At 34.9% G+C, this 141709-nt stretch overlaps 16 protein-coding genes and 2 non-coding genes across 23 annotated transcripts; 7 read left to right on the top strand and 11 right to left on the bottom strand.

Annotated features, from left to right (window-relative positions):
- Positions 1-751: 751 nt before the first annotated feature.
- Positions 752-5675, top strand: LOC125810772 (uncharacterized). The gene is made up of 12 exons (XM_049490261.1): positions 752-1330; positions 1440-1518; positions 2001-2073; positions 2353-2436; positions 2525-2641; positions 3040-3462; positions 3626-4020; positions 4106-4205; positions 4309-4368; positions 4444-4530; positions 4816-4944; positions 5124-5675. The coding sequence occupies exons 2-12, from the start codon at positions 1442-1444 to the stop codon at positions 5424-5426; spliced, it is 1848 nt and encodes a 615-aa protein (XP_049346218.1). The 5' UTR covers positions 752-1330; positions 1440-1441; the 3' UTR covers positions 5427-5675.
- A 4951-nt stretch (positions 5676-10626) lies between these two features.
- On the bottom strand, positions 10627-11424 carry LOC125810812 (uncharacterized). The gene has a single exon (XM_049490301.1). It carries the CDS (start codon positions 11355-11357, stop codon positions 10869-10871), a length of 489 nt encoding a protein of 162 aa, XP_049346258.1. The 5' UTR covers positions 11358-11424; the 3' UTR covers positions 10627-10868.
- Positions 11425-18690: 7266 nt separating this feature from the next.
- Positions 18691-22380, bottom strand: LOC125810813 (CASP-like protein 5C1). Its single transcript, XM_049490302.1, has 3 exons — positions 21950-22380; positions 19222-19354; positions 18691-19134 (listed from the first exon to the last, which is right to left on the bottom strand). The coding sequence occupies exons 1-3, from the start codon at positions 22078-22080 to the stop codon at positions 18934-18936; spliced, it is 465 nt and encodes a 154-aa protein (XP_049346259.1). The 5' UTR covers positions 22081-22380; the 3' UTR covers positions 18691-18933.
- Positions 22381-22976: 596 nt separating this feature from the next.
- On the bottom strand, positions 22977-25961 carry LOC125810816 (molybdopterin synthase sulfur carrier subunit). Its single transcript, XM_049490305.1, has 2 exons — positions 25843-25961; positions 22977-23424 (listed from the first exon to the last, which is right to left on the bottom strand). The coding sequence occupies exon 2, from the start codon at positions 23406-23408 to the stop codon at positions 23097-23099; it is 312 nt and encodes a 103-aa protein (XP_049346262.1). The 5' UTR covers positions 23409-23424; positions 25843-25961; the 3' UTR covers positions 22977-23096.
- An 851-nt stretch (positions 25962-26812) lies between these two features.
- Positions 26813-30464, top strand: LOC125810803 (uncharacterized). Of its 2 annotated transcripts, none has more exons than XM_049490292.1 (7): positions 26813-27164; positions 27734-27952; positions 28756-28842; positions 29228-29374; positions 29537-29563; positions 29649-29744; positions 30196-30464. In XM_049490292.1, the coding sequence occupies exons 1-7, from the start codon at positions 26961-26963 to the stop codon at positions 30394-30396; spliced, it is 981 nt and encodes a 326-aa protein (XP_049346249.1). In that variant the 5' UTR covers positions 26813-26960; the 3' UTR covers positions 30397-30464. The 2 variants fall into 2 exon arrangements, with proteins under 2 accessions (XP_049346249.1, XP_049346250.1); XM_049490293.1 differs by having other exon boundaries at positions 26864-27164; positions 27724-27952.
- A 573-nt stretch (positions 30465-31037) lies between these two features.
- On the bottom strand, positions 31038-32652 carry LOC125810802 (oxygen-evolving enhancer protein 1, chloroplastic). Its single transcript, XM_049490291.1, has 2 exons — positions 32323-32652; positions 31038-31992 (listed from the first exon to the last, which is right to left on the bottom strand). Exons 1-2 carry the CDS (start codon positions 32563-32565, stop codon positions 31234-31236), a joined length of 1002 nt encoding a protein of 333 aa, XP_049346248.1. The 5' UTR covers positions 32566-32652; the 3' UTR covers positions 31038-31233.
- Positions 32653-32849: 197 nt separating this feature from the next.
- On the bottom strand, positions 32850-32923 carry TRNAI-AAU (transfer RNA isoleucine (anticodon AAU)). Its single transcript has one exon. It is a non-coding gene; the product is annotated as a tRNA-Ile (tRNA).
- Positions 32924-36525: 3602 nt separating this feature from the next.
- LOC125811206 (small nucleolar RNA SNOR75) lies at positions 36526-36610 on the bottom strand. The gene has a single exon (XR_007441904.1). It is a non-coding gene; the product is annotated as a small nucleolar RNA SNOR75 (small nucleolar RNA).
- Positions 36611-40135: 3525 nt separating this feature from the next.
- Positions 40136-42864, bottom strand: LOC125810767 (BTB/POZ domain-containing protein At5g66560). The gene is made up of 4 exons (XM_049490257.1): positions 42398-42864; positions 42249-42318; positions 40891-42162; positions 40136-40800 (listed from the first exon to the last, which is right to left on the bottom strand). Exons 1-4 carry the CDS (start codon positions 42436-42438, stop codon positions 40207-40209), a joined length of 1977 nt encoding a protein of 658 aa, XP_049346214.1. The 5' UTR covers positions 42439-42864; the 3' UTR covers positions 40136-40206.
- A 4559-nt stretch (positions 42865-47423) lies between these two features.
- Positions 47424-53021, bottom strand: LOC125810785 (NASP-related protein sim3). Of its 2 annotated transcripts, none has more exons than XM_049490274.1 (6): positions 52664-53021; positions 51555-51802; positions 49689-49889; positions 48397-48487; positions 47975-48245; positions 47424-47898 (listed from the first exon to the last, which is right to left on the bottom strand). In XM_049490274.1, the coding sequence occupies exons 1-6, from the start codon at positions 52933-52935 to the stop codon at positions 47566-47568; spliced, it is 1416 nt and encodes a 471-aa protein (XP_049346231.1). In that variant the 5' UTR covers positions 52936-53021; the 3' UTR covers positions 47424-47565. The 2 variants fall into 2 exon arrangements, with proteins under 2 accessions (XP_049346231.1, XP_049346232.1); XM_049490275.1 differs by having other exon boundaries at positions 49689-49883.
- Positions 53022-55854: 2833 nt separating this feature from the next.
- LOC125810811 (uncharacterized) lies at positions 55855-56561 on the top strand. Its single transcript, XM_049490300.1, has one exon. The coding sequence runs from the start codon at positions 55951-55953 to the stop codon at positions 56437-56439; it is 489 nt and encodes a 162-aa protein (XP_049346257.1). The 5' UTR covers positions 55855-55950; the 3' UTR covers positions 56440-56561.
- A 100-nt stretch (positions 56562-56661) lies between these two features.
- Positions 56662-62927, bottom strand: LOC125810765 (wall-associated receptor kinase-like 14). Of its 2 annotated transcripts, none has more exons than XM_049490254.1 (4): positions 62564-62927; positions 61578-62365; positions 58493-58567; positions 56662-58139 (listed from the first exon to the last, which is right to left on the bottom strand). In XM_049490254.1, exons 2-4 carry the CDS (start codon positions 62326-62328, stop codon positions 56854-56856), a joined length of 2112 nt encoding a protein of 703 aa, XP_049346211.1. In that variant the 5' UTR covers positions 62329-62365; positions 62564-62927; the 3' UTR covers positions 56662-56853. The 2 variants fall into 2 exon arrangements, with proteins under 2 accessions (XP_049346211.1, XP_049346212.1); XM_049490255.1 differs by having other exon boundaries at positions 62594-62924.
- An 8113-nt stretch (positions 62928-71040) lies between these two features.
- On the bottom strand, positions 71041-111915 carry LOC125810757 (uncharacterized). 2 transcript variants are annotated; one of them, XM_049490241.1, is made up of 36 exons: positions 111575-111915; positions 111266-111359; positions 108270-110479; positions 107550-107664; positions 105096-105908; positions 104687-104945; positions 103298-103806; positions 100059-100188; positions 99855-99979; positions 96034-96701; positions 95795-95912; positions 95594-95710; positions 93140-93234; positions 92118-92266; positions 91848-91903; positions 91550-91763; positions 88314-88730; positions 87966-88243; positions 87814-87899; positions 87646-87732; positions 87274-87532; positions 86751-87185; positions 86545-86641; positions 85356-85678; positions 76271-76396; positions 75973-76140; positions 75625-75753; positions 75415-75504; positions 74875-74981; positions 74646-74794; positions 73705-73787; positions 73525-73620; positions 73253-73375; positions 72228-72311; positions 71772-71915; positions 71041-71463 (listed from the first exon to the last, which is right to left on the bottom strand). In XM_049490241.1, exons 1-36 carry the CDS (start codon positions 111853-111855, stop codon positions 71140-71142), a joined length of 9558 nt encoding a protein of 3185 aa, XP_049346198.1. In that variant the 5' UTR covers positions 111856-111915; the 3' UTR covers positions 71041-71139. The 2 variants fall into 2 exon arrangements, with proteins under 2 accessions (XP_049346198.1, XP_049346199.1); XM_049490242.1 differs by lacking the exons at positions 71041-71463; positions 71772-71915; positions 72228-72311; ... (6 more) ...; positions 75625-75753; positions 75973-76140 and having other exon boundaries at positions 76312-76446.
- A 2394-nt stretch (positions 111916-114309) lies between these two features.
- Positions 114310-115718, top strand: LOC125810787 (protein JINGUBANG-like). The gene has a single exon (XM_049490276.1). The coding sequence runs from the start codon at positions 114310-114312 to the stop codon at positions 115702-115704; it is 1395 nt and encodes a 464-aa protein (XP_049346233.1). The 3' UTR covers positions 115705-115718.
- Positions 115719-120090: 4372 nt separating this feature from the next.
- Positions 120091-126859, top strand: LOC125810759 (extra-large guanine nucleotide-binding protein 1). Its single transcript, XM_049490246.1, has 8 exons — positions 120091-122039; positions 122147-122284; positions 122371-122475; positions 122770-122955; positions 124156-124336; positions 124541-124782; positions 125367-125530; positions 126153-126859. The coding sequence occupies exons 1-8, from the start codon at positions 120723-120725 to the stop codon at positions 126742-126744; spliced, it is 2925 nt and encodes a 974-aa protein (XP_049346203.1). The 5' UTR covers positions 120091-120722; the 3' UTR covers positions 126745-126859.
- A 609-nt stretch (positions 126860-127468) lies between these two features.
- LOC125810794 (B3 domain-containing protein REM16-like) lies at positions 127469-129581 on the top strand. 2 transcript variants are annotated; one of them, XM_049490284.1, is made up of 4 exons: positions 127469-127903; positions 127970-128534; positions 128630-128775; positions 129217-129581. In XM_049490284.1, exons 1-4 carry the CDS (start codon positions 127790-127792, stop codon positions 129484-129486), a joined length of 1095 nt encoding a protein of 364 aa, XP_049346241.1. In that variant the 5' UTR covers positions 127469-127789; the 3' UTR covers positions 129487-129581. The 2 variants fall into 2 exon arrangements, with proteins under 2 accessions (XP_049346241.1, XP_049346240.1); XM_049490283.1 differs by having other exon boundaries at positions 127472-127903; positions 129205-129581.
- A 716-nt stretch (positions 129582-130297) lies between these two features.
- Positions 130298-135239, top strand: LOC125810762 (uncharacterized). The gene is made up of 11 exons (XM_049490249.1): positions 130298-130678; positions 130888-131066; positions 131249-131471; positions 131552-131693; positions 131770-131970; positions 132139-132270; positions 132822-132950; positions 133058-133467; positions 133647-133863; positions 134067-134257; positions 134873-135239. Exons 1-11 carry the CDS (start codon positions 130299-130301, stop codon positions 135048-135050), a joined length of 2382 nt encoding a protein of 793 aa, XP_049346206.1. The 5' UTR covers position 130298; the 3' UTR covers positions 135051-135239.
- A 1730-nt stretch (positions 135240-136969) lies between these two features.
- On the bottom strand, positions 136970-141274 carry LOC125810760 (uncharacterized). Its single transcript, XM_049490247.1, has one exon. It carries the CDS (start codon positions 140165-140167, stop codon positions 137378-137380), a length of 2790 nt encoding a protein of 929 aa, XP_049346204.1. The 5' UTR covers positions 140168-141274; the 3' UTR covers positions 136970-137377.
- Between the last annotated feature and the right edge of the window lie 435 nt (positions 141275-141709).

The following is a 141709-nucleotide window of genomic DNA, read 5'->3' as shown; positions in this document are numbered from 1 at the left end:
GATATGTAAACTAGCTAGTCATCCCACCACAACAATACTTTCGTACAAATAAAAAATTATCCTAACTATATTTATATCAAATTTATATATAAATACTAGTAATTGACATGCATAATTATCATTTAATCCTGATTAAATAAGATATGTTCTTCACTTTACCAATTCAATCAATTATAGTAAATTTGAATTGATTTGTTTAACCCTTCCCCCAAAGTACTCGTACAAATAAAAATTTATTCGCATTTACTTTATTAGTTCACTTAATTGTAGTAACTTTGAACTAATTTGTGTAGTACTCTATGTATATCTATGTATTTATAAATTAGCTCCCACCCTCCCCCTCTAATATAAGAGTAAATCTGAGAAAGTCTTACATAAATATTTTATTGCAAGGAATATTCAATAATTGGTACATGAAATTTAAAAGAATTTTATTAAAAAGTAATCTATATGAAATTTATAATCCTCAGGTCTATTGATATGTGCAAAATATGACTTATTTAAACCAAATATTTAAAATGAACAAATAAGTATTTGTTTTGATAACAACTTCAATTATAATCTCAACTCTATTTATTGATTTGAGCAAAATACGACAATCCCCACCCCTAACCAAAACAGACACACAAATATTGATCTTAAGCAAAATACGACAACCCCACCCCCTAACCAAAACAGACATACAAATAGAAAAATAGAGTGATTGAAGTTGAGGCTTAGAGGTATACATATATACAAGGTGTGGGACAAAGGGGCCGGTCAACAACTCCCACTAGCTCAACAACAAGTGAAACGAATGTGGAAAAATGGGTTGTCAATACTGCTAAAATTAATAATCCATCGACTTTGTTTCTAATCTTCTTTTTGTTTTAGCTTAAACCTTTTATTCTGTTTGAGCCACCATTTTTATTATTCCTCCGAAATCTCTGACCTTTATCAACTCTTTATTGTCAAGTATAATATACCTACTTTTGGATACCTTTGACATTTTTGAGCTTTAGTAGGGAATACTCTTCTTTTTTTTTTCAGTGGAAAAAGCTCTCTTCACCTTCCCCTCTATTGCACAAAGCTATATTGGGAATGTGGTAATAACAGATTTTTGGAGCAAAAGTGAGCATCTGCTACTTATACTTTCAGTTCCTGGTCAAAAGGAGGGCTGCCTTTTCTTGTCCATTTGAGAGTGTGGCCTGACTTTCTGCAAGGATAAGTTGGGGTTTTTATTTCAAGCTGAGGTTTTTGAGGCCTGTTTGAGGTCTTTAGGGGTCAGTGGGTCTGTTTCCATCTTCCAAATATTTGATCTTTGATAGTTACCTGTTTGAAGTATGCACTGGTAAGTATACTATGATCCATTTTTGCTGTTCCCATTTACTCATTTGTCAGGAAAAATTGGTTCTTGATGGCTAATGTCAAGCTTTTCATTCACATTGAGTGAGCTGCAGATATGGATTTTGAAGGGTTTAGCACCAGTAAATTTCCTGAAAATAGAGTGACATCTTCTAAACACACTCGTTCCAAGAGGTAGACTTTGGATTTATTCATGTCTTGAATTCTCTCTCTTTCTTCCTTGGGGTCTCGTTAACTGAAAAAATTGATTATTGGGTATGTTCCCCTTGGTAGATTATAGTGGTTTTGTACAAATAAAACCCCTCTAAATCACATCTGTGCAACTATGTGCTTGCTTAACAAACTGGTGTTTCTTGTAACAATGTGCTTTGCGTTACTGCAAAATTGGAAAGCTCTGTAGCAAGAGTGGGAAAGGGGAAAGGGCTTTTTTTTTGTATGACATGGAGTACTGAATCTAACATTCATGCCGTTTACTTCTGTTCTTATATCCTACTACTCCTTTAGTTCCTTTGCACAAAGCAATTTGTTTATTTTAGAAGTCTTTGGTGTAATCCAGATTTTATCCCGTGGTTAAATCTTTCCTACATGTGATTTGTTGAGTGCTGTCTACTGTTTCATTCAATCTTTGTCTTTTTGTGTGATTTCTGTAATGGCAGCTTCCCAGTTAAACCAGAACAAGAGGAGAATATCGTGGATCATTCTGTAGAGACTTCTAATCGATTGAAGTTGGTAAGGAAACTTCCGTCTTGCGTTTTGATGTTAAAAGTAGCCCCCAAGCTATACTGTGAGTGAAATTTCACAATGTCAAATGTTGGAAAAGGAAATAAAAGTAGAACAGAATGTGTGATCTTGTATCTAGCTTCCTATATTCCTTCTCTGTAGTCTTGTTTTCTGATATCTCTATGATCCAATTTGCTAGTTCTATCTTCTGAAAAAATAAAGAAGAACATAGGCCTCAAAGTACCGAGCTTTTGCAACTATCTGACGATAATTTTTTATTTACATTAGGATACGAGTCACGGGAATGACTGTAATGTGAGCGAGAAGAAACAATCATCATCGGCTGAAATACAAAGTTCTCTGAGGCAGGAGGTAGTCTAACATAGATGATATCTGCTCATGTTGGTGAATTGGAAAGATTCTTAATGTCTATAATGTGTAAAGCCATATCTCTTTGCAGATAATGCAGCTGGAGAGAAGATTACATGATCAAGTTGCAGTTCGATGTGCTCTTGAGAAAGCATTAGGTTATAAATCTTCTTCTCAAGATGTCAATGAAGTGACCGCAATGCCTAAGGTACCTCCTTCTCCTCTGTGTAGTTTTAATATGAACTATTCTACATTATAATCTTTAGCATCCTCTACCGAAGTTTCTCACTTTAGTTGATCTCAAAAAAAAAAACAAGAACTATAATATGTTATATATATGAGGTACTTTTGAAGAGGTTGATTTTAGATATGTGATGATGTACATATGTTAGCTTTATATACGCTCTCTGAGTGTGTAAACTTTGGAACTTCACACGTTAAACTCTTTGTGAAGTTGATTTAGTAGTGTAAGGCTCAAATAGTCTATTGTCGTTCGTAGTTTCTGCTAGGCTCATGGTTGTTGTCAGGTTATTTTCTTATATCTTAATTGATTCATTAACCTTATCTCTGTCATATGTTGATTATACTCTTCCCAACTGATTCCAGCCAGCTACAGAACTGATAAGAGATATTGCAGTACTAGAATTGGAAGTTGGGCATTTGGAACAGTATCTTCTCTCACTATACAGAAAAGCATTTGATCAACAGATCTCATCCTTGTCTCCTCCCACAAAAGACGATAAATTAAAATCTCCTATAAGTACCCCAAGAAGGCGTCTTGATTTCTCCAATTCTGATGTGATGTTGAAAAGGGAAAAATCTGCTTCTCGAGTTGATAGTCGATCAGAATTATATCCACGGAAAGAAACCAATAGTATGGTGGAAGACAAAATTAATGAATCTGGAGTTCAACGAAGCCATTCGTCATTATCTCAGCGTTCAGCTTTGTCGAGCAGAGCTTCCCCACCAGAAGAGACACTGGGCAAAACATTGCGTGCCTGTCATTCTCAACCGTTATCTATGATGGAGGTAATTTGCATCAGGGAGATGAATTTTCGTTGCACTTTCTGCTATTTGAAGGACGGATTATTTTTATTATTGTTGCATCTAGATATAAAATGACTCAGAAGTGTTTTTCTAAAAAACAATTAACAGCTTAAAAATTTGAGTCTCTTTTACGACTTCTTTGCAGTATGCGCAAAATGCTTCTTCAAATGTAATCAGTTTGGCGGAGCATCTAGGCACCCGTATCTCTGATCATGTTCCTGATACACCAAACAAGCTGTCTGAGGATATGATAAAGTGCATGTGCACCATATATAGCAAGCTTGCTGATCCTCCACTGACAAATCCCGGTCTTTCATCGCCAACGTCATCCTTGTCTTCCATAAGTGCATTTTCCCCAAAAGACATATGGAGTCCAGGATTTAGGAATGATTCATCTTTTGATGTTCGGCTGGACAATCCTTTTCATGTAGAAGGGTTGAAGGAGTTCAGTGGACCTTACAGCACAATGATTGAAGTACAGTGTGTATATAGAGATACTCAGAAATTGGGCGATATTGAACCGATGTTACAGCACTTCAGGTAAGAACATATGAGATTCAGGCACCTCACGGCATGAGCTTAACCTTTATTAACGTATGATGCTCATTGAGGTGTCATATTGCAGGTCACTTATTTCTCGCCTAGAACAAATAGATCCACGAAAGTTGACTCATGAAGAGAAGATAGCATTCTGGCTTAACGTACATAATGCATTGGTGATGCATGTAAGGTTCCTCATTAATTTAGAGCATCAGTGTTACAGTTTTATGATCTATGCAGTCAATATCTACTTTTAGCTGATGGTGGAGCATTACTATTTCCGTGTAGGCATTTCTAGCTTACGGTATCCCCCAAAACAATGTCAAGAGAATATTTCTACTCTTGAAGGTTAGTAAATAAACCTTTTTATTTGGCTAAGAGTTGCGTGGTGGAGATGTTGTCTTACCTTATTGCTTAATTCAGGCTGCCTATAATGTTGGAGGCCATGTAGTAAGTGCAGATACGGTACAAAACTCTATCCTGGGATGTCGAATGTCCAGACCAGGACAGGTATACTTCCTGAGTTATTTTCTTCTTGGATGTCCATTTTAGGTTAATGTACATGTGCAACGGTCATGGCCTAAGCTACACAATCAATGAATCAATCAACTGACTACACCTCAAACATACTTTCTCCTCGAAGTATATCCCAAGAGCTTTAGCATCTTTATTTACTTCTGTAGTCAAAATGTCTGTACTTCAGCCTAGTGCTTTTTGTTCTTGGCATATTTCTAGTTCTACTGGTTTTGGAGGATTTAATATTTGAGATGCTGATAAAGTTCATTCTGGATGCAGTGGCTTCGCTTGTTACTTTCTTCTAAAGGAAAATTCAAGACGGGGGATGAAAGACAATCATATGCTATTGAACATCCAGAACCCCTTCTGCATTTTGCACTCAGCTCAGGCAACCACTCAGATCCCGCGGTAATGGCCATAATATTCTCCTCACTATCTTCTCCATGAACATGTCATTATCACAAAGCTAGAAATATACATCAAGTTGCTCTTGCCATGCAAATGCGTCAGGCATTTTAAAAAGAAGATAAATTAGTAGTGATGTGGAGGCCAATTTCTTTCTAACGGGAGTGAAATGTTTTTGTCAGGTTCGAGTCTATACACCGAAAAGAGTACATGAGGAGCTGGAAGTCGCAAAAGAAGATTATATCAGGGCTACCTTTGGTGTGAAAAAGGATCAGAAAATAGTGTTGCCAAAAGTTGTGGAGTCCTTTGCTAAGGATTCTGGCCTATGTCCTGCTGGTGTGTTGGAGATGGTCGAACAATCTTTACCGGAATCTCTTAGAAAGAGCATTAAGAAAATTCCACAGGGAAAGGGCCGCAAGAATATTGAATGGGTTACTCATAATTTTGCTTTCCGGTATCTAATAATGAAGGACCTGGTGAAATGATGATGCATGGTATGTTAAGATTAATCGAAGAATGTGGTTGTTTCTTTCTTTTCTCTTTGAAAGGTGTCTCAATTCTTTTTCCCATCCTATCCCTTGTGTATAAATGAATGGTAGTTTTCGGTTAGAATGGAGGATGATCAAAGTTCCTGTAATTTTGTGCCCTCATTCTATTTGAGCAAAGCCTAGTTGTGTGCTCTAAGAAGCAAATTCTGTGTTTCAGGCACGTACATAAATCTAAATCTCATCTCCATTGGTTAGGAGTTATTTTAATTCAATTCTTTATATCATTGGTACATTAATAAATTTGTTATTTTTTTTATATGTTCAACAAATGTTATATCTGGTAAGTTTTTTACTGTTAAAACTTGAAAAACATAAATAATAATGTCATAACTAGGAGTAATAAATAGTCTTATAAATATGTTAAACATGAAATTTTCTCTAAATCTAATTCATATTCATTGCTCAACTTCTATAAGTATTTTTGCACTTTCCCCTTCGTTACGTTGGACAATCCAATCTTAAAGCTCAATATCAATTTAAATCAGAGCTGGGCCTTCTCTTACGTTTCAAGCCCAATTGACGGTGAATCCTTCGGGAAAATTTCATATTCACGCTTTAATAAACTGTATTTGTGCATATACAATATATAATCTTAATCAAAATTGTGTGAATATCTTATCCCAACTGAAAACACGTAAATACAATATCTTGTGTATGTCTATGTTTTTAAAAAGTCGAAGTGGAATGTATGTGAAGAAATCAATTGTATATGTAGTCAATTAGATCCAATGAAGTATATGTTTTTTTAAACTGTATGTGAAGTGTACGGGGAACCAACATCTAAAAATATATGCTGCTTGTATATTATACATGTATGTCTCTCTATTGAGAGAATGCTCATTGCTAGAGTTTATAAATACACAAATACATATATCTTGTATATCTGTTATAAAAATATATAATATCGCTACATTTTTTTATAATAAAAATTTAGAAAAATAGCACTACAAAGAGTAACAGGGAGCCGAAACCGCTACAGAAATTTTCTCAATCCTTTTAGCTCATCGAGGCATATATAGTTTTACTTATCAAAAAAGGTGATCATGATTTTTGATAGTTTATTACTCTGTCCCATAATTTGACTTGTCAAGAGTTGAAATAAAAATTGGACTAACCTAACAAGTCAAATATAAAAAATTCAGTGGACGTAATTTTCAGCTGCTGAAGTTTCTTCTCTGTGTGAGCTGCAAAACTGCTATTATTCAGGTTATTAAATAAGTTCAACATGTATATTTCTTTGATTTTCTGATCTAGATCGGTGATAGACTGATTATTACTTTTATTTTTAAAATAAAATAAAAATTGTTAACAAATGAGGTTATTTTGGACAGTTTAGTTATCATAATCTATATATTATACTACATGCATTCTTAGTCAGCGTCCAGGTGTGTTTCACTAATCATTGAATGATAGTTCAAATAAGAAACTCACGATTTCAATAGTTCAGAAATGAAGCTTTAGTATTTTTGACTCTTGACTTTTTATTTTATTTTATGTATAATAATATATGTTATGGACAATCAAACACTGTATTATTATGCTTTATATATGAAAAACCAATTAAAGGCTCCTAATTGTATTACTTACTAGCTAATTTCTACATTATTAATTCATAACATCACTATTCCTTATCTATTTTGTGTAAACCAAACGGCCAGGATAAGTATTGAACTACTGAAGATTAACCAAGTAGTTGGACAAGGACTTGTTAAATATTTAATAAGTGAACAGAGCTAAAAATGTAATCACCTACTTTATGTAACAAATTATGAAGTAGGTGATTTGGATAAGCGGAAAATGACAAGGGAGGTGATGCTGACGATGAAATATGAATAAATTATTTAGGTAGAACCTAGCAACTTATTAAATAAGTTATAATTTCATATTCATAAACTTCAAGTTTCAACTGCGATGGTAAATATAGTGGATAGTCTTTAATATATGCAAAATTAAAGTGGATCCCAACTAATTAATATGACAAATTAAAATTGGTTGAGGCACTTGAAAAAATTGAACTCTAAAAGTGGAGGATAAGGAAGGACCACCTTGTAAATATTATACCCCATACTTATGTTGCAGCTAGTAACAGGCACATCATGGCAATTAAAGTCTCTCAACAATTTGGCAAAACATACTCTGATTCAAATTTTCACATTCATTAATAGTAAACATTGAACTGTTTTACGTTAAAAGAAAAAACAAAAAATACGACAAGACATGAAGAATACTATTATTACAACTTTGGAAGAAGCAAGGTGAAATAAAATCTGGCAAGTGAAAAGGATGTTTGATCCTTCAGACGCATTAATCTTGGGACCCAACCAATGAAATTGCCTTCACCTTTATCTCCATTTCTATCAAGTAAAAAAATATGATAAAATACTAAGTGGTAGGTAGATAGCAAAAGGCACTTATTATTGATTGACCCTGACTTTTTTTTAGTCCGATATTTCCGTTTCAATTTATATGATGTAATTTGACTTTATATAAAATTTAAGAAAGAAATAGACTTTTGAAACTGAATAATCTAAAACAAGTCATAGATATTTTAAAATTAAATTGTTAACAAATATAAAAATATATTTTTTTACACGAACTAAAAATAAAAGTCAATCATATAAGTTGAGAGTTGAGACACAAAAAAAAAGTATTTGAAAAGATTATAAGATTTTAATGAGATTATGTTCGAGTTAATTCTATGGTTACCAGCTTCGAATGGATGTTATATATATCTCCATTTAATAAAAGTAGATATATTATTCGCGATAAGCACTAGAAACATTAATCATCGATCCCATCAAAGGCTCAAACATAGTACCTACTTTACTATTATATATTCTCATGAAAAAAAGAATTGTGACGGTCCACACATTTTTTTGCCTTCCGATTAAATTTAATAAAATAACTACAAGTTGCACTATCAGACACTATAACATTTACTAATTCATTCTTCTTGGATTTTACTCTATTAATCTATGTATGGCATCAAACTTTTAATCCGTTAAGCAGTTTTTAACTGAAAATACTAGTTAGGTGACTTAGGGATTTCTTATTGCGAAAGCAGATTTGCAACAATTATTACTTGAGTCATGAGTCATCGATCATTATGGTGAAAAAAAATCTGTATATCCCCAATAACCGTCATAATGTAATTACACATTATAGAACAAACTAATAAACTAACGGGTTAATACAAATGGAGCTGACCGGCCAACAACTTCTTTCACTCAAATTATATCTATACATGGGTTCTAGAACCATCTATATATCTACTATTTATAATTATAAAAATTTAGTTATTAGACAGTAAGATTTATAGCAACAAAAGATCTAGATCTACTAAAATGTTACTATGTCTGTACGTATTTGTGTGATTCACATGTTGTGTTTGTCCCAAAGACAAAGTACACTGTTGCACCACTTGTGATGGCATTGAACTATGCCCAGTCCTGTATTGGTATGGACCAATTGTGTATATATATATATATATATATATAATATGGAGTGAAAAACGTGCCATGAAATTTTACAAGTGCTTTAATTTGAGTAAAATTGCATGGTAAAAAAAACTCATTTCTACTTGAAATACGTGAAGCATTGGATTCTCCTAGCTGGCCTTGAACTTTTTTCTTCCAAACAATTGATCAATGGTGATGTAATGATAAATAGAGTTAAGGCATATCAACAGAAATGGGTCCAGCCTAATTAACCAACTACATTTGCTTAATTAAATTTTCTACCTATATATAGTAGTATAGTATATATTAATTAGTCTCACTACCATTTTGCAACTTGTTTTACTAATTATGTGAAAATAAATCCCATTTCAACATATGTTCGTGAATAATATATTAGTTGGGTACGTACTCAAAAGTCAAAATTTTCCAAACTACAACTTGTATGGGTGAAAAGTCATGTATTGTCGCATTGTTTGTTGCTTACTCACTCGAAACTTCAAATTATATTATTAATTTATGGTAATTTTCAAATCAAAGGAATACACAACTATTAAATGTAGATAATGACATTGACGTGGTTCCAGCTGTAAGAAAGTTAAGATTAGCTAGCCTGCTAAGGCAACTCTTTTTTTTTTTTTGTTTTTCGCCGAGCGTTCGGAACTCACATTAAAGTTTGATTAAATTAAAATTTATATCGAAAAGTCCCATATTGAGGAGTAAAACACTCCATAAAAAAATGACTTTATACCAAGAGAGCTCAAACTCGAAACATCTAATTAAGGATGAAGGAATACCAATTTCCAGATACACATGCAACTCCTTCTAAACACAGAGTACTTATGCTAATTTGTTTTCTCCTATTATTTTAGTACGATAATTGTAGTGGTGGGAGAAAGTAAAATATAATTATTATTTTTCCATGATAGTTTTTGCAAATACACTTTTCATACAATATTTTTCTTTCTTTGACCCTACAAATTGTTGCAATAATCCATCCCATTCATTTAGATTTGTTTTTTTATTCCTTCATCAATTGTTAAGACTTAAGAATAGGGAACATAAAGAACAAGAGCACTGGAGTGAGCTAGCTTCATGACTTGCAATTTCAAATCGTTAATTAATCGTAGTTTCTTTTTTAATCATTGAACTGTCCCTTCACAACATACACATAGATTAGTTTAACATGGTTCAAAACATTCAAATTATTACTTTGTTAGCTAATTATGGCCAAATTTATAATCCTTGATTCCTTGTAATACCTGTGATGTCTAGAATTCATGTGCTTCGAAGTCAAACAATGAAATCGCTTGTATCGTCGACAACAACATCCTCTTCTTCTTTTTCTTTGACTCTAAGTTAAAATTCTTTTTCTTCGTAATTCATTTATAAGTTAGTTTTTGAGGTTAATTACACATTTGAAATACACTATGAATAACAATATTCCTCATTTTAATCCATGCTAGTCGTTATGATACGTCAGAAGATAGCATACGTTGCGTAGGTGGTGCGGGTGAGAAAGTTTAGAAGACGCCAACCTTTGTATTTATCATCTCTTGATCTAAATAAAATCATACAATTTTTTAAATAGGTTAAAACATCTTATACTATTAATTAAGAAAAAGTGCATTTTAGCTGTAGTGCTTGATGATAATAAATCATGCAAATTAATGGAGATCTCATTTAGATTTTAATCCAATATTTGCTAATCAATCGAGCTAGAGGTAAAATTGTGATACAACCCCATATTAACTGATGACAACTACACATTATTCTAAAAAATGAAAAAATAGATGCCGAATTTCGAACTACTCACTAATCCGAGAGCAGATCTTGAATATTAACCTCAACTAATTTTCTACTATATTCACAAAAATGAAAAAAATATTAAAATGAACAGTGTGATTTCCCCCAAAAATCAAATCTACTCAGGTATTGCAGTTAACCTCGCCGTAAACTTCCCTCTCCTCCCACTACCACCAGTACTCCTCGCTCTTCTCAATTCCGCAGCGGCGGCGGCGGAATCGTTATTATCTCTCCTTTTCCCCTTTTTTTCTACTAAGAAATCTGAACCTTTACGGCGACAACCGTATTTCTCACCGCCACAATTGTTCAATGCAGAACTAGCTTTTACAGCTAATGCTGCCATTTCCTCCGCCTTAAGCCCACGTTTCAGTTTGCTTAACGGCAACGCAAAGTAAAGTTGGCCGGGTTGAAGCTCCTCATCGGCGCTTATGGCGGAAACCACATCTCCGAAATCCATTTCGTCGGAATTACATATGAATATTGACGGATCTTTCTGTAACAGGTAGGAAGCCTTTACTGGATAAGGAAACTCTTGTAATCTTCCGTCTTGTAGTATCAATTTTGCCGTAGCAATAGATGTTGATTCACAGGAACTGCAAATACCCATTTTTGGTAGATCCGATTTGGATTCAGTGGAGAGGGAAGAAAACTTGTTAGAGAAGACTGGAGGAGAGAAAAATGTGGGAATGGAAGGTATAAATAGGAGGTGATAATAAAATTGTACTCTCGAGTAATGAACCAGGAAGCCACGTCAATATTTTTATTTATTGAAAAAAATTTTAAAAAGAAAGAAGGGGAAATGGTAAAAAGGAAAATAAAGAGGTGACTTTTGAATTAAAGAGTTTGTTATTTGGCATCATAGCAGCATAGGGCAATGCATTGCCAACCTGTAAATATGGGTGACAGGTTGTATAGGGAGAGTACTTCTTCCTTTAAATTTTACCCTTCTATTCATCTTGAAATTACGGAAGTAGGGACTTTGGATTTTTGAGCAAGTCTCATTTTCCTTGCTCATTTCGGGAGTATTTATCTAGTATTGATTCAATTTATTTTAAATCAATTACTTTGATGCAAAAAAACAAAAATAAGTTAAAAAGTCAAAAGTTAATTTTTTTCAACTTTTGACTTATAAGTTTATTCAAAACAAATATCTCAAATTAAGCCTTAAGAATGAAAAGATTTCCGATAAAAAAACACTTCTCTATTAATGAGTTTACATGACACTTAGGTTAATGTGCTTCGGATATTTAAGCTAGCGTTTTATCATAAATTTCTAAATACTTTTGGCAACTATTACTTGTGTTAAAATTTGGGTAAAATTTCACCATGTGTTTGGTCATAGTATTTGGGAAATATATCTCACTTTTTTTAGAAAATATGATTTATACCCATAAGTTTTAAAAACTATCAAAACTAACCATAGGTTTGAATAACAAGTCAATTTGATATTCGTTGCAACAAATAACAAGTATTGTTCATGACACTGGAGAAATATGATAGTTCGGAGTGAGTGCAACAAACATCATTCCATACATCGTGAAGTAGACAAAACACATGACTTTGTTATCCTGAGTCGATTGTTCATCATTTTCATCAATAACCATATCATCACTTTCATATTCACTGAATATTACATCACTACTTTGGTAAGTTTACGTGAAAATTTATGTAATACAACGCAAACAACTACTATAGAGGGTGCTTTTGTAAAATATAAAAATTTGGTGTAGAATTTAATTTTTTAAAAGGTTCCAAATAATGAGATTTGACCCAAATACTAATTTTTTCTAGTTTTTGAAATTTTGGGTTATTTGCCAAATAATAACAAATTTCCCCCAAATTTTACTCTTTAGAAACTAATATTTTCTATGCAAATTTAAATTAATTTAGCCACTAGATTTCAGATATTGAAAGTTATTCTAAAAAGAAAAGTCGTTTAGATATTATTATCCAAATATTAATGATAGACGTATTTCATTGTACATTTTATTTTACGTGAGATTTTTTTAAAATTTAAATTCTTTCACTACCTTATTCAGGCAGTCGAACAAACCTATATTCACATGTATTCTATCCAAATTGATTCAAGTGGTAGAGGTACTAATCAAACTAGTAGTAGAAGTCCAGATCAAGTTGTATTTATTCAAAAATCAACCTAACAAGAATTGTCATGAGATAATAAGTAATTCTTTCTTAATTAAAGATCTCAAATTTAAACTTTGAATAGAGAATCTTTTTTATTCGTCCTACTGTTAATATAACTTATATTATTTTTTTACAAATTCAAATTTAATCAAATTTCCATACAAATGAGAAATCTCAAATAATTAAAAACTAAAAAAAAAAAAAAAAGTTGGTAAACGGTGTACGGTCAATGTACCACTAGGCAGAGGAATCACAAGAAGTTAATAAAAGGAGGGAGAAAGAGCGTAGAATTAAAAACGGGAGGGTAACATGTAACCAACCACCCATCCATTTGTTGAATAAAATGTATGTGCAGTGGTTTTGATAAGGCAAAATTAAGACTTATCTGTAGAGTAGTGAAAGAAGGTTCTTAATTCTTACTGATGAGATGACTACAAACAGATCGACAAGTAACCTGTGCATCTTGATAATGATATTTGAAGGCTACTATACAATAATTCAAAGAAGATTATCATGACACTTTTTCCCTTTCCTTTTACCCTTTTTATCACTTTTTGGCAAATTGACCATACTTTATATAAGAACATACATGTTACTACCAACGATTTTCTCTACTAACACCTAAAGATTATCGGGACAGTGATAACTTATCTTGATTGCAATGAATTGATAAACACAACGATGAAAATTCTCTGAATCAATTAATATGCACCGTCTAGATGCATGCCTCACGATATGTAATAAATATATGATATGTGTTTTTATTATTTAATAACATGTAGTATCACTTTGTTTAATTACATAACTATCATAATAAATTAATACGATTTGATATTATATTAGGCTGGCCAACTAAAATTTTCTCATATAAATATTGTGTTCAACTACATTAATTAATTTTGTTGCAAAAAAATAAAAATACATTAAGTAAATGGAGTAATCATTAATGATTGTGTATACATTTTATTTTGATTGTGGTGTTCAGATTAACTTTCGCGTATTTTAACTAATTTTACAGGATATCTTTTACCTTCTTCATCAACCACATGTACCAAATAACTATGTCCCTGCACTAGGACAATAGGAAAAATCACGTGATGTTTTTTGTTTCACTAGAATTTGAAGCCCAAACCTCATAGTTCTCAACCATTTTATTAACTAGCTACTAGATCACACTTTTGAGTGCGATTATGATTATATCTTTATTTTTTGATTTGAACCATAATTTTTCACTCATAAATTACATTGAATATGTTATCATTTAATTTATTGACTATGTTATTATTTAGGGTAGCATATTTAGTTTATAGTTGATGGATTGTCTACTAATTGCTTTTTAGTCAAACCAAGTAAATTAAAAAAAAGGAAAAGGAAAACGTAAGGGGGCGGAGCTGAAATAATGGGAAGATTAGAAGGGTAATATAGGTAAGAAAAGAAAGGGACGTGGCAAGGTGAAGGAGAAACAGAGGAGTATGAATAAAACGACACGTGGAAATGAAGGAAGGCAGGAGAGTGGAGAGAAATATTACTAGTACTAATTACCAACAACCCGACAACAGCTTACATGTAATGATCTGTTTTTTTGTTGCGTGTTTGAATCCTTCCTTCCTTCTACTCTTCCACACCAACAATAAAACAAAAACACTATCGCTCTTCCATCACATTTCTCTATTTTGTTTTCTTCTCTTTTTCTTATTTTCACTTCTATTTCCTCCCACCTTGGAAAATACTAGTATACATTATATTCTTAATTCATTATTTTCTTGTCTCCTAGTTTATGTTTCCTTCTCTTTTTTATTTGTTCCAATAATTGTCTTCTTTGACTAGGCATATCAAATTATCAATACTTATAAATGTTATTATAATAACACTTTATTAGGATTGTTGTTATCATATTATTTCATAATTTATTGTATTTTATTATTTTAATGAACATATTAATATTTGAATAGATTGTATCGTTACATAATGTCACACATCTATAATTTGAATGATAAATCTAAAAAAAATGACAGGATACAAGATAAAACTACTATGAAAAGGTGAGATAAAACATGAAATATGATTATTAAATAATATATACAAACAAAATGAGAAGAAAATATTGAGGTGACAACGCGATCACACCAAACCGTTTTTATACATAAAATAGATCTTTTCATCGTTATCTAATAATGAATTTAAACGATGCGATATAATAAAATTTATGTAACAATCAAAATAAATATCATATTTAAACTAACAATACAAGATGATGCAACAATTAACCACCATCCAAACAAGTGTAATAGTTTTATATAAATATACAAATCAACATTTCAATTTAAGACGAAAATAAACTTAGACAAAGTAAAAGACATTATTTTCAGCTTGGTTGACTTGGGTCATTTTAAAAATTAAAATACCAAGTAGTAGTATTGTTTAAGTTGTTGAATATAAAAAAGAAAAAGAGTCGCTTTAATTTTCATCCTAATTTGTCCTTATTGCTTAAGAAACACATGCCTAGTGCACACTAAATAAGAGATTCGTGTTCTCTTTTCCCTCCTCCCTTCATGCTTAAGAAATACTACTTTTTTTCCTCTTAAGTTGGTTGGCCTTATTTGAAGGTTAACATCAAATTAAGAAATAAAGATCATGACAACTCTTGTAAGAATATTTTCTCAATGTGCAAACGAACATTTAATTGTTCTATGATATAAAAAAAAATGTTAACGTTCTGGTACAGACTATAAAAGATACTACAAAGAATTGCTTATCGCAAGTGAGTGTTAAATATTTTTTTTATTCTAAATTAAAAATCTTATGATTGAGAATTTTTTTGATGCAAATTCGAATTTAGTGAAGAAATTTATGATAACTTGACTGTGTGTGGTGTTTAAGAGAGAAACTTCTTTTATAAAATATAGACATTGTGAGATAATATATCTTGTCGTTAAGAATAAAATCAGAAGTTAAAGCAATTTTGTTACAAAATATAATAGAAAAGACATTTCATGAGTAGCTTTTACCTGCTTTTTTTTTTCTACTTAATTAATATTCAATCTTTCCTAACTTTATTCTTTTAATTAAGTTATAGATTTGGGGTTTCTCTTTTGGACCCATAAACTAAGAATAAAAAAATAGAATCAAAGATTGAAAATGTGATTTGATAATCATTTGGCGTTATAGAAATGATAATTGTAAGTTGGGTCTATGAAGCTTCCCTCCACATACCATAGCCACCGAAACAGTTTATGTATACATAAAAAAAAAATGTAACTTTTCTTTTTTTTATTATACATAATTAGTCCAACACCTATTCGCTTTTTTAGGTCCCCATTTCGTAGAATTGGCAAATATCACATGGTGTTGCCTCTTTGATTTTGGACTTTTAAGGCCACTCTCCCACCAACTCCGCCCCCACAAAACTCACCGTCACCAACCACAAAGTTAATGTACAAAACAAATACTACCAACAAAAATTGATAGTGGCTGGTTTAGAGTATTGGTTGAACCTTTTTTATTTTTTGGTAATGGTTGAGGCTAGACATTATTGAGGAAAAGACATATTCAATTGTGTGATTAACTGAGCTAATAAATGAGCAGGTCAATAGATAATTCGTATATTAATTTTACCACCTATAATTAATTAGAGTATCAGTTGTACATTTTGTAAATATTGATAAAATGGCACTACCGTACGTGTTTTATATATTAGTTTATGTTTTGTTTCTCAAGAGTCAAATATTATAAATTTTGACTAATATTTCAAAATATATTTTCTCATCAAATTAACGTAAGAAAAGTTATTATTGTCCTTTGTAGTACTACTCATCAAAATTTAAATTTTAAATATAAAATATTAAGTTGATCTAATTAATTTACTAATATAATTTTGAAAATAAGAAAAACATAACTTATTGATTACAAGTGGACTATATATTTCCCAACTGTGATGCCGAGTGAGAAAGAAACCATGCACAGTACACAGCTTGTCAAAATAGACTAAAGATTGAAATCTAAGAACATGACACCAAATCAACTTAGTATAATTGGTCCATAAACATTCAATCAATATATTATCATATATATATGCATGTCAATGTGATGCTTGTATTATTTTCCCCAAATAGATGCTCATAATTTTTTCTTTTGGTGACAGAAACTGAATGATGCAATGCACGTGCATCTCATTGATCAAGCTGTCTAATATTAATTTTTTTTTAAAGATTTGATGAAGCTGCATGTCTTCGAATCTTCTATTTCGACACAAAAACTTAGTAGTAAGAAATATGTAGAGCTATAATTCTTGAGCCGAGGATCTATCAGAAACAATATCTTTATCCCACAAAGATAGAGGGTAAGCTATGTGTATGTGTACTACTGATTCCATCCTTTCCCAGACCCCATTCGTGGGATATACAGTAAATGTTGTGTTATAATCCTAGAGGTACAATTCTCCACTGCAATATTTTTTAATAACAATAAATGGAAACATTAGACTTATATATGTTTTTTTTTTTTTATAGAGGTGTGGAATTTAATTTTGGCTTGATGAAAGCTGGCATTGACAAAATGAAAAGGGAGTACAGCAGCCGGCAAAATAATTCTATATTATTAATTAATTAACGTAATCCATTGAACACGGAATTAATTAGTAGTAATAGTAGTGCACTTGTTTGAGATTTTTAGTGGTCCAAAATGCGAGCCCATTCTATATTTATGATTTCTTCCCTACTTCATGAGAATATTGCAGAGAATTTAAGTTTGAAAAATATATAATGTGGAATCTTCTGCATATTCTCGTTGGCACAGTTATAGTATCATTTCGAATTATCTGTCGTAATTTCTAAAAATAGTTACGTTAAATTATTTATCATTTGAAACAGAGATAGTATTTTGCTTTAGAGGAAGGATTTGCTCATCTCCCTAGCAAAAAGACTTGTTTAAAAGCAAATATCCCATAAATCATTTTTTAATTATATGAATGCATTACTTTACTTATGATAATACAAGACGATCATGATGTGTAATTGTGGATATGCTATCTATTTATTTATTTATTTGTGCAAAAAAGCGTACAATAGTACTGAGTTTTTGGATGTATAGTTATTTATATATTTCGTAGTTATCCTTTTCTTTTACGTCAAATAAGAATTTCATTAGGTCATCTTTATTTATAATGGAGAAACTCGCTAAATAATAATCTACTAAACAAATAATTATAGAACTAGAGCTGATAATTGAACGTAATAGCGTCGAACTACTAAGCAAAAAATAAAATAAAATGTCACATCTGATGGAATCAAGGGATATTTTAATTCCAAAATGAGTGGATAAAATAAGTTTCAATATATATAAGCTTCTCATTGTTTCCGTCACATCATGAAGATCAAGGGATATTTTAAGTCCAAAATGAGTGGATCAAATAAGTTCCAATGTACATAAATTTCTCAATAATTTATGCTGTCACATCATGAAATAATAATTAATCATCAACTTTTAAATGATTTTTGAATTTAAATAGGAGACTATTTGGAAAAGGTTATAAAGTGCCTGTAAGGAAAAGGTTAAGCCTGTTTATTTTAACACACGATTAAATTAAAGATCCATATAATACCTATTTCCCTCCAAAAGAGATACAGATCAGAATTCATAAACTTTATTTTAATGAAATGACCTATTCCTACATGAATTTGGAAACTATGTTCAGATCAAATTAGGAATTTTTGTATTTTCGTGTTCAGAAACGTTCACGAAATGCTGAAGCAAATATACAATCCCTAAAAATAAAATAGAAGTAAGAACTAATCATGAAACTTTAATTTAAACTCCCTTCACCATATAATTGACGAGTTAACGCAACAAGGATGAAAGTAGATTTTGTACATTTAGTCCAGCAATGGATCACTGGTATTACATCTTTTATTCTGAACTTTATGCTTCATCTACAATTAACTATATATCATCAACTCCAAGAGACTATACGGAAGTTGTGCCATATACAAATTACCTCCGGGTTATTCCGGATATCACATTGCACCAGAGAGATATAAGTACTATACGTTTAAGCTGGGAAGAAGCCAAAGATTGAAGAGGGACGACGAAAATGTCAGAAACCAAGCCAAGAAAGCCATGGTAGCGGAGAGTTGGTAACGGGTGCATAAAGTTCCCTCGCAGAATGAGCTTCTAGAATGAATAAGAAAGTCAGCCACACTAGCTGTTGAACATGATGCAGCTAGTGCTAGAAATGACAGGACCTGTTAGATGCGACAACGAGATGGCATTTGATTAGAGAAGAAGATTATATAAGGTAGATTTTTCAGTATATTGAACAAGGTACATACCCAATCTCCTAATACAACAAGTGACATTATTCCAGGCAGACGAGTTGGGAGTTTAATAAGAACTGAGAATGCATCCACCATTGCTAGTGTCAAGCTCCACGCCATAAGCAAACCCATTACTGTCACCAAAAAGCTGCAAGCAACAAAAGTTGAAGTAGGTAAATCAGCTTCACAGCTAGAAGATTATGTTCTGATACTTCTTTACGTCTAAATATTTCTGTACCAGCGCAATTAGTTCATTTAATAACATATCTATTTCCTTCACATTCTGTTTTAAGAGAATAACCATAAACAGCAAATTGGCTCTTAACACATATCTGTTGGCAAATACTGGGATTCTTGTAAAAGGGCAGAGAATGAGATCATAAAGTGCAATCCCAACCCCATATCGACAAATGACTCATTACATCAGTTATAATTTGTTTGGTTATACCTATTACTACTGTGACTAAAGCGGTTCGAGAGACTATGTGCAAGAAACCCCAACTCCTGAAAGAACAAAAAAGATAGAAGAAATGCAGGAATAGCACCGTACAAACAAAAGAGACGAAGAAGTGTATGATCTGATATCATCATCAACCAATAGTAATATGGAACTGTAGCCTTAAAGATGATACGTCTATATTATTTTAATGAAGAAGCACATGAGTTCAATATGATATTTCAATTGGTAACAAATAAGGAAATGCTGACCCCAAAAACACTTCCGACTTGCAGCTCTTAAGATAAACGCCAAATACAGTATAAGTAAAAGCTGTTACTAGTTCTACATCTCCAAATGTTCTTTGGAAGATAAGAGACCTAGCAAAAGTTAACTATCTATGCCGTGCTAGGAAATGTTCTACCATCACTTCCACAGCACCAACATCCACACCCATTAATGACTAAACTGCACGAATGAAACAACACAATTGTATATACACTCCACAAGATCTCAAGTAGGTGTAACTACTTGTTCTCTGCTTCCCACACTGTAACATTGAAAATCAATCACAACATTTACATCTGACTAGCTTCATCCACAGATCCTTTTTGTATACCTAAGCTAACTTTAATGGGTCATGTAAAGCACCACTTAATAGCTGTCAGTTCTCTCACCTATTTATCAAGGAAACTCACAACCAAAATCATTTGGCAGCCATTCCATGAATGTAACTATTTCTTCTGGCAAAGTTTCGGTAAATACATTACAAATAACCGTCCACCCAGGATTTGTTAACGAATTAATGTATAAAACTGAAGAAAGATACGCCTAGACAAAACAATAAAACAGCAAATACACAGATCATATATGCGGCAAATGGCAAATAATACACCAAAAATCAATGTGTCTCGTGTCTCAGCCTAACACGACAAATGAAGTTAATATTAGTCGCGATAGAAACATAAATGATGATGACGAGGAGGAGAAAGAAGTGGATCTATCTCAATCAATGTGTCTCGTGTCTCACCCTAACACGACAAATGGAGTTGATATACGTTACGACAGAAACATAAAAGAAGATGACGAGGAAGAGAAAGAGGTGGATCTATCTAAATCAATGTGTCTCGTGTCTCACCCTAACGTGACAAATGGAGCTAATATACTTTACGACAAAAACATAAAAGATGATGACGAGGAGGAGAATCAATGTGTCTCGTGTCACACCCTAACACGACAAAGGGAGTTGATATACGTTACGACAGAAACATGACTGATTGATGACGAGGAGGAGAAATAGGTGGATCTATCTCGATCAACGAGTCTCGTGCCTCACCCTCACGTGATAAATGAAGTTAATATATGTTAAGACAGAAACATAAATGATGATGACGAGGAGGAGAAAGAGGCGGATATATCTCATTCTCAATAAAAGCTCATCTACAAATGCATACTAGTTGACACCGCCGAATTAAAAGCTGGACTTTCTTGGTCCGTAAATGGATCAACACGTATTACAAAGTCACACAAACAACATTTCCAGGAGAAAGAACAGTTGACATTCCTACAGCTAGTTGTTCTTCGTATCACAAACAACATCATTCAGATGACCTGTAGAAGCTTATTATCTTATTGACCTATTTTACTCATTCTCACCTTGTTCTTTCCTTTCTTTTTTTTTTTTTTTTGCTATTTTTTTATATCTTTGTTTCCCCTTGTGTTTTTCCTTCCAATCCTCATTCACCTACTCCATATCTATTTAATAGTTTCTTCTAGCTACTCAATTTAAAAGCAATCTGCCGCCACTCAATTTGCGGTCATCAACTTTTCATAACACAACAATCTTCCAAGTTTCAACCAAAAAGAGACTCAACATAAAATTCAATTTTCGTTCTTCTTGTTCTCCTTTCAGACGTATGCTCGGTTAGAGCTGCCAAATGACTATATGATCATCAGTCAATTGTACCTCAACTCACCTTCTAATTTCAACTAAGTTCCAGTCCGAAGTGGCAATTGAGCTGTTAAACTAGTTTTTTTCTGGCCATCAAGGAATTAAAAAATACCTACTTGTTAAAAAATGATCATCATAAATTGCACGGCTAGGTCAAAAAGTGAAGGCTATACAATATAAAGTACTAAAAATTCAATCTTTTATCAAACTGCATATGGAACATACAAACACATCAACACAGAAAGTTACCAATCAGAAATCTCCTAAAACTAAAAAAAGTAGCAAAAATTCAAGAATTAACTGATTCATCTCAGAAACAAGAAAAAAAAAAAGGAAACAGAGAAAGAGAAAATTACCAGAAAGCAGTGTAGCTATAGAAAGGGATATCGAAACACATGAAAAGAAGTGAAGCAACAGAGAAGATAGCCTGTCCTAATCTCAAAGCCAAGCTACCACTAGAACCCAAAGCCCCTGGAAGTTCATCCATGTCGTAACTGACATGCCAGAGACTTGCACAAATTTGCTAATATAATGAACTGAGATGTTTGTCATATCCAATTTCAGCTTTCTACGCATTCCATGCCACGTTTACATCAAAGAGGAAGAAGCAACCGAACAGAGGAAAAAAGGAAAAAAATTAATGATAAGAAGATGTAGTTGTGACGTATGAATGAGTAAATTGAGAAAAAAGATTATGTTCTTCTCTAATGTCTTTTGCTAAAGCTTTCAATTTGGGGCAATATGATCTTGTCTGGCTTCCAAAAGAAACAGGTCCAGTGGTTGCGGGAATACAAAATTGAAGCGGTGGCGGTGGACTTTTATGACTTCTTAGTCTATCTTTCTTCTCTTTTTGGCTTAGTATTTCTTTTTCTTTTTCTTTTTTTCACACAATAATTATTTGATCATTTTATAGATTTTACAGGAAATTTAAATTTCTCACTATTAACAACTTACATATTGGAAATGAAGAATGCCATTTACAAGCAAGTACAAGTAGAGCCAATTAGATCGGGTGTCAGGAATGAAATTGTTCTTTCCTAATTAGAAATTTCGAATTCGAGACCTTCCACCCGAGATCCAATGCGGTGCAAATTCAAACTCCGATACTAGACATCCAATAATAAAAAAAAAAGTAGAGCCAAATTGAATCGGGAACCTCTACTTTTTGGAAGGGAATATATTTTTCATTTGGACGATATAGTTTTTATAATGATGGTCATCCTCTAAGGGAAAATTTTGCAAATCCATCAAGGTTCCATTAGGCAGGACATTTTAGGATCTTTCATGAATGCCATTTACTGGGCAGTGAGCTAAGTTCATTGTTACTACACACTCAGTGTTCCATATATGGCAGATTCAATGATTTAAGCACAATATACAGTGAGAGAATTTTGTTCTTGTATTATTTGGGAATAAAATAACACAGCTTAGTAATATGATTACACACATAAATACAAGTACAACAGAGTTCAATTTCCCGATAATTGGAGTTCAGAAACTGAGCTAGCCTCCACTAATAGGAGGTATAATGGCCAATTCATCTCCATCTTTGACAGTGGTGGACTCAGCTGTGTATTCCTCATTCCGGGCAAGAAGCATGCACCCACGAATCTCTTCCAACCGTGGAAAGTGAGAAATGACCTTATTCAAGCAGTCACCGGCAGTACTACCATAAGAAACTTCCAATGGCATTTCAGTCATGCCAGTCAGATCTCTAGCACGGGCGAAAAAAAGAAACTTTATTTGAAGAGATCTACTCTCATCTCCATTCTGTAGAGCTTCCACATCTTTACTGTCGATTCGTTTATCAATCATGACGATTACAAATAACCTGTCCAGTATATTCAACAGTAGGGGTAACATCTATCAGTTATGCTCCGATTCCAAAGCCATGGTTTCTGAGAAATCAAAATTGATGACAGAAATAGCATGTAGTTTTTCTCAAGGACAGGAGCTAAGTAGTAAGCACCACGGCAATGACTAAATCATACTATTCGCCCTCTTGAATTAAAGAATAACTGAATATTTAAAAGGATCTGTTACTCTTTCCTAAGAAATTAAGACTAAATAGTTAAACAAACACAAAACTTAACTTCTACAAGAAGTTGAAATCTAAAAGGAAGTTAAACACTTACTATAAGTAGACTAACTAAAGACTCAAAAATAGTTCGACCTTAGAACTATGTTAACATGGCCAAAAGTGATCAACATCTTATGTAATTGAAAATAATGCTTTTGCAATTTGACCAAAAACATTAACCCAAGTCCACACACTTCACACTGAAAGAAAAGGATGTTCCTTCTTTTACAACATTAAGTTCAATGCAGAATTAACAGTCATTTTAAAATGAATGAAGAGAACTAAAAAGAAAGGGTAAATTCAAGCCAAGTTCACTACATCCATGTATGTACTTACATTATGGTTAAGATAAACTAGTAAATAATATAGAAGTGTTGGATTTCCCAGTAATGACAGAAAGTGACTCACTTATTTAAGAAAGAAACGAGAAAAAATGACACAAACTAAAAGAGTATAAAAGTATTGGATTTCCTAGCGACAAAATAAAACTTATTTAAGAAAGAAACGAGAAAAAATGGCACAGGCTAAAAGAGTATTGAAGAGTTGGATTTCCTAGTAACAACAAAAAGTGACAAACTTACTTGAGAAACAAACGAGAAAAGATGACACAGCATATTCTTTTGGAAGCTAAGATCAATTTATAGGATTCAGTCAAAACACAGCCCCACCCCCCCAAAAAGAAGGAAAAAGCAAAGCAACCAGCTACCACATAAGGAAGTAGATAGGATAAAGATACACCAATTTGTTAAAGGCATTACACCCGACTATGCTATGCTGTAGATACAATCAAACTACGCTTCCAGATTTCACACATATACTAATCCATTAACTTGTTGAGTTCCAAATAAAAGTTTCAAAATTAATTTGCACAAAATTTGGTAAAGACCCATTTCGAAAGAAGACATGTATATTTTTCTTCATTCTAAGATATCACTGTTAACATATCAATCAAATGTAACGAAAAAGGATTACACTAAACTGTGCCAATTCCTGTGTCACTTTTCTATTTAAGGATGGTAAAACATGTTAAGACACCATTCTACAAATGATATTATTAATACAACTTTCATGAGTTTTAACAAGTCAAATACACTTACCTAGTCAATTTAAACTTTGATGTAATGTTTTCTCCCATCGAACTAATGCTTGCCCTATTTTCTCTAATATTCTCTTTTACTACTACTTATATCACATGACTAAAAGAAGTTTAAAATAATTGATTAATCATCATTTTGGCCTCAGGTGCCAATTTTTTCCTCCTAGTGTACTAGAGAGGAAGTTGGTACTATAAGTTACAGAGCACTGATGCCAAAAGGGTACTCCATTCCATTGGTAGAGAAGCAGTTCTACTGATGGATTCTTACTAGTAGCAGTAGTTCTTTACGAATGTTGGCTAACTTATATTTTCTTCCAAACCAAATCATCCAAGGTTAGCCAACCCACAGGATGATTTGGATTGAAAGAAAATATAAGTTAGCCAGCCATCATAAAGAACTAATCATCCTGGTAAGACTCACTGGGTATGTTGTTGTTGTCATCCTGATAAGGCTCATGCCTGATGTCTGTGTTCAGAACCCTACAATGGGCTTCATGGCAAGCTGCACCTCCCCCCTCCCCCCTCCCCCACAAACCTCCTCAACAAAGAAGAAAACATTCCATTTAGACAGCACAGAAATGATTCTCTTCTTACTTCTTAATTTATTTTTTAGTTTCTTTTAATTTGTCGCCTAAAACTGTCTATACAAGTTTGTTTATCAGCTAATTAAGGCATTCACACGATTATCTTTTCTATTTCTTTCCTTATTTTTCTAGTTTTCCTTGATGTTTTGCCTCAAACTAGAAAATAAATTCAAGTTGAATCCATAAACGTTCTGTGTGACTCCTCAATGAACATTGTATTCTCCAAGTATCTGGAACATGTAATTCTGTTCTAGCTTCTAGCTAGAAGCAAAGTATATTATAATAACAAAGGAGTAGTTAATTAGCATCTTCCAAAATAAGGTCAAATTATGTGATTTTGGAAAATTATCGAATTATTGAAGTGCTCAATCCACTTACGGAGCAATTTTCATCGGCTATTCATATGATAATTTGAGAATTCACCCAAAACTAAAAAGCTGTATTCACATAGGAACAAATCAAAGAGGAATTACAGAAGGTCGAAGATACCTGAACCCAAAAGTAGAAGAGGGAGACGCACTGATGCTCTTCTCTTGAAGAATTAAGGCAAAGTAATAGCCCTAATTTCCGATAGAATTCTAAGAAATCTGCAGAAGTGAGGGAGTGGGCAGAATGGAAAAGAGGGCACAAAAATAGTTAAATATAGAATTTCCCACCCAGTTTTTTTTTTTTATTAGTTACTATTACTAGTCCAATCTTTTTTTATTCCATATTACTCATAAAAATATATTAGAATTTCCCATCCAGTTCAATTAAAAAAAGAGTTAAGAAATCTTAGTGAATTTAAAATCCTGTATATTAGAGAAATAATTTATTATCGTGTTATCTAACATAAAATTCAACTTTAAAGTATAAAAAAAGTTCATCAACCAAACCAGGACTAAAGTATAACGACTTATTAATGCTATATAATTAAGAGAGAAGATATGTTTTAAATGGTTAATTTATCTTGATGAGCTTTTAATAACATTAAAAAGATTTTAAAATTTGAGTTAAATATGTTTAATAGGAACACTTTATCAAGTTTTTAATAGAAACATATAGTAATTCAAATATCTAAAAAAAAAAAATTACTAACAAGGGTAAAAGACTTGTCATTGTATTTTGCCTAAATAATTTACTCTTTCAATCTCATTTTTACTATCGCTTTAGTTATTTTAGCTCTATTATGAAAATCATACTCATTTTAAATGTCATTTTAGTTAATTTAGCGTGTATTAAGAAAATAATAAATATAATTTATAGTTTACTAAATTATTTTTTCATTAAATATTGTGCATATTTTTAAAAATTTTAATGTGTATAATCGAAAATAATTATTAATTTGAATTTCTAAAGTAGTACGTAATTATTATTTTTGGAGAGCTAAAATGATTCTAATGTCTAAATTCTAAAATATAAGGGGGTAAAATATTTGATTTTAATTTACAGTAAAGTATGATGGGGATATTTTTACTTTTTTAGTACTTACAATTTATTTCTAAAAAGTTTTAGCCAGATACGACGGGAGCCTTATCTTCGTGTGGCTGAAACTGTAGAAACCTTGTCTATTTCACTGTTTGTTTTTAATTAATTATACATTAATTCTGTAGTTTGCAGTTAGTTGAATGGGGAGTATTGCTGCATATTGTGGTGGATTGCTATGTTGTTCCCAGTTGCGATCGAACAATTCAAGGATAGTTTCGGGCTTATCGGTGTTGGAACAGGTGGATAAGGAGTTGATGAAGGGGGATGAAAGGGCTGCTTTGTCTCTTGTCAAGGATTTGCAGGGAAAGCCTGGTGGCCTTCGCTGTTTTGGCGCTGCTAGACAGGTTCGTTTTTGCAATGTTCTCTTCATTAACATTTTTTCTTCGGATCAATTCAGCAGGCACAGTCCCCACAAATTCATAATTCGGAGGATATATAATAGGTTTTCACTGTTTTTATTCTACATAGCAAAGTTTTAAGCCGAGGATCTATCGGGAACAACTTTGGTACGGGTAAGGTCAGTGTACACACTACCCCACTTGTGGGTTAGACTGGCTACGTTGTTGTTGTTCTGAGTTTGAGGCATTGTTGTATAGATGAGTTAAACCTATTTTCCTTTTGTTGGTTAATCTTTTTGCATTTGTTATAAGTTTTTAGTTATATGTAGATATAAATGGTTTGTAAGCAAGGGCGAAAGTTTACTTTGTTGTTAGTGATTAGCTGGGCTTAGTGGTAAACTATATCTAGTTAGGTTGAATAGTTAATCGTTACGATTTTATTGGACAGACATTGGCCTTGTATTCTCACAAATCTTCTGCTTTAAGCTTACAAGTTTATTGAAGAAACATTTACCTTGTAATTCTCTGAGCTTATGTAGGAAAACTGCTTTAACTTTATGTGTAGGTTCATGCAGGTACCACAGAGGCTGTATTCCTTGGATGAATTGAAGTTGAATGGAATAGAAGCCATATCTCTTCTATCACCAGTTGATGCCACCCTTGGAGCAATTGAAAGGAATCTGCAAATTACTGCTATTTTAAGTGGTTCTGCTGCATGGTATGCGCTTGATTTGAGCCCACAACAGATCCTTTTTGTTTCTCTGGGGGTTCTGTTTCTGTGGACTCTAGACTTGGTAAACTCTTAAGATGCCTGTCAATTTGTCTTCTGGAATTTCTCTATGGCTGTTCAAAGATCATTTTTATATCTTTTCTTTAGAAATTTCTTGAAAATTTGTTCCGAAGGTCAGAGTCATGTTATTCACCAAGCAATTGATTTGCTGTGAGTTTTACAAGATTGATGGCTGCTTTTCTCCTGGAGAAACTCAAAGTTTAGTTTTACTTTAAACAAATTGCTAGGAACAAAAACCGCATTTCTAGTGGTTACCAGCTTTAATTTTCGTCTATAGAAGATATTCTGAAAGAGATAAATCTACATCAGAGGGTTAAAAAGAAAATCTACAACAGAAGAGGGGAAGAACTGAATACCAACTGACATAAGAAAAATCACCAATATGACCAAAATCTCCAATATAGTGCTCCTATAGCTTTACTCCAAAAGGGTTGTCAAAACTTATCTCATGCATGTCAATTTATGAAATCACTCTGTAAAAATTAAGCTTTCATGAAACAGTTACTATTGACATATCCAGATAAATAACACTTTTTCTTTCCCTGTGTTGCCATTTCTCTACGTTTGAAAATCACACTGGGGACATGCTTATGATAATTTGCTAGTTTCATGTTATGTCATATTTCAGGAATATAAAGGAGAACAATCTTAACCTTGTGATAACAGTTTACACTCTTGTTTATGTATATTTGACTGTTAGTCTACTTAGTGAGTCAACAGAGGTGAAAGTAAGAAGCCTAAAACATGGAGTTATGTGTTCTAAGACATTTCAAACATGATTACTGAGTTATTCATATTTGTGCATAGGTTTCTTTCAATGGAGGAGTTGGTACTTTGGTCCTTGACACAATTGGCCATACCTTCAGTCAGAAGTACCATAACAGGGTTATTCAAGTGAGATTCATCACTCTCATTCTCTCTCTGTCTCCCTCTCTTCACCTACATATATGAATGCACACTAAAGAGTATTTAGTTTTCAACTTTTCTGGAAAAAACAACTAAAAAGGCTCTAGTTTTCAACTCTCTTAGATTGTAACATCTTGCAAAAGACTTACAGATTGATTAATATTCAGAATTTGTTTCTTCATTTTCACTTTCTTGCTTCTTCTCAAAAATAATAATAATTCACGTTCCTGCTTGCAATGTCCTTGATACACAAGTATTTAATTTCCTTATCATTTACCTCTACTTTTCTCTCTCTGAAAGTCATTATTAGTTTGGCTTTTCTTTTCTGTGACTTGTCTTGTAACAAGCTGTTCATTCCCCAATTCTGATCTAGCATGAAGCTGGGCATTTCTTGATTGCCTACTTGCTGGGTATTCTTCCTAAGGGGTATACACTCACCAGTTTGGATGCTTTGAAGAAGGAAGGATCGTTAAACATCCAAGCAGGAACAGCCTTTGTGGACTTCGAATTTATTGAGGAAGTAGGTAGTCTCCTATCAATTTTTTAACCTCCAGTAAAGTTTTTCAGTGTTGGTTGTTCCTTGAATATTGCTCTTTCTTCTCCTATAAGCTTTCTGGGCTGGGCAATAATCATTTGTGTATAATTACTCTCTCTAGTTTGACCCTGATTTATTGCCGTGCAGGTAAATAGAGGAAAAGTAACAGCCACGGTATTGATCTCTGTCATAATTATCACGTATGTTTATTTCTGTGACCTGGTATATGATTCCTTCACTAATAATGCACTTCTAACAGATGCTGAACAGGTTTTCATGTATCGCGCTAGCAGGTGTAGCAACTGAGTATCTTCTGTTTGGGTATGCTGAGGGAGGTCTGTCTGACATTAATCAGGTTTATGTTATTCCTATGCCTCCTATAACCTGAATAAAATCCAACTTTCTAGGTTTATTTTGCTCAGTTCATATCTCAACTGAGTGGGACATTTAAATTAGGACATGACATCATATAGTACACTGAGAATTTTACTATTTGAAGTGCAATAAACAGCTAGTGCAGTCCTTATATACTCTTCCTCTAAGAAGAACAGGAGCTATTAATAAGAGAAACTGCCATATTTCCATTAAACAATAGTGCTCCTACCTAGATTTATCGTAGATTGCTATTCACTTTCATGCATAAAGAGTTCGGTCTTCCACCTGCTACTTTTTTCTTGATGCAATTGTACAAGGCTGAGATCCCTACATCCTTTCTCTAGATATTGTGCATTCGTTCAGTTTTCACCAAAATGATTGATTCTATACTAAATGTTAAACAAAGGCTAATAAAAATTCCTGCTTGACAGTTGGATGCATTACTGAAAAGCTTGGGATTTACTCAGAAGAAAGCAGATTCTCAGGTGAGATGGGCTGTATTGAACACAATCCTCATTTTGCGACGCCATGAGAAGGCACGATCGACGCTTGCAGAGGCAATGACTCAAGGGAAATCTGTGGGCGTCTGCATTGACATCATTGAGAAATCCATCAGCGATGATGATTTGTAGCTTCATATTTCTTAAGATCCACCATATAATTCTGATATCCCCTATGATACTCCTTCATTCTCTATATAAAGTGATATTTTGTGTGAAGGTAAAATCAAGTTATTGCTTCTCGCCATAATTCTTCATACGCAAAACTTTGCTTGAGAAAGATGCAACAATGAGCTAACCAGTAACTTCACCAGAGCGCTTATTCTTTGTACATGATACCATTATCTAGTAGGAATGTATAAATATTTATAAATGATCGTCTTCTTTGAGAACATGAGAATGACAATAATGCAACTTTAGATAAAAGGCATTTTCTGAAATCCTAAAAGATATAAAAACTATAAGCTGTATCTAAAGTTTTCGCGATAAATGGTGTTTCATATGAAATTAACGAGATAACTGATTGATGGAAATCCATCTTAAAACTGTGAATTGAACCGTGCTGTTTGTCAATTGTCAGATTGGTAATTGGTAAGGATCACCATTTCATAGCCTTATCTGGATGTAGTAGTGTTTGACATCTCTCAACTGAATGGGTAAATGTCTGAGACTCATTAGATGTATCACTCAACAATACTTACTTTTGCCAAACACAGACAGATTCAATGATTATATCAGAGTCTAGGCAATATAGATTGCATACAACTTTGAGATGAACACTTAGCAAATCTAAGTAAATATCAGCATTTTGCAACTCACTATCTTAATAGATTATTACTTATACTTGATAATATACAGCAAGATAGTTGTCTCATTCATTGTCCAATTGGGTCACAGAAAGTTTAAACCTTGTAGTAACTTATAACAAAATTAAAAACCAAGAAATCATTCACAAGGTCTAAGATCTCTCTATGATTCAAGCTGGGCATACCAGATACCCTGGATTTTTACATCCTTAGGAGTCTTTGCCCCCAGATCAGTATCAGATGGCTGAATGCTCTCAAACACTCCAATCACCTCACCAGTCTGTGGGTTGCTCTTGGTAACAGTAAATGTGATCTTTCCTGTTAGAGACGCGGTATTCTTTACGTTCTCTTTCTGGAGCTCCTCTTCATCTCCTCTGCCTCCAGCTGGCAATGCAACAGCATTGTCATAACCAGTGGATCCACCCCTGCCCTTTGGGTCGAGAAATGATGAACCTCTGTATGATGGCACAAGGAAGTCACCACTGAAGCTCTCAGGCTTTCCAGATGCCACAAGTTGTTTGATGGTAAAGAGGAACGGAACACGCTCACCACCAGGAAGCTGGACAGTAACAGCAGCGTAATCAATTCCATCCTTCTCCTCAAACTTAACAGTGCCGTCAGGAGATACTTCAAAGGGTCCCTCAATCTCATCCAAAGTGTAGGTTAAGCGAGTCATAAGCTTGGTCTTTTGGAAGTCTGGGGCTGAATTTTTGCTTACGCCCTCTGCCTTGACGGTGAATGATGTTGGCTCTAAGCAGAACTTCTTGGCGTTGTATTTGCCTGGCTTGAAGGCAAAGCTATCAACACCTCCATCTATGGTAGGGCACTGGTTGGCAGTTCCAGTTCCCTTTACTTCCATGTATGTCTTGCTCTGAATCTCGTCAAAGGTTAGACGTTTTGGAACTCCTTCAGCATTAGCTCCCTACATGATCAAGTTGCAAATCTTTAGAAATTTTCTCTCTTAGACACAGGACATCAAAGAAAAGGACACAAAGCATAAAGCAGTTGATCACTAAAGGAACATGAACTATAGATGACAATATAAACATTCCAAAAATGAGCAGTTTTAAGTTACTCTATGAACCATCAAAGTCCAGATATAGAATTTTTGCTGCTATTTTACCTTCCTAGAAGATAATATAATATCATAGTGATTATAAGGCATGGTTGCTATTCTTACTAGTGTGTTCTATTTAACACTTTAAACGAGATGATTGCACAATTTAACAAAACAAAGACATTATTAACTTACTGAGACAACAAGGGCAGAAGTGGCAAGGGCAAATCCAGCAATCTTGGCAGCATCAGTACATTTCTGAGCAAAATCTTTAAGATCAGTTTGCAAAGAGCAAGAAAGCCTGGATGCAGATGGTTCAAGACCAAATGCCTTGCCCACACTTTGAGATGACCTCAATTGCAAGTTGTTTCTGGCAGAGACACCACCAACCTTAGTTGGTTGCATAAGAGTAGCAGCTGCTTGTAGAGAGGCTGCCATTTTGTTTTGTTTTGTTTTTCTGATCAGTTTTCTGCTGCTCTTTGTTTCTGTTTATTAGAAACTAACAAGTGTGACAGTTGGATGGTCAGATTGCAGAAATAATTTTTGGTGGTTTTGCTGTGGGTAAGATAAGATATAGGATAAGGTTTTCTTTCATTGGTGTCTTAGCTTGCCATGTGGCAGGCAATGTTAGTACTTTGGATGAAGATATACAACTCCTTCAATCTTGTATTTAAATTGATTGACAATCATGTTTTTGTTTGATATTAGCAATTAAAAAGAAATGGCCCATGCAGGTCTCGAACCTGCGACCTTCGCGTTATTAGCACGACGCTCTAACCAACTGAGCTAATGGGCCAGATATCTAAAATGTTATCTTATTTTTATATAGACAAAATTAATACACTTCCATTTTTATCAAAATAAAATGTGAACCAAAATATAAAATTATCATAGCATGGAGGTCTAATAATTTTTTAATATTCAAACTAATCTGAATGGAGGGAGTAACAGAGAAGGAATCGGAAGACTTAGTTAGTTTTTGGCCCCAAATTTCTAAATATTCCTGACAAATTATTTATGGGTGAAGTTTCACTATGCATTTGACCATATATTTTAGAAGAAATATTAGATTATTTCAAAAAATATGATTTATATTTATAAGTTCTAAAAGTTACTATAAATATCTTTAAGTTTGTATTGTCATTTTATAATAAAACATGTTGCGTTGAAAAATAACCTTATAACAAAATTGATAATAATCAACTACACCAAAATAACAATATGGACAAGAATCAAGAGCAATACACCAATCACATATTCAAACTTGTCACTGATTCACGATGAATTATAACTCATTAAAAACAAATTATTTTTTATTTTGCCATGTTCTACATAGATAGCAAAAATGAAAGTTATTAGTTATTAATGGAGTAATTTGGTAGATAAATATTAGTTGAAATTAATAAATGATGGATACTTTTTTTTTATAAAAATATAAAATTTGGAATATTTTTTTAATTTTTTAAAATTCTCAAATATTAGAACTTGGCCATATACTTTTTTTTAAAAAAATATTTTGGAACTTATGTTTTAATTATTCACTATTGGACAATATGTTTGGTCTGTGAAGAAGAAATTGGAAAGAAAAGTACTATATGACTCTGTATATTATAGAACTACGAACAATTGCGATTTAAAAAATGTCTGATTATCTTAAATATATAATATGTAATATCTAAAATGATAGTAATACTCAAGTATACAAAAAATATTTAATTTGTTATTGCAAGAAGTACAGCCGATTAAATAAAACAATACAGATATTTAAAATTTTAAAATAAGAGTATAGTCATCAAAAATAGACGTACAGTTCAACTACAAATTTGATATACAATTTCTTTGAGTTAAATTTTATATTTAATATATAAAAAATTTATTTAATATGTATAAAATATTAATTTATAACCTTATAAGTTATAACTCATGATTAACATTTTGAATAATAAATTTCATCATATTTTAAATCTATTTATAAAATTTACACAAATTAAATAATATTTACTATATGATACTAATAACAAATTTCATATTAGCAATAGAATAAACTCTTCTTATAAAGGAAAAAATGAAAGTTGACAAAAATAATATATTTTGTATAAATTACTAGTTTCTTTTTTCGCGTATCGACTACGCGTGTATTAACTAGTTCGGTAACTATAAAAGAGCATTTTAAAGCTCAATAGTCAGCACCATCTTTATGCGGAACTTGTGCGTTACCGGCGAGTAGTCCACCGAATTGCTCCTCTTAACCGTCCCGGCGACTGATGTCCGATGAAAACCCTAAATCCTCAAAGTAATATTACTTTTCTTCCCATTATCTTGGTATTCTTCCATTCATTAAGAAAAAGAACGAAGGAAAATCTGAGAACTCGATATTGGAATTCTTGCATGTTGGAATTCCGGTGATGATGTCCGATCAAAACCCTAAACCCTAAATCCTGATCTATCTATTGGTATTTTACTGTTCTTCCCATTATCTAGATATTAAGGTAAAATTCAAGAACTCGGATTTGCATCTTGAAATTCAAGAACTCGATAATTACATATTGAATTTTTTAACAATTCTAAGAAAATCCGAGAACTCGATATTGGAATCCTTGGATGTTGTCGGCTGTTTTCTGGGTTATCGGACTGAGGGCGATTCAATTGGAAAATGCAGATGCCACAAGGGATTGAATATGTACTCGACGCTTCACAATGATCACCTTTGACAAGCAATTCGGGAGCTGCGTTTGAAATACCCTGATGTTCACATCATATACGCAGATTACTAAAAAGCGTTCACAGCTGTTCTTAAAAACCACACCTTTCTGGGATTCTATACAAAGAATTTGATGAAGGCATGTTGTGGTAGGGGCGATGGTCCGTTGAACTTTGGATTTCGACCGACCCCTAATGCTTTGGAGAACCTGATTGACACACTCCTGAGCCAAAAAGTATTCATATTTCCAGAATTCAAGTTTGGAGAAGAAACAACAGCACAGCAGTAGAAAGGCATCATTCCAGGTTTCGTGGAGTTAAAAAAATGTCTTGTATTGTTAGGCATTTACTCTTCGTCTAAGACGGCTTTATTCCCACAAGACATCTTAATCCAAAGGGTGGAATGGAGAAGAAATTGGTCATTTTTACGGTAATTAGATTGACCAAATAGTCATTTGATGTATTTGCCAAATAATGGCAAGTTGTATAGCCAAACGTCATTTCCCAAGTGTTTTCCAAATATATTTGGGGCCAAACGGAACAATTTTTTTGTGGTCTTGAAGACTATACGACTCGTTTGGTCATAGATTTCCCAAGTAAAATTGGTAAATAGTGTTTGTTCATACAATTAGTCATTATTTGGCAAATTATCCAAATTTCCAAATACTAGAAAAAACTAGTATTTGAGTCAAATCTCATTATTTGGGAGCTATTATAAATTCAAATTCTACACTAACATTTTATCTTTACCAGAACACCCTCTATAGTAGTTTGCATTAATATTGTATTACATAATTTTTTACATAAACAATAAAACAGTGATGAAATATGAAAGTGATGATATGATTGTTGATAAAAATAATGAACAGTCGAATTAGGGTAACAAAGCCATGTGCTTTGTTTACTTCACTATATATGAAATGTTTTTTGTTGCACTCACTCTAACTGTCATATTGATCCAATGTCATGAACACTACTTGTTATTGAACTATCATATTGATCCAATGTCATGGACACTACTTGGTGAAAAATTTCACCATAGAAAATATTTGCCAAAAATATGGCTGAATGCTAGCTAACATTTGCCTTTTTATTGGAACTTGTTTTATAATTACAAAATCCAGCTGCTATTATCAATTCACGATCACTATAAACCTCCATTCAATGTAGGGAACCAGCGCCAATTTTAATTAGATACAATGCAAGTCTTACAACAAAGTTACAATGTTCAAACACACACGAAACAAAAAGTAGCTAGTTTAAATTCAAATTATTGGAAAGAGTTTTAGTGATGTCCTTTTTATTTTTATGTGATGAGGTGCAGTTAAAAGTTTTTACATGAATGAATTATAATGGCTTTTAAAACATCCATCTTTTTGAGTGAAGCCCTAAAACGACACATTGAAAGCACAGATCTCACAAAAGTTTTAAAGAATAAGCGTTTTTGGAATTCGTGACATTTTACCACGCAATTGAAGCGCAAATCTTTATCTAGAAATTTTCTTCATGTGGTAAGATTCAAAAATCAAAAATTAAAAAGGAACTATAAAATCGAACGTTCAAATTTCTTTTCCTTTTTTTTAAAATGAAAACTCGGTTATATAAACAAGGAATAAACTAAATTAATCAGAATCAGATTTAAAATCTCATAAATAACGAAAAACCAAAATTAAAAGTAAAGAAGTAGCAGATAGGATTTCCTCTCAGACAAATGCCTCGATTGTCTTCATTATTTTAAAAGAATGGATTATCAGACTCGTCATCTGTTTGTTCATCATTGAGGAACTACTACTTCAACATTCACAAAAAAAAGAAAAGATAAAAAAAACTGAAATTCAAAAATATAATCACATCCCTAATGTGTTATGTGTGAGTAGGTAAAGGGAAGATTGAAGCTGCTCTACTTATAGGCATTATTGGTAGGTTTAGGGTTTAACATTAGGGGATTGGCTTCAGGCCCAATCTATACTTCTTCTTGGACTTTAGTAGACCGACTTACCACTACTGGGGTTTTTTGTTGTCTTGGCCCAATTTAACTTAGACAGTGTCCCAAACGGAATGCACAAATACTCGTTTTTAGGGCCTCTTTTCAATTTATAATCGATTTTAAAAAAATATACTGATCAAGTTTACTTATCTTGGGCACAACTTCAGACGTACACATTCGAAGTTGAAAATATGTGTGTAACTTTGGATATCTTTGTCTGAATTATGATCTTTGTTTGATATGGTTTGTCAAGCTCAAATTCAGACATTTTAAAATGAAGTTATCGCCTTGGTAACGTCTATTTTGGACATTTTTTTTAGTGAAGATATGACCTTGTTAAAAGGCAAACTTCAGATATTTTGGCATGATATCAAGGCATATTTGTCCCAACTTTAGACATAAATGACTGACAACCCAAAAAACAATTGATGAAAATTATGAGAATAATCTGAATAGTGCACACACCATTTTCCGTTTTAGGTATCTGAATTTAGATTATAGATTAACTTTATCTTTGACTTGTTTGTAAATAATAATTTTGTTATTTGACCTGATTAGAAATTTATGAAAACATATGATGACGGATGGATGGTATCGCCGAAGGACTAGACTTGTCTGAAGCTCGTTAAATATGGTGCCTCATGAAATTTTTACTACAGTCCTTAGGAGGTGAGCAAAAATAAAACTGTAGACACGTAATTTTTGATCGAATTTAAGGTATTACACCATTTTTAGTACATAAATGTTGCTTTTATATATAAATTAAATATTTTATTTTTCATCGTATTTTAGTAAGTTTATTTTTAAAAGATTGAAAAACTACAAAAAATATATATTTTCTTTTAATTTAATTTTTTATAAATAAGCTAGTATTTCTTAATTATATTTTTAGACTAGCTATTTGACTTTTCTCATATTTTATTAATTCAAAATAATTAATTAATATTTTTATTATTATGATTTTTATATATAGATTTAATTTAATAAATATAATAACCTAAACTACCCACACTACCTCACTACCCCACCACATTGCCCCCACTCACCTCACATTTTCCTCCACGACCCCACCACAATTTCACACCCTACACCTATATACTTCTACACCAACACAGAAAGAAAAAAAAAAGGAAAGCAATCAAAAAATCTGCACAACACACACACGCTGCACACAGAAAAGTTGCGAGAAAAAAGAATAGGAAGTAAGATTCCATTTTATTTTACTTTGCTTTTTTAAAATTCACCAACACATTCACATATTTTCTTCCTTACCATTCTTTTCATATCAACACAAACACATATACCATCACAAACAACCTACAAAAGTTGTGGGTGTTCTAATCGAGCTTCGGTTAAGATTTTACGGTATTCAACTTTACTTTATCTTCTTATTTAATTTATTCATGGAATTTGATGTAATTTTATGACAAGTTTTATTATATTTTGTTTCCTTCATGAATTTGATAGAAATGATTCATTTGTTAGTTGTTATATCTCTATTTCATGAATGAAGGTAGCTTTAATTGATGATTTTGTTTTTTATTTATTTATTTCTATTTATTAGTTGTGATCTTTTAAAAATGAACGGATCATAACATTGTTCTTGTCTTGATTTAGATAAGAATGATAAAGTAAGTATAGTTAGGCTAAAAAATAAATATATAAATAAATTTTTGTTGTTTTATTTTATCAAACAAAAAATGAGATTTATTTTTTTGCAATTCGGTAATGTTTTTTCTTTGATTAGAAAATGTACACTTAATTTTGACTCCAACTTTAAGAAATTGCAAAAAATAAAAACATATGAAAAATGATCAAAAAATTTATTCTACAAGTTTAGTATTTTACTTTATTTGTTTTTTTAGGAATACATATTTTCTTTTAAAGTTAGATCAAACACTTAAAAAATTTAAAAATATTTGTTTCAATTAAGAATGTGGTTACACATCTTTTTTTGAGACATTAAAATTAAACTCAAGGATGCGGTGATGCACTTTGTCTAATAATATACAATTAACTTTTATTAATTTAAAGTAGAGACTAGCAAAAAATAATGAGATTATTAAGTGCGATGCAAAGAAGACAGTTATGTCTCTAATCGTGAAGGCCAAGAATGCGGTTATGCATCTAGGTTAAGAGCAAATAAAAAGTTCAACAATAAAAAATGCAAACAAATAATGGTCTGAATTAATGTATCCTAAAAATATTCAAAAACATATTAAAATAAGTACAAGTCAATAAAAGCGACCGTGCTAGAACCACGGGACTCGAGGGATGCCTAATACCTTCCCCTCGGTCAATAGAATTCCTTGCCCGAATTTTTGGTTCGCAGACCAAAATAAAGAGTCATTTCCTATTGATTAGGGATTTGAAAAGGTGACTTGGAACACCACAACTCAATTCCAAGTGGCGACTCTGAAACAAAACTAAAATAATCCCTAAATCAATACCGTACTTAAATTGGAAAAACCCTCGCCGTTGTCGCGAAAAGGGGTGTGACAAATACTCCTTCTTTATGTGGCATGGTTCGAATGGTAATTAAATTTCATAATTTTGATAGTGAATTTCTCTGTACAAAGTCGCTAGTCCTTTAGTTTCACTGCACAAATTAGGATTCACTTTTATCTTTCTACGATCTCTATTATTCTGTTTTCCTTCTTTCATAAAGATCAAGTTAAGTGTTGGTTCTCACTTCTCAGTGGTGCATGATAAAATGATTGAGCTGCTTTTCGATAGGCAAAAGCAAATGAGAAAGATAGTAAATTGTTTCAAAAGGAGAAGAAGCACTTTATCCTTCTTTAATGAAAGGTATTCGTTCAGACACATCTTTTCAGGCCAGCAATGCTCATTTTGTTGCATTATGACATGATGGCTAATTACTGGACCACCCGATGATTGAATAGTCCAACAAGAATTTCCCTCTCCGTTCAAGCTTAGCACTATGTAACAAATACTAATACTATCGCACTCTTTTGGTGTCCAATTAAAACTCCAAATTCCCGAGGCAAGTGACAACTCTAGTATATAAAGCTACTTTAAATTTCATCAAAATAAAAAGTAGTTCATCATCATAGTCAGATTAGTAGATACACATAGTTTCCCACCTAATTAAGAGCAATTTTAAAAAAAGTGGTAAAATTCAAATTTTCAAACACGTTACATTACTGTTTTTTTGTTCTCCAACTACCGTGCTTTTCCTTAGTTATATCATTGAGATCTAAATATAGAAAACAGCAACGACTTACAAACAAAAAAGAATCTGTTCACTAAAGAATAGTAAGTTGGAAAAAAACAAATTTCTCAATTACAGAACAACAGATATATAACTTAAAACTAAAAGTAGAGACCATTAGGTAGAAGAAAGAAGTTGATTTGTTTCTTATTTGGCTTTATTATTGATGTTGATGACGATGGCCCCGTCCTTTCTTGGCCTCCACAACCGTTGGCTCATGCGAGTCACACACTTGCGTCTTGAGTTTACATCCCAACTTCTTTCTCCACCCTCCTCCTCCTTCTCTGCCGCCGTTGCTGCCGTGTTTGCCTACCTTATCTATCTTCTGGATTACTTTCTTCATTGAGGAGCATTCGCGTTCCAGTTCTTGTACTCGCGTCCTCATGCTATCCATATCCAAGCGTAGCACTTGATTCTCCCTCACTGTTTTCCTCCACGTGCTACTCCCTTCCTGTGCACGTGCCATTCCAACTACTCCTGTCGTTTCCTCTTGCTCTCCACCTTCACCCTCCCCTTCCCTGCCGTCCATAATTGACAGCCGCGGGATTTCTTCTGGATTCACATCAGCGACCATAAGAGTTCCGGCAATTGCTTGCCGGAGTTGGAGTTGTTCGAAGAATAGTACCTGAACTACGGCTCTAAGTGGAAGCCGTTCATTCTGAGCTGCGTGTGTACACGCCTCTAGTGTTAACTTTTGGCAATCCATTACTCCGCATATTTGCTCCCTCTCCGCTTCCGATATCCATGGATGCGCCTGCATAAGGAATTTAATTAACAATGTTAAAACACAAATTATTGAACTAAACAAGTGAATAGAATTTTTAATTACGAAAATGTCATTTACCTTGAGATACACATCGACAGCTCTGTAAAGGCCATCATCAAAGAGTCTTGCTTGGTCCGGCAATGCAACAGCTAATTCACAGAATTTTTCCGGTAAGAAATTATTATCAGAAGCTATTTCTGATAAGTAACCGTCGATTAACTTTCCGACTAACATTAATGCCGTGGATCTGACACTGATGTTCTCTTCTTCGCCTTGAATTCTAGCGGTAGACCTCTCTTCCAATCCGTTTAAAAAATATCCTAATATTCTCTCCACACAAGCAACATCATATAACGTTTCATTAAGATAAGAGTAGCTCGGAATGAGAAGATCGTCTAATGTGGCTTGTTCAAGTTGAGATCCGATTTTCCTCTCCAGTGCAGCTCGAGTAGCTTCCGAAGCATTTAGTATGTTCGCTGTTCTCAATAAGCCGAAGAGAATCCTTGTGGTTGTTGAAGTTCTTGAGCTAGTCTCTTCAGGAAGGTTAGTAATTATAGTCTCCAAAAGCTCTCTCTGTTCGTTCTCCGATGGTATCGAAGATGAAGATGCCTTCCTACTTGAGCGTGAAATTCCTGGAATGTACTTCTTCGCATAATACATTAGACAGCTCTCGATAACTTCTGAACTCAAATCTCTACTTTTCATTGCAGAAATCAAACGCTTGAACAAAGGCAAGCTCAAGTGCCCTAGCTCTTCGAACCACGAATCCATACCACCTCCTTTGTTGGCACCTTTACGGCGAGTATTTGCTTCAACTCCATTTCCAGGGCCGTGATCATTCACCGGCCAGCCAAAGAGAGACGGATCAGCAGCTGAAGCTCTAACAGCAACGGCATCAATGCATCTCTGAACAATGCCGAGTGTTTCTGCTAACGGCAAGATGTTCTTGCACGAGTTTAGGGTTCTAATGGAGTCCTTAATACTCTTTAGCACTGTCTGTGAAAGAAACCTCTCCGTCTTGGAAATGAGGTTATCCTCGGAGTACTCTTCAGTCATCTCCAAGTACTCACCCGCACAGCGCAGTGGAGCAACGTTCGATGCAGACAACTCGATTTTCACACCGTAACAGAACTTGGCAGCCGTCTCAAATGTCTCTGAACCGCCCGGGAAATCAGGGAACGAAATACAGTATTGCTGGTCCTCCTCATTATCCTCTTCTTCTTCAATCTCCTCATCACCATCACAATCGTTGTCTCGTTCAGCAGGTTTTTGGATTTTACTGCTACTTGCATTTGTCTCTTGCTCTGTTATCATTTCATGAAGCTTTCTACTTTTTGACATCAGGGGAAACTGAAACAACCGACACAAAAATAAGTAAATAAACAAACACATATTATTATTTCAGAATCTATTCATTCAACACACAACTGACCAACCTTGTGAAGATGGAAGGCCATATCTTCAACTTCGATGATGATATCACTGGGTAATCCTGTAGTACAAAACCTGAAAAACAGTGAATCTGAGTTAACAATACGTGAAGAAGAAGAAGAAGAAGAAGAAGGAAAATGAGATTGTTACTCACCATGCTTGGCCTTTGGTGGTGGGGTGGTCAGTGTGCGCCATTTTTCTTCAATGTAACAAGAAAGTTGAAACTTTAGTTTATCTTTTACCAAGGAAGTAGGACTAAGATAGATCCATGAAGATAAGATGTTTGAAAGAAAGCCTAGGTGAAATGATTATGTAGGTTGAAAAACAGAAAAAGATATATTGATGATGATGAAATTGATGTGTTTTCTTTTCCAAAATCTCTGTCTTCAAACTTGTACCCACTTTCCTTTTGATGATGAATCAGATCAGAATCTTCTTTTTTTCTCTCTCTAGGGTTTGAAGGAGGAAGAGGGAGAATTCAAAAAGCACTTTGAAAATCCACTTTGTAAGAATACACACAAGCAGGAAAAATTATACTGTCGTCATTAAATTGTTTCCCTTTTCTCTGTTTATAAGCACCAAAAACACACTTTGCTTGCCAACTATTGTTATTGCTTTTTTGCATCAAAACTACCCTATTATATTACTGTATTTCTGTGGGCCTAATTAGAGACTATAATCATACGCAACTTGATTACAGGAGTATTCACGTTGTTGCCATAATTAACATTTAATTTGCTTTGTTTCATTGGACGGGGTATGTTTGATTATACATGAAGCAAGCAATTATATATACAAGATTTTTGATTAAGAAAAGATCAATCTCATCCGCTTCACCACATATAGTATGATTGTTTAAGTTAATGGAGAGGAAACTAATGGAACAAATGATTTCAAGATTATGGAGTTATAATATGGATGGTCCCAAAAGGGGCCTCCAGCTAAAAGGTGGCCCATATACGCTGTGTCCAGTTATCGTACCTTTTAAGGATCCATGACAATTTGAATTTCTCAATATAAAGCCCACATTTCCTGCTACACCACCACTTCAAATCAAATAAATGAAGGGAAAAAGAGTAAATATATCGCGAACTGTCGTAAATGGTATGCAGATATCCTCGTCATTCTTTTGGGACAATGACGCCCTTGCCGTCCAAAAACTAGAGCATATATGCCCTTCACTCTAACGGAAGACTAAATAGAGATACGTGACACAATCTTATCCATCGATCCAATATTTAATAAATGTCGGGTCGGTGGATAAGATTATGACACGTGTATGTCCGTTAGTGTAAAGGGTATATATGCTCTAGTTTTTGGACGGCGGGGGCATCAATGTCCCAAAAGTATGACGGAGGGTATCAACATATCATTTACGATAGTTCGGGAGTATATTTGTCCTTTTTTCCCGTAAAAGAATAGCACAACAAATTTATAACAGCTTGAGAGCAATTTGACACTCGAGAGTTTGGTAGTTCACATGTATACCATGATATAATTCAATTTCATTTTTTCTTGATTTCTTAAGTTCTATTCGATATTTGCATTAAAACTTTGATTTAATTTTGATTTTCACACTGCATAGTCTTCTTCAATGTGGAAACCGAACTCTGGTTGGAAAACTGAGACATGAAAATTAAAAAAATAGGCAACTGCCTGCCATTAACTAAAACATACCTATCTTTATTAGTAGGGCAATAAATGGTGTCGACTTTACGAGGTCCACGCAAAGAGAGGTTGCTCGATATTAATTCTTCTATCTAACATTTCAAATTCAAAATAAATAACACAACAATAATATATTCTATTTAAATATTAGTATAATGAAGACAGGAGATCTGATTTTTAGATTATGGTATTAATTAGTTTGATTTTACTGCAGATGGTGATAATTTTGAATGTGCAAATTGCAAACGTTTGCTAAACAACTAAACATTCTCTGTTTCGGTAAATTATAGTTAGGAAATAACTCTTACAAAGACCCAAGATATTGGAGAAGGCTCTGTATTATAGTTAGAAATGGCAAAATTAATTCACGAAAATATAATTTTGTTTAAATTTGAAATAGTTAATAACTCATCGATATTTATTAACTCGATCTATTTTGCCCCGTCAAATTCAATTCATGTAAAAACCAATTAAGCTAGTATCTGATTCGTTGTTTAGCTCATCTCACCTTCATATATCTCCGCACTTGCCTATTTAACATTCCTATTCATATCATTAAAATGCTACTAGTATAAAAGACACATTATTTTATACAAGTTGCATCCATGGAATGTCCTCCCCTAAAGCTATCCATGTTCCAAAGTGAAGGAAAATAAAAATATAAAATACCATGATTATAGCCATATTAGGTGGGCATTCTTTAATATTAAGTGACTTAATAATAGGACTATTAGTTGACATTTGTCTTTAACATTTGACACTCGATTGATCGAACTGGTCCCACGATGTCCAAGTATTATGTCATAGCCCATGTGGTCTAGATGTAAGTAATATTAGGCCTCAGAAACTAATGGTTGCTTAGTATTTTTGATTCAAACTTTATATATAAATATAAAAGCAATTTTTTGTGAAACTCAAATCTTGCATAGATATTTCCTTATATACATTAGATAAGTATAAATAAATAGATTATCAATGTAATAAATCAAAACTAAAATGTCTAATTTGAACCTACAATTCAAAAGTGAATTTGAGAAAGAAAAATGGAGGCACAAAGACCAAACCATTACTAGCTTCTTGAGAATAATAAAGAAAAACCCAAAAGCGGCACAAAACCCGTGATTAATTACTTATATTTATTGAATGAAAATTTACAAAACACCCTGCACAAGGTTTAAAAAGCACTCAATTCTGGAAAACGGATTTATTTTACAACTTTGTAAGCAAATTAGAGTGGTTCGGTCAATGTGTATTGACCTCAAAATTCGCATTATTTTTATTGATTTATTACAAATGACTACTATTATAGTATTATATAATTGATTAATAATACACCATTTATTTATTGGTCTCCAGAAGCAGTTTAGCTGTTACCCAACGGCATCATCGCCTCATTGAGTACCTGAAAAACAACAATTATTTTGAAATCAATCCAACATAAGCTTGCTCATATTATCAATTCAAATCTAGATAGTACCCAACTGATGATGTAATCGCTCCGACTTATTTAGTTTTGAGGTCTAGTTAATATTTTGTTATTTCTAATCTAAGGATTAAAAAGTACATGATAAATTGTTTCATAAGATTAATCTATTAGCACCATCCTTGATTTATTTCATTCGTCTCCAATCCAACAAATAAATCACTTTCTTGAAAATGAAGTATCTAGAGAAACGAAGAAACAAATTATAGCTTAAGATTTTGAATCGTTTTCAATAGAAATTAAGTATGAGCAAAATTGTCAAAAGCTGTAAACACTACGCAAATGTTGATGCTGGAGAATTTCCGGTTTCTTCGGATGATTATTTAAAAGTATAAAAAATAAAAAATAAAAATCTTTAGGAGAGAATTTCCACTTTCCTTTTTGGGTTGGCACTTGACATATAATGAGACCATCACAAATTAAAGGTCTACCAAATTCTAGAAAAAACAAAAAAGAAAGTGGTAGTGTACTACTTTCTTATTGAAGCGTAAAAATTATTAAAAAGCAAACTTATTTATACTTGATATGTACATTAAATCATTCAAATTTATCATGGTTGAGTCGTAACGTATTAATTAACTGTGGTATGATTAGATTGTACGTGAAGACATTTAAGTCATATGACTCATATTCATTGGATTTGGGCATCCACAGTTAGTTTAAATTCTCTATATACCTGCGGTGGTGGTGGTCGGAGCACATTTGTTTTGGGTAACAGTTTCTTTGTTTTGGGTGGTGGTCTGAGAAGAGGACATGACAACTCCAGGCCAAGGACGACAATTACAATGCTTGCCTTGTTCGATGCTACCATAGAGGGTGCTCAAATGTTTACCACACCCACCCAGGAGTACTTCCCGCATTTTTTGCAGTCCACTCTATAACACATTTTCTCTCTTTCTTATCTCTAAACTCTTTGATCATAAGTTGTTTTTGTTTACTTTTATCCAATTCTGGACCAGTCGACTATAAAACAACTTCCATCAACTTTGGTGGTAACGACCAATCGTTAAAGTTCCTTTGATGGTATCGGATTGGTTCTTTCTGTCACGGAAAGATTCACCTCACCTACTATATTTTTCTTGCTGCATTACTTTAATTATCTTTCTAGACAAAGTTACTAGGGACTTTGGTTAGCCCTAGGATACATATTGGCATTTGGTGTTTGTCTGGTTCCATAGAGAATCCATACTATCATCAGACAAGACACGCTATATAGTACTTAGCACTAAATCATATTGCTTAAGAGCATCTTTAGGAGTATATAACGACACACAGCAAGTTTACTTCACATGAAAGTGCGCTTAGTTTCAGAAACATTCGTACGCCTTACCTGCCAGAGGAATGTTGGATTAAATATCCTACCACTAAATTGTCTTTTATTTCCGTTACCCAAAATATTCTCTAGGAGACAAGAATAATAGAATAAAGGATCCAGTAACATTACAACATATTATGGATAATGGTGGTGTCCAGACCAACCTATGCACTCGTCAACTAATCCATGAAATACCTACGACTCTCGACCCACCAAGCCATAGACAAACGAAAAGATCACCTAATGTCACCTCTACTGAATGTAAACTTCTGTTCAAGCAAAGATGAATAGCAAACTAAGCCTCAAAAAAAGGTCATCTTATTTTGAAGCATAATATGCCTGTTAAATGACGTGAAGAAAGAAGAAATTCTTAGTCACAGATAGCCAATGGTTTACTGGAAGAAGGTACAGATAGATGAATGATTGTTAATTTCAAAAGGTAGTGTTATAAATAAATACACAAATGTATAAAATACTTACTACTTGCCATATGATGGTTAATCAGCAGATTTTCAGCACCAATTAGCCTAGACAGTGGTTACTTGTTCAATTACTGGTCTGCCAGCACAGCTATCATTTCGTTCAAAGAAGTAATCAATTTCTGAGTCTTTACGTAGATTATATATAAAAAAAAAAAACTTACTGCAGAAAAAACAAAGCAACACATACAGAATAGTCAACATGCATACAGGTAATTAATTTAAGGAAATAAACTGATGCCATCTGTGGCAACTGGCAACACACTTCCCAGCTAACCAACAGAGAGTGCAACAAACTAAGGTAAACCACCAATGTTGTCAATAAGCTAAATTTATATGTTAACTATAACTTAATTGAAGCAGCAACAATACATTCTTTAAGAGGCAGCACCATCTCCATTATCTGACGGCTGCTCAGATGCAGGTTTTTTCGCTGGACTAGATTCTGTGGTTGTGTTTAGATGCACCCTCTTGACTCCTCTTCCAACTACTCCAAGATGGGTTATTCCAGCTGCACCATTTGTGTGGGCAGTGGAAACAGTTGGAGAGTCAAAACTTCCGCTACCACTGGTACCAGCACCCATCTGTGAGGAGTTCACAGCTACAGAAGCATCAGCATTCTCCATACTTCTTGCTTTTGCAGACACCATTCCCAAAATATCGGAGAGGATAGATGATGGATTTGACATACACTGCTGCAAATCTTCAAGCTGCAAGTGGAAGAGTCACAATTATAAAATAAGAAAGAACTAAGACATTACTCAAAATTCATCTGGCGATACTTGCCTTCTTCTCCAATTCTGCAGAAAGATCAGTGAGCGTTTCAACTTCAGCTTCTTTAGCAGATACAGTGTCAGACTGTGATGTACTGGAAGACTGTCTCGCAATCTGATCTACATTAGTAGTAGCTAATCTTTCTGTTGATTCTGACAAAAGCTTTATTTCCTCAGTGAATCTCTGCAGCCGCGACTTGCAAGTTGAAATAGCTTTTTGGCAGTATGGTATGGCTTCCTGATGCTTAGAACCAATTTCCAGGCATAAGCATATCCTGAAGTTGCTGTAATACAGTTAAGATCACATGGCAAGGAAGAGGAAGCAACAATTAAATGTTGGCACTTAAAGAATTCATTATAAAGGCTTAACTACTTAGATGTAGGTCAGAAAACAATCCCCTTAATTTAAGATAAGTTACATGTTACTAAGGATACAGCTCAGCAATATGGCGACTGTCAGGTTCAACCAAGCGTTCCAAAATGGATAGTGCCTTCAGGTAATCACTAAGGGAAGTTTCAACATCCTCTGCAAAAGGAAAAGGACAACATTTACAAATCTTATAGCATGTGAAGAAGAGAAATAAACATTTTGTTTCTACTAAAAAGGCAACTAAAGGTCCCAAATCATTTGCATTTGGTTTAATCAGTTTGTTTAGGTCATTTTTATTTCAATCATTAAATCCATTCCAGTCACCTAACATTTTCAAAAACAATTCATGAAACATGCAGCAAATAACAATCTAGAATGTGAATACAAGATTCCAACTAAAAATGCTAGCAAGTTGTTGAGCTAGATTTTAATAGGAGGAACAGGGGCTTCGTAACTCATAGTCATGTAATGTAGCTCAAATCCTCTAAAATTGTCACCACACCTATAGGCCCTCCCTTTAGAGGATCCGACATGGGTACAATGGCATTTTGGAGGATCCAAGCAACATAGGTCGTGTCCCTCTTATCTCTCAGTCGCGGCATGGAGTTCCAGCAGTGTGTCAAGCCACTAACATCACTTCTCCATCCTTGCTCACCCCAATATTTGCCTCCAACACCCCTCAATCTACCAGTCACTCCCTCATTCTCAGTCCACCTCTCAACACAGCATGTTCCACAATATCTATAACTCATTGGCGATAAAACTAGAGTTCACCTCCATTTCATATGTCTAGGTAGTCAGATTACACCCCCTCGTTTTGCACTTGTACATAAGAATTTATTTAGAACACAAACACTCTCTATCAATCTCACTCTCTTGATAATAGTGGTCCTGGGCCAACTTGTTTGCGCCTCAAGTAATTCACCCAATACTTCATACTTGCTACATCCCCCCACCACAAGTATATCAGATAACTCCGTCCACCAAAACTTAGACAGGTGGACAGAAATTACCTAGCATTTTTTAGCTAGACCACACCTTTTAATGCTTTTAACAGTCATCCTTTTATCTAGTTCCCGCAGTTATTTCCATTGATTCGAACAGTTTTGAGTTAGAGAAACTATTTGCAGCTTGGGATAGCAATTCAAAACAACCAAAATGCTGGAATATAATCAACCGAGTTAGATCATTGAGATGACAACTTTAGTATCACTCCTGTTAAAAGAATATATTTTAGTTAACAAGATAAAAGGTGGTTGATAGCCCCATGGACATTTCAACTTCCCATACAGAAAATAAGAGTCTGACATCACTATTCTATTTGAGGTAATGGAAGTATTGTTTAATGGAGACAAACCTCTTTCCAAGGCTACCTCGGCCAAAGCTGATAATACATCCACTTTTTCCATTGTGTCACCGACGTGCTTTTCAGCAATTGCCCTTGCAACATCTAACAGTTTCCAGGCCAAATCCAGGTCAGTTTCGTCCTCATCACCTTCAGCCAGGTCCTCATCATCACTTTCTTCTTCATCTCCTTCAACTTCGTTTTCCTCTGCAGCTGTCCCATAACAGTGTAAGCCACAACAAGAACTATCATATCTAAAGAGGATAACTGATTTGGATTAGTGACAAAATAGTTGCAGGTAGCTGATTTCTATTAGTAGGAAAACAGCACCAGCACATCTTTACATTTCTAACATATATCTTTCCAGAAACTACTTTATAAAGGACGCAGCAGTAATCAGTAATAAACTAAAACTGACATACATTGAAGGCGATTGCATCTGATTCTATAGCAATTCAGATATTTATGTGAATCAACTGGGTAGACTGAATTTCCTCTATGCAACCACCCCCCCCCCCCCCCAAAAAAAATATAAAAAAAAATTATAACAGACTGTGTCCTGTGTCTTTATAGAAAGATACGCAGTAAGAAACAGAGCCATGGTCATTCAAACAAAAATGAGAAGCTAAGAGCCTGGCTCTTAGGATTAATTTCAAAAAAAAAAAAGAGCCTGGCTCTTAGGAATGAAGTGCACATTTACAGAAAATATAAATACTACCAAACATATATGAATCTAGTACTTCTTTTACAAGGATATATGAATTAAGTACTTATAACATTGTAGTGCCATTAAAGCTACTACTTTCAATGTCCAGTGTACAATTGACACTAACTAAAATTGAACATCTTTAAAATATTACATCGACAAGGTCACAGACACATAATTTTGGACGCATAATTGATTTCAAACTTAAACAACTCAATAATTTTGAGGAAAAAAAGAATTAATTTGCAACATGCAATTCCATATTTAGTTACTTTAAAATGTAATAACAGCGTAAAAAAGAGAAGCTCAAAATGAGAAGTTGTAGAAGAATAGAACTCAAATACCGGACAGAGAAAGAAAAGTCATTGTTTGAAAAAATGAAGAACCGAAAGAAACAAGGAAGTGGAAGCAGTAAAAGGTGAAGTTTTATAAACTCAATAAATGAAGTGGACAACGGACAAAGAGAATGTCAAATGCTGAAGGGAGGGAGTACTAGCACTAAAATAGCAGGATACTTCCTCTCTCTCTCTCTCTCTCTCTCCTATTTAACCTTTAAAGTGAAGTTCAAGATAAACTGTTTTTGCTGGATCAATTGCTCCTCTTTTTTGTTCTGTAACCATGATGTACAGGCCAGATTGTGCACACCTAGACAAATTCCACTAGGCTTGCTACTAGAATAGCTATACCTCTGAGAGATTCACTTTTTTTAATCACTATGTTCCTCACTTTTAAAGTGATGGACTTCGGAGAAGCTCAATGTTCACCCATGAAGTGATAAACATTTTTGCTGACACTATGTTCCTCACTTCTAAAGTAATGGTCTTCGAAGAAGCTCATTGCTTCACCCATGAAGTGACGAACTTTTCTTTACCCTTCTATCTGGATCGGTAATTCCACTGGGCCAAGCCATTTTTTTGTGATTACTTTGTTCCTCTCTTCTAAAGTGATGGTCTTCGAAGAAGCTAATTGCTTCACCATGAGGTGATAAAGTCTTTGCTTCACATTACTATGTCGTTCAATATATTTTAATGACACATTTTGCATTGATGCTAATTTTGTTAATTACTTAGCAAACTCTTCAATTCAGTAATTATGTTTTGAGAGGATGTCACTAATAGAAAGCACGAGTAATGTTAAAAATCAAATGAGAATATAATGCAAAGGAATCTAACCATCATCTTCTACTTTTTCCTTTCCATTCAAACTTCCACCTGGTTCAGCAGTACTTGAGATAGAAGACTCACAACTAACAACACTTTTAACAGAGCCATCTCTATTAGAATCTTGTTGAGACCCACTGTCTTTTTTTGGCAAAGAAACCAAAGGATCGGCCTCATCCTGAGCTTTGTACAACAAAGCACACCCATATTTATAATATGCATTGATACATTCAGGAGCAAGTTCACCAAAATGTGAGACCCTGAAAATTTTGCAAAACAAGTCCATGTGAAACGAGAATTACTAGAAATGGCATAATTACATACAACGCTAATATATAGGGAGAGAAAAACTCTAAAACTATGCATACTGTATGACACCAAGAACAACAATGCCCTTGAAAAACTCTTGAAATATTCTCTTTATACCCACACATTCATGTAACAATGAAAGTTAAATTCAAGTAAACAACAGTATTGCAATTGCAACAGAAGAAAGAAAATGAAGGTGCATATTGTGTAGTGACATGGATAGTAAGTCCAATTTCAATTGGTCAACTGAACAGCTAGGAAACAGATGTTCATCCTGTCTTTAGCTATAGAAGAATGCACCAGCAAAAGCCAAGAGTCCAGGAGGGCTTGTAAATCTCAACCCTATACTTCACGTCTGCAACTCAATCATTCCCAAATGGAAAGGATTTGAACAGCACCAAAAAAATATTTTTTTTTCTTTTTGCACAGTGAGGTTTCATAAGATAAGTAAAGTAAATATATGAAGAAATTAATCATCTGATAATCACTCTCAGAGTCTGTACTGTATCTGTGTATTAGTCTCATGTTAGCGAGATATTCTGCACATCAAAACTAAACCACAAAAAAATTCCAAAATCACTTGAAAGATGGACCGCTCAACCACCCGGAGTACATTAAACCCTAAACCCTCGTATCTTTACCGCTTTACTACCAAAGCCTCCAAAAGATCTCTTCTTCTTTTTTACATTTCCATCAACAATTAACTCGAAAGAATCTAATCAAACAGTTTCGAACAAAAGAAAACAAGCAAACAGTTAAATATGCTTGTTATTAAAAAGAAAAGTGAGGAAATGAAACAGGTAAACCCTAACCGGATTTCCAGGGCACGGCTATAGCATTCTACAGCCTCTGCATAATCTCCATCTTTAGATGCCTTGGAGCCTTTCACCGTTAACTCATCGGCGTACTCCAGAGATTTTTCACGGTTACCATCAGAAGTTACCACAGAACTCTCAGCAGTATTATTGTTGTTGCAAGTTGATTCTGTGCCTCCCTGAACACCAGATTCGATTGTGGCGTTCACCGAGTTCTGGTTTTGCTCTGCGGTAGGGCTTGTTACTGAAATTGCTGCTTCCTCAGCCATCGTCTCTTTGATTAGAAATTGCTACTCTGAGCGGAAAATTTATAAGCCCTTGATTTTCCCTCACTTTTGAACCCCAAAAACAACCCGTATGGCGCAAAAACGTATAAATTTCATGTTTAGAAAAAACGACGCCGTTTTGATGTGAGTGATCGAGGCTCCCAAATTGGTTTTTAACATTTAAAACCTCCCAATTTGTATGCACTCTCGTTTGATCAATTGACAAATTAAATCAAATTGAATTGATTATGTATTTCGAATTTTCGATGGATCAGCATGTACACTCTCAGTGGTAATCTTAATTAATCATGATAGATGATAAATTAAGATAATACATTGTACTAATTAATTAATTAAGTTTATATAAATGACAAATCTCATGTATTTTATTGTTTTGATAAGTATATTGAGTAAAGATAAATATTCATTTCTATCTAGTGAATAGTTAAAGTGTACATTCTAAATTACTACTTTTTTCCGCTGTTCATTAGTTCAATTCACGCTAAGAATGATTTATGAGATGCAATTAATTTTTTTTTTTGTTAAAACTTTAAAAAAAATCACTCTAGAAATAATGAATGTAACAATTTTGGAACTATTGATGTTGGCAAGTTGCAATTACACCATTTAAGTGTGGTACTGAATACTGATATACATCACAATACCATGTATATTCATATTTTTTTCAAATTATAAATTTTTCGATATCAAGTTTGCAATCTAAGATTAACTTTTGAATGTATATGAACTTTTGCCCCTTCAGGAAAGCCCAACAATGGAGGAAAATGGATTTTATGTTCTTTTTTTTTTTTAAGTAAAGATAAAGCACTTCATTAAAAATTTAAAGGAGTACAGGGAGTAATGGTCGATGGCCAACGCAAATCCACAAGGTCTAAGTTACACAAAAAAGTAGCTACTGATATTGGTAGATCTACGCTAGTTAAATAGACATAAGAACTATTTGGACGTCTTAGAGGAGAAGTTGCAACTAGTACGAGTTTTTTAGTAGCTTCAATTTGTTAGTCAGGTGCAAGTGTCGTTTGAAGAAAAGGAGGTGATTGACAATTAAAGTTGATTTAGCAAGCTTGTCCGCAGCAACGCTACTAACTTTCCTGTACAAGTGCACTACGCTTGAGTTAGTGAGTTGATGGAGCATCCACGTGCAATCCTGTATAATGTGAGCATATGATAAAATGGGAGAGTGTAAAAAAGGTCAATCACTTGAGTAACATCGAGCTCAATGATTAAAGGTTGTAAATTGTGAATTGTGTAGCAAGGCAAGTTTAAGGCATTGTAAAAGGGTCAATTATTCAACCAATAAACTGCCAGTAACATAAATGGAATTTGTGAAGCCTAGAACCCAGTTGCCTGCATGATCACGAATAACCCCACCTAGGCCTCCCTTACCAGAGATTATATCAAACACCCCATCAATATTTAACTTATATAAGTTTTGTTTCGGGGGCAGTTAAGTAATCTAGATAAGCGTACGAACAAGTTTAGTTTTTGTCTTATGTCCTGGAAAATTTCATTATATGAACTATGATTGCTTTGTGATCAGGAATTGAAAGTATTGTTAAAAAAATTAATATTATGATTTTTTTCATAGCGCAAAATTCAAAACCAAGCAACATATCAGGAGGAATGTTAGGAAATATAATATGGAATCACACGAATCAGAATAGGTATCCAAGTGAGAGAAGATGTGTTCTAGATATTTATGAACAAGATGATCGAGTGAAATAACACCACTGTCATGCTCAGATAATGAGAAAGCGAGTCACAATCTTCTCATTCTTATTCTTATTTTTAGTATAGTTTATATTCTATCACTTGATAGAACTTTGTAGATTTAGCTAAAAATGAAAAAAAAAAAACTTACCGATCATAATTCACTTGTTTTTACCTAAAAAATTTTTGTAAATTAAACAGTTACCGCAAAATAATAATTCCAGTCAAATAAATCGAAAAAGACTCTAATAAAATTTAAGATAGTCCATATATTATGCTCTTTTCGTCACATTTATGTGACATCCTTTCCTTTTTAGTCTGTCTCAAAAAATGTGATCTTACTATAATTAGAAACAATTTAACTTTAAAAGATTTATTTTATCCTTAATAAAACAATTTTCAATGACGCAAATATATAAGAATTGTTTTAGACCATAAGTTTAATTTTTTTTTCTTAAACATAGTGCCAAATCAAATGATGCAACATAAAATAGGTCATAACTAGTTACTACTATGTTATATTGTGTTACATATTTGGAGATGCAGAAATTTGTGTTCTGCATATAATCACTTAGGGGTGTGCATTTGATTTTTCGATTTGATTTTGTACTATTCGGTTTAGATTTTTCAATTTTTGATTTCGAAGAAGTGTAACCCTATTCGAACCAAAATAAATTTGGTTCGATTTGGTTTTTTTCTTTTGGGTTTGTTTTTCGGTTTGGTTATTCAGTTATGCAATAATTAGGAACATAATCAAAGTTATATTTGCAATTTGAATATATAAGTAAAACGAAAAACATAATATTTAAGAGTATATCAATTATATATGTCCAAATATAAAATATAAACTAAATCATAATGAAAGACAATAACACACTCTCTAATTCAGTTTTTTCTGTTTTTAATTTTCTAAATCCGAAACAAACCAAAAAATCAAACAAAGTAAATTATTAATCCAAAACCAAATCAAGAAACCAATCAAAATTAAAATTTGATTTAATTTTTCAATTTAATCCAAATAATGCACACCTTCTAAATTACTATAAAAAACATATTTAAAAGAAGTACAAATGAAAAATAATAATTAGAAGTTATAAAAGAAGCCAATAACATATACTACTAGTATTTATTTATTTTTAATTTTCTGGCTCGAGTTTTAGGAGTAATTTATTTGTATTTTCTCTTGTCCGTTAAAAAAATATCAGTCCACACACTTGTTTGTGATTGTGGTGTCAAGGGAGTTGTGCAAACTGCAAACCTCATTTTGATTGCACAGAGAGCAAATCTATGGCTTCCACCACTACTTCACTTACAGTAAGGACTTTCCCATCCCGTTGTGTGCTAAATGCAAACACAAATCCTCCTACCAAACAGGCGGCGGCGGCTCTCCCGGGGCGGAGGCAGTTGATTTCTCTGGTGACGGCGACAACGGTACTGAAAGCGCTGGATATGCCGTCCAAGGCTGCGGACATTGGCCTCTTCGGACTGAGAAAGAAGCTTAAGAAAGTAGAAGAGGAGGCAGAAGAATTAGTGAAGGAGGGATTTGAGGCGGCAGACAAAGGAATCGCAGCGGCAGAGAAGGGAATTGAAGCGGCGGAGAAAGGATTAGTGACGGCTGAGAAGGGGATTGAAGCAGCGGAGGAGAAGATCGAGAGTACAGTGAGTTTCGGTGGGTTGGCGCAAGCTGGAGCGGTGGCCGGAGCTGAATTTGTTGGAGTTTTGGTTGCCGGAGCTGTTGTTAATGGTATTTTAGGACCTGAACCTCAAAAATCTTGAAAAGATTCTTGCTTTTCATTGTTGTTATTTGCAAATTAAATTTGCTAAATTCAAAGCTTGGGCATTTCTATTAGTGTAACAATTAATCCTGTTATATAATATGTCTTTATAAATTATTTAACTCAAATTCTTGAAGATGATGTATGATGTAGGATTACACTTGTTGTAAATAACAGAAAAATAACGAACACAACTGCGCAAGGACGATTCAAATTCATGGCATTGCAAATACTATTTCACATTCTTCATGATGTATAATTCTGCGTATGAAGCAATAAAATTTCGATACAAAGAGAAGTGCTCTAATACTCTTTGATATTATCACTAGATTAGAAGGCAAGAAAAGGTGGTAATAGATTACAGGTGATCCCCCTCAATTTTCTACCTAGAGCAAACTTCTTTTATTTCAAGTCATCATCGACCAGAATTACCTAATAATCGGTTAGTTGAAGGGGGACTCTCTTCACTAAACCAAGGATCCTGCACAGAAACAGGGGAACTGTCTTTTATTTCCTCCATGATTGCCAGTGAATTCGCTATCTTCTGCGGAACAATCAACCTCCTACTCCCTACTCCTTTCTTAGTTGTTGTACTACGAAAAGATGTCTCACTCATACTACGGGGAGATGAGCAAGAGGAATTCACTGATGATGTCATGCATACATTGTCCTCCAATGATGCCCAACTGCTGAGCCTGACCTGTTCTAGCTCATCTGCCACTTCTGTCATTGAAGGCCTCATATCCTTGTGAAATGCAAGGCATCTGAAAGCAAGCTCTGCAACTCTATGAACTGATGATAGAGTCCATGCATCTCTGTGTGGCTCAAGAAATGGATCGATAATCTCATCCACACGACCCTTACCTATTCTGTCTATTGCCAGTGCAGCCAAATTAATCTCACTGTGTGATCTAGAGAAATCAACCACTTTCATTGCTGTGATGATTTCTACAAGAACCACCCCGAAGCTGTACACATCACTCTTATCGGAAAGATGGTAATTCTGATGGTACTGAGGATCCACATAACCTGGAGTACCTTGTGGTGCTGTAGAAATGTGGGAATCATCTGTCATGCCAAATCTGGAAAGACCAAAGTCTGCAACCTTTGAGTTGAAGTTGTAATCCAATAGTATGTTACTTGATTTGATATCCCTGTGGTATATTGGTGGATTCATTGCTGAGTGAAGGTGAGCAATTGCATGAGCAGTTTCTGTTGCGATAGTGAGACGTATTGTCCATGGAAGTCCTGAACCCCTTTCTCTCTGTAGATGCTGAGCTACAGTTCCGTTGGGCATAAATTCATAAACAAGAATCTGTTCACCATTTTCTATACAACAACCTAAGAGGCGGACTAAGTTTGGATGACTTACAGAGGACAAAAGCTTAACCTCATTCATTACTTGTTCAACACCATCCGGATCTCGGTGTCTTAGTTTCTTAATTGCAACCCATTCATCACTGTGGAGCTTTCCAGCATAAACTGTGCCATAAGCCCCTATTCCCAGCCTCTGTTTCTCAGAGAAACTATTTGTTGCCCTCTCAATTTCTTTGTATTGAAATACATGAACACTGTTGCTGCCTGCAGCTTCAGAGAGAAGGCGTCTTGCGCTCATTCTTTTCTTGAGAGATGTAGAACGTCTTCGAATGCAGTAGCAAAGAACAGCTAAAGCAGCCATTAAACCAGCTCCAGCAATAATCCCTGTAGGTGGTCGAAATTTCATTAAACCAGGAAGAGATCAAACTCACTAGTTATATTAAATCAAACGTCTGTAAAAGTAAGCAGGCTCGGAAGTTTACTGATGACTGATCAGTCAGCAACTCTTTTGCAAAATCTCGTACATATGAAGAACACAAAACCAATCTGTGATGGCTTGCAAGCTCATTTATAGAAAACTAAAGAGTGCGCATTTGGTAATTGAGGTGTTGCCAAATTGAAACAGAGAAGCAGGAGATGCAGAATTGAACACTAGTGCATTAAACGAGTTGAGAAGTAATGGTTACTATTTACCAACATTTTCTGAACAAGTTAACCAAAAAAAGAAAGAAATATACCTCCAACGAGCACACCAATTCTGGTAGTTCCACCACATCGGCCAGAGAGGTATCTAGAAGGATTGCATCTTGAAACTGATTTGAGAGACAAATATAAAGAAGAAGTTAGTATAAAGACGATATATTGAAGATAATCATAGAGAAAGAGGTAGAAGGAAGGAGCATATGGCAAAGTATCTTAGAACATCGTTAGAATGAAAATGTATGCCCTCCCAGAGTTGATTGAATATATAGATAAAGTATCTTAGAACATCGTCAGAATGAAAATGTTTGCCCGCCCAGAGTCATGAAGCAAGCACATGATCAACAGATGAAACCAATTCACTGAAAAGGTGCTAGTCAGTTAAGTTTTAAATCTCCAAAGTCAAGATGTTGTCTTAACAGATAGTTTCCTGGACATGGAATGTACTGGTAAAAATGAAGATGAATCAGTTTCAACTTTCATCCCTTCAAATTATGCCATTGATTCAGGTGAAGTACTAAGTTGTTTAAAATTAAACTGGCATAATAATAAGCCGTCTCATTACACGTTTAGTTTAAGACGGGGCATTGATTCCAGATCCTTTTATCATAACGCTTACTCAATAATAAAATATGAAATTATTCAACAATCCAGGTCTTGTTCATCCTCTGACTTTCACCCGTTCAACCATGTGGACATCCAGTGACCATGTGCTGTCCCCTTCAAAATAAACTTAAAAGGCAAGAAAATCATTGAAATCTGTTGACCTGGGGATTGTCCAATTGATAATCTACGGAATAGAGTAATTCAAACCTCAACATCAATCACATTCACCATCTTCGAGTCAGAGAACAAACAAGTAAATGCTTCTTTATTTTTATTTTTTTAAAAGTAAGATCATTGAACGTGTCATGTAATATGCAATTGGGTAAGATAACTAATTGAAGTGTTCAACTCTTCAAGACAAGCAAATTCATTTGAGAGCTCAATTCAACAAAATTCCGGTTATCGAGCTCAAACTTGTCATTTTGATAAGTTACATTACCACCGCGAATCGGCAGTCTCATAAAGACTCAGATCCTTCTTCATCTTATTAAGAAAGACCAGACATGGCACATTGGTGACTGGTGATAGGAAATATCATTGTACCGACAACTACTTTATATCAATGTTACAAAGTCAACACTCTTCCTTTCTTGTCTATGGAAGAAAGAATGACACATCTTGAAAAAAAGAACTGATATTAGAATCCCCATATTAATGCTAACAACATTATTTTATATCCACAAAAATGTGCATTTAAAATCACAAACTTTTTAAAATGCTTCTTATGGAATCAAATATCTTCACAAGAATAATATTATTTGTCTTGGGTCCATGTGCAGGAGCTAGGAAGAAGAAAGGAAAGTGGAAGGTACTGTGAGTAATACCTAAAAGCCTAATACGCGGAAATGGTGGCAGGCCGGTTAGGAACCTAGTAGGGAAAAAGTTAGTGAGACCAAGTCCCAATGTCCCATATGACCAAAAAAAAAAGAGATCAAGGGTATGTTTAGTGCGAAAGAAAATTATTTTTCATATTATATCTTTTTATTCGAGGTTGAATTGATCATCACAAGAAGAATTATGCCAAAATTTAAGATTCATTCTGGGAAAATCAAATCCATCGAAGTATTTATGTACTCCATTCTTCCAACAATAGTTATTTATTACTTTAAAAATAGTTGTCTAACAATACTTATCCAATTTAGAAAATTAAGAGATAATTTACCTTCTATGTCAATTTTACCCTTGTTATTAAATATTATTTATCATGTAACACATTTTTCAAAACAATAAATTTAATAAAGTCAAAGGTTAATATAGTAATATTACCTCTATTATTTATTGTTTCTTAAGGGATGTATCAAATCAACAGTGAACAACTATTGTTGGACTTATAATCTAAACTAATATGTAGGGTAATGGGAATGGAAACTATGGGTGAATATGAAAGGGTGAGGAGAACACAGTAGACTAGAATGTCATTTTTAAAGAAATTTATTTTTTCCAATTTTTTTGATGGAATGTGAAAAAGTTAAATATACATTTGTTAAAGGAAGTTTGAGTTTGAAAACTCAATTATTTTTAGCTTGTATATTTTTGCATCATATAAACATTCTCATTGGTAATGATCATAAAATATCTATTTTCTTCATACTTATAAATTACTAGAAATTCATTACTTTATTAGGAATGATAAGATAAAGCTGAACCCCCATAATTGTTTGTAAATAGAATTTTTATCTTTTAATAAAAACCCGCTAGAGACTATAAATTCGAGTAACAAAAGAATATCAACACAGCCCAAGTCGCATGAGGAGGTCATATAGGAGACATTCAACAGTCGACAGCTTAGAACCCAAATTCGACCATATCAAAATCAAGAGAAGGCTTTATTGACTACACCAGCTGCATATGCAGTGTTCTTTTAAGTTTTAACACAACTTGTGGAATATTTGGATTTCCTAAATAACTTAATCACACTAAAATATCATTAGTTTAATCATAGTCAATTCATGTAAATCTCCATTGAAATTAACAACATCCCTTCTTCGTGGCGTGTTGCTACTGGTCAAACCAAATATAAAAACTACTGGTCATCTTATCATCTCTCACGTCACTTTTTGCCCATAGTCAAACAATAATTAGGCCATCTAGCAATTAACTTTGAATTTTACCCCTAATATAATATAAACGTTGTCTCCATTGAACAGCCAGCCATATACCAAATTAAGTAGACATTTTGAGTTCAACGGCATTTCCATTAATAATATATCTCCAAGTACTAAAATTTAAAATATCTACCAATACGTGTAGATAGAACTCTTGAGTTCAATTGAAATTAATATCATTGAAACAAAATATATGTTATGTAGAATAAAACTAAGATTTTATTGAATTTTGAACTTCAAATTTAACATCTCCATTTTGAACTTCCCATCTCTTTTTTTTATATATATATAATAAATAAAGGTGTCTTATCTCTAACATTTAAATTAAGATGATCCACACAATTCAACAACATGGAGGTGAATAATGTTGCAGATTAACTATTTTAACACTTGAAAAAAAAATTGAACTAACCTTTACGGCACCCATCACCGTCGCGGAAGCCATCACCGACGAATCCATCTTTGCACCGGCATCGGAAACCTTTTCGGTTCCCCGGAAGAGAAACGTTGGTACAATTTGCATCGTCATGACATGCACAATCCCCTTCCAATCCCCACGCTAATTCCATCGTCTGAAACTCCAGGAACATGGCAGAACTCTTCATTGTATCATTATCCATACCAATCAAGATGGACGAAACCACAGTTCCACACCCTGTATTCTTCAGTTTCTGGTAATCTAAATAATCCGCCCTCGCCTCTGAATAACAACTGACATTCTCTTTCTTCGAATCACATGACTGTATATTCAAACGCGTGCTTAAAATTTCCGATGGTATGGTACACTCACTCCTCGGGACTTTACAATTGTGTAGAAGCAGTCCATTTCTCCAAGTCATACCAAAGTTGGTTCGATCAAATTTCTGTAGATCCTCAATCGGACGGCTGCAATTCATCGGGAAGTTCACCATCAGAGTCTCTGAAGTCACATTCTGTATTATATATTCCCCAATTCTGATTTCTCCACTACTTTCAGTACAATCTAAACGAATCCCACAACCCTCTGAGAACCCAAATGGATAAGAAACACGCGGACCATTAGAACCAGCAGCTCCACAGTACTGATTGCACTTAGTTGAATTAGTAGCCTCAACTGACGATGATAACCAACCCAATAAAATTGAGAAAACGAATCTAATAATAACGATCTGATGAAAACCCATGGCTCGAAATTGAATCAAAGAGAACAATCATCTGCTTCTGCAAAGAGAAAATGAAAATGAGTGATAGCTAATTTACCCATGAAAAAAGAAAAAAAAGTAGAAGAGTTTGACTTGTTGAAGACCATTTATTGAGGAAATTAAGGGGGTGCAGTTGATGTTGGTGGGGAGTTCATTGTTTGTCAATAAATGCTATTTTCCGAATTCCATAGAAGGGAAAGTAGAGAGTAAAGAGTACCGTGGACTGGTTTCATGTATTAATGTCTACCTTAGCTTTTACTTCTCTCTCTTCCTTCGTCTGCAACTTTTCCTTTCTTTGATTGGAAGCAAATAGTAGCAATTAAAGAGTCCAAAATTTGAAATATCTCATCTCCAAAAACACCTCTGCAAAAACTGGGTTTAATTTCCTAACAATGAAGCTATCAAATAGTAATCGGAGATACAAGGAAGGAAGACTTTAAAATACAGCGGGGAAGAAGCTTCTTTTACGCACACGCAGCGCATATCCATTTACAACTTTCGTATTTATACATTTTAAAATGAATTATAATGCGCCCTCTGCAAATTGGTGCCTTTCTCACTTTCCACATCTACTGTCCATTACATTTTCCATTTTTTTTTAATAAAGGTACTTAATATTTAATAATATGATCATAAGAGTATTTATTTAAATTATTCCTTATCTCCCTCCTTAAATATCATACTGTTAATTTGGATTGGAGCATAGTTAATAATTTGAACCCCATGACATTTCTCGTATGTTTTTACTTTTCATTTTTAAATACCATCAAGTTTATTTAGACGGTAATAAACTAGCGTTAATATTAATGAACTAGATTTAAATAATGATAACAAGCTAACAAATTGTCCTTTTGAAAGCATGACGTTTGATGACTCTGATCATAAAGGTTAATAAAATTCAAACTCGTGGCATTGTAAACTTAAATTATGAATATTTGGCCGCTAACTTATTCCGCTAGAAGCATATGTCCTAATTTTAATTTAAATTATTAAGGTGTCTGTTTGAGGCAAAGGCAAATGAAATTGATGCAAATTATAAAATTAGATCTTAAAAAGGAAAAAAAGGAAAACAAAAAAGAGAATCATTTGAGAAAGTACAAATTGAACGCGCAAAGGCAGCTAGGCGGCGAGCCAATTGCCAATTTGCCATCGTGCTTGTAGGTCTTGACTTTGATAAATATGGTTAAGCTGTGGGACTTATTGATTTTTACGTTTCGTCTTTTAGAGGCAATTTATAAATATTTATAATAAATTAAGTTAATTTAAATTTTCAAAATATAGATAAGTATTACAAAATGCAAATTCCTTATCCCAATTGGATGGGAAATAATATGGTTTAAATTGTTGATTATGTTTACGTAAATTGACACTCAAAAAGCTAAACACAACTACTAATTTAGGATGGAGATATATTAAGACGTAAATTTATTTAATACCCACGTAACACTTTATCAGATTTTTAGCCAAAGTTTGATTTTTTTAATTGAGACAAGGCACTTTGAAAACTAATCTATAATTATTAGTTATACTACCTAGTAGCTTTTTGAGACATTTTAAAATCTTAAAATAATGAGTAAGATATAAAGGTTCTTTATAATTTTTGTTAGATGCGTTAACAAATGCGGTCGTTAAATTCACATGTAAATTGTAATGCAAACTTTACAAAGTGTTAAAAGGGACCTACCAAAGTTGACTATGTGAAATAACTTAAACATTCAACTCAGTATCTTGAGACATTTGAACTGAAAATGTATAGGCTACTTTACAAAAAGAATATTTAAAAAATGAACTAATGAAGACAAGTAAATTGCTCTAAATTGATTTCTACAAACAAAATTCAAAAAAATACTAGTTAATTGTACTACTTAAATCAAATAGCTATTTATTCTTGTCTCTTAATAATCGAATCTAGATAATATTATAAACCAAACATGCTCTAGCTATGGTTACAAATTGCAATAGCGGAATCAAATTTTTGACTTTTCAATTAAATTATTCTGCGTGAATTATTATGTAAGATCATTGAAAGAAAATGAAGTGATAGGCTTTGATTCCAAAAATATTAAATTTGCAATTTGTATGCTAACGCTGTAGCAGGCTTATTTTATTGAAACAATCGTTTTACATTAGTCAGGAACGAAAATACTAAACATCATTGCTGTAAAAAAAAAAGAAAAAAAGAAGGGCAGTTCACCAAGAATTCCGTGTTAGCAGGTTCGGAGAAGAACCGTACCTCAAGAGGTGTGATGAAGATAGTCTAACTAATGCAAGCATTTGTGGCTGTTTTTAGGATCCGAACTCGTGATCTATAGGTCATACAAAGACAATTTTATTGTTTCTTCAACAACAACAACAATATACCCTTTGTAGTTTCATAAAGTAGGATTTAGTGAAAGTAGAGTGTATACATATCTTGTTCTCTGGCTAAAAAAAATGCATCTCGTTTTTTAAAAAATAAATACAAATTCAAGCACAACTGATCCTGTCAATGTGACATATTGAAGCAACTGCTACTCATGCGTCAAGTTTCTGTCTTTTTTTTTTTCCTCCTAATTCATCATTTTCTTCATCCATTAAAAAAATATTACTAGTATTATTTTTGTACTTCGTAAAGCAAAAATTCTTATAAGTTACCTCCGGACAACTTTAAAATATTGTCAATAATCATGTTCTTTTTATAATATGAAAGTACTAGTGGACTTATTCGCATTTGTCTCTAAATTTATGCCTAAAAGTCAAAAGTGTTGATCTAAGCTTTGTTCCAGCATTACCTAAATAAATGGCCTCCAATTCTAAAAATATTTACAAGCAGTAAGATATTCATATCAAATCAATAAAATATATGATAAAAGACATTACATTTTTATCGCTAAATCATATAATTAATTGATATAAAATTTTAATCATAAGTTTTTTGACTTGATCATAATAAAATATTATGATTTGTTGTTCTACCAAGGTATTGTGGTAAATCTCTGTGGATGGTCAAAACCAAGGTAGTTCTTTCCCTAATTTTCTGCTTTCTGATTTTTGGGATTTATGCGTGAACTTAGATTTAACCATTCAATGCACAATCTCAAGTCAATGCATGAGAACTTTTTGCCAAAAATTCTTATACCTATCCCATAAGCATATATTTCAAATACTACATAAGAAGAGTAAGTAGAAAAGTCAGAGATTACCATGCAAGAATAATTGGGTGCTGCCAGAAGCGCAACGAAAAGTCAAAAATTATTGGTCAAAACTCAGCTAAAAAAGAATGTAAAAGGAATATTTTAATTTAATTTATGAATTACATAACCCGTTATCTACTACTGTTTTAAGGATTACAAATTTGCCGATAGATATAATGTTCATCCAAGTGCAAAAAGGCATACGAACATCGTCATTTAGAAAAAAAATTGAAATGGACAAAACAAATGTCGTTTATTGAAGACATAAACAAATTAAACTAACGTTAGATAAGGTGTTGACTTGGTCTACTTTGTCGTGCTATGACTAAGTCTCAATTTGGAAGCTTATAAAATGATTTATCAATTTACTTTTACTTTGTTGAAGACTTGGCACTAGGTTCACGGGTCGATTTGAGTCGATTATTAGTTAAAATCAAAATTAAACCAACTTAATAGGATTTAAAATTATCAAAATCAAACCAAATCTAATATAATATACATTTATCGATTTGGTTGTTATCGATTTCGGTTATTAACCATATACATAAAATTAAAAGAAATAATTTATTCAAAACGTGAAAAAATTGATATATATATATATATAATAGAGTAAACCTACTTAGAATGTTTCTTAAAAAAATATAGTAGAGTAATTAATATGAATAGTTTATCACAATTTATATTACTAATATTTATTATCAATTTTTTAAAATTATTTTTAGCAAATATATAATTAACGCTAAGATGTATATGTTTCTCCTAATATGCTAAAAAAATAAAAATATATTTCTAACCTTGTGAACAAATAGAAATAACCAAGAATATATTATACTCAAACGTATAGCTTTTTATTGTAGAAATGAACCTAGCCCAAATATGCGCCAGAGTCCACATATAAAACAAGGGCGTGTATAAATTGAGGATAGCCGTTTGGTTATTTTTCTATTTTTTTTTTTGGTATTGTTATAATCTTTTATTTTTACATTTTCACTCAAATATGCTCTAGAAAAAAATGTACAAATAAACTAGAACCTACAAGGATTTTTATCCCCATGATGGCACGAGACAAATTGAAGACGAATCCAAAATTTTACAAAGTAACAAGCTAATTAATAACAAAAAATGTTTTTACAATTGCACAATTATATATAAGGAAAAATAAAAATAAAAAGTGTACTTGCACTTGTGAAAATTTTGGATTTATCGACTGATAAAATATAAATTTTAGGAAAAAGGGCCTGATATTCCCTTCAACTTTGTCATTTGGAGTTGTCGTCGTCATGAAAGTAGCCATGTATACCCTTACCGTTATACAAACGACTCACATATACCCCTACCGTTATAAAATGAGCTCACATATACCCTTAATTAATGGAAGTAAAAAAATTAGTTTTAAATTTATATTTTTGACTTTTAATTTTTTTAAAATTCATGTAGGGATATATATGATCATAATAGCAAAGTTCAAGATCTATTTTAATCTTTTTTATACATAACTTATTTTTTGACGTCTTTGATTATCATTATTTGAGTTTCGTATTCTTATTTTATTTTTTTCTTTCGTTCCTTGGTGTAAAGAGAAAAATTTAAAACTAATTTTTCTGTGGCTATATTATAATTTAAAACTATTTTTTTCGACTATATTGTTATTTAGTTTTTGTATTTGAAAAAAAATTGGGTCATCTATAAATAATTTTACAAAAAAATTAGTGAAACATAAATAAATTTGACCATCAAAATAATAAATTTAAATTAGTCGTTGAAACCAAAAAAATTATGTGTGAAAAGAATTAAATATATCCATATTAAAATTAATTTTTTTCACTTCATGAGAAAGTTGAGGAATATATCAGGTTTTTTCCCCTAAATTTTATAGAAGAGACAGGAATAAGGAATAAGTTAACCGAAACACTATAATAAGGTGGAGGAGAAGCAAGCGAGCACCAGAATGTTTGTAGAGAAATTAAAGGAGGAAGTGGTTGATATGCTAAATTTAATCTGTCCAAATAATGTGGGACACCACCCATTTTTTTAATTTCATAGGAATAAAAGGTTCAATTATAACCCTTATAATTCAAATATCAGATCTGATATTGGTAGGTTGGATATAATTTTTTTTATTTAATTTTTTCTTCGTAATGGATCATAAAATCAATTGACCCGATTATGTCGTCAAATAAACAATTATTAACACGGGTTGCAAATCAAGAACTTCCAAAAAGAACATCTTCCAGATTTGTTTTGTACCTACTTACTTTTGATTAATTTGTTTTAATCTAATCATATAATTCATCTTCCCGACATAAATATATATAGATAGGTTTTATTATATTAACCTTTGGTTCTGTAATTTTGAAAAGTTGTTAAACGTCCCATAGACAAATGAAAATTCTCCAACTTCACTAAAAGATGTCAATGGTGGTAGGTGTTTGCACAACAAAAGTACTGCACATACATGTTCCATTTTGCAGTGGTTAAAGATGTACTACGTATAATATATAAGCATTTTTTAAATTTAAAGCTAACATAGTTTACCTAAAATATAAATGTTAGATATTCGTGTCGGTTCATGAATTAATGAGGATCGATTTCTAAATTAATTAATTAGTGAAACTATTGATGCTTGAAGGACGAAATGATCAAGAGTCTAAAATATGGTGACCTATTCATTATTCACTTCAATGTAAATCGCTATTTCTATGGAAGTTGAAATCTTGCTGTGACTTTTTCGTTTCACTTGACACTTGTGATATGCTTTTAATTTAGTAGATCTTTATTGTTATTTTCTTTTGCGCACTAACTTGGGAGTATGTTGTAATTACATCATATGTGTATTTTTTTTTGTTATAATCGTGGTGTTTGAGACCATACGACTATTATATTGTCACATAAATCTCCAAGCAGAGGTCCATAAAGCCATATTTACAGGGTTCAACTAATTTTAGTATTTTCGACATAAAACTTCAAGAAATAGGAAATTTCAAAATCGATAATATCAAAAGTGCAGTGTTAAAATTGAACTCATTAACTTTAAATCTTCGGACATTTAGATAAGGCAGAAGCCCAAAGAGAGAGAGAGCTAAGCATATTTGAGGTTTCTTAACAAATTACATATGTTAGGGGGAGCAGAAAACATCGCCCTGTTCTAACCACTTGTGCTCATACTCATAATTCCTTGTGGAAGAAGTACTGTCCAATAGACTTTGCAAATTTGCACTTATGGTGACGAAGTCTTCTTAACACAACATTTTGGTGATCAATCGATGATTTCAAATGGAGCTGACTGCTTATTAGTGAGCTTCCATTCTCACTATCTTGATTAATCACATTCTGGGACTCAGAGAAAGAAGGTTTTTGCTCTTTCGATATTATAAATGCCATGTTTTTTTTTTTGAATGATTTGGATAACAACTAATCTATAAATAGCATGCTAGATGCAAATATTCCAGTGGGCAACTCTCTCGTCTTCTTCTGTATATTTGGGGATCCTCCGGTTTTATTTTAAGCAAGTGGTTTCTAGATACTGATGAATAAGTCATATAATAATACTAGCAAAAATTAGATACTTTGTATATAAGTAATGGTAACTCCTAGTTTATCCTAAATGTATCCATCAATTGATAAAACAAACATAGGAAAGAGTGGACTATAATAATGCATTTTATTTTGAAGTTCTGGAGTAACAAAATAAAGTGCAATAGTTATCCTGAAGTGGAAGAGGGTGGGATTAAAGGACAATGCAAATAATAGTGGAAACGCCAACTCCGGATTTTATGCAAAATGAATCTCTATTTAAGTTATAACCCAAATTTGTAATTTTTTTTTATGTATTATCTAGGAAAGAAACCACGGCGAACAATAGGCTAATTTAACCAAAGGGGAAAAAATAAATCAAAGGAGTAATCTCCTATATACAACTCCATGTTGATTTCTACAAACAAATTTAATTTCTATAACCAGTTACTAATGAAATCAAATTAGTTATTTAATCTCTACAAATTGCAATTGGCAATCAAAATTAGTGACTTGTCAATTTATAACAGGCCACGTGAAACCATCGCTCTAACTTAGTTATTGATATATATTGGATTGATCCTTTTTTGTTGAAGTATGGGTGAATTGATGGAAATATCATGTTTTCATAAAGCATAAATAACTGACGATTTCTCCAAGCAGAGACCGATAGGAAGCCACAGTTAACCTATTTTCAAATTTTTGACATAGAGCGAAAATATATACATTAAAATTTCAATAAATATGAAATTTTGAATTCATAACATTCGAGAAAGTACAATGTGTTCCGTGCTAAAAACCTTAAAATTGAAGTCACTAACTTCAAATCCGGACCTTGACTTGGTCTTCAAGGCATGATTCATACATTTTGGGGCAGATGCAGTATGTATATAACATGTGGATTCATTCGATAGAATTCAGTAGCTTTGATTTCATGTCCTAGAATCCAAAACTCAAATTTAGATTCCGCCCACAGAAACCCAAGGAGACAGAGAGCTAAGGATGTTTGGTACAAGGAGGGAAATTTAAATGCTAGGGGGAGCAGAAAACGTCTCCCTGTTCAAGCCACTTGTGCTCAGAATAATCTTTTGTCGAATAACTGTCCAATAGAGTCTTTAAATTTCCACGAACCTTTTGCAAGCATTTGTGGTGACGAAGTCTCCTCAGCACAACATTTTTGTCAAGATTTTCATGGGACGACGACTTCAAATAGAGTTGGCTACTTATTACTCTGTTTCCACTCTCTGTCTCAACACTATCTTGATGATCACTGCCTATTTTCTCTTTGGATATCGCGAAAGCCATATTTCTTTTGGATAGATTTTTTTCTCACAACATAAAAGTTGAAGAATTGTGAGCTGTGACTAAATCTATAAATAGCATTCATAATCCAAAACTTTCTGTGGGTATATTGTCTTCTTTTATATAGTAACGCATATTTGGGTTCCTCTGGTTTTATTAAAGCAAGTGGTTTTTTATATACTGAATTAGTTATAAATACCTAGTATATAAGTAATAGCAACTCCCAATAAATGTGTCTCTCGATCAATTGATAAACAAAACATAGGAAGAGTGGACTATTAACCATTTATTTAACTTATCGAGTAGCAAATAAAGTGTCAGCACAATATTAACAAATGTAATGCTTATCCTGAAGTGGAAGAGTGGGGACAAATTTGTTGAAAATTAAAAGGTTGAAAGGGAAAGGAGAAGGCAAATTGGAAGAAACAGTGTGCTGCATCACTAGTTTTATTCTGATCATTTTACATCTATGGGCTCATTTTATAATCGTTTTTTAAAAAAACTTTGATCTTGTTAATATTATGAATAAATTCACCAGGAAAGAAATTTAACTGATTAAAGTAAGCACACAGACATCGACTTCATTCAATTTCACAACATTCTGTAGGAAGTAAATTCTTGTACAGGTAACATATAGGAAGACAAAAACATTTACTTATTTTTGCTTTGTTATATACATTTAATTCCATTACAGATAGAACACACTAATCAAAATGAAAGGGTAAGGACCATCTATTATCCTCTCATATGAATAAAATGCACTTGCTATTTATTTTACCTCGAAAAAGCTTAAGAAAAGAAAATGTTATTTGTCATTTCTCTCCAGGAAACTTAATAGGAAGCCACTAACAATCCTTCTAGCTATAGGATTAGATATATAGCGACATAATCGTCCATCGACATATGCTAGAATCCCTGATAGAACAAAATTTCCAATTCCCCATTTCCATACAAAGTCGAGCTTTTGTCCTGATGCAGGTACAATGGCTTTCTCATCATCACCTTCCACTTTCTGCTTCCAATTCATTTTCCCAACTGCTTTACTAGCTTGCTTCCGTAGCATCCGAATTGCAAAACTCACAAAAAGGTGTTCACACAAGGTCAGCACTGTTGGTACTACTCGCCATTCCTAAAGCAATAAACATTAATAGCAGTGTCAAACCAACAGAATTGAAGAACAAGTCATATTTCTTTGGGGCATACGTTAAAAAAAAAACTTGAAGATGAGAATATAGCAGAGAGGTCAAAATTCCTCAATTTACCAAGTAGAATATGCTTAGTGCAAAGAGTGCTCGTAAATTGGAACGACTGATCAGTAATGGAGCACGGAGATAACAATGCTATATCAGGAAAGTTCATATGTTGATCACAAAAATCATTCAGTCCACAATTATCTGGTCATAGAAGAATGAAAGGGAAAAAAAAAGTAATACTCACACGTTCCCCCCTCATGTGGCGCAAGGGACGAGCAGCTGTTGAAGTATCTCCTTTCAACAATGTTTTGCTAACAAGAAATCCCTTCACACGTTCCACAATCTCATCTATAAGAGAACTGCTTGGTGGTAGGTTCTTCAGGATAACCTTCACAATATAAAGAACATAAAAGCCATTTGCAATTTATGTTGCATTTTGAGATTGGCATCACTACATGTGGCACTTAATTTGCTATGAACGGAAATTAGAGCTAAGCAGGCTAGATACCCTAGTGTATTACTAATTTTACTGTAGTTCTGACAAAAAAATTCAGTCTCATGAAGAACGTAACTACAGTGCTAGAAGTTTTCAGCCGCGGCATATTTATAAGTAAATAAAAAGCAGTGCTACAAGTTTTTAATTTTGGCATATCTTTGAAAAGGGCAAACCACACACGCAGAGAGAACATAATTTAGTTACCTGGTTGTCAATGACTCTGACTCTCAGGTATTCTTGCTTATACAATGTATCTAACATGGCTTGGAGATACCCTTCAATGTATAGCTGCATTACAACCGAAAGGGTCACTAAAATTTGATGCTTTAATATGCTAGAATAACTATAACATCACAAACACACACTAGTTATGAGATGATAGTAACTGCAGTGCATTGAATTATTCAGCACTAGATGTTTGTGTAACCCCCAAAAACAACAGAAGAGAGAGCACCAACTAAACTGTCACACTGACAACAAGAGCAATAACAGCAGATATGTAACAGAATTAGCAGGAGATGTTCATTGTTAGCCTGACAACAGGCCCTCAGATAGAAATCAGATGCTTCGTCAACAACTATCTTTAAAATTTCCAAGCTCTTCAGAGCCATCTAGCTAGATTCTTTCATCCAAAGGAATTTGGATCCCTGTAGGCCATTTTCTTTGATAGGAAACAGATTATGGTTGATCTTACTTAGATTCCTGTAGGCCATTTATTTGATAAGAAACAGATTATGGTTGATCTAATTAGATTCCTGTAGGCCATATTACAACTTTTAGGCCTACAGAAATGATGAGTCATTGCACCTGAAGTTAATGCCATGTAGTCTATAGCTGATATTTTTTACTCCATCAACAGTTATTTGGTTCACCATTATACAGGTTTTATGCAGTTTATAGTGCGGTTATTCAATGTCGTATAAACTGATTCCTTCCATGATAAAAATCATCCTCTTCCCCTTTTACATGATAGATGAGTCATGAAGATCCAGGGTGAGTGGCAAGTTAGACATGAGTTAAAAGCTCGCTGAGCTGCACCAAAACCATGCCAGTTATGTCAATCAACACTACCATCTCAGCTGAGGTTTTGACCAAACAGTCCGAATATTTCCGGATGGCACATAAAATGGAGCATTGATTTATCCCACTCAAACAGCAGAAATTTGCATCCACCAGCATCTGTTATCTCTAACAGAAAGAAGTTGAAATGGATAAGCGATGCATTGTACCTCATCAACCCCAGGACTTCGATCAAGCCCAATTTTTCGATCAGGGCCACCTTCCATGAAAGCACTCCCCAGTAGCGTAGGTTCCATTGCCAATTTAAGTATTCCTTGATGAAAACCATTCACCTGGAAAGAACACATCAAATTGATTTGGGTGGCAGAGCCAAATTACAATCTGAAATAGTGCCTAACTAGCACTAGATCAAGGTTGGACACTTCGAGTTGGAACTTAGTAGTTATAATATTTGTAATGCTATTAGATAAGATGTTCTTACCATTCCATTTAAACCACTAGCTTCTGCTCCTTTCAGAACCGAGTCTGATATTTCAGTGACAGCAGCAAACAGGATATTTGATCCTGCTGACTTAAACTGCATATGAAACATCCTTTGCAGCGTCATTGACAATTGCAAATCAACCATGAACAAAAAAATTAACAAAAATATATAACTTACAGTTTTCCCTAGATCACCGAAGTATCTTTTTGTTCCAGAAAACTCTTTACCATCAATACACTTACGAATGAGTTTGAAAGTACCTTCATCCAAAAGGTAAGCAGAGACTTTGATAAGGAAACATACATAAATAAATGGGGAAAAGTCATACTTGCCAGTAAATTCCAAGAGACCTGCAGCGAAGATTGTCATGCTAATTTTTCATTATAAAGCGAATTGAACCAGAAAAGCAGCTGATATCATTACTCTCATGAGAGTTGGGTATAAAGTACCGTATAGAAGTCCTGACATCCTATAATCTATTCGCACTGGAATTCAAATGTTCGAGCTGTTTTATGGTTTGAAAACTCTCCTTGATTTAGATTTATTCTAGTTATCATGTTGGATTGGATTAAGTTACAAATTATCTCATTAAACATTAATTCGAAGAACTTTCCATGTCATAGGCGCTCAAGAAAATGGGCAGAGTTAGTAATTCACAATTTTGCCTTGATAGACAAGCTATTTTCACTCGCCTATGCCTAATACGCCACTTCAGTATGATAATGTTGCTAAAAGAGTTTCAGTTTTGACAAGATTTATGGCGTACCGAAACAGCACCCAACACAAGAAGATCATATCTGCTAAGAAGCACACCTTGCCAAGGCATGTTAACCCAAAATAAGAAGACAGTAATATTCAAATAGTCTCCCATTAAACACACAAAGTTTTTCTTAAATTTCACATGAAGTATTTGTTTCCTGGTATTCTGATGCAAAGGCAAATTCAGTAGAGGCTGGAACAAAAGACCCCGTAAAAGCATCACTACATCAAAGGAGATTAGCCACACAAATGCTTGTCCATGGAAGCACAGGTCACGTAACTGAGCAATACTCATCTAAAGTCTAAACATGGATGCACCAAGCAGTAAGCCAAGGATTTCGGAGTTTTCATGGGCATACCAATTGTGAGGCCAGGAAGATTAAGATGGCCAGTAGAAGGATCAAAGAAAACATCGAGAGATGATGAAGCTAAGTCATCAAATATAGAAGCAAAAGCCGGTGGCAGCAAGGGACTTCCCTTTGCAATGTAGACTGCTCTCATTGCATACCTAGAGTGAATGACAATTTTCAGCTACTATTGAGCATTAATTATTGAGAGCATAAGCCAAACAAGTAAACACAGGCTTACCAAGAATAATGTTGGGCACATTTAATTGACAACTCCCGCAAAGTGACCAATGCATGAGTTACAAGGATGCCATTGAGCTCTACAGTCATATTTTTGACGGGAGGTATCTAAAAATGCAGATATCGGAAACAGAATGTTACACCACAGGTAAAATCAAGAACAGACCTTTGCTCAAATAGTAAGTATGAACAACTGTACAGAATTTTAATATTCCCTCATCAATTGACATTATATACTTCCATCCTGGGACAAGTTGACATCATCCTAGTAGTGGCTTCCGCAAGAAATTCACTATATATTCATAATTATTGGAAGCAATTATAGATATAATGACACGAACAGTAAATTAGCTTCATTTTGGTTTTCAACTATCACAAGTTTCAAGAATTCAAATTTGAACTTTAACATGGTGTGTTCTCTCTGAAACTAACTTTTCAACTACTATCTTAATGTGATATACAAGCCATCTTAACATATTAAACTCCATTCCACTCAAATGGTGTCATGTAAAAGGGACAGAGGAAGTACTATGTATCAGACCTTTATAACACTGTGAAGTAAAGATCTTAGTGTCTCTTGAGTGGAGCTATGGTTAGCATAAGATTCCCCCGGAAGAAAGCTTGCCACAACCTTCAGGAACATTACCAGGAAAGAAAATGCGAGTTAATTCTGTGACTTAATTTTCCTCCTCGGTGATAAAACAACTTCCTTGGGGAGGGGGGCATAGTGAAACCAAAGTTCTGTAGACACCTTAACAGGATGGATCTCAAAATGATCAATATAATACTTTTGACTTGGAGTATTTGTATCTCTGAGGGACGTTCTCCAGAAAGGAACAATTCTCATTAATGTCTCTTCATCGAGGTTGAAATCAAGGGGCTGCAAAGAAAAATCAGCGGTATCAAGATGGAACAAACAGGATATGCAAGTATAACAAAAATATGACAGTGAGCCAGTCACACGTCAATTCCCTATAGATCTTGGAACATTATGGTAAAGGCCTTTAAATGTCCCTGCCAAAACAGTTGGAACTTGTACAAGAATATGATAGTTCCAGAAGAGAGATTCATGCAGTATATATGTACAGCACAGTATTACCTGGAGCACAATTGATAAGTGTTGGACATGTTTGACACTAGAACTTGATGCAGCTAGAACAAGTCCAACACGGAGTACACGGTCATTTGTGTCAATATTTTCTATTTGGTGCCTCCGAAGCATTGATGCAAAAGGAGCTCCAACCCACTTAGGCTCCACACTCAGTGACTGCATCATGATTACAGAGACATTAGCAGTTTGAGGTTGAGAATACCATCAGGCAAGTCACTAGAACCAAACTTGGGACAGATGAGAACCACCACAGAAATGAATATAAAGCACCAGAAAAGAAAATTACCTGTACCCTGAGATGGTTGAGCTTGTGCTTTTCAGCAAACACGGCATCAAAGTCTATTCTATTTAGTCTTGCCAGAATGATTGGATTATAGATCAATGCATTGCTCTTATCCTTGTCAACTACATCCTTCAGTAGGTTGAAAGACGAATATGAACATCAGGTAAATGAGCTACTCCCTCCGTTCCAAAATACTTGCCACAATTATCTTTTTAAGAGTCAAACCATATGAACTTTGACGAACATTTTAAAATATAATTTTTCATCATATTTGATATAAGAAAAATTGCAATTTATAGTACTTTTTGTATAGTTTTTAAATATCTAAATTTTAATTTTAAAATATTGAATTAATTTTATCTAATTTAGCTTTGAAATTAGTCAAACTAACTCTAGAGAAGAGAAATATGACAACTATTTTTGGAACAGAGGGAAAATCTTTTAAGCAATTGAGCACAATTAATCAGGCTGCAATAAAATGCCACATGGAAGCCAAGCTGAGTTTGTTATTGGCTATCAAATATACACAAGCTATATGATGAACTATGATGTCAAATTTCTCTCTTCCTTCCCATCTTACTTGATCACAAAGCTGAATCATAGCCCACATTCTTAATGACAAAGGAACATCAGGGAATACCTACAACCAGCAGGATAGTGACCTGAGTTTGCACTATCAGAAGACTAATTGTTCCATAGAAAGGGGTAAGCACTATCCTCATGATCCCGGAACAGTCTTCTTGCTTTCCTTACAGAAAAGAAGCAAATCTTCTTGTCTTTAGAATGCAACTTCTGAATATGCTTAGAGGTTCTGTTTTTTTGACTTCGTGGACATTCACAGACTTCTCTAGATTATATTTACAAGGAGAAGTGATTCTACATCTGTTATGTAGTTATTTCAAATATTAGACAAACACTATGTAACATAGAGTTAGTGTCCCAAATAGATAGTTAGAATTTTGTATATTCTCGTTAAGATACAACACTTGGGCCTAATCCAACCCAAAATGCTAGCTCAAGAAAGGAGGATTGCCCAAATTCATATAAACAGATAACCAGTCCATTCCCCAACCAATGTGAGCCTTTAACCCATTCTAACACCTCCTTCATGCCTAGGCCCAATGGAGCATGGACAATATAACACGGGGGCACAAACGGGGAAGGACTTGGCACTGATACCATGTAATCGGATGAAAGAAGTTGAATAATTCCAATAGGTACGCAATGTCTAAATACAATACATTAGGTGCTAATTAAGGAAAGAAATAAAGAAGGATTCCTACAAATTTGCTACCTAAACGGGGAAGGACTTGGCACTAATACCATGTAATCAGATGGAAGAAGTTATAGTATTCCAATGGGTAAGCTGTAAGCAATGTCTAAATACAATACATTAGGTGTTAATTAAGGAAAGAAATAAAGAAGGATTCCTACAAATTTGCTACCTAAATATGGCTATGTACTTTGCTAAGAATGAACAATGAAGTCTATATACATTCTATAACACTCCCCTCAAGCTGGAGCATACATATTGATCATGCCTAGTTTGAGGGGGAGTGTTACAAATACCATGTAAAGATATAGGGCTTAGGTCTAACTCAACCCCAAGAGCTTAGCTCAAGCAGAGAAGATTGTTCAAGTGTATATAAGCATACCACCAGTTTACCAGAGCTTCTGTAAGAAACATTCATTGTGCATTTACCAGCATCGTCAAAAAGACGGAGTTTCACCATTAGACGTTATTTGGCAACCATTGCATTTGCATTTCTGTGGGTGTTGCACATAATCAAGCACCAAAGAAGATTAGATATTCTTAAGCAAGCAACCAACTAAGAGGCCACATCATCATCAGAAGCTTGCACAGTGCTATGCACCAAACAGAAGTTGGAATCTTTCAATGAATTCTGGTGCCAGCAAGTGCTAACTTCCCTGCTATAAGGGGCTCTTTAAATTCTGGGGGTCAAGTCAGCCTTCCAAAACCACCCCATCCAAGTTCCAGGAGTCTCTGATGGCCGGAAGCTGGGGTTGGAATGAATTTGTCGTCCCCTCTGATGAGATTCTCAACTTTTAGCTATTTTCTAGGATTATAGCCTAAGAGTCGACTGAGGTTGAAACATTACCCAATCAATTTTCCAAATTTCCGGACGATATTTATGAACCTCTAATCAGTTTTTTTTTTCCAGATTTTTCCTTTTCAAGAGCTTTCATCCATTTTTCACCCAATCATTGATCTGAAATCAAGTCTCAACCATCCCCAATGATCTTCCAGCAATTTGGTTATTTTTCCAGAATATTCCCAAGAGTCTTTAGCACTCACAAGCTCTATTTCAATTTGGGGATTCAAGCAGTGAGACAATGGGATGATTTCTTTATCTGATTATATTAACCTCCGTTTGTTTTTATTACAGTTAAGATGTCTAAACATAAGTACACATCTTATTACTAAGACATTGTACCTAAGTTCTGAATATTGAATTAATAAGATCGTTTGTTTTCTCAACTTCAGAAAAGAAAATTTACCTTTCGTTAAAATAATAAATATACGGAGAAGAGAAACTGCAACAGGAGATCGAGAGGGATGATAGAGTTCTCAGATTTCATTGAAGATATGAACTTAATAGACCTTCAGCTGCAAGATGGCAGTTATACTTGGTTCAAGGGGGACAATCAAGACACAGCCTCCAGGATCGACAGATTCTTGCTCTCAGAAGAATGGGATGATTGTTTTAGCAACATAAAAGCAGTCCCCTTTGCAAAGGTTGGCCTCTGATCACATTCCTTTGGTTTTACACGGTGGTTCTTGGAAAAAGAGAAGAACTATTTTAAATTTGAAAACTGGTGGCTTGGGACTGCAGGCTTCAGTGACAGGATCAAAGAGTGGTGGAACTCTTTCAATTTTAAAGGGAGGCCTGACTTTGTGCTATCATGTAATTGAAGGCACTCAAACATAAACTAAAGGAATGGAGCAGAAGTGAGGCTGGCAACCTAGTGATCCATAGAAAACAAACCTTAGAACAAATGGCTGAAATGGATTTGATACTGGAATATAGACCTCTCACAGAAGAAGAATCATCCAAGAAAGCAGCTTTAACCTTAGAATTTGAGGGTCTGATTAAAAATGAAGAAGTTGCGTGGAGGCAGAAGTCAAGGGCCTTATGGCTAAAGGAAGGCGATAGGAACACCAAGTTCTTTCATAAAGTTGCAAACACTCATAAAAGGTTCAATTACATAGACCAACTTATGGTACAAGGCGAATTAACCGAGAAGTCTACAAGAATAGAAAGTGCCATTATTGACTTCTACCAAAAGTTGTATTCAGAGACCACTCACTAGAGACCTACCAGCATGCTCAATAATTGTCCCACTCTTTCAGTGGAAGACAAGGTGAGATTGCAGGAAAACTTCACTGAGGAGGAAGTCTTAAGGTGTTTGAAATTGTGGGCAGGAGATAAAGCTCCTTGTCCAGATGGTTTCTCCATGGGTTTCGAGATTGTGAAATTGGACATTATGAATGCCTTTCATAACTTCCATGAGCAGGAAATTTTTGAAAGAAGCTTCATTGCAACATTCATAACTCTTATCCCTAAGAAGAAAGGTGCTAAGGAATTAAGAGATTATAGGCCTATTAGCTTGATAGGAAACATCTACAAATTATTCTCTTAAGTGACAGAGAGGCTGAAATGAGTGATTTGCAGTTTTAGTGGCAAATGAAGCAATAGACTCAAGAGTGCAACAAAAGAAACCTGGTATCCTATGCAAACTAGATTGAGAAAAGCATATGATCATGTAAACTTGGAGTACTTGCTATGTATGCTGAAGAAGTTGGGTTTTGGGAAAAAATGGATACACTGGATCAGATTTTGTATATCCACTGTTAGTTATTCTGTGTTAATTAACGGATCACTTTCTGGCTTCTTCAAGGCTCAGAGGGGTCTCAGGCAAGGAGATCCTTTGTCTCCTTTTTTTGTTTATCATTGCCATGGAAGGACTGAACATTATGTTCAAAACAACTAATTTGTATGGATGGATATAGGGTTTTGAGGTAGCTAGGGCAGGGAGTAGTGATAGCCTAGAGGTGACTCATTTGCAATATGCTGATGACATCCTCATATTTTGTGATGCTGATAGAAACCAATTGAGACATCTCAAAATACTCCTAGTGCTCTTTGAAGACATCTCAGGCCTTCATTAACTGGGGTAAGAGCTTCCTTTACCCCATTAGTGATGTTCCCCACATGAACCTATTGGCATCTATTCTAGGAGGAAAGGTAGGGTCTTTGCCAACCATTTATCTAGGAATGCCTTTGGGGCCAAGTCAAAGTCTATTGAGATTTGGGATACTGTTATTGAGAAATGTGAAAAGAAATTGGCAAGATGGAAGACCCAATACTTGTCAAGAGGAGGTAGACTGACTTTGATCAACTTAGTCCTTGATTCACTTCCAACATTCATGATGTCATTGTTTCCCATTCCAGCAGGGGTCATCAAGAGATTGGATAGAATCAGAAGGAACTTCATATGGCATGGTGACAAAGAGAGGAAAGGCTATCATATGGTCAAGTGAAACTCAGTCATTTGTGGAAAAAAGTAGGGTGGCTTGAGTATCAAGAACCTGAAAATCCAAAGTAAAGCTCTAATAATGAAGTGGTTGTGGAAGTTCACTAAAGAAAACCACCTATTGTGGGGAAGACTGATTAAAGCCAAATATGAACAAAAGGATAGCTGGATGACCAAGGAGGTCAATACACCATATGAGGCCAGCCTATGAAGGTCTATCAGAGTCCTCTGGAGTGAGTTGAAAACCCAATCAAGAATCAAAGTGGCAAATGGAAACAAAACTAGTTTTTGGAATGAGGTTGGAATCATGGAACGGGTCTTTCCGGATATCTTCAACCTAGTCCTTCACCAACAAAAAACTATAGCTGACATGTGGACATCTGACGGGTGGAGCTTGAATTTTAGAAGACATTTCAATGATTGGAAGGTTCAAAGAGTGGCTGATTTTCTCAGCAAACTCGATCAATTTCCTAGGGTTCAAGCTGATTAAGATCATTTATGGTGGCAGGGCAACTTCAACGACATTTTTAAGGTCAATGCTGCCTACAAAATAATGAACCAGTCCAACCACCAGATAGCAAACTGGTCATGGAAGCAGATTTGGAGGATAAAAGTTCCCCACAAGGTATCAATTTTTGTATGTTTACTAGCAAAGGAGGCCACTCTAACAGTGGACAACTTGATGAGCAGAGGTATGAAACTGTGCTCAAGATGCTTCTTGTGTAAAAAAACAGCTGAGACATTTAACCATCTATTTTTGCATTGTCCATACACATCTCATTTGTGGAGAATCATCCTAAACCTTAAGGGTATAGCATGGACAATGCCAGGCAAGATAACAACGGCTCTTAGCAGCTGGGAAGGAACATGTTCACATGCTAAGGATAGGACGGTGTTCTGAAAGGCGCTCGCCTTCTTGCCAAAGGTGAGGTGAGGCGAGGTGAAAGGCAACATCGCGAGGCGAGGTGAAAGGCATCGCCTTTTCAGTTTTTCTTTTTAAAAGGGTCTGATTTAATAATTAAAAGGCAAAATTAGGGTTGTTTTGGGTGTTTTTGCAAACCTGGGCTCCTCTTCTTTCTATTGCGACCTACGCTCTTCTTCTCCTCTTCCTCGCGAGTCGCAACTCTCTGGCCTTCGAGAGGACAAGACCTTTGCGATTGCTGCTCGGTACATAAGTTCTTCTTCTCTTTTTTTTTTCTTCAGTTCTTGTTTTCTTCTTCTTCTTCTTCTGTTCCTCTCCTCTTCTTCTGTTTTTTCTGTCCTTCTTCTCTTTTTCTCTTCTTCTTCTTCTCTACTCTGTTTTTCAGTGGTAGTGGCACAGTGCTCTGTTTTTTTTAAAATTTTCAAGCTACTGTTGAACAGTGAACTGACTGCCTATATTTTTTAAAAAATTCTATCCTTCTATATTTATTTCTTCCCTACTCAATTTAGTTTTATACTAAATTAATATAGTATTGCTTGTCAATTGTCTTATGAATTATTGAGTCATTCAAGTTCTGGACTTTTATTATCTACTATTAGTTTTTGAATTGAAATATTTGCTAATATATGTTCTTGCTATTGAGATTTTGGATATTTATATATGTAGTTAATATTTTAAATTTTTGGTATTAGTTGACGCCTTAATTCAAAAAGGCGAGCGCCTCGCCTCAGGCCCTTGTCGCCTTTTGTCGTCTTTCGCCGTCCAAAACACTGGGATAGGAGTGGATGGAGAATGTCCTAGCTTGTATCTAGTGGACAATTTGGAAGGAGAGGAATTCCAGATGTTTTGAGAGCTTAGAGAATGATGTGCAGAAGATCAAATTGAACTTCATCTTCTTCTTTTTTTGAGAATTGGTAAACATTGTATTCTTCAGCATGGGGACCTTTAGAAAATCAGAAAAGAACAAAAAGCATAATACTTACAAGGATCCTAAGAATTCTAAAAGTTGATCTGAATCCTCTAATCCTATCTCTTTACAACAAAAATATAGAGATACAATGCAATTCCATTTAACCTTGTGAATGGAATTGGATATATCTTCAAAATTTCTACTATTCCTCTCCTTTCTCCTGATCCAACAACTAAGTAAATTAGCTGTATGTTCGGGCATAGTTCATTTCACTTCTGAAAAGTTGAGAAACATGGACCATATTTGTGCTGTGAAAGTACAATGTAAGAATAGGTGACTGTTAGTTTCCCCTGTCTTCCCACATAAAGAGCACCACGGAAGTATGATCTTTCTTTTCTTCCTCAAGACTTCATGTGTCAAGCATGCCTTTCTAATGACCAACCAAGTAAAGCATTTAACTTTTGTTGGTGCTACAGTCCTCCAGATATTTTTCCATGAATTTCGGTATCTGCTACTTTGTGAGTTGCACTCCTTTTTATATGCCGTGCCACCTGCGAAGATCCCATCCTTACTGTGTGACCATCTAACAACATCATTGGCAGTATTGGTGTCTGCAAAATCCCCCACTTCCTCCAACAATTTGGCTACTCTCTCTATTTCCCAATCATTTAGAAGTCTTCTGAAATTGAGATTCCAACCTTGTACTGTCCAGCAATCACTGATCATTGCCTCAGAATTGGTGCACAAAATAAATAGATCAGGAAACAGGTCTTATAAGGGGTTTGTTTGATCCATACATCCACCAGAATCTAGTTCTCCTTCCATCCCCGACCTTGATATGTAAATTTTCTTCTAACTTGGGCTATAAGTTTCTAATAGCTCTCCAAATCCCCGCTCCATAAGCATCCGTGCTTATGTTACTACACCAGAATCCATCCTCCCCATATTTACATTTAATCAAATCTTTCCACAAAGCTTGCCTCTCCTCAGTGTATCTCCACAACCATTTCATCAAAAGACTGTTGTTATGCTCCCTCAAATCTCGAATGCCCAAGCCACCTTTATCTTTTCTAAGCAAAACTGTCGCCCACTTGACCAAATTGCATCCTTTGTTCTCTTTGCAACCATGCCAAAGGAAATCTCTCCTAAGTTTGTCCAATAACTTCATCTTACTGCTACGTTTTTGGTGTAATCAGATTTACTCTAATGATATCGTGTCTATCATAGATGTTCTAGATTCTTTATAGCTAGAGAGGGAAGACACTAGAGCTCTATTGTAAATATGGTCTCAGTACTAGCCAAGTACTGTTTTGATCCCTGATATGACACAAAGTTCCTGATTCAAAAATAAAATAAAATATAGAATTCAAATAAATTAAACAATAATTGTTATATCCACAAAATACTAGAGAAAATATTAATTAACATGGTGTTGTATGATTGTTTCTTTAAGGAACCACACTCTAAAAGCCAGTGATGGTGGTGGTCAGTAATGATGTTTTGGCTAGTGGTGGTCGTTGTTGGAGGAGTGTTGATATTGCATGCCTACAAGAAACTAAATGGACAGGGATAAACACTAGAGAGATAGTAACACATGTTTAATTAAATTATGATATTGTGGGGTAAAAAGAATAGGAATGGAGTGGGAATTATTGTAGAACCAGGACTAAACGATAAAGTGATAGGGTAAAGCGAGTTCCCATTAAGTCTTACATGGAAAAATGAAACAATCAATATTATCAGTGCATACGCTCTACAAATAGGATTAGATACGGAAGCTAAAACTAAATTTTGGGAAAATATAACACCCTGGTTCAAGGGATTCCAGGCAACCAATATATCTTCACTAGTGGAGATCTAAATGGTCACGGGGGTAAAGATACTCATGGTTTAGACGAAGCACTATATAGAACTGGAAATGAGGAAGGAAAAGCTATCCTACAGTTCGCTTTAGCTTTGATTTAGAAGAAGCTAACACATGTTAAAGAAAGATATTCCCACAAAAACGCATACCCAATGTAATCCACAAGTGGAGTCTGGGGAACATTGACAATTAGATTTGTCCCAAGTACGATGGGACAGAACCTCATGTACGGACTGTAAAGTTGTACCAGGAGAAGTGTTGACTACCAACCTAGACCACCCAACATAGGTTGGCGGTTTTGGGTGTAAAGTGTAAGGGTAGAGTGAGAAAGAAGAAAGCTTACAAGCAATTGAAAATTCAGTGGCCGGCATTAAATTTTTCTAACCAGTTACCAATTTCAAGAAAAACTACGGAAGAAGGGAGTATTTGACTTAGAGGGGAATGTGAACATACCATGGAAGATGATACACCATTACATTTCATCACAGGAAAGAAAATGAATAAGATTGATCTCAAGAAACAGAAGACAAGTAACCTCTAGTCTGATATTACTAAAAAAAATGTCCATTTCCTAAGTGCAAAACCTCCTCAACAAGAAAGTCAGTTTGGATGTCTATGCAGATGACCCATTCTTAAGGGAAATTTCCAATGGAAGGGAACATACTATTTTCATTGTATAACTTATTCAAGATTAGCCAACTAGGTATTAATTTTTCCAGAGAAAATCAATTCACTCAAGCACATTGAAACTGTTAGTTTGAAATAATCAAACAGCTATATGAAAAATGGTTAAGGACACAATGATGGCAAAAAACCAAAATAATTATATACTTACTTGCTTTGCACGTTCCAGTAATTGAATTGCAAAACAGGAGATTCTTAGCTGCATCTTTGTGCAGGAATGGAATGAAGTGTCCCTTCTTCGTCTATCAGAAAACTCACAAATTCTCAGAACCCTAGTCAAGCCCTCTGCATATACTTCATAACCTAGCTTATTGATCTCCATGCCAGTTAATTGCCGAAACCAATTTTTCTTTGGATCTTCTGGCTTCTTTTCCAGAGGTAAATGAAGCCCTAAACCTCTCTGTTGCTTAATTCTGTAAAATGGTTTCCATTCACGCACTTTATCCAAGTTTATTTCACGTTGTAGATGTACAGCTGCAAGATAAAAACTACCAAAATGGGATTATACCGTCATACTAAGTTGGAAAAAAAAATGCATGCACATGTGAACAAGACAAGTACTTCCCAGCACAAATGGTAAAAACAGTACCTCCAATCAAACAGAAAGCACAGCTGATTCTTTTTTTTTTTTTTTAAAACAATACATACACAAGTGAACAAGACACGCACTTCCCATCATAAAAGGTAAAAACAGTACCTCCAGTTCAACAGAGAGCACAACTGATTCTTCATTTTCCTAGATATAATTTTTAAGCAAGGAAATGGTCCATATAGACGATATTAACTAGTGAGGATTAAGGCTCAGTTGTCGCTGCGACTGTTGCACTAAAATTCCTTTTGATCTGGTTAGAGACTTCAATGGTAGTGTAAGGATAAGTGTGAGCATTAGCAAACGTCTGGTTATGTTGCCTTAAACGACATATTGTTAAGCATAGCAACAACCTGGCCTAAATTGGATGAAATGAATGTGGAGGATGCATATATAGGTGATCCTAACTAGTTTGGGACTAAGACATATTAGTTGATTTTTATTGATATATTACCATACCTTTTCACAGAAATGTATCATCTTTAAATAAAACTTTGAAATTCAATTTTTAATGTGAATTCTGTGAAAACACTGCTTTATAACTTGACTAATCAAATAATTTTCCCCCCCTTTTAACAGCAAAAACTTTTGGATTAGATGGTTCACGCTATTCAAAATCAATGCATAAAATACAACAGACTAATCTTAACTGAAAAAAGGAGACTAAAATAATGAGTGTGCATCATTAATATATGCAATTAAACTTATTTAGAATCTGTTCTAGTAGAAGTTTTAAGAAGTCGACAGCTACCGCCAATCTGGACAACAAGCTTATGGTCAAGTCTCAGGTCATCCCAGACATAGCCAGCACTACTTCCAGATGCCAAAACTTCCGGCTCTGGTAAACCCTGCAGGTTCACCAAGATATAGGAACACAATAAGAGTTAATTGCCTGAGAACAATACGTTGCAACTTGCAAGGTCAAAGCATTGGAAACAATGAAAACATATGCAAAACCTTCTGATAATATGTAATAGAAGTATTTTCCAAGTGGTTCTCAATCCGGTAAGGCAGGTCTATATTTGCTGGCCAACAGAAGCGTAATACAATTGTAGGACCATCTTCAACCACATGAACAGTGGCAAATTCACAGATGTCTGAGTTATGCTGTGTTGCAAGATCTGATTGTTGAACAGAATCAGACGACTTCTTGAATTTAAGAAAAAATCGTCCAAGTGAAGCAATACAAACTGGTCCTGACCAGGAGAAATTGGCCTTATTTGGTTGAAATTGAACAAAAAATGATGAGTCATTATGGGATTTTGCATGTTTTTTGAGGAAATTCTCTAAGAAGGGGTTTCTTTTCATTGTTGTTATCTCATTTCTACTCCTCAAAGTTAATGCTGTTCTCTGTTTACTGTTGAGTGTAACAACTGTGTCAGTGCCATCCTCCTAAGACAAAAATGGATTTAGTCCTCAACTCTATCAGTTTAACACAGCAAGTGAAAGCTAGGATCAAAAAACTAAAACAAAGACTAACCTCCACGAAACATTGACGGACAGTGATGATTTCGTCTGACTCATTTAGTATGACATATCTGGGATACATTGATACAACCTGCAGTGGAACTACTTTGCTAGCAGATGGTTTCAAAGAGACTCCTAACTTCGTAACAGTTTTGGAACCATATTCTCCTTCCACTTCAAGGTTCAACCCTGTAAGGCCTGATAAAACATCCAAGTTCAAGGGTGCTTTGGAAGCTCTCTCATCCAAGAGTGTGATGTGCACCTTGTGGCATCTAGTAATGGTAAGCAGGAATCATGCAGGGTCAAAAACTGTTATGTCAAAACCGCTGATAGATGGAAAAGGAGAGACAATATGGACTCAATAAAACTAGTAAAAATAATTTACTTGCTGAGCCATGATTTTATTGATCTGGGAGGAAGATAAGATCCTAATTCTGGAGACACTAGGGAAGCAATATTTTCCCCGGCATGCCTGGATATAATAGTATCACTCAGCAAAGAACAAAACTGAGTCAAACGAAAAAATTACAAATCATCTTGGATTGAAGATTACCTAGAAACAAGCTTATGATTTGCAGGAAAACAAAATAAGGGAAATTCGGTATTATTCTCCAAGGTGTAAGAAGTAAAAACAGCAGCCTGCACACACAGAGGCAAATTTAACACCTAGCCGTAAGGTAATAATCAGCTCAGTAGGAACATTACCTCCAATATCCCTCTTAGTCCACGAGATAATCTCAGTAATGCAAAATACTTCCCATTGTCAAAATCTAATTCGATATCCAAAAACTGAACTTTAGTTTTGCGCTTCTGCAGCCTTCTCGCACTGTCACTACTATTGATTGGTTTGCAGCTTGTACCAAATGAAGTTAAGGTAACAGTGAAATAAATTGCAGCAGGATTTGCATGTAAGTTGACAGCCGACCCAGAGTGAATAGTAGCCTCATTGCATATGCAGTCAACACTATTAGTAGATGGCAGACCTGTACAAAAGCAGTAGTCAGTAATAAAATGCATCAACTAACATTTGAACCATATTTGATTTGCTATCACCTGTATCATTGAGTTTCACATGAATCTCCATATCTAAGAAGTTGGTGAAGCGAACAGTAGGAAGCAGAAATATTTCTTTCTGCTCTTGCAAGGCAACTGGTGGATTTTTATCTACACGCACATATCCAAAGTTATCTGGATATATGATAGGTACGTCTTTCCCAATGCTTTCGACCAGAAAATGAATGTTTGCAACTCGTCCATCCTCTGACACAATAGCACAATGTGCCGTACTTAAGGAATATTTGATTGGTTGGAAAGAAAATGCTTTCCGCACTTGGTAAGTTAGTTTATCAAATATCCCAGATAGTCTAACAGGCTTTCCACCTCTAAGATCATCTGACCAGCAAGCTGATGGGTTCTCAAAATTTGTCAAGACATCTGTAACTTCAGGTCTAAAAGAAAGAAGGAAGTTACCTGCAAATTAATTTCCAACATCATGAATTTCCTTGGTAGGAGCATATTCAGAGATTAAGGGGCATCAATAGCTGGCTTGAATAAACAAGTGCTATCAGCTGTAACAGAACATCAACTATGTCCATTCTATGTTGCTCGGACTCTTCAAAAATGTCAATGGTTGTGTGTCGGATTCTTCAAAAGTAGTGTGTTTTTGGAGAATCCGGCTCGCATTCAGCATCGAAAGTGAAGAGTTCATGCAACATAGGTTCAAACTAAGTACAATAGTAAGAAAATTTGACATTGCACATTTACTACAGGGGAAGACAGAAATATAGTATTTTATGACGGGATCAACTGAGTCTTAGCAGATTTCTGTATTTGTTTTTATGAGAAACTGAGTTTTTAACATCATAACCTCTGAAGCACCTTTAATCTCTCTGTTAAACCATCAGATCTGTCATGGTTTCCAAAAGCAATTGAGCCCTTAACAAAGTTTTAGGTAATTAGCTAATAAGAACTAAACATAATAGGAGTCATTTGCAATATCAGTGTTATGAAAAGACATCCCTTTGTTGCTTAAAGCAATGAAGCAATGCGAAGCAAGGAGTTATCGCCTCATGAGTGAAGCCATGTGTTCAAACAATGATGCGCAAGTGATCCAATTGAGAAGTGTTTGGTCCTTTGACTAGAGTTGGGTAAAATTTCCCTTATCGTACTTAGATGTTAAACTCGGTCTTCCCCGATCTTTTTTCTTTTTGTACCAATCCTGAGGCTAAAATTGCTGAGATTTGGTCCCCTCAGGGATGGAACCTCACTTTCGAAGTGGATAGAATTGCTGAACTGCTACTCAAATTGGGTGAATTCACGGGCCTTACTACAGAAGCAGATAGTATAAGATGGAAACATAACTCTGATGGTAAGCTCTCTGTACGTAGACTGTATAAGAGAGAGGTCATGACTCACTCTGGGGGAATTCTTGGTCCATGGAAACAAATATGGAAGGGCAACACCCCAACCAAGGTGAAATGCCTTCACCTGGTTGGTCATCAGAAGGGCATGTCTCACTCAGGAAAAACTCAAGAAAAGAGGCTTCCAGATTGTTTCCAGATGTTTTCTTTTGTCATGAGAAGGAAGAAACTAACAGCCACTTATTCCTACACTGTAGGGTTACTGGCCAGGTGTGGCGCATGGTTCTCAGCATTTCTCAAGAGCCCTGGGTGATGCCAGAACATACTACTGATCTTCTGAGCTGCTGGATGAGGAGGGGCGGGGGGAGCAAGACCCAAAAAAGATGGTGGTCTATAGTACCTACTTGTGTCTGTTGGGCTATTTGGAGAGAGAAACCTTAGGTGTCATGAGAATATTACTAACTCTATTCAGAAAGTTAAAGAAAATTGCATTAACATGCTGTTTTTTTGGTGTAAAGAAGATGGTATAGAAGAAGTAGAATAGTTGGTAGATTTCCTAGGATCTATGTAATTATGGTTTTAGATTGTAACTTTTTGGAGGTAGCCAGCATACCCTTAATGCTGAAGAATACAACTTTAACTTTATCAAAAAAAGGTGGCGCTTTCCCTTCTCACTTTTTGCTTCAAGCCTCAGAGACGTTGTCGCTTTTTTGTGCTTTTCGCTTTAAGAGACACAGAAATACTTAGGTACCACTCAGCAAATTTTTATCTCAGACTTCCCTTTTCTGCATTTAAAATTCCCAAATCTTCTTACATCAGAACAGAGCACAAATTATATACTTGTAATAAGACAGCATGAATTTATTAAGGCTTAACTAAGAATATGTTAATCTTTTTGGGCCATGTGTCACATACCATAGATCTAGTGTTCCCTGCCAAAGGAAGACACATAATTAAGCAAAGGTCATATACACACGGTAAATTTGTTCCAAGAATATATTCAAGCAAAATGATGAGCTGATATAAAGTCTAGTATCGAACAACTGAATTCTAGCTCCTGCTACCACTCTATGTGCCTTGAACAGCTTCTAGAATCTGATACAAAATTCATTCTTAGGCTTAAGTTCTTCTACAGAAGTGTCATGCACAGAGCCAATAGCTCAGGTTAATCTCGATTACTCGAAGTAAAAAACCGTCCAGATTACAATCAAACTTTTGAGGGTTGTATATCTTTGTTTTGTGATGAAAAGCTTGGTTATTTTCACCTATTTTAAGTCTGTATTGTTCTCATTCAATTTCAAGGGTTTCTAAAATTCCAGTTAAGAACTTTTATGGACAAATTTTCAGAATTTTCAATTTACAGAAACTATCAAAGATAGCAGATTTTATCCCTATTGAGGAGTCTAGACAAGATATCCCTTGTCTTATAAGAGCCTGTTTGGATTAGCTTTTGACTTACGACTTATAAGCCAAAAGCCATAAAGTTAAAATTTCTAACTTACGGTTTTTGGCTTATTTTTGTTATTTTGACTTAAAAACAAGTGCCTATTGAACCGAGGGTCTTCTGAAAACAGCCTCTCCACCTTCCTGAGGTAGTGGTAAGAACTATGTATACTCTATCCTCCCAGACCCTACCTAGTCGGATTTCTATGGGTATGTTGTTGTTGGCTTAAAAACAAGTGCTTATAAGCACTTTTTTATTTTACCCAAACGCTACAAAAGTGTTCAAAAGCTATTTTGTTTAAAAACACCTCAAATAAGCCAATCTAAATAGGCTCTAAATAGGAGTGTTTTTTTTTTTGGAAGAGTCTAAATAGGAGTTGAAAGGTAAATTTTTGACATCCGAATCAATTCCATAAAGTTCTTTTTCTCATAGGCAGGCAATTTCCATATCAAAACATGAAAGGGGGAAATATGCTTGAAACATACCAACACTCAAAGAATTCAGTGTCTTCTTCCGTCCCCCAGAGAGATTTATGGCACTAAAGGCTGTCATAGAATCGTCGATTGTGTCCCCCGCCTCAAGCCTCACAGAAGCATAATCAATTTCCTTATGCTGAGGACGTTGAAAACGCAGCTCCATTGGGAATTTGGTGTCATTATGTATCCTAAGTAATGGAGACACGACAATTGACAAGTAATCCTACAAACATCGAGAAAGAGGAATGAAAACTAATAAATTAAGTCAAGTTTGGATTTCCATCTTAAAAAGGAACAGCAGAGATACCTCAGTCCCGGGTGAAACTTCAGCCACAAGAAATGGACCAGGGTAAGTTTTTGACTCTGATTTGTAGCGGAAAAAGCAAATAACGTCAGTAAGCTAAAGTTAGAAATCATTGAATATGTACAAAGAACTGGAAGTCAATCGGTATAGGTGATGTCAGCTAGTCCAAAATCCAAGTCTTAAAAGTTCATGATATCTCTAGATACGATATATATATATATATATATATATATATTTTAAAAGAACAAGTTGAGGAAGAGCAGCCTGAAGCACCTTGCAGAGATACGATACGTGGTCTCCATGCAAATGACTGGGTTTCCAATAGCGAAAGATGAAGTAGAGAAGTAGAAAGTAATCCTCGCTCTATAAGCTGGATAGAGAAAAATGATGCCTCCGGAGGTCGATTTGCCAAAGCCATGTGCCTTACAGACAAAGAGTTAGGCTCCTCACATGATGAGCACACAGGTTAATCCAAATAGAATGTGCTTGCACAAAGGCAAATATACCAATGAAAACACCATTATTAACTTTTCAAAACAAAAAAAAGGAAAATTGTGAAGGATATTATGTACTATAAGCCCAGGACAGTGGAGCTTACTCAGTATAAATCTGATACGCAATTGAAAATGTCAGCGGCGAGATAAAAAAACATATTCCAAACATACACATACATCATGCCTTTTCTGTTTCATAATCTGGCATTATCTTGTACTGAGCAAGGGTGAAATATGGATGCGAGTTGCGAAGCTAGGCACAAGATTGGGGGCAGGTGTATAACTATCAAGCATAGCAGAAGCACAATGGCCACACACTACAAAAAACTGATTGCATGTCTTCTGTGGAAGAAGCTGAGTGAAATAGAGGAAGTGCAACAGGGTTAGGTTGCTCGAGTAAATGTGAATTTCACTGATCTAGAAGATTATATCGAGATAAAAGAAAGAGAAGGAATTCAAATGAAAAACAACTTTGTTTTTCTAAAATTGCACAAAGGGAAACTACAACATTCACAATCATTTAAATGGCATATGATAATTAAACTCCCACCTGATTCTGCTGTGACAGGTCAAGTTTTATAGTTTAAATTGTTCTTCTTTTTTTTCAATGACCAATAGGTCAAATTCTATCTTTTTACTGTATGGAGTAAACTTTACCATTTCAAAAAAAATAAAAATCAGTAGGTTCAGTTCTGTAGTTTAAACGCTGTTGATTGACTCTCCAAGGTAGGTACTGAGCAGAATCATAGCAGCGGATGTTTCAAGTAATCAAGCAGAACAATTGTAAACTATGGGAAGCACCTCAAGAAAATGGTAGTGGCGTGTCTTCCTGCAACTGATACATCTTGATTATCGTAGAACTGACAAACAAGGGTTAAGCCTGACTGGTTTTCAACCTGAAAATGTTAAAACTCATCAGATTGCATATGAAACACTAGAAGACTTATAGTCTCTGCATGACCTTTCTCGTGAATGGACAAATACAAGCTTCAAAAGGTCTCACGTCCAATTCTCAGTCTTTGATTAACTCACGAAACTAACAGCAGGATTTCATGCAACAGTTCAAAAGGTCCACAAGGTGCACCTGAGCATTACATTTTAACAATCATGCAAAATAAAGATTGGCTGGTTATTGAGTTTGTGATGATGATTCTAACAGAAGATTCTACTTTCTAAACAGCAGTTTCTATTTCCCAAGAGTTGTGATGATGATTCTAACAGAAGATTCTAATTTCTAAACATCAGTTCCTATTTCCCAAGAATTGTGATGATGATTCTAACAGAAGATTCTAATTTCTAATCAGTTCCTATTTCCCAAGAAGTGTCTATTCACATCCCCACTATTTTTCACATTCTTCATTGTGAAGAAAAACCTAATAACACAGTAATAAAAAAAAAGAGGCAATTGTTACAAATTAAATACCCGAAGGATGACAGATTACTGATGGAGGAAGTTCTGAGATGTTTCATGGCTGAAGACATCATCCATAACAAGGGACTGAAAATCAAAGCTTATTCTAACCAATGTAAAGTTGCATATATGAATCACAGATCTGACTCATATATTAGGTAAGTTGATAAGTTGAGTCATATTCCACAGGTAAAATTTAAGTCCCACTTTGTAGTCGGCCTATCATTCAAGGCCTAACTGCTTCAAGCATTTAAATTGAGATGCATCATACTGAGCATTTTTATTTACAGGAGAATTACAGCCCATACCTATTCAGTCATCTAGTTTACAAGATTTTTCCCAATTACTCCTTTATTACCATTTGGCCAGATTTCTGTAAAATCCTAGTCCCCAAACCCTTTAGCATCTTTTTCTATTCTCTCCTTGAGGCGGTGGGGAATCGCCACGCCACAGACTACCACTTCACCACCCTTTGCCATACTATCTCCGCTGGTCAGACATCACCGCCACCAGCCGGCAACCTCCATTCACATTCAAATAACACCAATTGAATCGTCTGCTTCTCCTTTACCATGATCCATAATTCAAAACTCACCCCCATTTCTACGACTTTCAGAATATCCAAAATTCTTACTTTTTTCCTACTCAAATTTTTGATGCTACGCTCTTTTTTTTTTTTTTGATGACAAGGGAAACCCGCAGCCGCTACCCTTTGGGTGCGCACAGGGTAAAACCCTCGCTCCTATGCAATAGCTCGCAAACCACATAGGAGAGGTAACCCGCACTAGGCAAGCCCGGTGCGACGAGCTCGACCCAGAAGGCAAATCCCTTGCTTTCGCTGGCAAGGGGTTTCGAACTTGAGACCTCCAACATGGAAGTCCCAAGCCCAAACCACTGGGCCACCCCGAAGGGTAATGCTACGCTCTTTACCAGACAAAACCTACATAAATCAATAGCTCTTGGACTGATCTATCATTTGGCATTGGTTTCAGTACGGAATTCTGGCAACCAATTTTTCCGATGAATCGGTGGCAACCACCCAAAATCTCCAGTCTCGTTACTTAACTATCTCAAGCCACTGAACATGTGGCGTCGAGTTTGCTTCAGTGCTTGCCAGATTTAGGCATATCAACTGAACGTAGCACAACACCCCAAGTCCGGTGGTTTCCTTCGGATATTCCGTTGGTTAACTGTGTTTATACATGGTTATGCAAAGCATATACATTATTTATACACTAATATACATTTTGTACATTATATATACAGTGTATATGTTATGTATAATACTGTATAAGGATGTATATGTAATATATATAATGTATAATATGGACTTTTATACATCATGTTATACAAATCTTTAAAATGAAAAATATAAAAATGAAAAGGGTTCTATGTAGCTCGGGGAAGAAGGTGAAAAACATAACATTAAAATAGATTTGGCTTCATAAAATTCTATGAAAGCATATGTTGGCTATATTTACAGCCATAACTCAAGCCAGATGCAGCATATTTCCTGCTAAAGTGGGTCCACAAAGTTATGTGCATTATTGGTCCAACCACCAATTAATTAACTGTGTCAAAACATTTTACAAGGGGGAAAGAGAATGCTGCTACTTTCAGGAAGTATCCAGCCCCTTTCTTTTCTCAATTACTACCAAGTACCAAGCAATGTACTTTTGACTAGTGTTTTAGATGTGAAGCTGATTTAGCTAATGCTTGCCTATATTTTGGTTCTAAGAAGAGGAGATTCTCTTATGGCAAGTGAATTTAAAACATTTCAAGCAAGATTAAGTTTGCAAAGCCACAGAGTGAATGCAGCATGAGTACTTATGTAAGAGTAGAACCTTGCAGCAATTGGCCAAAATTGTCGAGTCCTTGACAGCGTACGGACCAGCCAAATTCAACTTCCCAATGATAAAGAGAATAATGTCCAATGAAAGCTCAGTAATTGTCATACTCAACTGCCAAGACAGAGATATTCATTAAAAAAAAAAAGATACAAGTAAAAAAAAAAATCACATGAAAAACTGAATTATTAATCTGACCTCTTTAATTCTAGCATAGAAATGGCCAGGCACCCAGAGGATAATATTTTCTGGTCCCTGGTTCAGAAATGTATAACGGTAGAAAACATCAATTTCTAATGGATGCATGAGGTCTCTCCTGGCATCATGCAAACAAGTGAGTAATATGAATTACAACATATTATACCATTTCTCCTAAAATGCAATATCAAAGAGAAAGATGAAGTAGAGTTGCATTATTTTACTAAAGAGAGACTCACCACATATCTTTCTGGGAGTCAAAATAATACATCAAAACCCCCAGCCTGCTCATAGCCCGAACTTTAGTATTTGATATCTGTATAACAACTTCAGTAAAACTGATAGAACCCTGGAGGAGGGGAACCTTTTCCTTGGAGTCAGAAAGTTCATAAACAATGGTCAAAGAAACCTTGTCTACTGCCACAGTAATACCAAAAGAACTTCCTCGCTGACTCAGATCTTTTCCCTCACTTATATATGAATCATGTAGCAAGATTGTTCCAGGTTCCTTCTCTAGACACCCATCCAAAAAAACATTGTTAACATATGGAGAAGGATCACGAAATACTTTAAACTTAAACGGATGTCCAGGTTTTCTGACAACTTCCAGGACCCCATTAACAAAAGCTGCAGCACAATCATTCTTCTTGTTCACAAGATAAAATACATTTTTACTTTGCGGAAGATATGTCTTCAAGTCAACATCAGCATCATAAATGTCATGTTTGTATGGAAGCGCTCTCCAAAGTGCCCAGGCACTATCACTAGAACTGGAAATGTCAACAAAATCGGATTGTCGATGGCAATTCAACCGCAATGGTTCCCCTGATTCATCTTTAGCATATAGCGAGATGAAGGACAAATACTGAACTTGTGAATTCCATCTTCTTGTTTGGTGATACTTCACCTGATGATAGAGAAAGGGTTAAATCACCACGTCCACCAAGTAACAAATGGTATACCAAGAATGAGTAGTACACATATGTGCCAAAAAATAATTGCGGAAAGTTGTCAAGGTAAAAATGATAGGAGAAAACTAACAGATGCAAAAGCCCTGAGCCTAGTCACTAATGCACAGAGTTCTCTTAATTTTCATCAATGAATGATTATTTTAATAATGATGAGCAGCCCAAGGAGCAGGAAAAAATAAATAAGTTACAGGATAAGGAAAAAAATGTGAAAAGATTTAAAAACATAGGAGACAACATAAGCTTTAAACCAAAAGAATCAATGAACCTCAAAAATCACTCGTCTCTTCACCACACTCTTCTTTGTACAAATAAGAAGATTCAGATGTTCAATTTTAGTTTGTCAATGCGTATCCCTCAACACAGGTGAAACAGAACTCTGTACTTATAGAAAAGGAGGGAGTTTTAGGGGTGGAAACCTGATATGACAAAAGTCTTATCTTTAAGTTGCTATGGATATTAAATCGTGAAGAAAAGGTCCACAGAGAAAGGTCTAACAGAAAAGTTCAGGGGAGGGGTTCTGGACCATAAACTTTATGTTATGCCTCATGGAACTGGTTTGTGGAAGTCCATTTAGAATGCCTTAAGAACACAACAACTTCAGATTAGGAGACGGGAGGACAATTTTCCTCTGATGGGATGACTGATTCTGAATTGGCCATGGACCACAGGAAAACTGGCTTCCCGATCTTCATAGCTTTGCAGGAAAAAAGCCTTTCACCAGAATGTGTCTCGGAACTGGTATGGGATGTTCTCCCAGGAAACAATGTAAAAATTGGGAAATGGGAAGAATGAACCAGTTCTTTCAAACTCTAGGATGAACTTTAATCAGTAAAATCTGCCTACAAAATTTTGTCTGGAAGATGCAGTTCTCAAAGGAATTGGCATTGGAAAAGGATTTATAAGTGCAAGGCACCTTGTAAAATAAGTAAGCTGCTTCAGCTGGTAGGTGACAGAGGCTTGTAACACAACAGAACGTGTTGAGGGTCATGCATGTGTGTCGATGTCAACCACTTATCTCTTCACTGCAAAACTTGAAAACAGTAGCACGGGATTTTCTTGAACTTAATTGCAGGATGCCAACCACGTATCAGCACATGCATACATATCTTTACGAACCCAGGTAAATGAGAAGTGACAAATAAATTGGGACGGAGAGAGTATTGACAGTCTTTTTTATTGGTATAACTGTATATAATTTAGGTGTTAAATGTTGGTACAAGAACATCCATACGCGTATGATTTGTATTATTATTGAGATGTGAGAGAGTGATGGAGGACACGGCTATTGAGAAATGAAATTTCTTGGCTAGTTACAAAGGTGAAGCTATGGAAAAAGATTAAAATGCAAGGTGATGTGAGGCTAAAAATACATATTTTTAATCATTATTTTCTCACATTTGTTATTTATATTTGTCCTTTTTTAGCATGAATTTTATGAATTGTGTTAAATGGTATATTTTATTTGTAGGATTAAATTGGTGAAAAAATGAAGAAGTTTGGAGCTAAAATGAATTAAAGATGGAAGGTTGAAGAAGGACATCAAGCAGACAGCTTAATGGAAATAAGTTAATATAATATTAATATAATTTATTTTCAAATAAGGAAAGAAGAACTTACCTGCTGGTCCAAGTGTCAGGCAGCAACGTCAAAAGAAGTTACACGCACAAAATTGGAAGCTACACGCGGAGAAAAAGGAATCCAATTCCTTTTGGTTTTGAATTCCTAATTTAATTTGGACTCAATTATTTTATTTAGGGTTTTCTACATCTATAAATAGTGCATAGAAATAACTATTTGAGGGAAGGGGGCCAAGAACCAAGATACAAGACATAATATAAATTTTCTTCTAGCTTAGGAACTTTGGAAGAGCCGCCGTGGAGGCCGGAGAATTGTGGTTTATTCTTTCTTCTCCTTTATTATTTATTTGTATTCGTGATTAATAAAAGATAGTTTAGCTATTGTTCTTAACTTTTTATGATTAACACAAGCATATTTATATTAATAAATTTTGATTGTGTTTTTGCGATAATGAGTAGCTAACTTTCATAACTAGAGTTGTGGGAACCATGAGCGATTAACAAAGTATGAATAGTAAATAAGCAATTCTTGACTAGTATTTTGCATGCATTGATAATTCTTTCGTTTAGAAGTCTTTTTAACGGTGGTCAACGTTAGAACTCGCATTGTTACTACTTGCCGGACCAAGGAGGTAATTAACAAGAAAAGAATTATCAACATAGATTTAGTGTGATACTATCTAATAGGCTAGTGTCGATTGGTGTGAAGTAATAACTAAGCCAAACATCGATTATGATGTCTAATATGAGGTAAAGGTAAGGGTTAGTAAATTATACACACGTAGCCGGACCAAGGTGCGGGGTGAAATTCTCTAGATGCCGGACCAAGGATTTAGAGATACCTAACTTATCACTTTGCATGTAATACACTAGAAAAGGATTACTATTATTAGGATTAATGCGTTATGAGCTTATGGGGAACACATTCCTAGTTACTTTTAATAATCTGAATATAAATAAATACTTAGTTCAAAGCTATATTTTTATTGTTTTTATTTTATTTTATTTTATTTTATTTCAATTTAAATCCCCCATTTTTATAACGACTATCGAGTTAAATATTTACTATTGACAATATTCTTCCATATTCTCTGTGGGATCGACCCCGACTCATAGTTGGGTAAATATATTGCATACGATCGTTTATATTTCTTTTCAAGAAGTATATTTGAACGTTATCACAAGGTCGTCCAATGGACATTGTTGGTTGAGTGAGTAACCTATACGGAAAAGATATTAGAGATGAAGACATAAGCAACTATTAACTCGGAGGAAGAAGCAATAATAGATTTATGGCCATCTCAAGGAAAAATAAATTTCTGTAAATATAGAGAAAACATAATAATGTAAGGAAAGCTTTCAGCTGAACACAAAAAAAGTTCCAGAAGGGATTAGTCTCGAAAAACTAACCCGAATATCAAAAATACCTTTGGGGATTCAATTAAACACCTCACAAAGCTCTAGTCATTTCAATATGGCAAGGCATACATAATGAATAGAAGATGGACATACCCTGAACAAAGCCCTCTCTCCAACAAGCGAATAGTGGATCTCACCAACTAAATTGTAGCCACTTTCTGCCCTATCAACTGCGACATACATATGTTGGTCGACATCTTTGATAGAAACAATTGTTCCTGCAGGCAAGATACTTATAACGTTAATATGTTCATAGCTAAAAGATGGATTCTGCAACCTGAGCTGAAAGAGCATTACCATCAGGAACCATTTCATCCAGACTTCTAGTAGATTCTCCACTGTTCTTTTGATGTGTTTGCTGCTCTATGCTTTTTGTTGCTTCTACGCTAAAGACTGCAGATAAAACTTCCCCAGCAAAAAGTATAATCTGATTTAACAAAAAGAAAGTTAGAGCAATTCCTTGTATACCACTTGTATGTCAAGGTGCCTAATTACATAAATGAAATCAACACTTTATAAGTCGAGCATTACTAGTGAAACCTTATGCACGTTGGCATCAAATCAATAAAAGGACATGTAAAAATGGAGAACAGTCCCACATCACCGATTCCGCAAATTCTAACTGTTTCTCTCTATGTTTAAGATTTACTTGAAGAATGTTCTTCTAAGACCAGGTTAGCTAATTCCAACTTTGGATGTGTCACCTTTCTCTAAAAGACACAAAACGTCACATATTACCAGCAAGAATAGACCCAAGTCTAAAGGTCATACTAAGAGATATGGTTTTCCAGGCGCAGAAGGAAATTATATATTTACTACAGGCCTGAAGGATAAAAGTTACCCTGCTTACACTAAAAGAGTCTTGTATGCAAATGAGTGACAGATTGTCCGATGACTTTTGTCACTTTCCAAGAACATGAGCTAATGTGTTTGAACTTTCGACTAGCCTAAACCCATTAACTATACCAACAACAACATACCCAGTGAAATCCCACAATTGGGGTCTAGTGAGGGTAAAATGTACGGAGACCTTACCACTACCTCGTGGAGGTAGAGAGGTTGTTTCTGAAAGACCTTCGGCAGCAAATCCAGGTACAAAGAAGGAGATAGTGAATAAAATATAGCAACACGTAAGTAGTGCTAAGTCTACCAGAAAGAAGCAAAACAACAATACAATAGTGCGATAATTGAAACACACTAAACAACATACTAAACAATAATAATACCACTAGTACAATGACAAACATCAACCACCACAAGCAAAACAATACTACACTACATGCTAACCTTCAACCCTAATATGTGTCCTCCACACCTCCTATCTAAGGTCATGTCCTCGGTAACCTGAGTTGGCTCATATCTTGTCTTATCACCTCTCCCCAATTCTTCTTCGATTTACCTCTGCCTTTCCTTGTATGCCAAAAAGGAAAAAACAAAGAGTCCAAAAACTAGTCTAAGTCACTAACACCCAGCACACACAATGACCTACAAACTTCCGCAATGTTTGTGTCAGTTCTTCAGGGGTCAAATCTTTTGACAACTTGTTCTAGTGTTACCTTCCTTAGTCGCTCTTTGCTTTTGAGTGGGTTTAGTAGGAAGTCACAACAAACACTTCATTTGATCTAACCTTTGAAACAGGATCATATCCCCTTCGTCAAGAGTAGGAAAGCACCAAAAAGGAAAAAGAAAATGAAGACAAAAATGGAAATTAGAATATTAATCAACCTCTACCTACTTATCAAAGAGGAAAAATAATCTCTATCTTTGGTACCTGATTCCAGTAATACCACAACCCAAGACCACAAAAAATGGTCACTGTGATCTGCAACCATTCACCAGCTAATGGGCCACCCTCTACCCATTAATAGTAAAATTAGTTACCTTATTTTTTTTTTGAAGATAACCTAATCAAAAGTTTGATTATCAGGTTTAAATCAATTTTGGTTAGGAGTATGTATAGAGAGTGGTAGCCCTTGCAACCACGAGAAAAGCTATGAAATTGAATCTAAAGAACCACCTTTAAGCATCTTTACAGAAGTTACACTACCCACAAACTAATTATCCTTGAAAATAAAATTATTATGCACCATAGTAAACTTAGACCTTTTGAAATACCTAATGAGCGTTATTCTAAATGAGGCATGCCTTACTCAAAATAATTTGATGAAAAGGAAAATTCAGCTGCCCAACAGATGTTATATGTGTAATAAAGAAGTTGAATTGGTTGGTGACCTTTACATATCAAAGGGTCCTTTACAGTGAAATCATGTTACTGGAGCTTGAACTTTAGACAGACAATGACAACAAAATGGATATGGAAACTGGTTTGGAAGGTTAAAATACCTCATAAAGTTTCATGCTTCATTTGGTTGGTGACCAGGAGAGCCTTCTTAACCCACAAAGTACTACAGAGAAGAGGTATCCAGATTTGCTCAAGGTGTCTTATGTGTGAGCAAGAGGCAGAGATAAACAGTCATTTTTTCATGCATTGCAAAACAGCTATAAATCTGTGGAACATGTTCTTCTGTATACTTGGGATAAGCTGGGTAATGCCACGGACCTCATTTGATATGCTGCAAAGTTGGGAAGGAGTGGGGAGAAGAGGATCACAAGAAGATTGGTGGAGAAGCATTCCAGCATGTATCTGGTGGACTCTATAGAAAGAAAGAAATGAAAGATGCCACGATGGAAAAGCTAGCAGTCTCCAAAAGATCAAGATGAAGAGTATAAGTTTTTTGTATTTTCGGTGTAAACAAGATATAGTGAGGGAGATAGATAGCTTAGTTGATTTCATAGGACAATTGTAAAGTTTCTATCTAGACCTTGGTCTTGATGATACCCTCTAGGGTTGTAAATCCCACCCCATCAGTTTTTACCTGATGGGCCTTTTGGTGTGAATATACCGTTACCATTATAAAAAAAAAGAGTGTAATAAAGAAGCTGAAAATTCTGGCCATCTTTTCCACATTATAAAGTAGCCTTCGATTTTTGGAGCATGTTTATGTGCATTTCTGGCCTCAAATGGGTCACTCCTCAATCAGTTAGGGAAGCATACATGTTCTGATGCTAGTGGAGAGTTGATAAATCCATCAAGAATAGCTGGAGCATGATACCTGCTTGCATTTTTTGGAGTATTTGGATAAAAAGTAATAGGAGGGGTTTTGATGGGGTCTCAACTTCCATAGGCTCTTTAAAGGCTAAATGTATCGCTAGTTTATTAGCTGGTCCACTTTGTACTCAGTTTGTGGATTTTTTAGCTCTTTAACTCTGGCATAGTCAGTTCTCCTATATTAGCCGAATATTTTTTTTGTAAGCTTCAACGACATATCTTGTAACTACTGCATCTTCTTGATGCTTTTTTTAAAATGAAATCACTTGCTTCATCAAAAAAAAAATTGTCTGGAAAGATATACTATAATAGAAGATGCTATTTACAGAAAGTGGAGAAAATAAAAATAACTAAACGATGGAAATACGTCTGCCTAGTGAGTATACTTTTACCCTACACAAAAAGAAATTATGATTCATCTCCTCACCTGTATTTCACGCAGTGTGAGGGTCATGTCACAACCATCTATAGAACCACTGCCAATCCAAAAGTCATTTGACTGCAAAGGAGTACTCCCACTGCTTTTTAAAGGCTGCTCAACCACCAGAATAGCATTTAAATCTTTTAAAACATAGTTCTGAGGAGTGGCAAGTGAAATTTGAGAACTTGTACCACCCCAAGGTTTTCTTGAACCATCTGCATGATATCGATTTCCCAGTTCTGGGGGGCTTGAGCTACTTGCTTCATCCATGACAGAATTAACTTCACTCAAGTGATCGGGAGAAACTAAACTATCATCATGTACAATGATGGAAGATTGATCATTAGATTCCAAGGAAGAATAGAAAGGGGTACTCAGTTCTTGGCTTTGCTGTTCAGTAGATATATGGAGTAACTGAGAAAGAACTGACAAATTCGTTATGCGAAATGAGAATTTCCTTGGTAGTTCAAGCTCAAGGTTACCGTTACCTTCAAGCTGAAGCTTTTGAAGTTCACCTGCAAGGCAGAAAATTCATTATTTAAAAATGTGCTTTGTTTAGAACAAACAATTTATTTCGACATAAACATATTAGCCAGAATCAGCACTTAAGCCCTGAATATAATGCACAAACATGCTAAGCATTTTATCTTGCTTAGGCACCTTCAAATCAGAAACCAATGGGCTAAGGCTTGTGTCTAATCATCCATAGGATCCATCTTGAAGATACAGTGCTAAACAATAATCAAAGTTTTTTCCAATTTGTTTGTCCATATAATTTTTATTTATTTTTTATGACAAGAGAAACCCTCAGCCGCTACCCTTTTGGGTGCGCATTTAAATTAATTACTCTTTCATTACATATTTATTGTTTTATTTGTGTGCCTTTCTCTTGAATGTTGTCAGTTGCACTAGAAATTCTCAATTAAACAAGACTGTGCAAGCTAGAATTGACCTAAGATGAAACCAATTATGAAAAAGACTCCATGGACAACAAAAAGTCCAATCGTCATTGCACAATAGCTAATCAGCATGGGTACGACCCGTGCTTTACTTGTGCTTTGCATTTAAAGTCCCAACAGGCCTCAGTACCTTTTTTGCTTTTTGACTTTGATAACACTGTATGTTATTCAAGATTAAAATTCCAATACGGCAACCAAACTCAAGTTGGAAATTGCTGATCTCAGAGCAATATAATCATTATCGCTTTTTAAATACTCCTTATAATGTTATATGTATCAAAATAACTCCTCAATCTTGGGTGCACTCAAATGCAAGGGGGCAGTAATTCTAAAAATAAGACGAGAATAAAAAATATGTGTATATCTTCAGGAGAAAACTACCTCAGAGTCCTGCTATTTATTGATGATAAGTAAAGACAAAAGAAAAAGATGATACCAGATTGTTCTCCATCCACCAATGCCAGAGAAACCCGTGAAAGATTCACGGCAAATGCTTCCACCTGGTCCCAGTTAACTAGTTTATGTTGCTCCAACTGTTGGTAGGAAGAGATCCTGCGTAGACTAGTATCCTCATCATTCTGAACAACTAGATGTTCTGTCACAGCTGGCCAAAGGCCTCCCAACTGATTAAAGTAGAAGGCGTAGCATTCTACCATTTTCACCAAAGCAGCTATATCAACAATGATCGAACCCCCCTGTCAAATTGGTGTTCGTTTAAACCTTATAAATCATAAGATCTTCCCAAACTATAAATAAACAACTTATGTCCAAATTAGGATCTAGCAAAATGGATACAGAAGTTAATGAATAGGCAGGCAATAATCTGAAGCTGCAAGAACAGAAACCTGGGACCGACAGGAGATTGTCTGAAATTGTCCACCAACAGAAAGAGATGCTTCAAGTGTATTAAGTTCATTCCCTTGGAGGAGTAGTAAGCTCTTTACTGCGCATCTGACCAGATAAACTTCAGCTAAAGAAATGCTTATAGATAACCAATCAAAAGAAGGATTTACATCGTTTATTAACGACGGTGAATGATTCAAGGACATTGAAGCATCATGTCTGGAGTCGGAACCATTCACTACATTTCTCTGACTGGCCTGCAGAATATTGTTCGCTAAGGCTCTCAAACATAAACTAATTTCACAATGAGACAATGAAGCTTGATATAAGGAATTGTGAGACCAAACAGGCAACTGTGGTTCAACTTGGTCAGAAGTATCCAAAATCTCATCCGGATGTTGGGATATACCAGATTCAAACTCAGAAAAACTAATGAGAATGTCCGCTTTTTCCTCTTCAAAAGAGAGCCTGATAAATGAATGTGCAACAGATACGTTAATTCCATAACCATGGATTGGTTGCACTGTTGACTTCTTGTCAGCTATAGTATTAGCATCTGACATGCTATTTTGCGCATTATATCCTTTCCTAGAGTCGTAAAGGATCATTTTCACTGAGCTAATTTCACATGTCGTACTAACATTGAATGTAGTATCAGTAAGAACTGAAGCTACTTGTGTGATTCTATTTTTGAGTGCTCTTTCATTTTCAGAATCAGTAGACTCTCGCCTTAATAAGTCTTCACAACTTTGGCTAAGGCCTAAACTTGATGTACTGAAAACTTGAACAACTGTACACAGTAGACCAGATATTACCTGCCATAAAATAAAATGCGAAGTCAAACATCTGTATAAACTCCTAGCAACTCTTTACAGGGGGATAGCTTATACAATTCTAGCGAGCAGCTGGGCACTGACAGTCACTTGTTACAGACTTACACAATCTGCAAGATGGGACAAGTCAACATGTCAATGGGAAGTTTCATAAATTCTGATAGCAGTACTGTGAACAGCGGTTGCATTGTTAAAAAAACAGGGAATGAAAGACCCATTTGAGGAAATCGTGAGGCAATTCAGGTAAGCACGCAACTGAGACAGCAGCTTAAAGAAGGAAATATCGACACTTCATATTTGGAGTGCTATCACTGGAAAGACCAAGGGAGCAAAGAACAATAGGATTTCTTGGAATGTGAAAGTGCATCATTGGAAGAGGAAAATGGTGTATCTAGAGTGGTTATCTCACAAAAGGTGTGGGCGAGGAGAATATGCAGCTATTCGGATGCCTGGGAAGCTACTTTGAGGAACAGGACATGATATGAATATGCCCAAAAGGACTATGAAGCAATGATAAGACTGGACTATGTTATAAAATGACAAACAATGATAGTGGTCTAGTCAATACTGTTGAAATGTGTGATCATCTCATCTAAAAGTTTAAGCTGTTAGAAAGAGCACACTTTTAAATTATATTCACAACATGCCCCCTCATGTGCGGGGCTGGTTTTTTTTCCATGAGCGAAGCACATAAAAATTGTTTTTGATATGCGTGGCGGTGAGATTCGATCTCAGGACCTCTGCCTGCTCAGATATCATGTTGAAGTGTAAATTATCTTCTCAACAAATACAAGGTCTAAAAGCGACCAACCATGGAACCAAACACATCAAGGAGGTTGGTGGTCCCACACACAAAATCTCTCTAGTTCCTACAGCAGAGGTGTCATAAACAAGGTCTGAAGCACCAACGTAGATCGTCTGGAATAAAAACTGATTCTGGTTATGGTAAGGAGGCTATTTGTCAAGCCTCTGTTGTTGGCACTTAGCAAGGCCTAAAAAATGAGCCCCGAGTTCTCACTTGTTCACAATTGGGAAAGTGCACTGTTATGGTAGCAAAATTCGGGAAACAGAACAGCTAGCAGGGCCTAAAATGAGCCTTGAGCCCTCGCTTGTTCACATCTGGAAGAATGAAATTGTGATGGTAGAAAAATTTGCAAAAAAAAAAAAAAAAGACTAGATTCATGAAGCACCATTCATTTATGACTGCATCCCTTGTCAATGTGTTGGTCCTTACAAGTTACAACAACTAGGTAGACCTCAATTTCAGGCTGCAGTGCCAGTTTTTCTAGGCTTGGTTTCCTGAAACCCTTCATGCAGAAGTCAGAAACATAAAGACCACAATGGCAGCCCTGGAAACTACCTCATAAAAGTGGAGACAGTACAGAAGGACGAAAAATAGAATTCCAAGTTGGGATTGTATGACCAAGGTCAGTTAAAAGATATACCGCAACCACAATCCTAAAGGATGCCAAAGTAGCACGAGAAAAAAATAAAGATTAAAGTACACAGTAGAATGACGTCATAGTGTCAACTACCCAGCAGGTAATTAAAAAAATTAGTCATATCCTCAAGGAGAAAACCACCAAACAATGCAAGTACAAGGTACCAAGAGAAGAGAATCACCTTTAGCAAAACTGCAAATTCATCCAGAAATACCCGAGTCGTCAGTCCACAACCCGTGGCATGCAATACTATAGAGAAAAAAATATCTATTGATCCCAATGAATGCAGATCCTTCCTGAAAAAACATAGTTGAAGTATATTAACTTTAGCTCTAGTCCATATAATTTAAGATAAATCCAGGAAATGCTTCTCTGACGAAGGAGGAAACAGAGGGAAATTTCTCTTTGAGACAGTCATCAGTGTTATGCTGAAGCTCAGAAAGGTAAGACAAGTAACAGATTGGAATTTTAACAGAAAAGTATGGTTTTTACAAGTTCGAAAGAAAAATGGACTCCAAGTCACAAGAATACAACAGTAGTAGTAGACGACAAAAAATAAAATTTAACTTCTCTTGTTGCATGTTTTCTGATGGATGTTTTGCTATGTTACAATGACCAGGGTGAAAATTGAAGTTTAAACTGATAGGGAACAACTGCAATTGCCTAGATCAACAACCCAATTTGTTTCTTCGGCATACATCAAAGTGTCATACCTCAGAGTTTTCTTAAGACAACAATGGATATTTCAATTAGGATGAGCAAAGCTATTGAAAAACTATTCATGAACATAATTACCATGTGATCTTTTTAAACCGAAGATACTTAATTGCTTGCAGACTCAAGCATAACATGCATATGCTTGAAAGCAACAAAAAAAGAAAAAGCATGAGAATGGAGATACCTTAAAGATAACAGTCGGATAGTTAAGGGATTTAACACGACAATTTGGCAACTCTGATTATCCCCTGTGTCGAGGGAAACATTCAGACCTTTAAGTTTCAAGTAGGCTGAAAGTGAAGTGCATGCTTGACTGCTATTAACACCATCTGATTTAGCAATATCAATATTCTGAAGGTCCTTCAACGATTTTGCATCAACAACTGCAGTATCTCCACTTGAGGAAGTTAAATCAGACTCCAAACTTGGTGAGACGCTCAGTTCAATGTCATCAGCATCAAAAGAAAGGTTTACTTCATCATTCGCAAGCTTATTATACAGATCTGCATTCTCACCATGAAAATCCTCCTTCCTCAATAACAGCTTGATTTGAGGACCAGTAATGTGTATTGCTATTTGCATATGTTTCTCAGGAAGCAGCCTAGGCACCATAACCTTAATTTCAGCACAAACTGATTTGTATTTGTTATTCCAATCTGCAACTGGTGGATCCTCAACTAATCTAGAATCACCCTGTAAGACAGTGGTCCCCATGCGGCTTGTAGCCCAAGATATTACACTAACCTGTCTGCAAATAACTGTAACTGACACTATTACAATATACTCCAGAACCAAATTCAACCTCCCCATTACCATACAACAAGTAGTGTATCCAGCAGTAAGGTTCTTGAGACTTTGATCAGTCAAAAAACCCTTAATCTCACAGAGAATAAAAGGATTCTCCATGTTCTGGATCTCATTTTCTACAAACCCTGACGAAAATGTTCTCCAATTCATGCACGCTCGCTCAACAAAAGAGTTTGGTGTATGTACAAAATCTCCACCAGTACCATGAGGAGGATTAGCCCCACCACTTTCAGTGAAGTGGAGAACATGGTAAGGCTCCCCCCATAAAGTAGGTTGCAGATTGTGAATATTTTTTCTCGGACGTCCTTTGAAATTATTATTGAACTTATTGGCCTTATCTTCCATGAGAGAAGAGACAACTTTCAAGGATCCACAAGCAAAGGAGAAGTACTGTTCAGAAACATCTTTAGAGTACCTTAAGCAGAAGAAATCAACAGAGAGGCAGAATGTGAGTAAACCAGGGTATGAATGCCCAACATCTAATACCAGCTTCCGACTAAAAGATGGTGAAACTTCATTATCTGGTGAAATTGAAATTGAAAAGTCTCCGACATATAGGCAAATGTGAACTCCTAGGATGTGATCTTCATTTATAATTCCAAGCTTGTGACAGATATCTTGGTTCCTGACCAACGTTTTCTTCAAGGGGAGAAGGCATTTAACAGAATGGAGCACACTGCAAATGACCATCCAAATAAGGGAAAGTGATTGGCAGATTTTCCAACAAATCATGCTCAACTTAGATCCGTGACCACCACCCTTTGACTGTTGACCAGATGACGCTGCTCTATAACGGATTATTCTTCGTGCCTGCACAATGGCCTCAACAGGTAGTTCCTTCTCAATTTGAGAAATCACCTCCAACTGTTGCTTAAGAGTTCTTGAATATGTTTCATTCTGAACAGCATCATTAGTGAATTTTTTTATCGCATCATGCACCGGATATCCAACCAATATAAGCATTTTTTTGTAAGCATTTACATAACGCAACCATAAGCACATAGTGCTAGCAATTTTATGGAATGCAAACTTTGGAGATGAATTCAGAGAAGTAATATTTGTTGCTGCTATTTCCCATAATTGCTTACCAGTTCTGCTACGGTTGGATTCTTTCGACCACAATGCAAAAAGTAAAAGTATGATGGAAATATCTGCTGGAGATAAAGAAAAATTCAATGCGACAGCATAAAAGTCTAATTCTCTGAACTGAAGATGTTTTATTTTCGCAGAAGCTAGCAACTTAGTTGAATCAGTTGAAAGAAAAATGCAACTAATCTGATTTCCTCTCCTCAAGCTGATCTCTACTTTTTGAACATCGAGATCAAAAGAGTTCTCTCCATATGGCAGAAAAATTGAATTAACCAGTCCAGTTAGAAGACAGCCCTTAATGTGTTTACATTGTACCCCAAGTTCCTTCATCTCAAATGACAGCGACGATAAATCACTTGATAAAGGAGACTGCACAAGGAAATGAGCATCATGAACTTGCAACCGACACTGTTGTAATATCCAATCGAATAAATGAGTGGTCCAACTTCCTGCAGTAATTTCTGAAATCCTCCTAATGGTATTGTGCAAAGCACTACCCTGGAATATATCAACATCAAAAAAGCTAAACTTCAGAAGTTCACAGATCTGACAAGTGAAATTTTTTTATTAAGATAGTATTATAGTCACAAAACAAGAGCATCAAGAAGGTTATGGGAGTATCAAAATACCACCGGACTTATCTCCTCTGTGTTTGTACATAAGGAGTCTGTCAAGTTCAGAAACAATTCTGATCTTTACAACTATCATCTTACACTGGAATCTTAAATGTTGGAGACACTTATACTTCACAAAGTTAATATTCTGTTTTCCCCTCAAAATGTCTATGGTATATCTCTGAACATAGAGTCCAGAATAGTCCAGAATATACATGAAAAACTGAATTTTTTAATCAAGACATGAAGGAATTGTCTTCCAATTTTGTGTTTACTCCTACTTCAACCTCTGTCACTTCTACCGGTAATTCCTTGTTTCAAGCAGGAACAAATTATCTACTGCTATCCCATATATTTCTAATTCAGATATACTTGCAATGAAAAAAAATGTGCCTAAGTGAATCTGCAGATTCCTCATAAAAGTAACATCTACTGCACAGATTAAATATGTTTAAGTAGATTGTGCTGCGACAATCATGTTTGACACAATCCTGTCCACAATCTACTCTAATTGGTTCTTTAGTTCTTCATGGCCATTGACCATTTCCACAATATCTTCTCTCAGCATTGAATGCTAATATGAATTAACACAAATTTTCCATCATTATTGTCAATCCAATGTATAAAATCTTTTTTCCCAACCAAAATAATCAAACAAATAGTCAAGTACCTCTGGATCAAGCTCCGCTAGAATCTTTTCCCGCTCCTCAATGGACGAGTCTCTGGGTTTTGGCCTCCGCCTAACACCATCCTCCTCCTCTTCTCTAGGCAGTAGGAAAAAAGAATAATTACTAACAAGAATACAAGTGGCATGAACCCTAAAAAGGCAGTTGATGCTGAATTTCACTGCACCCCGCTATTTAACAATGGGTGCAAACTTAATAAGAATATATACGTTCTAAATAATTTAAACTACTACTACTATATCAAAAATACCAGTGTCTTTGAAAAAACCCGCCAAAACGGTTAGTGAACTTACCCGACTGATAAAACTATATTAAGGCCATGGATTTGGAAATCAAATGCAGGAGCTGACCAGTTGGACACACGAAGGGTCAACCGTTGGACAGTGACTTCTTTGAAACACAAGCGAGTAGGATCATCTAACAAGTCGTTGAGTGCAGAGGTGTTGAAGGTAAGGTTCTCCAAGTTTGCGTGAGAATGAAGAAACCCTAGCTGAACATTCAATTCAACTTCGTCTCTTAACCATGGCTGTAACAGAGACACGAGTCTCCGTTGAATCAAATCGTTCAAGAACATTATCCGATTGATTTATTCAAGTTAATACAGTTCAAGAAAACGCAGTTCACCATTGACAAAGTAGAAGAAATCGGGCTTCAATTTGATCTTTCTTGACAGTGATATCAATTAGGCAATGAGAAAAAATTAAACGATTTATTTTCTTGCTTTGTGACGGTTGAGAAGAGAAAAATAAGACGCGAAATTTTGGATACGTTTGTTTATCTGGGGGGCTGGGCGACCCGATAAATATAAACTTGGAGTGAAGTTTAACCCATACGATACGGTGTCGTTTTATTTGTAAAGTGCCTTAATTTCTGTTTAACTGATTATTATATTCCTTTCGTGGGATGAGTTACAGAAGTACTACTTTCCATTTTTGCTTACTTTAGTGCCTTTTTATAATCGAGTGATATGATTAGTTGTTAGTTTTTTTCATTTACACAATATATGTGAATCATATTTTCAATATTTAATTCATTTGTTTTATTGCCTTTTCTTGATCCCATAATGTAATGGGAAAAAAAAGTGCTACAGGAAACAAATGCTTTCAACATATCTTCATATTTGCTTTGCTTCATGATGAAACCAAAGTACTTATTCATCTTAGATTTGTATGGGTGTTTGATTAAGACATTTTGAACAAAAAAAAAAAAAAACTGCGTAAAATAACTTTAAAATTGGTGCTCATGTATATGTAAGGGGATAGCTTAATCGCACTAGCTAGGTATTTATATTAGATACATGACATGTGTTTTTACATACACTGATCAGGGGCGGATTAACGTAATTAGAGGTCTAAAGTGAAATTTCAATTTGAGACCTAAAATCTAAACAAACTTCATATGTATTTATAATTTATTTTTCTAACTTTTAGACATAAACTACTATTACTTTTCTTTTATAAATGATTTCTTCAAACACCTTTTTTATTATTATTAATTTTAGAAAAGATTTTATCAATTCAACGTTGAAAAACATTATTTTACTGAGGCAGTCATTATATGAAATGTTAACATAATTTTATGTGTAATAAGTTGACAAACTTTAAAGAGAAAATTGATTGATATACCCTTTAACTTTGTCATTTAGAGCTGATATACCCCTCGTTATGAAAGTGGCTCATATATACCCATATTGTTATACAAATGGCTCACTATACCCTTTTCCTCTAACGGAAGTGAAAAAAATAATTTTAATTAATTTTTTGAAAAAAATATAATCCATATGGGGTATATTTGATCCTCCTCACACGTTTTTTTTTTAACTTTTTTTGTTTCAATTACTAATTTAAATTTATTATTTTGATGGTCAAATTTATTTGTGTTTCACTAATTTTCTTGTAAAACTTATTATCATAGATGCCCCATTTTTTTAAAAAAAATTTACAAATACAAAACTAAATTACAATACAACAACAAAAAAATAGTTTTAAATTATTTTTTTACACTTGATAATGAAATAATAAAAAAAAAACCTCGAATAATGATAATCAAAGAAGTAAAAAAATAATTTTTGTATGAAAACAATTAAAATATACAATGAGCTTTGTTAGAAGGATCATATATATACCCCTACATGAATTTTTCTAAAAATTAAAGTAAAAAAAATAAATTAAAAACCGTTTTTTCACTTCCGTTAAATGAAGGGTATATGTGAGCTTCTTTTGTAACGGTAAGGGTATATGTGAGCTATTTGTATAATGATAAAGGGTATATATGAGTCACTTTCATAACGATGAATATATCAGTTCTAAGTAACAAAATAGAGGGGGTATATCAAGCTATTTTCCAACGTTAAATAAAGATGAGAGTTGGAACCATATAGTTTGATTCAAGAAGTGGATTATATTTTTGACAAAATATTACTCTACCTTATCAAAGATTTGAAGAAAGAGAGTGCAATATATATATAAAGGTCCCTGCCTATGAGTCTATCACTAATATATAATTAATTGATACACCTCCCCACCTTAATTTATGTCTTAACCATGATAAAGTATGGTTTGGTGTAAATAATGTGTATGTATGTTAAGTTTTCTGTAAGTATTTTTTTGAAAAAATATTCTATTTTTTTAAATATATAATCCAAAGGCTATTGATTGCAAATATGACTACAACGTAGCAGGAGATATGGTTGAAGATTCACTTGACAGGTCAATATATAATTAATTACTACTAGAACAGATTATTATTATTGGTTAGGATATGTCAGCATATATAGGAGTATTGTTTAATTGTGCCTCAAAAATACGTGAAAGCTAGTCCTTTTCAGTTTTCCCCTCCAAAAATCTTGTACCTAAGTTCTTCATGGCCTCATTTTCTCTTTCCTATTGATATGTATGTTCATTCCTCTTAAATATCCTACGTACCCTTTTCATATATGTAGTCTCAATTTTCCTGAATCTTTATATATATTCCCTCATGATTTCATTTGATTTTTTACTTCTTTCTTCATGAGGATAGATATAGCACAATGAGGAATTCAAGAAAAAGCAAAATGGCAACAGAAGAGAATAGCCATCCCAAACAAGCGCTACAATCTGATCCTAATGAAGATGAATATTCTTTTCGAATAAGCCACACATCCGAAACTAGTCATCTTCCTCCTCGATTAAGCTCTGATTATAGCTCTCCTCTTGCAACATCTCCGACAAGGGATTCATCAGCATCTCCATATTTAGATCCCTCTTGGGATCAGAGTCACCAGACATCGCCATTATCAAGATCTCCATGGACATCTCACGTTGAGAATAATAGTACTAATTATTCCTATACAGGGCTCATGGGGTCCCTTGTTCGCGAAGAAGGACATATATATTCTTTGGCAGCGTCAGGGGATTTGTTATACACGGGATCCGACAGTAAGAACATAAGGGTGTGGAAGAATCACAAAGAATTTTCCGGATTCAAATCAAATAGTGGATTGGTAAAGGCAATTATTTTATCTGGAGAACGAATTTTCACGGGTCATCAAGACGGGAAGATCCGAGTCTGGAAGGTTTCTGTTAAGGATTCAAGCGTTTACAATCGAATTGGAACTTTACCAACTTTAATGGCTTATATAAAAACTTCAATGAAACCAAGCAATTACATCCAAACAAGGCGAAATCGAAATACCGTTTGGATTAAGCATTTTGATGCCATTTCCTGCCTTAGCATGAGCGAGGATCAAAAGCTCTTGTATTCAGCATCTTGGGATAAAACCATAAAGGTTTGGAGAGCATCGGATTCGAAATGCTTGGAATCTATAAAAGCCCACGACGATGCTGTAAATTCCATCGTTGTAGGCTTTAACGGCCTACTTTTTTCAGGCTCTGCTGATGGAACAGTAAAAATATGGAGAAAAGAATCACAGGGGAAAGGAACAAAACACTTCTTTTCACAAACATTATTGAAGCAAGAATGCGCTGTAACAGCCTTAGCTGTTGACCCTTCGTCGAATTACCTATATTGTGGCTCTTCGGATGGGCTAGTCAATTTTTGGCAAGGCGACAAGCTTTTATCTCATGGAGGAGTTTTAAGGGGTCATAAACTTGCAACACTCTGTTTAGCAGCCGCCGGGAATTTAATTTTCAGTGGATCAGCTGATAATAATATTTGCGTGTGGAAAAGGGACGGAGGAGAACATATATGTTTATCAGTGTTGAGCGGACATTCTGGTCCGGTTAAATGCTTGGCTGTTGAAGAGGAACAAGAACAAAAGGGTGGTGATAAACAATTTATTGTTTACAGTGGGAGCCTCGATAAATCAGTGAAGATTTGGAGAATATCGTCGCAGTTGGTACCAAATCAGGCGGAAGTGGGGACGAGTCCACCGCAAAATTTTCCTTCGTCAAATAGCTGCAGAGTTAGCCAAAGGAGAAAATAGCAATGATGGGAAACTGGAAATCACAATGGAGACTTTTGACAATGGTATAGACGCAGCTAGCTTTAGCTTTGGAAATTGACCAAGTAAGAAGTTATCTATGTTTTGCTAGCTTTGCAGAGAAATTTGTAAATGAAGACTTTATTTGTATTTTCACCTATTGGAGTTCTACACAAATGTCAATGGCGGTTGATGTATTTGAATTTGCTGTTGTTTGCGTATACTGACAACAAAGTAACAACAGATCGATGACTTCTTATCTGCATTTCTTGTGTAGTATTATAATCATCTTCATTTCTATTCTCATATGTAATTTGGCACTTCGATGTAAAATCTAACAAAGCGAACCATTAGGGTTTCAATTAGATAAATGTTTTTTTCCGGATTAAGCTCCTTCTGAAAAAAATAATTAAAAGGTTATGAGGGTTGTCCGCGTGTATCTAGACCATATAATTGTTATCTCCCATCAGCATGTAAGACATTAGACAAGTTTGTCAAACTAAGTTTATAGGCTCAAGGCCAAAGCCACTAAGGCAAAGTCTTCCTTAGGCCCCAAATTTTGGAGCTTCCTTTTTATTTGTGGTAGGTTGTACCACTAATTTTCTTCAAAAACTTTTAATATCTTAAATGTAAAGAACTTTATAGTCATGTGACTGACTAACTATATCATCAATTTTTAAAAAATGGTAAATTAATTATGAAACGATATTTTACATCTCAAAAAAGCTAAAAAAAAAAAAAGAGACTTTAAATAAATACATAAATAAATATGAAAGGGGTAAGAAATAGCTTTGTTTAACAGTTCCTAAACCTAACCCTAGACATTTGGTAAAAAAAGAGAGAAGGTTTTCCACCTTATGAAGCGAATATAAATGAAAATTAAGATATATGCAAAACAAAGAGCTTAAAAGTTTATAATTATAGAATCCCTCATTTTCGTGCATCAGATTAGTGTATCAGCGCTTATATTATTGTATCTTGCGCATCAGATTAATGTATTAGCGCTTATATTATTGTATCTCGCACATCAGATTAATGTATCAGTGCTTATATTATTGTATCTCGCGCATGTATCATCGCTTATATAGCTCTGATACATTAATTTGATGCGCGAGATACAATAATATAAGCACTGATACATTAATCTGATGCGCGAGATACAATAAAATATAAGCGTTGATACACTAATCTGATGCGCAAAAATGAAGAATTTTTTAGATTTGTAAAACTTATAGGGGATAATGGTAATAAGTAAACTAAAAGGTGGAATTTCTATAATTTTTCCTATATATTTTATACTATCGGATCACTTAAAAAATATCATTTGTAATTAATTCAAAAGTGAAAAATTATTTTCAATATAGTGAGTAAGTAAAAATAAATGATAAGAGAAGTTATAACTTTCTATAGTTGATTTCGACTCTTTAAAACATAATTGATGACCCTAAAAACTGACTTGTGAACAAGCTGCGACATGCTTAGATTGCGGCAACACCATTCTAAACATGGTTCACAATACACTACAAACACTGATTGGAATTTAATTTCCCTTGAAATTAAAGGAAAGAAAATCTAAAATTTCTGGATACTCCTAATTAAAAACTAAACGTGGCAAGTCTAAGCTTTATATTATTATATAATAAAATAAAATAATACAAAGTTGATAAGTATGAAACAGAAACAAAAGTTTGATTTTCTATGTTGCATAAAGGTCATCCTTAATTCAATGAAATGAGACGAAATTTTTCTTGTATATTTGACTTGCCTAAATGCAAGATATATATATTCTCATTTGACTTCACCTTATCTCTAAGATTAGATCACCAACATCATCTATATAATTTATTAGAGGGGGAAAACTAAAAAAAGAAAAGACTAATGAATGAATCAAATCCTATTTGGTGTCTGAGTGAGACAATTTTTTTGGATAAAACTTCTTTAGAACCACACATATATGTCTCAAAAAACCTAATTAGTGTTGAGCACAAAAATCCTATTTTTTGCAAAATAAACTTCGAATAATATTAGGCCATGTATGCAATTAATTAGTTATGCGTGAATATGATTACATATACCCTTCATTTAACGGGAGTGAAAAAATTAGTTTTAAATTTATATATTTAACCTTTAATTTTTTTTAAAATCATTTAGGGATATATATGATCCTTCTAGCAAAGTTCAAGGTATATTTTAATCTTTTTCATACATAAATTATTTTTTGACTTCTTTGATTATCATTATTTGAGTTTCTTATTCTTATTTTTTTTTTCTTTTATTCCTTAATGTAAGAAAAAAAATAAAACAATTTTTTTTGTGGCTATATTATAATTTAAAACTATTTTTCGGCTATATTGTAATTTAATTTTTGTATTTGGAAAAAAATATTAGGTCATCTATAATAAATTTTACAAGAATATTAGTGAAACATAAATAAATTTGACCATCAAAATAATAAATCTAAATTAGTCATTAAAATAAAATCAAAAATAAAAAAATCTATGTTTGAGTAGGATTAAGTATTCCTATATGGGATTATATTTTGTTTTAAAAAATTATTAAAAAATTAAACTAAAATTAATTTTTTCACTTCCGTTAGAGAAAATGGTATGTGAGCCATTTGTATAACATTATGGGTATATATGAGTCATTTTCATAACAAGGAGTATATCAGCTCTAAATGACAAAGTTAAGGAATATATCAGACCCTTTTCCCATAAAATGATAAGAAAACGTGACTTATCTACTTTGTCCAACTCAATCACTAAATGGCTGTAATATGGTTTGGAAGCAAGTTATACAAAGATTATTAAAATAATATCATAATGTATTGATTAGGAATACATAATTAATTATATAATGAGAATATTAATATGATATCATCATAATCTATTGATTAGGAATACATAAATTATAATGTAAAGATTACTTATGTGATATTGATTTATTGTATAAAAAACTAGCGTATATGACGTATAACTTAAAATATTTGTTCATTTTTTAACAAAAAATAATAGTATATATTATATAAAGGTGATTTTTGTCATTTTTATTTATGTATCATTATTTTTATATACTTATTCCACATCTTAATTTGTTTCGCATAGGTTATGATTTGTTTTTTATTCAACTTGTAATACTTCAAACAGTTAATGACACAGAAATAATATTGCATCCATCTCCATAATGAATAACTTTATAATTCGGTCATGACTAAAGAAAATAGTATGTACCCACGTCTTATTCACATTATACATATGGAAGTGTCAACATTTTTTTGTAGTAGCCTGGTTTGTTTCAATCTTTTATTGGAGAATGACTCATTTTGAAATATTAATTATTTTTTCATACACCTATGAATAGAGGCGTAATAAATAAATAAAATGTTCAGTCTTATTTGATGAAGTATCTCGATGCATGATTAAATACATTATTTAATTTTTTTACTTTGTAATTATGTTGAATTTTCATCTTTATTATTTAGATTTAATAATTGAGGATAGAAACTTACTTCTAAACATCAAAAGCAATGTCTAACTAGGTTGCATTTTTCTTTCTTCCTCCCCTCCTTTTAAAGAAATTTCCGCATTTGAATCACACATATGTCAAAGTTTGGCCAAAGGTCAATGAGCAAGCTCTAAGAGATTGATGCCCTTTTTTTCCATATAAGTGCTCAACACTCAACAATTCTGATACCTGAAAATTTGCCTAATAATTATGAGGACTCACCTAACAAACTTTATAATTAGTCTAATCGACTACTATTTTGAAGCTAAAGAATCATTAGAAACCACATGTGATTTTGATCACTAATCCACCAACCTAATGTATACCCCCTTATTCATATAATTATAGAGTCCAGAAAAATAAAAACTACAAAATTGAGCAAAATTTTCAAAAGAACAAACAATTTGAAGCTCAAACTAAAAGGATAACATTTGAATTAAATCGTTAATGGCGTTAAAATCATAGGGATAAGTTTAATTTTTTTTTGAATGTTTTAAAAAGGTAAAATAATTTCAAAACAGACAGTACACAAATAATTTTGAATGTTTAAAAAAGATTTTGTGGAAGGAGGAGTGCATTTTATCGTTAAAAGCAAACATGTTTGATATGTCAATCACGAGGTAGAAGACAAGTGGTCCAATTCCATCAAAAAAATCCAAAACAATGTACTCTTCTTCTCTCTCCCACGCACAACTCAACATCGACCAAACGAAGCCAAATACGCAAACTTTCTTTCAAGTTTCAACAAAGGCAACATCAAACAAAGAGATAAAAAAAAAAGGAGTAAAGTAAAAAGATGCCACTACACAACAGTGTCCACCACTATTAGATACCCCTCCTTTGTTGTCTTTTTCCCCACTTACCCCCTTCCCCTTCCCCTTTCCCCCTACTTTTTCTACTTTCCCAACACATTTTTTTCTCCATCCCAAGCTTTGGAATTCCCCTAATACCATTCCCATTGTCTTCTCCTTCTGTTTCTTTCTTCTTCAAAATTCTTTCTTCTATTCTACTTTTCTTTGCCAGCTTCAGTTTCTTCAACAGCTGGTCTGCCTCGGATTTGGTTGGTTTTGAAATCTTGAAAGGGCATGTAGAGAATACAGAAAGATTGCATTTTTAGTCTTTATCTTCTTACCCATCTCAGTTTCTTGTCTTTTTTTTTTTTTTTCTACTGTTGTATTTTGGGTCTGTAAATAACGAGTAGTGATAGTTGTTGAGGGATTTCACTTTTCCTTGCCAGCTTCAATTTCTGCATACTATTTCTGTGTTAGGTTAATTTTTGAAATCTTAAAGGGGTCATTTGACTGATTCAGCAAGATGGGGTTTTAGTTCTTACCCATCTCAGTTCTCTCTGTTTCACAACTGTATGATAGTTGTTGAGGGATTTCACTTCAGCGTTCTGCATCGGATTTCTAGGTTTTGTGTACTTTTGGAATCTTCAAAGGGGGCGTGTAGCTGATTCATCACGATTGGATATTATCCATCTAATTGTTGAGGGTGCTCTGATTTTTTCTCTCAAAATGTCGCCGGAACTGGCGACGGTGGTTGATGATGGAGTAGAGTATTGCTTTGCTATGGAGTACGATGGTCCACCTATAACCCACCATCTTCCACGGGCAGTACCCATCAATGTTGATAGGATTCCGGTAGCCACTGTAGTTTCACAGGTGCCATTATCCCATAAGTTAACTTTACCAGTTGTTCAACCTATATCAGCTACAGATATAACCAAGAGATTTTCTAAAGATTTGAAGCGTAGTTCGGAATCAACCGTGTCTCCCACATCTGTTATAGCTTTTCAGAGGGTGGATGAAGACGATTCTGCTAGCAAAGAACTAGCTTTAGGCTCAGAGACTACATTGTCCCCCAGCTCTGTTACTGCACTTGAGGAGAGAGTTCATAGTAATAGGGCGTCTGGTCTTTCAGGTCAGTCCAGTAGTTCTAGCCCATTGGAGAGGTGTAATGGTGATGAGAGTGTAGGTGAATTTTCTGGCTTAATCAATGAATCCACTGACTTGGCATCTACCTCCATTAGTCGTGATCATTCACATGAATTGCTGGGAAGGGTGGGGAGTTCTGGCACTTTCAGATTTTCGAGTAGTTTTGAGAAATCCAGAGACTTGTCAAGGAGTACACACAATATGAGGGCTTCGACTGGTCGTAAAGACAGAAGCTTGGAGTTCAATGATTTAAGCCAACCAGATTGGGCTTCAAATGAGTCAATTTTGAGTCTTGATTATCCCTCTTCTCGTGTTTCTTCACATAAATATGGGGATAGCTTTAATGAAACTAGTTGTGATGTTAAACGAGCACCTGTTGTGACATTCTGTGATATTGAGTCAGAGGATGAAGATATTAATGAAGATGTTAGTGGTGCTGAGCCCGAGGTCATTCGACCAAAGAAAGAACCTGCAGTTAAGGTGAAGAAAGGGGTGTGTTATCGTTGTTGTAAAGGAAATAGGTTTACTGAAAAGGAGGTATGTATTGTTTGTGATGCCAAATATTGCAGTAATTGTGTGCTTAGAGCAATGGGGTCTATGCCAGAGGGAAGAAAGTGTGTCAGCTGCATCAGTTATCAAATTGATGAATCAAAGCGAGGCAACTTGGGGAAATGCTCTAGGATGCTCAAGCGGCTGCTTAATGATTTGGAGATTAGGCAGATCATGAAAGCAGAGAAATTGTGTGAAGTAAATCAGTTGCCATCTGAATATGTATGTGTGAATGGAAGACCTCTTTCTCCTGAAGAGCTTGTTATATTGCAGAGCTGCATAAATCCACCAAAGAAGCTGAAACCTGGGAATTATTGGTATGACAAAGTTTCTGGTCTCTGGGGAAAGGTGAGTAGAATTTCATGCTGGACATCATTTATTCTTTTTCCTCATGATATGTTTTGTACATTGAGCATTAATCTGGAATTTTAATCCAATAGTTGATTATATAACAGGAAGGACAAAAACCTTCACAAATTATCACTCCTCATTTAAATGCTGGAGGTCCCATCAAGCCAAATGCTAGCAATGGAAACACTCAGGTCTATATAAATGGTCGTGAGATCACCAAATCCGAGCTACGCATGTTACAGGTTAATTTTTGATACCTGCAAAACAAGGTCCAGTACTCATTCACTTTTTCTGTTTTAGACTGACTCTGTTGATTATACTTGTACAGTTAGCAGGAGTACAATGTGCCGGCAACCCACATTTTTGGGTGAATGAGGATGGTTCATATCAGGAAGAGGGGCAAAAAAATACCAAAGGATATATATGGGGCAAGGTTAGATTTGTATGCTCGATTTGAGTTTGTTATCCATCTTTCAAATTTTTCCTTTGCTTCTAATTAGTGTAGTCTGCATATAAATGGACCTTGGTATAGTGAGGTTTTGCCTTTTGGGGATCATTGCTCGGAATAAGGATTAAATTTCTCCTGGTTTGCTCCTGTTTAACTTCAATTAGCATATGGAAATGGAAATTGTCCTAATTTATGTTCCATGATTGAGTTCCTTCTCGACTTCACATACTCAAACATACAGCCATTTCTGGTGCTCAGTGAAAGTATTTATCTTTTCAGGCTGGAATGAAGCTGGTTTGTGCTGTACTCTCTCTTCCAGTTCCTTCGAAATCATCTAATACTTGTGGAGAGCAAGTTAATAGTGTGCTTAGTCAAGTGGTACCTGATTATCTAGAACAGAGGGCACTTAACAAGTTACTTTTGATTGGATATAGTGGATCTGGTACTAGCACCATCTATAAGCAGGTAACTTTCTACTGTTTTTTTTTTTTGCTGATAAAGTAATAAAATTAGGGCAAAAAACACATGAGGCATAACCAAAATGATTTTCTCTGGTTAGAACTGACTCCTTGAGCCCTTGCTCTTTGCTGTTTTAGCTAAATATAATTTATATGCTCTCTCTCCACACGTATAACACTCTGATGGCCAGCTTGTTTGCTTTCAATTATCCTGTTTCACAACATCCTATATTAACCTGATTTAAGTTAAGATTAGGAAATGTCTGCTCTTTCAAAAAGCATTAGTTACTCCTCCATCATGCTCTGAGGAAGTGATATAGAGATCCATCCTTCTTTAGTTCGGTAGTAAAGCGGAAAATTTCCTTAACTTCTGTTTTCTTGGTATTCTTGTTCCAAGTATTGTGGACATGCAGTAATTTCCTCATCATATAGTTGCGTATCTATGCCTACTTCTTTGAGGAAACTGGTTTTAACTTATTATACATTGTTGCATTTGTATTCTGTCTGGGAGCAATTAGATGCTATTGGTCTTTTTTTTTTAGTATAACTTAGATATTTGTGTGGTCTACTGTAATGTTGTCCTACATAGAGTTTTCTCTTTGTAAAGGCTTATGATGCTTTATTTATACTGTTGACCTGACTGATAAGAAGAATCGCTTCAGCAGCACCCGACTTGCCTTTATTATGATCTTAAAAAATATTTACTGGATATATTGGAAGGAATGAGGTAGTAGGATGTTAAAAGATATTGAAAAATTATATATTACAAAGATGTTGAGCCACAGAGGTGAAGAACTGGTTAAATTTTGTGTTTCTGGGGCAGTGGGTGTTTGTTATGGTACCTCAAATTTCTAAAGTGATGCCTAATTGTTTTGTGGGTTGTCTGTTCCATCTAGTTATATTTTTTATTCAGCCTTTGGCTTTCTGATTGAGGCTCCTATCTACTTCACACATGTTACTGATTTTAGTGTTAATGGAAGTATCATTACTTGCTTTTGTTCCTTATAAGTCACATTTTGTATTAGGAAATATTTATATTTGGGCAGCTCTACAAATTGATTCCCCCCCTTTTCTTGCTTGCTTGTGTTTTTTTTTTAGCAATTTAAGTTGCTAGTTCCCATTTAGCCTTATTACGCACCTTGAGTTTTTTCCCTCTCAGATTATCTGTGTTTAATTTGGCTTCTAATATTATTGATTGGTAAATTAGGCAAAAATTCTTTACAAGGATGTTCCTTTCTCGGAGGATGAGAGAGAACACATCAAACTGTTGATCCAAAGTAATGTGTATGGATACATTGGAGTGCTGCTTGAGGGCCGTGAGCGCTTTGAGGAAGAGAGTTTGCATGAATTGCGAGAGGGTTCTTCGTCTTGTGACTCTGGAATGACAGGTATTACAAACTCTGGGCTCCTCATTTTAATTGATTCCATAAACATAGTCATGTGGTCTTACAAACTTTGGGCTCCTCATTTTAATTCGTTCCATAAAAATAACCATGTGCATGCCATCATGTTTATTTCCCCTCAGCCTACTTGGTGAACCTGAATTTCTTTCAATATACCTCTTAAGTAACAATTGTAGCTTATGATATCAGGTGATAAGACTGGGATTGAAAAGAAAACAGTATATTCCATACCTCTTAGACTGAAAGCATTCTCAGATTGGCTTCTCAAAATAATGGCCACGGGTAATCTAGAAGCCGTTTTCCCAGCTGCAACACGGGAGTATGCTCCTTTAATTGAGGAGTTGTGGAATGATGCAGCCATCCAGGCAACTTATAAGCGAAGAAGTGAACTGGAAATGCTTCATGACATGTCTTGTTATTTCCTAGAGCGGGTAAGAAAATTTCGTGTGGTCAATTTGCACAGGTTGATAACGTCACATTTATGCATAATTGCTTGCAATCGATATTTGAAGGTTGAAGAATGTGCGGGTTGCGTCTTAGATTCTTCTTTTTATGGGTCAAAGCCTACAGCTATTTCAACTCCTTCATTTCAATTTTCACATTTGTGCTCCACCTATGCTGTCCAAACTATTAGGGTCTGGTGAGCTGAATTTATTTCTGCCGTGAGAGATGTATGCCTAATAAAAAAGCGAAGCTTCTTTGTTTTGGATTAATAAAAAATATGCCCAAGTGGTGTATACCTAAGGTTCCGTGCTAACAACTGAAATTGGTGTGTTTTTGAAGTTTTCTGGCAGTATAGCTTCTTACTATCTTTTATGGTACTTTAGTGAACTAAATTGGGTTGACACTGAATTAATTGTTTGTTTGTTCCAAGTTTTGAATATACCTTATGATGACATAGTAGCATTTGGTTGGGTTATGCAACTGCGAGTTCCTTGTTGATTCCTACAGATGATGGGAAGGATCTTTCATTTTGTTGCTAAATATCTCTGCATCTATTGTTTTCCTATTTCAGGCAGTTGATATTTTAAAAACAGACTATGAACCTTCAGACGTGGATATCTTATATGCTGAGGGTGTTACTTCTTCCAATGGACTTTCGTGTGTGGACTTTTCATTCCCAGATTCAGAAGATTATGATAATCTTGACAGCAGTGATCACCCTAATTCCGTGCTCAGGTTTGTAAATGCTAATTACCCATACTTTTCTTTTTGACAGAGAAGTGGAATAATTTTGATAAGTAAAACTTAACATCTGGTTTATCACCCTTGCACTGCCTTTGATGGGGAAGCACTTTTGAGTTTTGCCTCATTGACTTACTACTCTCTTACTAGTGTGGAATGACCTAGAATCTATGTAGCTCGGATCCTCCAAAGAAACATAACCTTTGGAGTATCCGACACGCTCCTTGCCAGTCATTTTTGAAGGTTCCAAGCATCATAGCCAAGAATGGAGTGCAACATAGTAAACACATTTCATTTACACTGGAAAAGAGATCCATCTCATGGTACTTTTACCTTGTAAAAAAAAAAGGGATCCATCTCATGGCTGGTGCAACAATCTTGGGTCCATTAGAAATATTTGATATGAGAACTGAAAGTCAACCATTGGGCTGGGATTCTCACGTAGCTAATCCTCCTGATTTTTCTATTTGTCTGTGTTTGAGAACCCTTCTATGCAGATAGTTGATTTTAGGATCCTCATAAATGAAAATAGGGTGAAATAAAGTTATTATAACCCCTGTCATTTACAGACTACGTAGAGTCATTGTTAAAACATTTTTTTTTTCCTGGTACTCAGATTTCAGCTGATAAGAGTACAGGCAAGGGGGTTCATTGAAAATTGCAAGTGGATTGAGATGTTTGAAGACGTTCGTGTGGTTATTTTCTGTGTTGCCTTGAGTGATTATGATGAATATGTTGTTGATGAAACTGGGGAGAAAGTGAACAAGATGCTATTAACCAAGAAACTTTTCGAGAGCATCGCGACTCATCCAACCTTTGATCAGATGGACTTTCTTGTCTTACTAAATAAGTTTGATTCGTTTGAGGAGAAGTTAGAACGTGTTCCTTTGACTAAATGTGAATGGTTTGACGATTTTCATCCGCTCGTAAGTCGTCATCGCTCCAATAGCAACTCCAGCAGCATCAACCATAGCCCCTCTGTGGGCCAGTTGGCATTTCATCATGTTGCAGTAAAATTCAAGAGGCTCTTTTCTTCTCTCACTAACAAGAAGCTGTATGTTTCACTAGTGAAAGGTTTAGAGCCAAAAACGGTGGATGAATCGCTCAAGTATGCAAGGGAGATAATCAAGTGGGACGAAGAGCGGTTAAACTTCAGCTTGAGTGAGTACTCATTTTATAGCACTGATGCAAGTTCTTTCTCACCTTGAACACATGAGAGCTTCAAAAGTATTCTTTTTTGAAAGAAAAGTTGTGTCCATAAGATGTGTTACTTGTAGATATTGATATGTTGGTAAAAGAAGAGAACAAAGCAGAGTTGACGACCAGATGACTGAAAGACGTTTGCCAATGGATGAGTAAAATCACTTATTTTAACTGAATAGGCTTGTAAATGGCTAATCTGGTAGGTTCTTTTGTGCAATTAAAGAACAAGAAATATATAACTTTTTCTTGGCAATTTTTTGTAATATACTGTAGTATGTAGCCCTCGGTGATGGTGATGAAATTGTAGAATATAGTATTTAATCAAATTAGAGTGGAAAATGCTTGCTAATTAAATTTTTGATAATTTTCATAAATTGCGAGGTTTTCATTTTTATGAGAAAAAATACCAACTTAAGAAATTAAAAAATTGTATGTCCAAATAAAATTTCCGACTTCAAATCATATCCAAAATGGCCCTTAAGTTAATTTGTTTTGATCCAATCACATATTGCCAAGAATTGCTAGTCTCACTGCAACTGATCTGTTCACCTATTATAGCCAAGAAGAGACTAATTTAAACCAGTGTTATTGCTTAACACGTCAAAATCTTCTTTATGAAGATGAGTACTATTGGCATTAAAATTAAAGTATAATGTGAAAACTTTAACCCCTCTTTATGATCAAAGCCATCTAATACTTCCTCATAAGGCAAAAGATAAAATCAGAGATGAAAACTCTGAATTTCCATTTGTATCATATGGCAAATTCTGAAATGGTGCTCCCCTTATGAAATAAGGAACAAAATAAGTTCCTTTCATATGAAGTGCCAGTTTCTAATTCGAGCCATGTTTGACTCTTTGTACTCTTAAGGCAATACTGAGCTCTGCAAAACTGTAAAGAGATTTCAACATAAACTAGAAATGGTAGCTTATTAGTATGAGACGTAAAAAAGATTCTACCAACAAACACCCCCTAAATAGTGGTCCATTTATTTTAACTCTCATATCCTTCAAAACATTTTTTCTTACTCAAAAAATTTGTTGAAAGAGAATGGCTACCATCTGTGAAAGATGCAAAGTTCTTGAGAAACAAAAGTACTGGGAAGAGTTTGACAAACAACACAAGTTTTTCAAGATAATGATCAATGATTTCAGGCGTAGATTGGTAAGTTCTCTCAGATTTCTTAAAATTAAGAATTTATAGCTGATACATTTGGATTCTTTAATGCAGCGCATTCCACAAAAGTTTGTGACTTGTTTTAAGAACAGTCACAAACTGTTAGGCCAGAAGATTCTAACAGGTCCAAGTGGCAATACATGGTTAGTTGAAGTTGTTAGAACAGAGGAGGATGATTATGTTTTCTGTAATGGCTGGGAAGTATTTGTCAAAGATCATTGCTTGGAAGATGCTGATATGTTGGTGTTCAAAATGGATGGTTTTTCAGCTTTTGATGTCATGATTTTTGATGCAAGTGCTTGTGAAAAAGAGACTACTTTCTTTGTCAAGAAAAATAGGAACCCTTGTAAACATCCAGATGAAGTAACAGATGAACATACTACTGAGCAACAGAGTAGTGAAGATGAAACTTCAAATGAGGATGATGATGATACGGATGAGGAGGAAAATATACAAGAGCCTACGAGAAGGCGCAAATTGTCGCGTGGAAAACAGTATCAGTTCCAGTCACCTCAGTCTAGTAAAGGGAAGAAAATGAAGAAAATCTTGGTAGCCAAGCAGGACAATAGGAAAAGGAAGTGTACACCTATGTCATCTCGCAAGAAAAATGTTGAACCTGGTTAAGTTTTACTTACCTCTTCTTTCAACTGCACTTTTATTCTTTGAAGTTTATCTACATTGTTGGATTCTGATTTGGGAAAATTGTTAGTTCAGAGGAAAAAAGGCCTATGTTCTCAAACAGACGCCGGGTTCCGGAGAAAGAGAAGATGAAAGTTCATCAACTGGCCTCAAGACACACATCTTCCGTGCCTTCTCTTCTGATGACAATGCAGCCCACACATGTCTACATGGGTCAACTGGTATTTTCTAAAGTTCAAACTAGTAGCCTTAACTTAGATCCTCTTATATATGTTGAAAAATTCGTTATATATGTACATATAATGATTTGTGAATGTAATAGCATAAATGGATTAGGGGTTTGGTTGCAATGAGGTTGAGAGAAGCAAAGAACCCATAAAATTCAAATCTTGAATCTGCCTCTGACAACAATAAATTAGAATACAATACAGGATAGCGTAAATATTCTTTGCATCGCAAGTATATACAAGTTAAATCCTTTCTGTTTATAATAACATTAGCTGAAGTAATTGTGTAATGTTCATGCCACAACTGTTGATTTATCTCTGCATATTCACATTAGTACCATATGATATACTAGCAAAAGCCTTTTGCTAATAGTCCTGTGTTTTTTGAGCTTATTTTGGTTAATCTTGTTTGTTGAATACCAGAAACTCCCAAAGGAATGGGCACAAAAGAACATGAGGAAGAAATCTGAGACGATTACTCTGAGAATCCCTTCAAGTGGAAGAACGTGGTCGGCCTCAATTCGTTGCAGAATGGAAGGACTGGTGATTCAGTCAGGTTGGGATGATTTTGCAATGGATAATGATTTGGAGGAGTTCGATATTTGTGTATTCGAGCTTGCTCAAGGAGGAAAACACGACTCAAAGCCAGTTATTTTAGATGTTTACATATATCCTGTTGAGAATGAGATCATGAGACCACTATAGATTTGCTACTCCTATGTTTATTTACTTTGACATGTTTGATTTGTTTTTTGAGACTTAAGTTTGTTATGTGCTTCAGATTTCAGTCCTGGACAAACTAAAAGTACCTACTCCAATTATTATGTTTTCTTGTTTTGTCAATGTTAATCTCTGAGATTTCAACAAGTTTATTCTATGAAGTAATTATTTTATGTGCCTTTTCAAGTCAAGTACTTTAGGAGTTGTGAAAACTATATATCTTAATGAAAGATATTTGGTTAATACTATGAAAATGCTACACAATAAAATGTTCATGCAAATCAAATAACCGTAAAAATGTTAAAAGACAAGTCTTCATGAGCGCAAGTGTAATAGAAAATAGTCAGCTAATTGATAAAATCTAAACCAACGTTATTCTCTCTCCATTTGATAAACCAAATTTCATCAAACGTCAACTATTTCATCAACAAAAAAAATAAAAATTGACTGCAACTTAATTATTTCATAATTACGTGTTATCTTTCGTCAACACAAATATCAAATAACTCTATCCTTCAAATATTAAACAAATAGATAGATATAAAGAAATCAACCTTTATTGGTTTGTCTCTACTGAAATTTAAATCCGATTATTTTTTTTGAGTTTCCTGTTATAATGTGAAGTCCATCTCGCAAAAAAAATAAAAATAAATAAATAAATAAGGCGAAGACTCCATACTTCATGAGCATTTTTTGATAAAAAATTAAATGAAGGGCATTCTGGTCCTTTTGTATTCAATTTAATAAAATGGTGATATAGTGCTTAAACCCTGAACCCCAATTTCTCCGCCACCACCATGCGCCACCTCTTGAGCTCTTTCCGCCACAATCAGCTAAATCACCGCCGTATAACGCTGCGTATCCATCCCATCTTCTGTGCAAATTACAAGCCGCAGAAGCCTCAACCACCGCCAGCACCACCGTCTCCTCCAAAACCTCCTAAAAAGCCGGTGACTTTCACCCATCACGGCGAGTCATGGGAGGACCCTTACAGCTGGATGTCACAGCTCAATGACAAAGTAGCCATGCGCCATATGGATGTGTACATGGAACAAGAGGAGAAATACATTGAAGCCGTTATGTCCGATACCGAACGCCTCCAGTCCAAACTTCAGTCGGAAATGGGCTCTCGCTTGTCAAATGAACTCTCCACACCTCCCCTTCGTTGGGGTCCTTGGTATTCGTCCGTTTAATTTCCTTGTTAGAATCGAGCAGAATTCATAGTTTAGAATTGAAGCATAGTAGTTGTTGTTCTTATTTATTGAGATATTTATTTGCATTTAGATCCCCACATTTTTTGTTGTTGTATTGTACTATTGTTGTTGTTTGGATTCTGAAATGTGATAATTGTGTTTACTCTATGGAGGTGGATATTGGTCGCCGCAGGTTGTACTATAGGCGAGTGGAAGAAGGGAAGCAGTATCCAGTGCTGTGTAGAAGGTTAGCACGGGCGAATGAAGATTTCATTTCCAATAAATCTCCTTCAGCAGGTTTCGATTTTACTTCGGGGAAGAGAATTGAACAGAAGCTTCTTGACTACAATGAAGAAGCTGAAAGATTTGGAGGTTTTGCTTTTTTCTTACTACCTTATTTTATGTTGATTTTCAAACAGAGTGGAATGTTTGTTGAGGACTTAGATAGCTGACCTTATCTAGTTTGGAGTTGAGGTTTGGTGCAGTAGTAGTGGTTGCTAATTTTATGGTTCTTTTACTCATAGTGTATAACCCTTTCCTTTATTAAATTACAGGTTATGCATATGAAGAATTATCAGAAGTGTCCCCTGATCACCGATATCTAGCATACACAATGTATGATAAGGATAACGATTGCTTTAAATTGTCTGTGCGAGACTTAAATTTCGGTTCACTATGTGGTAAGCCCCAAGCAGATCGGGTTTCAAACATAGCTTGGGGGAAAGATGGACAAGCATTACTCTATGTTGTCACTGATCACTGTAAGAGGCCTTATAGGTTGGTAATTTACTTATTTGGTTAAAAGACTCTTTTTGACGTACTCCAGATATCTCAGTTGTTTCCAATTCTTCTTTCAGAATCTACTGTAGTATGATTGGGTCTGAACAAGATGACGTGTTGCTTATAGAAGAGCCTAGCGAGAATGGCTATGTAAACATAAGATGTACTAAGGATTTCCAGTTTCTAACAGTACATATATTCTCAACTACATCATCTAAGGTGATACTTTATCAAGCTTTCTAATTTTTATATCACTTGATGTTAGTCTAATTTTATGTCAATGACTAGTTTTTAGATTTTTCTGATAGATGCTGCTGATCCTTTGTCTGGTATGATACCTGTGTGGGAATGTGAGGCTCAAGCCCACTGTGTTGTCGAGCATCACCAAGGGTATCTTTACCTATTTACTGATGCGGCTAAAAATGGACAATTAGTTGATCACCATTATCTTTTACGTAGTCCAGTTAACTGCTCACTGAACAAAAGGAAGTGGGAGGTGAGTTTGTATTGTATTGAGACTCTTATCATGTTTACTTCTAAATGTCTCTCCTCCCATACCAACTGTCATCTAACCTTCTTCTAGTTGAATAACCTTTCATCTGAAAAGCATAATATTCATTCATGATGGGACCTTTGGCTCATAGCTTTCTCATCAAGTATGCAGAATATATTCAGTGATGACTCGGAGTTCATAATTGAAGACGTCGATTTCAGTGACAAACACTTGGTGCTCATTATGCGGGACAAACGAAATTTTAGACTTTGTCCCATTTCTCTTCCTCTGCCAAGTATGAAGGTAATAACTTATTTTGGTCCTGGTTTTTACTTCTGATAACTTATTCTGTTTTTCCAACCTGAAGTTATTTACTTTGCTTGTGTAAGATTTCCGCTGCTCTATAAATTTTAGTTTAGATTAATTCTTTTGTAGCGTATAGTTGCTGCAGAAACCTTAAACAAGCAAAACCTTGATGATCAACCATCCTCCCTCTACCCTTACAAAGAAGTAAACAGCCCATAGAGACTGTTTATAAGTTGCTATTTATAAGTGCAACATTTGTTTTAGATATTTGTGTTCCCTTTAGTTGCTCTGTGCCAAAATTAATGAACCAGCATTTAGGCAACCTACTGAGTCATGAAATAAGTTCGAAACACATTTTACATTATAGCTTTTTACTCATAAGTTTTGCGACGTGATGTGCATTTATTGCTTGAAATGGATATTTTACCTGTTTTTCTCTTTTTTTGCTCTTAATATTTGTCTTTGACCAGCAGTGTGTGTTTCTCATGAATTGCTTACAACTGTTATACTCCTCCTTCCCTTTCTCTTATCCAATTTTTCCTGGACAGGAAGAGATTAAGCTCAAAGAGCTCAGTCCACAGTCTTTGTCTCTTCCAAAGAATGTCTCTCAAATTAAGCCTGGAACTAATTATGACTTCTACTCCTCAACAATGCGATTCACAGTATCATCCCCTTTGGTAGGTACTTGTCACCTTTTATATTAATTTATTTCACATATTTTATTGTATAAGGTCACTTTGCACCCCAAATCGCACTCTTTAACTAAAATTTACACTGTTTATAGATGCCTGATGCAGTTGTCGATTATGACTTATCAAATGGAAAATGGAACATAGTACAGCAGCAAAACTTGCTTCATGAAAGAACAAAAGTGTTGTACGGAACATCATCTTCAGCTAGTTTTATTCAGAGTGCGAGGAATTCAGGCTCTAATAACGAAGTCAATCCTGAAAATCATTCTACATGGAATGATCTTTCTGAGTTCTATGCCTGTGAAGTTCACAATGTCATGTCTTATGATGGGATTATTGTTCCTTTGACTGTTGTCTATTCTCCAAAGAGGAAAAAGCAAGCTGAGAATCCTGGATTACTTCATGGACATGGAGCTTATGGAGAGATACTGGACAAACGATGGCGCAGTGAGTTAAAAAGCCTTCTCGATCGTGGTTGGGTAATTGCATATGCTGATGTCAGGTGCTTTCTTTCTTTGTCCAATTTAGTAATGTAGCTCTAAAATTACTTTTTTCTCTATAATGGTGCTAGTCCATATCTTATAGATATCCTATTCCTATGAAGTTAAGACAGATTATATTGTTATGTTGATATGTCAATGACTAGTGCTTGACATGACCTTTTTACTGTCTTGTTCTCAGAGGTGGAGGAGGTGGGGGGAAAAAGTGGCACCATGATGGCAGGCGGACAAAGAAGATCAATTCCATTTATGATTACATATCCTGTGCTAAATTCCTAATTGAGAGGGAAATTGTGCAAGATAACAAGCTCGCTGGGTGGGGTTACAGTGCTGGGGGGCTATTGGTGGCTTCAGCTATAAATTCTTGCCCAAGTCTATTGCGGGCAGCAGTTTTGGAGGTCTGCCAAAAACTCTGAATGTGCTATTGCATTTATGGATCCTTAAAATCTTTCTTATCCTTAATCTTTCTAATGTCCCCCAAAGCCCACCCCAACAAGGAGAGGAAAGGATGGAAAAACAAAGAAAAACTATTACTAAATTCTCTGCTTTTATTTATCCTCTCTTTTGATGTTAGTGACAATGTTGACTACCTTTTTTACAGGTACCATTTTTGGATCCAACAAACACTCTCCTCAATCCAATCTTACCGCTTACACCTGCTGACTATGATGAGTTTGGGTACCCCGGGGACATTACTGACTTTCAGGCAATCCGCAAATATTCACCTTACGATAACATTCAAAAAGATATTTTATATCCAGCTATTCTGGTGACATCTTCATTCAACACACGGTAAGGTCTAATTTTTTGCTGGCTGAATGACTTCCTCTGGCTTGTTAAACCTTCTTGTCAAGGTGACTAATATATGGTCATTGTCTAAAGCCATGTCTTTTACCCTATCAATTTAAGTTTGATTTACAACAAACTATAGGAGTCACTCCATCTTATAATGGGACTTTGCTTTTAGTTTAACTTTTTACTTGGAGATCATCACTCTGCGGTCATCCCTGGAAAATCATTTGCTTACCAGCTTGGTTGATTGTCCCCTTGATATTTACTTTCCGAGCTTACAATGTGATTACTCTGCATCTGATAATTCTAGGTGGAACGAGTGCTAAACAAGCTCCAATATTATCCACCCATATTAGGTGTTTTTCCTTGTAGCACTGCTCATGTGCTACAGTGCTATGATCGACAACTAGGATGGACTATGTATTATAATGAACCTGATCCACCAAGAATTATTCCAAGGTGTAAATAGACTGGAACCATCATCATCCATTTACATGGGTTACCAAGAATTGCTCCAAAGTCATTAATTAAGTGAATAATTGCATAGATTTGTGTTGAATAATTGCAGCTCATTGTGTTGTAAGGGCCTCCCAATAATCTTGCATGATTTTTCAGGTTTGGAGTGTGGGAAGCTGCAAAATATGTTGCTCGGGTGCGTGAATGTTCCATCTATGATCCTAAACATCCAGTTTTACTTAATTTGACAGCTGATATAGTTGAAGAAAATCGATACCTGCACTGCAAGGAGTCAGCGCTGGAGACAGCTTTCCTTATTAAAATGATGGAATCATAGCTATTTTCGCTCTGTTTATTAATTTCATGTATTATAGAAAAGCTTATGTACCATGTGATCTCAAACTTATTTTTTCACCTTCCATATGAAGCCAGATTGTAGTAAGCAGTTAACGAATATTCCTACTAATCTTGCCCTTTACAGCAAAGGTGTTCTCCATGAGGAGAATCTCCTTTAGTCTTTACTTGCTTGTCCAACTTATTAGAGTTGTTCTTATTGAAAAGCGCGGTGGCTCTTGTTTTTGATGAATGACAAGACTTATTAAGAAGTGATTTGGTCTGATTGCGTTCAAGAGCATTGCCTAGCTGTCAATAACTTTATGGAATACATCCCTTTGGATTCACAAAAGAAAAATAAGTTACGTTGTTTTTTTTCAATTGTCCATATGTTAACGGAAGAATCAGAATTAAGGGGTTTAAAATATTAAAAAATAAACAAACATATGAAAAAAATCTTATTGCTGGTGCCACTTGGATTTTGTTGTTGAAGAGATTAAGATGAAAATTGTGTATTAATCTTATTGCTAAAGATAATGGTGAGTAGTTTAGTTTGGAATACACATTGCTGGTGCCACTTGGATTTTGTTAGTGTGTCTAAATTTGTCAACGCTTCAACTAACCTTCCAAATATGAAAATGTCTCTTCAACGAAGTTAGCTACCAAATTCTGTCAACCTCTTTGTCTGACGTGGCTACATCTTTACTATCATTGTGTCTTTTTTTTCTTTGAGACGATACACAAAACCAGATTAATAACAATTAAACAGATAACTGAATACAACATATTAGGAAGGATTTATATACACACACATTATCGATTTTGATTAGATTATTTTTTAATAACAATTACAAAAAAACAAGTCAAATAATTGTTGTGGATGATTTCCATTTGTTGGTAAAATATAAAAATAGTCATAATTTGTGAATCCGAAACTCTTTTAGTTTAGTCAGTAAAGAACTAAACTAGTTAATAGAATTTTTTATTTGCCTTAGATAATAAGTTATTTAGTAGTATTTGAATAAAATAAACTTGTAAAGAGCAAATTGACTATTTATAATTCATACAACTAGTTTAATCTATCTTAAATATATTTGAGACAAGACATTATGACTGATTGACATGTATTGAATTATATTATTGATAGGATAAATGGTTTGCATGTAACATTGGGCAGTTTCGTTTTTATATCTGACGATGAAGAGAAGAGACATTTCAGTCAATCAAACACAATTATTCCATCAAAGAAAGGTACTTTTTTTAGCAAGGTCCCATTCAATTTTGGGACCTCCATCTAAGGGAAAAGCAGAATCTACAAAACTCAAAGAAAAAGATCAGTACTACAATGATATAAGACCTCACTCAGTATTATCTGTGTGGCAAACAAAACTCAATGGGTGGTGGCCCAGCTACAATAATTAAGCATTACTGATAATTGAAGGTCCCATTTACTTCAAATCATACCACTGCTTTTCTCTATGGTTTATTTAGTGGGAGAACAAGGGGCATTGAGAATGTACAAAAGATACTTAAGTTAGATGCTTATCATATCTGGATATAAAACACTCGAGTCAAACAATGTTTAAAAGAATGATCTTGTCAAAAATGGCAATCATTTTCAATCTCTCATGTAAATCTTGAAATTTACATCATCCAAAATCAATAGTAATATAAACAAACAAACAAAAAAAATGATGTATGACAGCCTAATAACATCAGTTCTGTATTAATCCAAGACATGTTTTCGAGCCGATTATTGAGATAAGCACAACTCTCTCAAGGTAATTACTTGATTAAACAACTTGGAATATGGTCAAGTGACCATGAACTTCAACATCCAAAGGGTATCAAAATCATTCAAGGGAAACTGGGCAGTATGAATAATAATTCTTTTTCCACAAAATTATGCTGATAACAAGAACAAAGGACAAGGCACTCTATAATAGCCTGAGCAAAAGCATGAATGATCATTATACACAGCTGAGAAGCAAGAGGGGCAAATGGTGGAAGGGGATATCATAAAACCCCTGGCTTATAACTGCTTTGGTTCATCATGATTCATGACTACCTGAGAAAATACAAATTTCTAACTCCCAACTCTACAGGAAACTCCAAAAAGGTAAAGAAGAAACATTCAAGCAATTAAAGACAAGAATAAAAAAATTTCTCCCGCATGCATCAAAGAAACAGAGGGGCCAGAAGAATACAACTAAGACCTTTTCATTGTTTCTCTTGCAACTTTCATCAGATTTTCAACCCACTATTGGTGATAGATTCCTGCATCTTGTATTAGGAGCAAACAGCTACTAATTCAGCCTTCCTTTAGTAGCTTCATGACTCGACGTCTTCTGCAACAGGCGGGAGTCCAGCTTCTTTAATAAAACCGGGGTCAAGAAATTTAGCCACAAAAGCCCACAACTTATAGACATCATCAAAATTAGAGAGGAAGCCAAGTGAAGCAGTAACAACTTCGACTCTCACAAACCCACTTCTACCATCATACTTGCCATTCTCCATTGGTTTGCAAAGGGTAGTGTCATCAAGACTCAGAGACCGTTGCTGCTGTTTTGGGTTATCTAAGATCCGTATGTGACTTAGGATACCAATGCCCAGAGAAATACCATGTGACTCAGCCAGTCTCTGAACTATTTCAGGACTAACAAGACCCCTGTTTCTGTCTCGCACATTAAATGCAACAGCTGCACCCCTTTCATATTTGATTTTCGGACCATAGATGCGAACAAGTCGTGAACTGTCTTCCCCATTTGAACCAGGAAATCTTATCTGAAGCAATGAGGTAACTAGCCAATTGACGAGATATCTTAGCCGGAGAGTAGTTTTATTGAGACCCAACATGTTAATGTGATCAAGATGCCTGCATGCTATCTCGGGCTCTCTCCTGTCTGAGTCTTGTCCATCATCATAATCGCCATCGCTAATGAACTCGTCATCATCCAAACTTGTTGCTAACAATTCCCCATGTTCAAGTGTGTGACTCAGACGAGCTTTGCGGTTGTCTTCCATGCTGAAGGATACACGTCTTCCCGTGCTTCCATGATCAGCATCCTCTATACCAAAAAATCTACCACCTGCATATCTGTTTCCTTCTCTCCTTTCCAATAACCTGAACTCACCTTCAGTTTCTCTTCTTATAGCACTCTCTTTGATCTCCGGGCATATCTCAGAGGCTGATCCATTATCAAGGGTTTGATGCCGAGAAATTGAAATTGAGTTGCCCAGACCAGAATCAAACGTGTGAGCAGGTTTACTGGTCTCCGGTTCTTCCTCAATCTCTCTGAATTCTCTTGAAGCAGGGCTTCTCTTATCAAACTGGTCTTCTTCAGGAATCTCCTTGAAGTGATCCAATTCTTGAGACACCGACCGAACAGCTGCATCGAATGATAGCACATGGTTGTCTTCATGGCGCCCTGGATTCAACTCTCTGTCATACAATGGGCTGCTTGACATCTTCGAAGGCTTGGGAGAGAGCCTTTTATTATTCTTCCTGCCAGCAAACCAAAATGGGGGTGCTGGAGAGGAAATCTTTTGTTTGTTAGACTGCCCAGCACCATCAGAACCCAAAGGACTCTGACCCAAGTCAATCCACAGGGAGTTATCAGATGATTCATCTTCGCTAAAGACTGGACTTCTCATGACCTCTCCAACAGAAATGCTTTCAGTCTCTTCAAATATCGTGCTTGCTCCATCCCTATCAGAGCTGTTGTCATGCTCCATCTCTGTCTCAAATACATCCCTTACCTGAGCAGAAGTGAATGCACCAGAAAAGGCTGGCAACTGAGATCCTGGCCGAGTTTCAGCATTAACTTCACTGTTCTCTCCGGCTTCATCGTCCTCAGCCAATCCAGGGAAACCATCAATTGAATCACTCAAATACAAGGGGAAAACAGGAGTAATTTTCACTATACCAGACCCAGCATGCCCAGACTGATTTTGAAGGCTTGCCATCACAGATTTCTTGATCAGAAGACATCCAAATCCAGTTGGGTCATAACCAAACACCCTGTAGAATGAAGTGATTATAAAGTCCGGTCGAAATAAAGACAATCCTAGGGAATCCATGTCTTTTGGACCCAGAGCACCAGCATCAAGCAACACATGCCAATTATTCTGCTGTGCCAGTGCCATCCACTGGTAGGAGTACTTTGCACCAGTAACTCTAGATTGTACTGGAAAAACAAAGAGACCAGTAGCTGCATCTTTCTTTCTCCTCTTTTTGTTTGAAATTTGCTTTCTCAAATCAGTTGAACATAATTTGAGGGTAGGCCATTTGAACCATGCACTATAAACCTTGGCACCTTTCTCCCTGGCACACTGACCCATCCAGTTAACTGATTGGCTCTCATGATCAAACATAGTCAACAACTTTTTGTTTGTCTGGAAAGGATATGATTCAGCTAACAACTTAAAAGCAGAGCCCCTACTAACAGTAAAAACAAGACCATACTCATTTTCAGGGATGTTCAAGTAATCCATTATCCGAGCCTTAATATCGTGTTCCACGGTGCCCTTTTCGGCACACCCATATAAAGCATGATTGCTCAAATTGGCAGTAATCTCAGACAGGCTAAATGTAGATGACTCCCAGTAATGAACACTCTGAAGAAATGAAAACAACCCAAACCCACAGTAGTCAAGACATACCTTGGGTATAGAGCCAGAAAGGTGAGAGTACTCATCTGACCTTAGCTCATCAATCTTCCCTGAGGAGTTGTACTTTGGATACATGGTCAGGAACTTGGAATAGGCTTCCTCCAGCTCAGGAATGGATTCCTCAGATTCAAAAGTGCGCTCTGCAGCAAGAGCAGTGGCTTTAAGGAATTCTTTTTGGGCATGTAGCCTAGCGAGTGACCGGGATCGGCCCAACCCCTCATCTTGGTTCTGTGCTGACAGGGAGTCCACATCTTGGGATTTAACAAGAGACCCATTTTCAGATGCTTCCTCAAGAGCCTCCCTGAGCTTATGCTCTTGCAGCTTCTTCAGAGCAGATGGGTTTTTCTTGATCTCTTCATTGGTATGGTTAGACCCATCTCTCTTTCTGCTCTTTTTGTCCAAGATTAGAGAAGCACAGTGAGATATTGGCTTCCATAATGAAAGATGCATTAGAGCTTTTTCTTTGTGTGGGAAGTTCCCCCCCCCCCCCTTGTTGAATCAATCACAGAGAGAACTTGAAAAAGAGAGTGACTGAACAAAGCTTCACCAAAGAAAGACAAAGAGAGAGTTTTTACCCCATCTATCACTAAACCCCAGAAAAAGATGGCTTAGTCACAAACCCTAACTTCTGGAAAAGCAAAGGAATCAAGCTAAAAGCATCCCCCAGAATCAAACCTTTGCTTTCAAAAATCAAATGCCCCTAACTTAAGGAGGGAAAGTCCCAAAGCATTAACTTTAACAAAACCGTTCAAACACAAAAGACCAGATACTAGTATCAAAAGAATTGATTAAAAAAATACAGAATGGACCAGATGAAAGAAACCCTAATTTTTACCTTTTTTTTTCAAGATTCACACTCCAAAATTGAGACAACCCACCTTGTAAAAAAAGACAACCCAAATAATCTTTGACTGAATCACTCCCTCTCAATCAATTTCAGTTTCTTGATGTGAGAAATTCAAAGAATCAAGAATCTAGAAATTCATATTGACATTTTAGAGATGGAAGAAAAAAAGGAAGAACACAAGAAAGAAAACCCAGAATGAAGTTAAGATCCACAATACTCAAAGACTCGACTTTTGTAAAACCCCACAACGTCCAAATCGAAAGTCAACCAGTTGAATGAAATTGGAAGAAACCCCAAGACCCAAAAGCAAGCAAGAAAGCAGATCCCCAAGAAATGGACACAAAATAAAGACACCCAAAAGTGCAGATATATGTAGATATAGAAGAGAAGAAATTATGCCAAACAAAGATTGAACAAGAAGAATCTACACCTCAAAAAAAAAAAAAAACTTCCAGCAACTCCTCAATCAAAGACACCTGAAAGTAGAGTTGAAAAGAGAGAAAACAAGTAAAAAAACACTCCCATATTAATATTATTATCTCTCTCACTAGGCTTATTTTTTTCCTTTTTTCTCTTTGGGTTAAAGCCAAATTAAAAGCAACAGTCTCAAAATGAAAGGCGCATTAATTGCAGTTCTGAGCCCAAAAGCATACCTCTATTGATTACACCAATGCTCTCTTCTCTCTCCTCTCTCTAGATTGACTCTTTAATATGGCTGTATGTATGTATATGTTAGACATTTTTTATTTATAATTTTCCCTTCTAAACAAACACTGAGAAAATGACATTGACTTTTACATACACAAAACCCCACCATATATTTTCTAATTAGTTGTGTTTTAAAGTTTTAAGAAAAAAGTAATTTTATTGTTTTAAAATAAATCTTATTTACATAATCAAGAATCATTAATTAATTTTCCTTTAATTATAAGTAAGTTAGTAAAAATATTTCATTAACTTTTTAGTAGTTTCTTAATTGGTGTGTATTTTACTTTCTCCGCTCATTTTTACTTATCCACTATATTATTTGAGATATTTAACCATGCTTATCCCTTTTATAAAACCAATGAATAATTTACCATTTTTACTTATCCATTATATTATTTTTCAATGTTTAACTGAGTTATATTTAATATGAGTGATTT

This window comes from Solanum verrucosum, unplaced genomic scaffold (assembly GCF_900185275.1).
Source record: "Solanum verrucosum unplaced genomic scaffold, falcon-dt-bn FXZP01000032.1, whole genome shotgun sequence".
NCBI classification, from domain to species: Eukaryota; Viridiplantae; Streptophyta; class Magnoliopsida; order Solanales; family Solanaceae; genus Solanum; species Solanum verrucosum.
The sequence above is the reverse complement of the archived record's forward strand: the minus strand, read 5'-3'. Positions and strand labels throughout refer to the sequence as shown.

Coding starts and splice junctions, on each gene's coding strand:
- LOC125810772 (XM_049490261.1), top strand. CDS start 1,442: ATGGATTTTGAAGGGTTTAGCACCAGTAAATTTCCTGAAAATAGAGTG. Junction 2,437..2,524: donor AAAGTTCTCTGAGGCAGGAG/GTAGTCTAACAT, acceptor ATCTCTTTGCAG/ATAATGCAGCTGGAGAGAAG. Junction 4,369..4,443: donor GAATATTTCTACTCTTGAAG/GTTAGTAAATAA, acceptor TGCTTAATTCAG/GCTGCCTATAATGTTGGAGG.
- LOC125810812 (XM_049490301.1), bottom strand. CDS start 11,357: ATGGGTATTTGCAGTTCCTGTGAATCAACATCTATTGCTACGGCAAAA.
- LOC125810813 (XM_049490302.1), bottom strand. CDS start 22,080: ATGGATGAACTTCCAGGGGCTTTGGGTTCTAGTGGTAGCTTGGCTTTG. Junction 19,355..21,949: donor TATAGCTACACTGCTTTCTG/GTAATTTTCTCT, acceptor TGTTGCTTGCAG/CTTTTTGGTGACAGTAATGG. Junction 19,135..19,221: donor TTGTTGTATTAGGAGATTGG/GTATGTACCTTG, acceptor CGCATCTAACAG/GTCCTGTCATTTCTAGCACT.
- LOC125810816 (XM_049490305.1), bottom strand. CDS start 23,408: ATGATTGATAAACGAATCGACAGTAAAGATGTGGAAGCTCTACAGAAT.
- LOC125810803 (XM_049490292.1), top strand. CDS start 26,961: ATGGGGAGTATTGCTGCATATTGTGGTGGATTGCTATGTTGTTCCCAG. Junction 27,165..27,733: donor GTTTTGGCGCTGCTAGACAG/GTTCGTTTTTGC, acceptor AGGTTCATGCAG/GTACCACAGAGGCTGTATTC. Junction 29,745..30,195: donor GTCTGTCTGACATTAATCAG/GTTTATGTTATT, acceptor CCTGCTTGACAG/TTGGATGCATTACTGAAAAG.
- LOC125810802 (XM_049490291.1), bottom strand. CDS start 32,565: ATGGCAGCCTCTCTACAAGCAGCTGCTACTCTTATGCAACCAACTAAG. Junction 31,993..32,322: donor CTTCTGCCCTTGTTGTCTCA/GTAAGTTAATAA, acceptor TTGATCATGTAG/GGAGCTAATGCTGAAGGAGT.
- LOC125810767 (XM_049490257.1), bottom strand. CDS start 42,438: ATGGCGCACACTGACCACCCCACCACCAAAGGCCAAGCATG. Junction 42,319..42,397: donor ACCACCAAAGGCCAAGCATG/GTGAGTAACAAT, acceptor ACTGTTTTTCAG/GTTTTGTACTACAGGATTAC. Junction 40,801..40,890: donor CTGTCGATGTGTATCTCAAG/GTAAATGACATT, acceptor TTCCTTATGCAG/GCGCATCCATGGATATCGGA.
- LOC125810785 (XM_049490274.1), bottom strand. CDS start 52,935: ATGGCTGAGGAAGCAGCAATTTCAGTAACAAGCCCTACCGCAGAGCAA. Junction 48,488..49,688: donor CGAGGTAGCCTTGGAAAGAG/GTTTGTCTCCAT, acceptor TTCCTTTTGCAG/AGGATGTTGAAACTTCCCTT. Junction 47,899..47,974: donor CTGCAGAATTGGAGAAGAAG/GCAAGTATCGCC, acceptor TTCCACTTGCAG/CTTGAAGATTTGCAGCAGTG.
- LOC125810811 (XM_049490300.1), top strand. CDS start 55,951: ATGGCTTCCACCACTACTTCACTTACAGTAAGGACTTTCCCATCCCGT.
- LOC125810765 (XM_049490254.1), bottom strand. CDS start 62,328: ATGGGTTTTCATCAGATCGTTATTATTAGATTCGTTTTCTCAATTTTA. Junction 58,568..61,577: donor CGGTGATGGGTGCCGTAAAG/GTTAGTTCAATT, acceptor CTCTCAAATCAG/TTTCAAGATGCAATCCTTCT. Junction 58,140..58,492: donor AATTGGTGTGCTCGTTGGAG/GTATATTTCTTT, acceptor GACCACCTACAG/GGATTATTGCTGGAGCTGGT.
- LOC125810757 (XM_049490241.1), bottom strand. CDS start 111,855: ATGTTCTTGAACGATTTGATTCAACGGAGACTCGTGTCTCTGTTACAG. Junction 87,733..87,813: donor AATCATAAGCTTGTTTCTAG/GTAATCTTCAAT, acceptor TATTATATCCAG/GCATGCCGGGGAAAATATTG. Junction 71,464..71,771: donor GCCACATGAGGGGGGAACGT/GTGAGTATTACT, acceptor TTATTGCTTTAG/GAATGGCGAGTAGTACCAAC.
- LOC125810787 (XM_049490276.1), top strand. CDS start 114,310: ATGAGGAATTCAAGAAAAAGCAAAATGGCAACAGAAGAGAATAGCCAT.
- LOC125810759 (XM_049490246.1), top strand. CDS start 120,723: ATGTCGCCGGAACTGGCGACGGTGGTTGATGATGGAGTAGAGTATTGC. Junction 122,285..122,370: donor CCGAGCTACGCATGTTACAG/GTTAATTTTTGA, acceptor ATACTTGTACAG/TTAGCAGGAGTACAATGTGC. Junction 124,783..125,366: donor CTTGTTATTTCCTAGAGCGG/GTAAGAAAATTT, acceptor TTCCTATTTCAG/GCAGTTGATATTTTAAAAAC.
- LOC125810794 (XM_049490283.1), top strand. CDS start 127,790: ATGGCTACCATCTGTGAAAGATGCAAAGTTCTTGAGAAACAAAAGTAC. Junction 127,904..127,969: donor ATGATTTCAGGCGTAGATTG/GTAAGTTCTCTC, acceptor TCTTTAATGCAG/CGCATTCCACAAAAGTTTGT. Junction 128,535..128,629: donor CAAGAAAAATGTTGAACCTG/GTTAAGTTTTAC, acceptor TTGTTAGTTCAG/AGGAAAAAAGGCCTATGTTC.
- LOC125810762 (XM_049490249.1), top strand. CDS start 130,299: ATGCGCCACCTCTTGAGCTCTTTCCGCCACAATCAGCTAAATCACCGC. Junction 132,951..133,057: donor TCACAGTATCATCCCCTTTG/GTAGGTACTTGT, acceptor CACTGTTTATAG/ATGCCTGATGCAGTTGTCGA. Junction 133,468..133,646: donor ATTGCATATGCTGATGTCAG/GTGCTTTCTTTC, acceptor TCTTGTTCTCAG/AGGTGGAGGAGGTGGGGGGA.
- LOC125810760 (XM_049490247.1), bottom strand. CDS start 140,167: ATGCATCTTTCATTATGGAAGCCAATATCTCACTGTGCTTCTCTAATC.